Genomic DNA, 121,896 nt, shown 5'->3' on the forward strand with positions numbered 1-121,896 from the left:
CAGGTTAGGGAGGGGGTTGAAATAAGACGGTCCTAATACCACACTTTAGAGAAGTTGGTATGAAATTTGAAGAGTTTCAGCTGCACCACACCTAGTCTTTGTTGATGTTCAGTACATGTTTGCCTAGAGTTGCAAGTTTGACCCAGTAGCCGGTCTATTCCAAGAAAGAGGCCTTGATTTCTGTTTAATGCAATTCATTTGATGGATCTTTACTATACACAGGAGGAGGAGTTGAGGCAGCGGGAGCAGGAGGAGGCACAGCGCAGACAGAAGGAGGAAGAGGAACGGCAGGCACAGGAGGAGGCTCTCCGCAGACTAGAGGAAAGGAGGAGGGAGGAGGAAGAGCGGCAGCAAAGGGAAGAGTTCCTCCGTAAACAGGTACTGGGCTTCAGAATAAAGACAATATTAAGGCCCATAATCATGAAGTGTCTCAAAGTAGGAGTGCTGGAGTGCTGATCTAGGATTAGTTATCCTATAAAGGTGTCAGCATGCTTCAGTTCGGCTGGTCCCTAGCCGAACTCAGCTTACCGAACGAGTGTGCTCACATGCTCCCTTAAGACCGTAGCTTCTAAAAAGCGGAAGTAGTACTGTTTGTCCATTATGGGACGCCGTTGGCAGAATACACTTCATCAAAATAGTCAGAATGAGTCTAAGGTAACAAGATATGTAATTAACTTTGACATTTTTGCCAGAGATCTTAGTCTGGCCATTTTACATCTAACTAAGGTGTTTGGTGCAGTATTTAGCAGGAGTCGCGTCTCGTTGAATGACAAGGACTTTACTGAAGAATCCTTACTGTTGACCAATCACCGATGAAGGGGCGTTGACTTCGGCTCCGAACTTAAGCTTGCCCCCAGAAAAAAATGTTTTGTGCCTTTAACAACCGGGGGGGGAAAACACCGAAGTCCTAAGCGAACAAAACGTCACTCAATGTTGTCATAATGTACAATACCATTCAAAAGTTTGGGGTCACTTAGAAATGTCCTTGTTTTTGAAAGAAAAGCACATTTTTGTCCGTTTAAAATAACATCAAATTGAGCAGAAATAGAGTGTAGACATTGTCAACGACTATTGTAGCTGGAAACGGCTGATTTTTTAAAAATGAAATATCTACATGGGCGTACAGAGGTCGACCGATTTTAATTAGGGCCGATTTCAAATTTTCATAATTGCAAAACTGTTATTTTTGGACAACGATTTGGCCTTTTTTTTTTTTTTTTTTTTTTTTTTTTTTTACACCTTTATTTAACCAGGCAAGTCAGTTAAGAACACATTCTTATTTTCAATGACGGCCTAGGAACGGTGGGTTAACTGCCTTGTTCAGGGGCAGAACGACAGATTTTTACCTTGTCAGCTCGGGGATTCAATCTTGCAACCTTACGGTTAACTAGTCCAACGCTCTAATAACCACCTGCTTTACATTGCACGATAGTTTACAGATTCGACCATATTAATGACCAAAGGCTCGTATTCCTGTGTGTTATAATTAAGTCTATGATTTGATAGAGCAGTGTGACTGAGCGGTGGTAGGCAGCAGCAGGCTCGTAAGCATTCATTCAAACAGCACTTTTGTGTGTTTTGCCAGCAGCTCTTCGCAAGCACAGCGTGGTTTATGACTTCAAGCCTTACAGCCTAATGGCTGGTGTAACCGATGTAAAATGGCTAGCTAGTTAGCTGGGTGCCCGCTAATAGCATTTCAAACGTCACTCGCTCTGAGACTTGGAGTAGTTGTTCCCCTTGTTCTGCATGGGTAACGCTGCTTCGAGGGTGGCTGTTGTCGATGTGTTCCTGGTTCGAGCCCAGGTAAGGGTGAGGAGAGGGACGGAAGCTATACTGTTACACTGGCAATACTAAAGTGTCTATAAGAACATCCAATTGTCGAAAGTATGGTTCCGACCTAGAATATGTGGACATCAAGAAGTACCTAGGTGTCTGGCTAGACTGTAAACTCTCCAATCTAAAATCAAATCTAGAGTCGGCTTTCTATTCCGCAACAAAGCCTCCTTCACTCACGCCGCCAAACTTACTCTAGTAAAACTGACTATCCTACCGATCCTCGACTTCGGCGATGTCATCTACAAAATAGCTTCCAATACTAAACTCAGCAAACTGGATGCAGTTTATCACAGTGCCATCCGTTTTGTTACTAAAGCACCTTATACTACCCACCACTGCGACCTGTATGCTCTAGTCGGCTGGCCCTCTCTACATATTCGTCGCCAGACTCACTGTCTCCAGGTCATCTACAAGTCCATGCTAGGTAAAGCACCGCTTTATCTCAGTTCACTGGTCACGATGGCAACACCCACCCGTAGCACGCTCTCCAGCAGGTGTGCCTCACTGATCATCCCTAAAGCCAACACCTCATTTGGCCGCCTTTCGTTCCAGTTCTCTGCTGCCTGTGACTGGAACGAATTGCAAAAATCGCTGAAGTTGGAGACTTATCTCCCTCACCAACTTCAAACATCTGCTATCTGAGCAGCTAACCGATCACTGCAGCTGTACATAGTCTATCGGTAAATAGCCCACCCAAATTTTACCTACCTCATCCCCATACTGTTTATATTTATTTACTTTTCTGCTCTTTTGCACACCAATATCTCTACCTGTACATGACCATCTGATCATTTATCACTCCAGTGTTAATCTGCAAAATTGTAATTATTCGCCTACCTCCTCAAGCCTTTTGCACACTATATATATATATAGACTCTCTTTTTTTTTACTTGTGTTATTGTGTTATTGACTTGTTAATTGTTTACTCTATGTGTAACTCTGTGTTGTCTGTTCACGCTGCTATGCTTTATCTTGGCCAGGTCGCAGTTGCAAATAAGAACTTGTTCTCAACTAACCTACCTGGTTAAATAAAGGTGAAATAAAAAATAAAAGTACATGGAATACAAATGGTATAGAGAGAAATAGTTCTATAAATACTATATTAACTACAACCTAAAACCTCTTACCTTGGAATATTGAAGTCTCATGTTTAAAGGAACCACCAGCTTTCATATGTTCTCATGTTCTGAGCAAGGAACTTAACTTCTTGCGTCGCGCAATCCCGGATCCGGGATTCTATTTATAGCCTCAAGCTCATTAGCATAACGCAACGTTAACTATTCATGAAAATCGCAAATGAAATGAAATAAATATATTTGCTCTCAAGCTTAGACTTTTGTTAACAACACTGTCATCTCAGATTTTCAAAATATGCTTTTCAACCATAGCTAAACAAGCATTTGTGTAAGAGTATTGATAGCTAACATAGCTATAAGCCTAGAATTCAGTCAGCAACATTTTCACAAAAACAAGAAAATCATTCAAATAAAATCATTTACCTTTGAAGAACTTCAGATGTTTTCAATGAGGAGACTCTCAGTTAGATAGCAAATGTTCAGTTTTTCAAAAAAATATTATTTGTGTAGGACAAATCGCTCCGTTTTGTTCACGTTTGGCCATGAAAAAAACCTGTATCCAGTTATAGCCTCAAGCTCATTAGCATAACGTAACGTTAACTATTTATGAAAATCGCAAATTAAATGAAATGAATGTGCTAGCTCTCAAGCTTAGCCTTTTCTTAACAACACTGTCATCTCAGATTTTCAAAATATGCTTTTGAACCATAGCAAATCAAGCATTTGTGTAAGAGTATTGCAAGCTAGCTTAGCATTTTGCGTAGCATTTAGCACGCAACATTTTTACAAAAACCAGAAAACCAAATAAATACAATCATTTACCTTTGAAGAGCTTCGGATGTTTTCAATGAGGAGACTCTCAGTTACATAGCAAATGTTCAGTTTTTCCTGAAAGGATCTTTGTGTAGGAGAAATCGCTCAGTTTTGTACATCACATTTGGCTACCGAAACGAACCGAAAATTCAGTCACCAAAACGTCAAACTTTTTCCGATATTAACTCCATAGTATCGACCGAAACATGGCAAATGTTTAGAATCAATCCTCAAGGTGTTTTTTCACATATCTCTTCATTGATATGCAGTTCGTGGAAGCCTGCTTTCCCCTCAGAATCGCATGGAAAAATACCAGCAGCTGAAAATGACGCACCAATTTCGACGGAGGACACCGGGCGGACACCTGGAAAATGTAGTCTCTTATGGTCAATCTTCCAATGATATGCCTACAAATACGTCACAATGCTGCAGACACCTTGGGGAAACGATAGATAGGGCAGGCTCATTCCTCTCGCATTCACAGCCATATAAGGAGACAATGGAAAACAGAGCCTCAAAAATCCTGCTGATTTCCTGGTTGCCGTTTCATCTTGGTTTTGCCTGTAGCTCCCGTTCTAGGGCACCCACAGACAATATCTTTGCAGTTCTGGATAATTCAGAGTTTTCTTTCCAAAGCTATCAATTATATGCATAGTCGAGCATCTTTTTGTGACAAAATATCTTGTTTAAAACGGGAACGTTTTTCATCCAAAAATGAAATAGAGCCCCCAGAGTTTCAAGCGGTTAAACGTTAGCTTTTTTTACATGGCACATATTGCACTTTTACTTTCTTCTCCAACACTTTGTTTTTGCATTATTTAAACCAAATTGAACATGTTTGAGGCTAAATGGATTTTTATTGATGTATTATATTAAGTTAAAATAAGTGTTCATTCAGTATTGTCATTATTACAAATAAATAAATAAAAATCGGCCGATTTTTAATCGTTATCTGCTTTTTTTTGGTCCTCCAATAATCTGTATCGGCGTTGAAAAATCATAAGCGGTCGACCTGTAGTACAGAGGCCCATTATCAGCAACCATCACTCCTGTGTTCCAATGGCACGTTGTGTTAGCCTTTTAAAATAATAAACTTGGATTAGCTAATTTATCATTAGAAAACCCTTTTGCAATTGTTAGCACAGCTGAAAACTGTTATTATGATGAAAAGAAGCAATAAAACTGGCCTTCTTTAGAATAGTTGAGTATCAGCATTTGTGGTTTCGGTTACAGGCTCAAAATGGCCAGAAACAAAGAACTTTCTTCTGAAACTCGTCAGTCTATTCTTCTTCTGAGAAGTGAAAGCTATTCCATGTGAGAAATTGCCAAGAAACTGAAGATCTCGTACAACACAGTGTAATACTCCCTTCACAGAACAGCACAAACGGGCTCTAACCAGAATAGAAATAGGAGTGGGAGATCCCGTTGCACAAATGAGCAAGAGGACAAGTAAATTAGAGTGTCTAGTTCAAGAAACAAGACACCTCCCAAATCCTCAACTGGCAGCTTCATTAAATAGTACCCGCAAAACACCAATCTCAACATCAACAGTGAAGAGGCGACTCCGGGATCAATTTGATGTCATTTTAATGGAAAAAAATGTCTTTCTAAGTGACCCCAAACTTCTGAACGGTGGTGTATGTACAAACTCTATTGAACCATTTCAGCTGCCTTAAAACAGAATCATGTCTGTTCTACAAAATCCATTCCTAAATAAATGTATTCTCAAAGGTTGTATTTTCCCTCAACGCTGTGCACTTAACTGACGTGCATGATTGTTGCGGACACTCCGATGTTTAGAAGAAGTGAATTAAACTACGGCGCTCAACTTAAACAGCGGTGCTGCTCGCAAAATAATTTAAAGCCTGTACTTTAACACTCAGGATGTAACTTTATTTACAGTTCTACTGTTTTTGCCATGTAATGTTAAAACAGTCAGACAACCCCATTGTAAAATATTTACCTGTGTTCTGTGCCAGATAAATATTCCCCTGGAGACGCATCCTATGGCTCTTCACAACATGAGGGGGTAACATTTATTCTGACCATCTAAAATAATATTCATTTTGGAGTAGAATGTACATTTTTAAAGGTTACCGGAACTGAGTTTCTCAGTCCTTCTGCATCTGTACTCCCTAAGCAAGGGGACTGGAATTGGTTACATTGTAGTTTAATGCATGTACAAAATTATCCGTGTCCCTAAAAGCATGAAAGGGGAGATTGACTTAAGTTTCAGTCATGGGGATTTTTTTTCCCTTTTAAAATAATATGGTCAGGGGTGACCTGATCCTAGATGAGTACTCCTACTCTTAGTTGCTCTGTGAATACGGGCCCAGAGCTTCTGTGGCTAATGCTAAAAGGCATATTGCTACATAGTGTTAATACTGAAGTTGACCCTGTTCTAACAACCACATTTCTCCCCAGCAGGAGGAGGAGCACCGGAAGCAGGAGGAGGAGCGCCGGGAGGAGGAGCGCCGGAAGCAGGAGGAGGAGCGCCGGAAGCAGGAGGAGGAGCGTCGGAAGCAGGAGGAGCTGGAGGCCCTGAGGAGGTGCGAGGAGGAGAAGCGGCTGGAGGAGGAGGCGGTGGCGGCCGCGATGGCATTGGCAAGGCAACAGCAGGAGGAGGCAAAGAGGAGGGAGCAGGAGGCCGCAAGGCAGCAGGAGCTAGCCAGACAGAGGCAACAGCAGCAGGAGGCGCTCCGCCGACTACAGCAGCAACAGCAGCAGCAACAGCTAGCCCAGATGAAGGTGACTAATATTATAACACTAACACAACACAAAATACACTGCAGCAGCAGCAACAACTAGCACAGATAAGGGTAACATACTTAGTATGCACACACTATACACACCTACCACTACACTAGCCCAGGTGAAGGTATGACTACCTTATAAACTACACACCATATATAACTACCAAAGTAACTTTGAAGTCAGAACATCACTGAATACTGTATTTTAAGGTACCTGTAATTTAGCATGAAAAAATGTACTGGTTACCAGACTACCTTCGCTCCTTTTCCCTTTTCCCTGTCTCGTAGCTGCCGTCGTCCTCTAAGTGGGGCCAGCAGTCAGCAGTCACGGCAGCAGCCATCTCCCAGTCCCAGAACGCCTTGTCGCTCTCTGAGATCCAGAAAGTGGAGGAGGAGAGGGAACGACAAGCACGAGAAGAGGTGTGAGCATAGGGGCTGAGTTCATAGAGGGATACTGAGGCACTACAGTATAGTGCTACCAATCTGGACAATGCACAACAGCATTTTGGATACCATAATACAATTTCACTATATATCAACTATTGTTTGAAAAGGCTATACACTGTTAAAAATCCTTCTCAACCCAACTTTTAATCACCTGTCAATCACCAAACTTTTTTCCTGCTATGTTTATAAGGAGCGCAGTAGATCTCACTCTCCCCTCCCCTCCATGCAGCAGCGGCGCCAGCAAGCAGAGCTCCTAAAGCTCCAGCAGCAGCAGGCCCTGCAGGAGGCCCTGCAGCCTCAGGCCAAGCTCTCTGGTTGGGGCAGCGTGGCCAAGCAGCCGGCCGCCACCAAATCCCTGCTGGAGATCCAGAGGGAGGAGGCCCAGCAGGTGAAGCAGAGGAAAGAGCAGGGGGGTGGGAGCCAGCAGCCCAGTCACCCCACCGTCACCCAGTCGAACCGCGCCCAGAACAGAGCTGTGAGTCACTCGTTGGTTTGTTATTTCGTTCATTCATTTAATTTGTCTGCATTCATTCTGGGTAGGTCTTCCATGTCATTTATTTGACTGTGTGTTGATAGTGGTGTCTAAAACTAGAGGTCGACCGATTATGATTTTTCAACGCCGATACCGATTATTGGAGGACCAAAAAAAGCCGATACCGATTAATCTGACTATAATTTTTTTAAATTAATTTGTAATAATGACAATTACAACAATACTGAATGAACACTTATTTTAACTTCGTTTAATACATCAATAAAAATCCATTTAGCCTCAAATAAATAATGAAACATTTTCAATTTGGTTTAAATAATGCAAAAACAAAGTGTTGGAGAAGTAAAAGTGCAATATGTGCCATGTAAAAAAGCTAACGTTGGAGTTCCTTGCTCAGAACATGAGAACATATGAAAGTTTGTTGTTCCTTTTAACATGAGACTTCAATATTCCAAGGTAAGAAGTTTTAGGTTGTAGTTAATATATAGTACTTATAGGACTATTTCTCTCTATACCATTTGTATTCCATATACCTGTGACTGTTGGATGTTCTTATAGGCACTTTAGTATTGCCAGTGTAACAGTATAGCTTCCGTCCCTCTCCTCGCCCCGAACCAGGAACACATCGACAACAGCCACACTTGAAGCAGCGTTACCCATCGCTCCACAAAAGCTGCGTCCCTTGCAGTGCAAGGGGAATAACTACTCCCAAGTCTCAGAGCGAGTGACGTTTGAAACGCTATTAGCGGGCACCCAGCTAACTAGCTAGCCATTTCACATCGGTTACACCAGCCATTAGGCTGATAGGCTTGAAGTCATAAACAGTGCTGTGCTTGCAAAGAGCTGCTGGCAAAACGCACGAAAGTGCTGTTTGAATGAATGCTTACGAGCCTGCTGCTGCTTACCACCGCTCAGTCAGACTGCTCTATCAAATCATAGACTTAATTATAACATAATAACACACAGGAATACGAGCCTTTGGTCATTAATATGGTCGAATCCGGAAACTATCATTTCGAAAACAAAACATTTATTATTTCAGTGAAATACGGAACCGTTCGGTATTTTATCTAACGCGTGGACTCCCTAAGTCTAAATATTCTTGTTAAATTGCACAACCTTCAATGTTATGTCATAATTACGTAAAATTCTGGCAAATTAGTTCACAATGAGCCAGGCTGCCCAAACTGTTGCATATACCCTGACTGCGTGCAATGAACGCAAGGAAATGACACAATTTCACCTGGTTAATATTGCCTGCTAACCGGATTTCTTTTAGCTAAATATGCAGGTTTGAAAATGTATATTTCTGTGTATTGATTTTAACAAGGGCATTGGTGTTTATGGTTAGGTACAGTTGTCCAACGATTGTGCTTTTTTCGCAAATGCACTTTTGTTAAATCATCCCCCAGCGTTGCATCGATTACATGCAACGCAGGACACTAGATAAACTAGTAATATCATCAACCATGTGTAGTTAACTAGTGACTATGATTGATTGTTTTTTATAAGATACGTTTAATGCTAGCTAGCAACTTACCTTGGCTTCTACTGCATTCGCGTAACAGGCAGGCTCCTTGTGGAGTGCAATGAGAGGCAGGTGGTTAGAGCGTTGAATTAGTTGTACTGTAACTGACTTGCCTAGTTAAATAAAAAATTAATCTGCAAAATCGGCGCCGAAAAATACAGATTTCCGATTTTTATAACTTGAAATCGGCCCTAATTAATCGGTCGACTTCTATCTAAAGCGGTGTTTCTCAAACCTTTCTTTGTGGACCCCCAGATGTTTCAAAGATTAGCACACCTGATTCCACTAATCAAGGGCTTTGATGATTAGTTGACAAGCTGAATCAGGTGTTCTTAGTCTAGAATAAATCAAATACATTGAACGTCTGGGGGGCCCAGGAGAAGACGTCGGGCAAACACTGCTCTAAATCAGACTACTCTGTTGGAATACTTCCCTTCATTATTTGCCGTAATGACACTGGTTTACTTGAGTTTATTAGGATACCCATTAGCTACTGTACATACAGCAGCTACTCTTCCTGAGGACCACATAAAACGTACAAATACATGACAAACCCAGTAGTAGACAAGAACAACATAAGAGAGTACATTCAAAATAAATTATGAAAGTAAAATAAGTTATATATAGGAAAGGCATCCGAAATACTATTTACACACTTCATATTCTTATATACAGTACAGTTAAATTAGATCTTTCAATAGAGGATAGGCACTCTGATGCCAGATGTTGTTTTTTTTTTATCTGTTTTTCTAACCTCTAGTAGCAGAGCATTCCACGATGACATGGCTTTGTACATAGCTGGTCTGACCAGGTTGGATCTCTTTTCCCCCAGACCACTGCTCTGAGTTCCTCAGTGTGGGGCTCGGTGGCCACCAGCAGCATGGGCGGCGGAGCGCCTAACTGGGGCGGAGAAAGCAGCAGCATCTGGGGCGACAGCACCAACTCCAACATGGGCTTCTGGGACGAGACGGCCCAGCCCCCGCCACAGGCCCCACCCCCGCCAGGAAGCCCAACGCTCAGAAAAACAACAAGGCCAACGCCAACCTCAGGTACAACCTGAGGACAGTTTTACAGCTCACACCTGCGTGTCTATTTTGGCTGCTTGACTCGAAAGGTCGTGGTCAGGACAGTTCTCTACTACATTGCTATTTTTTACATTTGCGTTATTAAAACCTCTTGCAGCTCCCCCCCTACTTTGTGCAATTTCCGCCTGAAGACATACCCAAATCTAACAGCCTGTAGCTCAGGCATATATCCAAGGATATGCATATTCTTGGTACCATTTGAAAGAGAACACTGAAGTTTGTGTAAATGTGAATTGAATGTAGGAGAATAACACACAATAGATCTGGTTTAGATAAAACAATGGGAAAAAAAACATGTTTTTTTCTTTTTCTTTTTGTATCTTTAAAATGAACAAGATAAAACAAACATTCAGATAGGATGATGTGGACAATTTCAGTGAAAAATATAAGAGGGCAACAGTACTTGTGCAAAGTTTCAGAATGATAACTAACCAAAATGAGTGTGCTACATGACACTTATTATGAAGTCACCCAGGTGTCCCACACAAGTAGCCCAAATGTACACAAGTGGCCAAATTGGTGAAGGTATACATTTTGAAACAAAAAGCTATATACAAAATGCCAAAATGTTATTCTAAAACCCCCCACCCCCTCCCAAAAAAAGTTGAGAATAGAATTTTAAAAAATGTGCAAAAAAATAATTATTGATTAAAAGATATTTACAAAAATATATATATATACATTTACAAAATAACATGTAACTATTTACACATTTTCAATATTTGTATGACCCTCAGTCCTCTATCAAATCGAATCTATTTATATAGCCCCAGCCTAAAACCCCAAACAGCAAGCAATGCAGGTGTAGAAGCACGGTGGCTAGGAAAAACACCCGAGAGGCAAAAACCTAGGAAGAAACCTAGAGAGGAACCAGGCTATGAGGGGTGGTCAGTCCTCTTCTGGCTGTGCCGGGTGGAGATCAGTGGTTGTAGAGGGTGCAACAGGACAGCACCTTAAGAGTAAAAATGAACAGTTTAGGGTTCCAAAGCCACAGGCAGAACAGTTGAAACTGGAACAGCGGCAAGGCCAGGTGGACTGGGGACAGCAAGGATTTATCATGCCAGGTAGTCCTGATGCATGGTCCTAGGGCTCAGGTCCTCTGAGAGAGAGAGAATTAGAGAGAGCATACTTAAATTCACACAGGACACCGGATAAGATTCCCATTCGGAGTCCGTGTCACTGTGAAAGAAAATGTTCAGTTAGAATAGTTTCACATATGAGCCCTGTATCAACAGGTATAATAAACAGATATATGTGTGTGTGTGTGTGTGTGTGTGTGTGTGTGTATATATATATGAATGAGAGTTGAAGGTTGAATATATTATAATATTATTATTACCTGCTAGATCTGTCTCTTTTATATTATGACATTTCAGCTACTGTCTTTATTATATTACAACAGACCAGCTGTATCTACTGTCTCCATTTCACTTTGGCCATTGATGTGGTCCTGCACTCTCCTCAACAGCCTCAAATAGGCTATTTCATGTGGGTTGGGGTGGGGCGGCAGACACACACATCTCATATTTCATGACATTAAATGTTTATATATTGCTCCTAAAATAAAATCACAAATAATATTTTATATTATTAATTTCAAACAAGGGCATTAGCATGATAAGAACTTACCAGTCCAAAACGATGTCCTCTCTCATTCAAAAAATATTCCTCCACAATCACTAAATGAATATGCGTAGCTTCCGGTATGAAAATTCAATAGCGCATGACTCTCTTTACGCTGGAGCTTACTACATGGGTTGGCCTTGCAACACATAAACATGGCGTATTGCTGTTTAGCTCAGCTCATTGGCTATCTACCCAGCTAGATTTCATTACGATCAGTGGTCATTGGGTTAAAAGACAGTCAATCAATGAAACAGCGGGCAAATCATTGGTGCACAATGATGTCAGTACTTGTTGTCTTCAAATCGGTTTCTTTCAGTCAATACGAAATGGCCGATCAGGTTTGGTTGCGTTACTAACAAACCAGTTGATTGCAGTGAAACCAAACATGACTGGAAAAGTCACGTTCTGTGTGGGTTATTTACCTGGAATGTGTCGTCAAATGGAATGAGACGGAATTCACTACACAAGCGGTTCACAAAATGTTTCGTGTTAGGCTATAAAAACCGATTTTATCAAACAAAAGATCATCAAAGGTAAACAGTTTGTGATTATGCTCAGATAATCGCATCTCGTTCTTTCACAGTAAATCATTTTTTAAATCTGACAACGCAGTTGGATTAGCAAGATTCTAGGCTTCCGATACATGTAAGACACTTGTATTCTCATGAATGTTTAATATGACTATTTATGTAGCGAGCACCGTATGTTGTGGAATTTCAGCCCGCTAGCGGGTTCCGTGCACAGAAAGATTAAGGGGAGAAGGGTATTTTCCCATTAGTCACATCTAATCAAATTTTATTGGTCATACACATGGTTAGCAGATGCGATTGTAGCGAAATGCTTGTGCTTCTAGTTCCGACCATATCTAACAAGTAATCTAACAATTTCACAACAAGTACCTTATACACACAAGTGTAAAGGAATGAATAAGAGTATGTACATATAAATATATGGATGAGTGATGGCCGAACGGCATAGGTAAGATGCAGTAGATGGTATAGAATACAGTATATACATATGAGATGAGGAATGTAGGGTATGTAAATATTATATAAAGTGGCATTGTTTAAATTGACTAGTGATACATTTATTACATCAAATTTTTTATAATTAGAGTGGCTAGAGATTTGAGTCAGTATGTTGGCAGCAGTGACTCGGATGTTAGTAACAGTCTGATGGCCTTGAGATAGAAGCCGTTTTTCAGTCTCTCTATTGTGCATCTGTAAACGTTGGTGTGTTTTTGGTGACAAGCCAAATTTCTTCAACCTCCTGAGGCGCTGTTGTGCCTTCTTCACCAAGTTGTCTGTGTGGGTGGACCATTTCAGTTTTTCCGTGATGTGTACGCCGAGGAACTTAACTTTCCACCTTCTCCACTACTGTCCGGTCGATGTGGATAGGGGAGTGCTCCCTCTGCTGTTTCCTGAAGTCCACAATCATCTCCTTTGTTGACATTGAGTGGTTATTTTCCTGACACAGCACTCCAAGGGCCCTGACCTCCGCCCTGTAGGCCGTCTCGTCGTTGTTGGTAATCAAGCCTACCACTGTAGTGTCGTCTGCAAACTTGATGATTGAGTTGGAGGCGTGCATGGCCACGCAGTCATCATGAGTGAACAGGGAATACAGGAGAGGGCTGAGAAAACATTCTTGTGGGGCCCCAGTGTTGAGGATCAGCGGGGTGGAGATGTTTCATACCCTCACCACCTGGGGGTGGCCCGTCAGAAAGTCCAGGACCCAGTGGCACAGGGCTGGGTGAAGACCCAGGGTCTCAATCTCAATGACGAGTTTGGAGGGTACTATGGTGTTAAATGCTGAGCTGTAGTTGATGAACAGCATTCTTACATAGGTATTCCTCTTGTCCAGATGGGTTAGGGCAGTGTGGTTGCGTTGTCTGTGGACCTATTGGGGCGGTAAGCAAATTGAAGTGGGTGTCAGGTAGGGTGGAGGTGATATGATCCTTAACTTGTCTCTCAAAGCACTTCATGAGGATGGAAGTAAGTGCTACGGGGCGATAGTCATTTAGTTCAGTTACCTTTGCTTTCTTGGGTACAGGAACAATGGTGGACATCTTTAAGCATGTGGGGACAGCAGACTGGGCTAGGGAGAGATTGCATATGTCTGTAAACACACCAGCGAGCTGGTCTGGGCATGCTCTGAGGGCGCTGCAAGGGATGCCGCCTGGGCCAGCAGCTTTGCGAGGGTCAACACATTTAAATGTTTTACTCACGTTGGCTGCGGTGAAGGAGAGACCACAGGTTTTGGGCCGTGTCGGTGGTACTGTATTGTCCTCAAAGTGAGCGAAGAAGTTGTTTAGTTTGTCTGGGAGCAAGACATCGTGGTCACACAAGCTCACAGAAGGGGACTGCTGAGTGCTGAAGCGCATAAAAATAGTTATAGTATTAGAGATGTGAGACCGGATTTGTGCTTTACTTGTCTTTATACACCTCTATAGAACAACTTGTCAAATACAGGTGCATTGAATACTGATGTATTCCTGTCTGGGGAGACAGATTATGAAAGCATGTCATAATAAACTTTCAGTTCAGACCAAGGAGCCCTACTCCCCCCTACCACAGGATACTCTTTTGAAATATGTCTATTATGTAATTGTTATTCTCTGAAAATAAGCACATATTCTTGCACTTCATATGGAAGTTTCACATTTTTCAGGCCCTTACCAGTTTGCAATCCCTGAATATGATGATTCACTTACAAATAGGATGATGGTTTAACAGGAAGTCTTTAAAAGTTTTGAGGCCAATGTATCTAATCGTGTGTGTATGTGTGGTAACTGTGTGAGCAGCAGTCGGGCCAATAAGAAAGTGGAGGAGGAGGAGAAGCTGCTGAAGTTGTTCCAGGGGGTTAATAAGAGCCAGCAGGATGGCTTCATGCAGTGGTGTGAGCAGACTCTGCACACCCTCAACACCGCCAACAACCTGGACGGTGAGTATATAATATACGCGCATACGCCGCCAACAACCTAGGTGCGTCTGAAATGGCACCCCCTATTCCTTAGGGGTTCTGCCCCAAAATAGTGCACTATATAGGGAAAGGGTGTCAATTCAGACGCACCCTAAAGATACCTTGAACCTAAAGTAACCTTGGCTGTGTGTGACCCCATCTTTAAAACTCACCCGGCCCTCTTCCTCTAGTCCCGACATTTGCGTCTTTCCTGAAGGAGGTGGACAGTCCGTACGAGGTGCACGACTACGTGCGCGCCTACTTGGGGGACACGTCTGAGGCTAAGGAGTTTGCCAAGCAGTTCCTGGAACGCCGTGCCAAGCAAAAGGCCAACCAACAGAAAGAGCCCCAGGCCCCACAGAACCAGCAGCCGACTCTCAAACAGCGACAGCAACAGCAGGTGCGAGAAACATGGCACAGCAATTCATTGGGCAACTGGGGTGTAGCTATCTTTTTCGTAACCAAACGAGACACAAACTTGTAAAAATAAACTTGTATTTGTTGCAATCTGTTCTCCATTGCAAAACCTTTTGCTTTGGTGTGCACTAATGAATACTCCTCTGGTTTGGAGTTTAGTTGTAGTCTATAGTTGTATGATAATCGATTGGACTTATATTGCGCTTTTCAAAACACCCAAAGCGCTTTAAATAGTAGGGGGATGCTCACCTCATCCACCACCAATAGTTGAACTACCTAGTGTTGTGACATTGGTAACAAATTTATTATCGATACGATAGAAGGCCAAGTAACACGATACACCCGTGGAAACAGTTCAGATATACCTGACGTCCTGTTCACATCGTCCCCTGACACTTGTTCACATTTTCTTAAAGTTATGCTCATGTGCTATACGTATAACTCCTGTCACTGATATTCACACTTCTGCTCAATACAACACATATTACTTTACACTGTTCACTTTATAATAGACCACTGCCAAGAAGGGCTAATTTGCTCATATTTGCAAAGGCCTACCTGTGATTTGGCTGGAAGAATGGAGGAAGGAATATAAACTGAACACAAATATAAATGCCACATGCATTTTTGCGGAGTTACAGTTCATTTAAGGAAATCGGGACAATTGGGGCGCCAGGCCCAGCCAATCAGTGAGTTTTCTTCCCCTACAAAAGGGCTTTATTACAGACAGAAATACTCAGATGTGGATGTCCTGGGCTGGCGTGATTACACACAGTCTGCGTTTGAGGCCTGTTGGACATACTGTCAAATTCTCTAAAACGACATTGGAGAGGCGCCTTATGGTAGAAAGAACATTCAATTATCTGGCAACAACTCTGGTGGTGAAATGACATACAGTGTATCAACTTTGTTCGCGCTGCTCCAATGTATCACAGATGACTGCTCAGGGTCTCCATCCGCCCTCGCCATTACAGCTAAATTATATTTTATAATCTGATGGAGGATTAGATGTTCATGAAGAGCAGACAGAGGGAAGCAGGTGAGTGAGGGCTGGAAGGGGATGCGGCTGGCAGATTACAGCTGCCACACGTAATATGCGCATGGAAGTCAAGTGGACGTTATTGGACCAGTGTGTAAAATAGACTAGTATTGCCAAAGCAGCAGCTACTCAAAATTAAGGCAGTTTATACAATTTTAAAACATCACAATACGTTCACATATTTCACAACACTCTGTGTGCCCTCGGGCCACTACTCCACCACTACCTCATCTACAGTACTAACTCCATGTGTATGTATAGTGCGTATGTTATCATGTGTCGGTACCTATGTTTGTGTTGCTTCAAAGTCCCCACTGTTCCATAAGGTGTTTTTTTTTATCAGTTTTTTAAATCTAATTTTACTGCTTGTTTCATTTACCTGATGTGGAATAGAGTTCCATGTAGTCATGGCTCTATGTTGTACTGTGTGCCTCCCATAGTCTGTTCTGGACTTGGACTGTGAAGAGACCTCTTGTGGCATGTCTTGTGGGGTATGCATAGGTGTCCGAGCTGTGTGCCAGTAGTTTACACCGGCAGCTCTGTGCATTCAACTTGTCAATACCTCTCATAAATAAAAGTAGTGATTGAAGTCAATCTCTCCTCCACTTTCAGCCAGGAGAGAATGACATGCATATTATTAATATTAGCTTTCTGTGTACATCCAAGTGCCAGACGTGCTGCCATTTTCCTAAGTCCTTTTTTGTGGCACCTGACCACACGACTGAACAGTAGTCAAGGTGTGACAAAACTAGGGCCTGTAGGACCTGCCTTGTTGATAGTATTAAGAAGGCAGAGCATCGCTTTCTTATAGACAGACTTCTCCCCATCTTAGCTACTACTGCATCAATATGTTTTGACCATGACAGTTTACAATCTAGTGTTACTCCAAGCAGTTTAGTCATCTCAACTTGCTCAATTTCCACATTATTTATTACAAGATTTAGTTGAGGTTTAGTGAATGTTTTGTTCCAAATACAATGCTTTTAGTTTTAGAAATATTTAGGGCAAACTTATTCCTTGCCACCCACTCTGAAACTAACTGCAGCTCTTTGTTGATTGTTGCAGACATTTCAGTCTCTGTAGTAGCTGAAGTGTATAGTGTTGAGTCATCTGCATACATAGAAACTCTGGCTTTCAGCTGCACTGAAGTCTAACAAGACAGCCCCCACAATCATTTTATCACCAATTTCTCTCAGCCAATCAGTCATTTGTATAAGTGCTGTGCTTGAGTGTCATCTGATTCAATAAATTAAGGAGCTGGCTTTTTTTCCCAAAATGTCGTTTAAGGTGCCCCAAAGCTTTTTAATATCATTCTTTATATAATTTCTTTGTTTCATTTCTTTTTATTTAGTTTAGTCACATGATTTCTTAATTTGCAGTTCTTTTGCCAATCAGTTGGGCTGCCAGACTTAATTGCCATACCTTTTCCCTCATCCCTCTCAAACATAAAATGTTTAAATTCCTCATCAATCCAAGGAGATTTAACAGTTTTTAGTCATTCTCTTAATGGGTGCATGCTTATTAGTAACTGGAATAAGTAGTTTCATAAATGTGTCACCCGCAGCGTCTGGTTGCTCCTCATTACACACCACAGACCAGCAAATATTCTTTACCTCATCAACATATGAATCACTACAAAACTTCTTGTATGACCTCTTAAACACTATTAGGCCCAGCCTTTGGAACTTTGGTTTTCCTAGATATGGCTACTATTATATGTAACGGTAACAGTATTAAAAAATATTGGAATCATATGTATTATGATGTTTTGGTACCGGTATACCACTAGTTAGTAATTATCTCACCCCTCATTTCCCCTGTGACTCCATTTCCCAGGATTCAGTGTGGGGCGTGAGCGGGACGGGCTCTCCGTCTCGGTACCAGTCAAACCACACAAGCCTCCAGCAGCAGGCACGTTTCGAGACCGTCACCTCAGGGAAGAAGAAGAAAAAGCAGAAGATGGTCCGGGCAGACCCCAGCCTGCTAGGTGAGGACAAAAACAATTATGCATTTTTTTTAAGGAGTTAAGAGTATGACAGTCATTTGTTATTGTATCACCTTCATTCCTATATCACCACTTGTAATTGATACAGCCTTACCTGGCAACTCACAGCATCCGTTGATAAGAAGTGCTCTATTGTTTAACTGTTTGACATTGAATCTAACGTAACTTCTCCTGTTCTCTCCTCTCCCCAGGTTTTTCTGTGAACGCGGCGTCTGAGAGGTTGAATATGGGCGAGATAGAGACGGTGGATGACTTTTAAAGGGACTGCTCTGCCGCCACTGACTCGATCCGTTTTGAACAGCTGTCATTTTCCCCGCCCACACCTCCCGTCCCAATCCTTTTACTTTTAAATGCATCCTCTTTCTGTTCTCTTTAAGTTAATTTAATGTTTGTCATTGGAAGCTGGGGATGCTTTCCAGTGCCAAAGGACCCCCCACCCAAAAAACATCCCTAATGAGTATTTTGCCCTATGGGAGACCGGGAGAAGGCTAACGATGCAGCCAGACAATCAAACGGAACATTCACATTCACGCAATGAAACATTGAACGAACTGACCAAAAAAAAATCTATGAATTGAACTCTGACTTCTCTCGGAGAAGAGAGCAGAGCTAAGGGGATGAGGAGGATGTGGATGTCTCTCCCCGTCTATGGTTGGCTGTTCAGTTCCCTCCTAGTCTCTGGTGTCTGAAAGTACCCAAAAAGAGAGGCCATGTCCTGATGCAATCATCTCCCCATGGAATTATTTTACGCCGTGGACATAAGGGTGGGGATGCGGGGGGATTTTCGATGAAAAAAATTGTCATTTTTAAACCTTTTTATTTTTTAATTTATTGAAAGTTTTTCCTCCCCCTTCCATTTAGTTAAATCTTCTCTCCTCACTCCTGTTTTCTGCCAGTTGTTTGTGGATGATGGTTGCATTGTAGGAGCTAAGGATGTGTGCCCGCTGATGTCCTGTTTTAAGGACATGCTCGAAAGTTCCAAGTAGTTATCCATTTCTTGTAAAATACTAGGCTGTTTAAAGAATACACTTTCAATTCTGCATCTGTATTATAATATATGAAAATGATGAACTACTGGAGTCATACTTTTCTATTGCGGTATGAAATAAATAAAACAGTCTCTTGTGTGGGCTGTTCACACTTCTGTCTTTTGTATGAATGAACAACTTCAAAATACTGAAAGTGTATAATTTTTCCTTCTTGCCTGCACAATGTTTGTACTCCCACCTCCCTCTGATGCTGATGCACTGTAGACAGATTTTTGTTAAACATTGACACTTTTTTAGGGAACTTGTTATCCTGTGTAAGATTCAACGTTGTGTATTTATCTCATCCCAGTCACTGAGTTCCAATACTACACTAACCCGCCTCTGGTGAAGCAAAGGTCATATCTTCTCACAACCTATAGCTATCTCCAACTGGCAACCTGACCCCCCCCAACCTCTTACCAGTACCACAGATAATACTACCCCCAATACGAACTTTTGTGAAAAAATACCAGAGTCTGTATCGATGATCTACCAACTGGAAAGCATGGGATGATGGACTGAGAGGCCTGGGAAGGTGTTGGGATGGTGAGTCTTCTTCTCCAAGTAGAAGTTTCCCGGTGGTAGATCTAGGATCCGCTTACCCTGTTCCAGTCCTAACCCTAACTGTTCAGGTGGAAACTGTTTAACTAACCTTTAATCAGCATCTAGGGTGTATTTCCTTGTTTTTCTGAGGAGTATGAAGTGGGTGTACCCTCATCAGAGGTGTTGACAAAGTCTGCACTGTCCAGACACTTCTGTCTTCATACACAGTCCCTCCTCCCCTCTTTCACCTCTCTTCCCCTTTTCCCTTCGCTCCAGCCCTCACTAGCCCATGCCTCAGGAGCTCTGGAGACTCCCAGTCCAGTCATCCTCCTCACAGAGACAGGAAACATGGCCAACTGCAACAGCGTTTCCAGACTTGTCCTCATGGCCCTCCTCGGCCTCTGGGTAGCCACCCTCCACTCAGGTAAGCTCCCTGCCGGACAGTATCTCTCCTGGTTTTCCTTGTATTAGTCATGGGAAGGAGGGTAATATATGATACATACGTCTATTTGGTCTTTACGTTTCGAATATCCCAAGTCTGAATGCCTCAAAAAACAGTTCCCGCTACAGTAAATGTATTTATTACAATGTTATGAGTGTGTTTAGACATTGCCTTTAGACCTCACCGCAAGAGGACAAGGGTAGAACACTGGTTTGGTTGTTTAGTCATCTGTAGAGATGTGGATTAGAAATAAGTGGTTGTGCTTGTGAAAAACAGACTCAAGATTTGCCACCAGAAATGCAGGGGTTGTTGAAGGTAATTTGTTGGAAAGTTGAAAGGCAAAAATATACTCCCTGCTTTTTCTTTTGCTCCCACAAGCACATCAACAATATTATGTGCAATTTCAGGGACATTAAAATTTTATTCAAATCGACGTTCTACTTTATTTCAGTGGACAAAGAATCAGAATATTCTAGGGTTTTTTCTGAATGTTTCTCATTTGAGTGGGCATTGGGTAAGTATGGTCATATTTAGCTGTGCTCAAGGTGTGTGTGTGTGTACGTGTCATTTTCCCCCACTATTGACCTAGAGGCCCTGTTGCGAGAGGCCTTGCACTTTAAATGATGCAGTTGTTCGAGAAAAGGGACATTTAGAGACTGAAAGCTTGTCTTTGACAAACACGGTGACTCACTTGCTTTCATATAATAACTCATGTTTAGAACCCTTCTGAAACACAACATTGGCTCAATCTGGATGTGGTTTCGCTCTGCCAGGTGTCGTCAACCTTTTCTATGTGCTTCTTTAAAAGGTTTTGTCATTTTTTTCTAGAGCGAATTGTTAAATGTGAGAGGAGCTTATCAAAGTAAAGCTCACCGCTGACATTTTAATTACTTGCACGGATGAAATGGTTAAAAATGACAGCAAATACTTGGAATTTTTGATGTCCCTCTTAACAGTGTAAGAGTTGGATTTTTACGAGAACCCTCTCTGTGCGTGTGGTCTTCCAGCCAATCTGCTGATCCTGTATGTTGATCAGCAGGAAGTCTCACCCTCTCGTTTAGTTTCTCTCTTTCTATTTCCCCCTGTTTCTCTTTCAATCTTTCTCCCCCCTTTGCTTTCTCTCTTTCTCTCCCTCCATTTCTCGGTCTCTTTATCCCTCCCATTTCTTTCTAGTTCTCTCTCGGTTTACCTCTTCCTCTCTGTTAACTTCTCTCTCTTTCTCACTTCAATTTGCTCTCGTTCTCCTACTCTCACACCTACGTGATAAGCCTAAGGCGAGGCATGGGAATGAAGGGGATTCTACAAAGCCAGGGATTGTGAGGGCCTTAGTGCTGCTTTCCTAAGGCCCTTACGGGTCAGGGCAAGGGTTAAAGCCACCAGAAACATGCCACTTTTTCCTCCAAACAATGAACTGTCAGTAAGCAGTGAGTGGAACATTGTCAGCAATGTGCTGTCAATGTCTTGTCGGAGAGTATAACGCTAGAATGATAGTTACACTCCTAAAGGATTTTTGGGTTGAAGTGGTTGGTTTGATGGTCTTCCTCGAAACGGTGACCTGTACAACACTGTTGCTTGGCATGTCCTGGGACAATGTTTAAAAAATATATTTTTATTTATTTAACTAGGCAAGTCAGTTAAGAACAAATTCTTATTTTCAATGACGGCCTAGGAACAGTGCCTCGTTCAAGGGCAGAACGACAGATTTGTACCTTGTCAGCTCGGGGATTCGATCTTGCAGCCTTTCGGTTACTAGTCCCAACGCTCTAACCACTAGGCTACCCTGCCGCCATGTTTTTGTGACCAGGCTGAGCTTTTGACGTCAATGTCATGCCGGAGAATGTAGAGCTAGGATGGCGTTGTTTATCGCTAGAATGATTTGTTACACACTTGTATCAGCGTAGGATGAGCTGGATGGCTTGATAAAGAGAAGTTTTGTAATGTTGAGGTGTTACTGAGCTCACCGTTTCTTTCGTCTACGTTTACATGATCATTATGTTCAGTTTAGCATTTCAACTTGGAACCTTGTGCATTCTCTTTTTTAAACTCCACTTCCATTTGAAGATTTTTTTCTTTTGATAATTTTGTATTTCCTGTACCAATGATATGTCTATGGTCTCACAAGCATACGATTCAGTATCAGCACCACCACATTCTGTATTTGACAAGATCAGCAAATCTCAAAGTTAACCCATGAGTGATGTATGTGAATGATGTCGTTTTGCACCCACATGACTTCTGTCATAGCCGGAACACAAGCTGCTTACTAAACCGTTTCCACCTAAATCTTCCTTTTCTCATTTTATAACTGCTCTGACTCATGACCTATCCAGGTCGTTCTTCTCTTAGGGGTCACGAAGAAAAGAAGACGAGGAAAGAAAAACAGTTTAACAGTATTTGGACCCAAACAAAAGTTCTCCTGTTCTCCCCTTCGAGACCCAAGCCCTCATCTCTTAGTGATCACGGAAAGGATGTAGATAAGGACAGAAAGAATTATTTTGATGCAGCCATAGTACACTGCCTCTGTACTAACCTCCCAGAGACCTCATCCGTGTTTCAAGTTGTATTAGTCGTATGTACAGTTGAAGTCGGAACTTTACGTACTCTGAGGTTGGAGTCATTAAAACTAGTTTTTCAACTACTCCACAAATTTCTTGTTAAACAAAATATAGTTTTGGTAAGTCGGTTAGGACATCTACTTTGTAATTTTTCCAATAATTGTTTACAGACAGATTATTTCACTTATAATTCACTGTATCACAATTACAGTGGGTCAGAAGTTTACATACATCAAGTTGACTTTGCCTTGAAACAGCTTGCAAAATTCCATAAAATGATGTCATGGCTTTTCATGGCTTTAGAAGCTTCTTTTAGGCTAATTGACATTATTTGAGACAAATGGAGGTGTACCTGTGGATGTATTTCAAGGCCTACCTTCAAACTCAGTGCCTCTTTGCTTGCATGGGAAAATCAAAAGAAATCAGCCAAGACACTAGGAAAAACAATTGTAGACCTTCACAAGTCTGGTTCATCCTTGGGAGCAATTTCCAAATGCCTGAAGGTACCACATTCATCTGTACAAACAATAGTACACATGTATAAACACCATAGGTCCATGCAGCCGTCATACCACTCAGGAAGGAGACGTGTTCTGTCTCCTAGAGATGAACATACTTTGGTGCGAAAATTGCAAATCAATCCCAGAACAACAGCAAAGGAAGTTGTGAAGATGCTGGAGGAAACGGGTACATGGGTATCTATATCCACAGTAAAACAAGTCCTATAGCGACATAACCTGAAAGGCCGCTCAGCAAGGAAGAAGGCACTGCTCCAAAACCACCACTTTAAAAAAAAAAAGTCAGACTGCAGTTTGCAACTCCACATGGGGACAAAGATTGTACTTTTTGGAGAAATGTCCTCTGGTCTGATGAAACAAAAATAGAACTGTTTGGCCATAATGACCATCGTTATGTTTGGAGGAAACAGGGGGAGGCTTGCAAGCCGAAGAACACCATCCCAACCGTGAAGCACAGGGGTGGCAACATCATGTTGTGGGGGTGCTTTGCTGCAGGTGGGACTGGTGTGCTTCACAAAATAGATGGCATCTTGAGGAAGAAAATTGTGGATATATTGAAGCAACACCTCAAGACATCAGTCAGGAAGTTAAAGCTTGGTCACAAATGGGTTTTCCAAATGGACAATGGCCCCAAGCATACTTCCAAAGTTGTGGCAAAATGGCTTAAGGACAACAGTCAAGGTATTGGAGTGGCCATCACAAAGCTCTGACCTCAATCCTATAGAACATTTGTGGGCAGAACTGAAAAAGCGTATGCGAGCAAGGAAGCCTACAAACCTGACCCAGTTACACCATCTCTGTCAGGAGGAATGGACCAAAAATTCACCCAACTTATTGTGGGAACTTTGGAAGGCTACCCATATTGTTTCTCCCATGTTCAACAATTAAGGCCAATGCTACCAAATACTAATTGAGTGTATGTAAACTTCTGACCCACTGGGAATGTGATGAAAGAAAGAAAGAAAAGCTGAAATAAATCATTCTTTCTACTATTATTCTGACATTTCACATTCTTGAAATAAAGTGGTGAGCCTAACTGACAGGGAATTTTCACTAGGATTAAATGTCAGGAATTGTGAAACTGAGTTTAAATGTATGTCAACTTCCGACTTCAACTGTACAGGATACACATGGTATACATTGTCCAATTACATGCTTAGTTTCAGTTCCTTCTCAACAATAAGAACACAAGGTAAATGGCTCAGTAGAATATAATAAACATTTTGTAGCAGAAGTATAATACAGGAAGGCAGCATAATACAGGAAGGCACAATTTATACACCAATATTTAGACTATATTGTATTTATAGTCCAATAGTCCAGTGATCACTGAAGTAAAGTACACAAGAAAAGGAAGCTGTTTTACAGTAATGGGACCCGGCCATAGTACACCTTCCTGGCCAACTTGTGGCCTTTACCAGCCTACAGGTGGTGAGGAGAGGTCTGCTATAAATTTTGAACCTCACAAACAGGATATTTGTAGCTATCGCCCTGTGGTTTGTCAGAAGGTGTTTGGAGGAAGGTGGAGTAAACCCCACCTGGGAGCCAGTCAGAGGTGAGGTGAGGCGAAGACACGGGCACAGGCAATGCCCCTTTTGGAGGTGGGCACAGCCGCAGGACCAGGTGCCCGGGCAGTGTGGTGTTCACATACGCCCGTTTGCAAGCTCTGTCATCTCTCCGGGACGTGTGAAATCCTGACTGGACTTGGAGAGGTCAAAGCCACCAACGTCTGTCTTTGTTTTTAGTGTCTGAGATCAGCCTTTTCCTAATGTCTGTGGGTTCTGTCTGTGGTTCGTTGACATGTCTAGGTCACACTACAGTAGCTAACAGGGACAAGAGACACATAAGACTGAGATGGCACGTTCCATCATCATGGGTTTTCAGTGAGGCAGCTGTGTAGGTTAGTGGAGTTTGGACCTGTTCCTCTGGGCGAATGAGACATGGAGGGATGCCCTAGCTTAACTGCTTAAATGTTCACATATTGTCAGTGAGTGACAGAGAGCCTATGGGCTTACTCATACTAGATGTGATACCCATGTTAGTGTCTTGTCACAGATTGGTTGTGTGTAGACCCAATTAGCAGGGTTTGGTAGACTGGTATTACCTGAAACTGGTAGTGAGAACACCTTTGGAAACTGCGTCATGAGAATAGATATAGCTCAGTGTTGATCTGTGGGAGATGAAAGACAGAGGATTCAGCTGGTCAACGGTAGCGCTGCGGTCAAGTCTGGGAGCCATTACTGGAAATTACGGAGAAGCAAATTTCTCCTGCCCTCCTTGACGAGGCAAACAAACACCAATGGAAAAAAACATCAGAGCTTTTTTTCTCCCCGTCTTCATTAAACAAAGCTGTCCAAGGCGGCACAGCCTTTTAACACACACACACACACACACACACACACACAGACTATTTGATAAACATCCTTGTTTGACGTCCAGTGCTCGGCCATTCTAGGGGCTGGGGCTACTGTAGGTTTGGGGCTGGCTGGCCGTTACCGGTTGGAGCCTGTCTCGACTGCAGCCGCCCTCCCTGAACGCACAAGTTGCCTTTTGTGCCATGGGCTGAAGGCCTCATTGATGGCAGGGCTGGCCAGAGGCCCAGGGCTCTGTACCTGCAGTCAGCCCCTGCACAGGAAGCCACATGCTAACACGAGTCAACACACGCAGCAGAAATACTTACCCCACCCGCTTGCCTGGCCTATACCCCGCCTGGGTAAAGGCTGCCGTACACAGGCCATCACTGAACTCTGAACATCTCCTAACCAAGCATTCCATCTCACCATAGCTAATACCTACTTTTTTTCTGATCATCTTGAAAATACACAACCAAATGTATCAGTTCAAAAGATTGTCTGTGTACAGACCGGAGTATACAGGCCATCACCAACAGGGTTATCTATCACCAGTTTGTGTGTGGTGTTGGAATTCTAAGTCGTAAGGATGGGCCGCAATAGACATAGGTTGTTGGACATTATTCTGTATTTATCGTTGGAATTGTCTCCCGCATAAGAACATTCAATCTTTTGAAGTGATGTTTGTTTATGTGTATTTTCAAGATAAAACTTATTAGCTATGGTGAGTGGGAATGTTTGGTTGGGAGATTTGCAGTGTTACGTATGGTTATGAAGTTTAGAGTGGGTGTCTTCATAGCTGGAAGGTAAATATGTCTGTTGTAAATAGCCTAGGTGTCAATATGTTTATGGTTTTGTTGGTATGTGAAGCGTGAGCTTGGGTAGGTTGAGTCAGTGAGTGAATGGGTGGGCTTGTGTGTGCATCATACATGCTGTGTGTGTGGACGGTTTGTTTTTCTTAGGTGATTGGGATCGAATTTTCCCCGTTCCATAGATTCATAAAGGGAAGGTCGCTCAGCTGTGCACTTGAAGGGGAACGGTGGTTTACAGTTAGTTAGCTGGCGTTTTAAATCCTAGTGTTTCCATTCCCCTTTAACACACACCATCAAGGACACAGTGTTTCTCAGATCATTGGAGAGAAATATGTTGCATTTTAGTCAATTTAATTGGCCGTATCCAGAATCCACTCTCAGTACTCTTGAGCCTTGCCTTCTACTGGGGAACACCGAGAGGCGGCTTTTTTTTAAGAGATCTGGATTCCATGGGTACTATGAAGGTGTGAAAAGTCGCGTACCACCTCAATGCTAGGACCTGTGGAATGTAGGTGAGAGGAGTGAGAGACGCAGGAGAGAGGGGAGATGCAGGGTGGATAGAAGAGCGAGGTGTGCGGAGGAGTTGAGCGAGCACACAAGTGGAGGCTACCTGAACTGTGTACAGATAGTGCTGAGCCTCTACAAAGCCTTCCTTTCTAGGTCTTAGGCTGCTAGCAGAGCAGTACAGAAAAGCTATTAGTTCTTCCACAAATTCTGTGCCTTTTGAGAAGTGTAAGTTGGGTAAAACAACAACTTAATTTCACTTCATTTTAATATTTTGTCATGGAGCACATGTTCAGCTTCATAAGAAGTGTTTTCCCTTTTCAAGAGGTTAAATAATACAATTACTGTAGTAAGTGCCAAATAAAGTAACAGGGTTGACTATTTTAATTCCCCCTGTGACAGTGGGAATGGAAGCTTGTGTGCAACAGGGAGTGGCAAATGAATGCAAGCTTCACAAACCAAATGACATTAACATTTTTCCAGCCTGTCTATCTATGGGGAACAGGGTTGACTTGTTATTTTTGAACCGCTAGGTTTTCCACCACAAAACACCAGCAAATGGTAGAACCAGCTCATCTGAAGTCAATCTTCCGAAATGACTTTTGTCAAAGCAACAAAATAACTACAGCTTTACAATGATGGTGAAACGTGGAGACATTTTGGGATGAAGTGGGTCAAAATCTTCCTCGAAGTGACAGGGTTGAGGAGGGACTTGTCCAAATGAAAGATGTATTGAATGTCCCTGGTATATAAAGAAGGGCACGTCATTTAATATCATGAATTTATTGATGCACAATTTCTATTTAAAATATCAGACACAAAAAAAATAGGCACTATTTCGTGGAATGAACCACTAGCTTAGCCCTCTTTCCACTGCAGCGTCAAAGACTCTGGCTAACATGTAGCTCTGTCAGTAGTCGAGCTTACATTCACAGCTCTGTCCCTCACATTAGCAGCCGCCAAACCAGCAAAGCTACTACTCAGACAAACTATTACGTGTAATGTAACAGTTGTCATATTTTCAGTTCACACTTTTACCTCCGGTTGTGTTTTTTATATACCTAAATGTAGCTGAAACTGAAAGTGTGTATGACTGAGCTTGTTGAGTTTCCTTGTGTTTTTTGTTTAACCAGTTAGTCCCATTGAGGTCAGAATGTCTGTTTTCTAATGGACTCCTGTTTTCCACACATTTGCACTACAAATATGTACAAGATGCTACATTTAAACAGTTATAGACTCTTTAACTATTTGAACAAGCCCAAATTGGAAACACAAACAGACACACACACTGTTGCACTGCTGTTGTTCACAGAGACTGCGGCAGACCCCACACCCACTTTACAAGGGGACAACCAGGACACGCTGTCCGGAGAGGGGGCGTATGAAGTCACCACCAAAGACCCCTTCCAGGATATGACCGAGAGTGTGTTGACCTTCGAATACGAGGACACCACCCACTCACAGGCCGTGGACGAGGAGGAAAGTGAGACATTTCCCATCACCAGTAAAATAATATTGAAATGTTATTAATATAAAGAATTTGGGTTATACCCAGAGGATTTAGAAAATAGTATATTCTGTAAACATTTGTATGTGAAGAGCCATTGGCCAAAGCTCGCTGGAGGGGTTATTTGTGTCTGTAAATCCACACCACAACCCCTGAATTGGTAATAAACCACACCATTGTAAAGTGTATCGAGACTGTGATGATGCATTTTAAATCAAATTCGACCTTGACTTGACAATCGTGCTTTATACTCGAGTGTCAGGTTGGTGGCCTAACCTCTGACCTTTGCTCGTTGTGTGTTCTCTGTGTGCCCCTGTATCCAGGTGTTCTGGGCCCGGGTGCCATCACAGCCATCGTCATCGCAGTCGTCCTGGGGGCTTCAGTCCTCCTCGCCCTCATCGTCATTACACTCAGGAAGTTCACTGCTTCCTAGAGCCACTTCCTCTTTCTTTCAATCTCTCTCTTTCACTTCTTTGTCACTTCCAGTCATCCATCTTTATTGTTTTTCCCCATTCTCTAAATGTTCTCCCATTCACTCTGTTTCCCTTACACACACACATTGTGAAAGTGAAACCCTCTACAACCCTGTATGTTATAATGGTATGTGGCAGGTCCCTTTTGGCCTTGAAGAGCAACTGACAATGAAATACCTTCAGACTAGCTACTATAATCATGCTGTTCTTGTTGGCCCCCATGTCCACTATTACGTTGTCAATTGGAGGCTTAAGTTGGAGTTTGCCCCTAAGAGGACATTAGAGACTGGCAGGTTCTTCCAGTGTAACGTCGTAGCTTTAATAAAATCCCTTTTACTTTACTTGTAATGATCTGTGTGCCGAAATGTTTTGTCCAGCTTTGATTTGTTCTTGCTGATCTTTGTGGAAGTAATTTGTTTCTGACGGTTCTGTTGTGTGTTGCTGTATCCTGTCTGTCTTTGTGTATGAACGGGTGTGATGAGTGTGTCTTTGTGAAGATGAATCCGCCATGTTCATTAGGTTGCTGAGTGCCTACTCATTTGGTTAAAAGTGAAGTGCTATTGACAGTAGAATGAAAAATGAAATGATTTACCAAATGTACAACACAGAATTCACTTGTATGATCAAATGTTATTTTGAATGATCTTATCTCATGAGAGAATGTTTTCACAATGCACACAATGTGCTACCTTTTATTGGCATGTAGTCTTTTTTTAATATAAGAAACGTTTGCCATTTTCCATTGGAACAAACATATTGATGTTGACCCAGAATTATAATATTTTAATATGGAAATGCTGGCGTCGTCAATAAATAAAAATAAACAGGGTAAAAAAATATTATAATTTTTTTTAACCTGCAAAGCAAATATTAACCTTGACTATTAAACGGCAGAATGACTGTTGTGTTTGTGTTTTTGGGGGTATTGATGGGAAGCATTTGTATAATATTTAGATTTTCTCTGTATTACTTGCGTTTTACCAATCAACTAACTAATGCTTATGTAAAACAAATATTCTTTAAGGTAATATCACCTGTTTGAACTATGTTTTATATTGTATAAATCACTTCCTACAACCAAATATTAGTCTTGTCATTTATTTCAAATGTATATGGGTAATATATTGGTGCACCAAGTTTCTGTAAGGCAGAATAGAGGGCTTCATTCATCCAATCACAATACAAGCAGGTGTTGTCATAAGTGATTGTGTTGGACTGACACAAATACCCACTGACGAGTGGAAGTCACTCACTCACAGGTGCCGGATGTGCTAGTCAGCAGCACGTTTGACGCTTAGTGAAACTGGAACAAATGAGTCATGGGAGCACAATAAAATGTGTAAAACTTCCATCATGGTTCCAGATTAGAACTGGCTCTATGGGTTCTGGTTTGGAAAAGACCCAAGTCATCAGGAACATGGAAATATAATCAATTGTATATGATCAGGACACCGACAAGGGTCAAAGGTTAGAATGGCACACCAGTTACTCCTCAAAAGGGAAATAGTAATGGATTTTCATTCACAGTCAATCAGTGGTATAGTTGAGCAGTGGAACAGGAGAGATTGACTTTGTCACTTACTTGTATTTATGAGCATTATTGACATGTTGAATGTACCGAGCTGTCTGTTTGAAGTACTGCCACACAGTTCGGACACCCATGCATACCCCACAAGATATGCCACCAAAGGTCTCTTCACAGTCCCCAAGTCCAGAACTGACTATGGGAGGTGCACAGTACTACATAGAGCCATGACGACATGGAACTCTATTCCACATCAAGTATTTGATGCAAGCAGTAAAATTAAATTTAAATAACGGATAAAAAATAAACCTTATGGAACTGCGGGGACTGTGAAGCAACACAAACATAGGTACCGACACACACACACACGATAGTATACGCACTATACACACACGTACACATAGATTTAGTACTGCATATATGTGGTAGTGGCGGAGTAGGGGCCTGAGGGGCGCACAGTGTGTTGTGAAATCTGTGAATGTATTCTGTTTTTAAAATTGTATAAACTTAATTTTGTTGGATCCATAAATACAAAATTCCACTAGGGGGAGTAAAAACACATTTATTTCCCTGTAAAACATTGAAGTTATCTTGATCATAATCGGGTGCTTCCTCAAAGTTGTCATAAAAAAAGTTGATATGGTGCAGTATGTTCTATATAGCTCATATCACTGTAGCTTCTACATCTGCATTGCTTGCTGTTTGGGGTTCTAGTCTGGGTTTCTGTACAGCACTTTGTGACTAATGTAAAAAGGTCTTCATAAATACATTTGATTGATTGATAGTAGAATGCTGTCCAGACAAATTCAACATGATTGGAGAATAACGTTGAGGAAATGGTTCATTTTTGACCATCAATGATCTTTTCATGAATGAGTATGGTTTACAGTATTATCAGTAAAAATTAGAGTAATAGCTTTGTATAAGATATAAAATGATAATTATCTCTTCAATCCCTTTGATGAGAGAGATGACAACCTTGATTCGACATGGTTTCTATGCCTCCAGTCGAAACCAGGAAATCCTCAATTACTGTACATAAGAACAGATTGCTGTCACGCAATCATGAGCCCTTTCATGTCTGTTGTGTCATCAAAGTGTCTCAGACTTCATTTCAACATAACCTTCATAAGAAACCACTTAAAGTATGGTGTGACCAAGAGTTTTTCCACGACAATAAACTATACGTTTGAATTCAACATTAGAGACACTGTAAAAAGCACCTCAGTTTCTAAGTCATCTTCATTTTTCACGTTAAAAGTTTTCACCTTTTGTTCAAAAGGAATGTGGCTGTCTTACCTAATTTAATGTACCTTTATTTAACTAGGCAAGTCCGTTAAGAACAAATTCTTATTTACAATGACCCCCTACACCGGCCAAACCTGGACGGCGCTGGGCCAATTGTGCCGGTTGTGATACAGCCTGGATTAAAACCAGGATGTCTGTAGTGACGCCTCTAGCACTGAGATGCATTGCCTTAGACTGCTGTGCCACTCGGGAGCCTTGTGTGGCTACACTACCGCAGACAGACTGACTTAGTTTGAACATTTCTATAAGAAATAAGCACATTTTAAAAATCAGCATGAATATATTTTCATATATGTGATAGCAGGATGATACTATGTTCTCATGTGATTGTTTAAATTGTTTGTTGTGGGCTGCTATCTCTTTGTCTTAAGGATGTCACAGACTTCACCCAATGTTCTGCTGCATAGAACCCCTATCCAGCTACTGTAGACAACTGAGGCTATGTCACATATAGGAAGTGGTCATGGGAAGAAGAAAAAAACAGAACTGTGAAACTACTGTGTCTGGAACGGACAGACAGACAGACAGACAGACAGACAGACTGATAGACAGACGCACCAGCAGAATGGCATCTATAAGGTAAGGTTTCACTTGTACTCTATTCTATTTCATCATTACAACAGAATTGGCACAACATTTTTGATTTCATCACTTTATCTATAACAATGTAATAAACAAAACCAAAAGTCATCTTTTACTCCTTTAAAGCATTAACCCATTCAAATTGAACAGTCTGAATTGGGTTCACATTTTTTAAACCTTCCTTTTACCTGTTTACATTAATTGAGAGCTCTTTACAAGAGAGAGCCAGCCAAAATAGCATTTTTGTTTGGAATACTCTGGCTGTTTGGCGAGCAGGCGGGTAGTGAAGAGGTTAAGGATTCTCACATTAAATCAGGCAGGCACTGCTTCTGTACGTGAGAAGGGTACAGATACTGTGCTCGCACAAGTAAGAGAATGTGGTTTTTGCATAATAACGCGTGTGTGTATGTGTGTGAGCGTGTGGGTGTTTCACTTGCCTTTCAAATGGTATCTGGGTTATATAGGTACAAGCTTGCTAAATATCACAGTAGTGGAAAGAAATTGGGAGGAAAAAAGCTAAACAATTCTAAGATAGTACCTTTATGTAGAATTAATCCTCAATCAAAATACCATAATTCATTTTAGAAGTCTTTCCTTTAAGATTTTTTATTTTGTACATTTCTTTATGCTTTATTAACCCATCCACTACCCCACCGCTTCGGAGGAAACCTATCTTGTTTGTTTTTACAGCTTTTCCGCTACATTTTCCATATACATTTTCCATATACATTTTCCATACACATTTTACATACATGGTACTTTATTCAAAAGCAATCACATAACAATAATACATTGCAGTATGCCTTCATTAACTAAATAAAGCACCAACCAGTTTCTCCCTTTGACCCCTCAGCAACGCCATGGAAACCAACTGCTCCTTCGACGAGGTGGACCACCTGATGACATCACTGGAGCTCGTCATCTACGTGCCCATCTTCGTGTTTGGCCTTATCCTCAACGTCCTCGCCCTGGTTGTCTTCTGCATCTTCCTCCGCAAGTGGAGCGAGTCCACCATCTACATGACCAACCTAGCCCTCATGGACCTCCTTCTCCTCCTCCTGCTCCCCTTCAAGATGCACGCCACCAACCACCAATGGGCGGCCCACCACCGCTTCCTCTGCTCCCTCCTGGAGAGCCTTTACTTCGTGGGGATGTACGGCAGCATCTACACCATCGCCTGCATTGCTGTGGACCGCTGGGTGGCCATATGCCACCCATTCCGCGCCAAGCAGCTCCGTTCCCCCCGGGCTGCTCTGTGGACCTGCATCCTGGTTTGGGTGGTGGTGCTGGGGGGCATCTCCCCCATCTACGGGTTCCGCAAGGAGGAAACGGGGTCCTTCCACTGCTTCCACACATTCTCAAAGGAGGGCTGGCATCCAAAGGTGATCGGCTGCCTGTTGAGCTTCGGGTTCGTGGGGCCGGCCCTGGTGCTGGTGGTGTGTTCAGCCCAAAGCATCCGGACACTGAGGCAGTCGGGCCAGGAGAGCCCTAAAAGCAGAAGCTGCGTGAAGATCATCTACAGTAGTCTTTGCGCCTTCCTGGTCCCATTCACACCCAGCCACCTGGGCATCCTGCTGCAGTTCCTGGTGAGTTAATAATAAGGCTAGAAATGCCATAAATACTTTCTTACGGTTATCTTTTGTGCACATACAGTACCAGTCAAAAGTTTGGACCCCCCTACTCATTCCAGGGTTTTTCTTGATTTTTACTATTTTCCTCATTGTAGAATAATAGTGAAGACATCAAAACTATGAAATAACTCATATGGAATAATGTAGTATCCAAAAAAGTGTTAAAGAATCTCAACAACAACAAAAAATTGTTTAACACTTTTTTGGTAACTGCATGATTCCATATTTCACAGATTCCATATTTCCATAGTTATTTCACAGTTTTGATGTCTTCACTATTATTCTGCAATGTAGACAACACTAAAAATAAAGAAAACCCCTTGAATGAGTAGGTGTGTCCAAACTTTGACTGGAACTGTGATTATCTGGGGGCATATTCACCCTTTCGCTCTGGTCTGTTATTGCTAAGACCCAGAGTTTTTCCTGGCCGTGTGACCTGACCTGACAGGCATAACCTCTATCTAATCCTCTTTGTCCTCCCAGGTGCATCAACACCTGATCGAAGACTGCTTGGCCAAGACAAGTATCAGCTTGTACATTCAGGTGACCATGAGTCTGGCCAACATCACGTGCTGTCTAGACGCTCTGTGTTACTACTTCATCACCACGGAGGTGAGGAGCTCCAAGCAGACCTTCACCTTCAGGAGGTCTATGAGCCAGAAGAGAGCCACCACCAGCACCTCGGAGCTCTGACGAGATCCATGGAGGAAAAAACACTGAGCCAAACTGGTTGAAATGACATTTTATCCATTTTCGCCCACTGGGAAGTTACTGGCTCTAATCTGACTAGGTTTGTGAGACATTCTGCCACTGTTGGAAGACAAGGGGCGTCGACACGGAAAAAGGAGTGTTTATTGTTGAATACCTAGACAACAAGGTAGGTTGAAGGACAACAAGGTATTGAAGATTGAATAGGAGAAGTCATTTTGCTTACAATAGGCATTCATGAACTCTATAAGTCACACAGTATGTGGGCTAAGACATACAGTCAGGTCGAAAGTAATTGGATTCCTTGATATAGATGATCAAAAAAGACTGTGTAAAATAAATTATACAAATACTGAGCTGTATTGTATGCTCAATTTTAAAGAAAGAAAATCATATTATTTTATGCTAATACAATTGCTCAGAGAAAGAGATTTTGTTTAACAAGTCTTTTTTTTATCTCAAAAAGATATGGATCCCCATTTTTCAATAGTCCAGCACCCACCCCTTGCAAGAATAATGACACTGATCCCTTTTCTGAAATGTTTTATGAGATTGGAGAACACATGGGGAGGGATCTTTGACCATTCCTCCAAACAGAATCTTCTCAGGATATTTCCTTGGTCTGCATTTATCGACTGCCCTCTTCAATTTAAACCACAGGTTTCCAATGGGGTTCAAGTCCAGAAACTGAGTTTGGCCACAGGCAAAATGTTGATTTTGTGCTCAGTTAACCATTTCTTTGTGGACTTTGATGTGTGCTTGAGGTTATTATCTTGCTGGAAAGATCCACTTGCGTCCAAGTTTTAGCCTCCTGGCAGAGGCAACCAGGTCTTTGGCTCAAATGTCCTGATAATTGGTCAAGTTCATGACGCCAATGACCTTATTTAACAAAGGCCCCAGGACCAGTGGAATCAAAGTAGCCCCATAACATCAAAGATCCACCGCCATATTTTACAGTCGAGATGAGGTATTTTGTGGCCATGCACTTCTATTTTCATGTCACCTGATCATGGTTTGCTAAATGCCATTGGTACTTAGATTGAAACCAGTCATGACATGTTATATTTTATACAGTCTTTTTTGCTCAGCTTTATTAAGGGATCCAATCATTTTGAACTCCACTGCATGTGGGCTAAGACAGCCCTTCAACTGCCTTCATACGGATAAAATCCCATTTATCTGCGTATGCAGTATGCTGAATGTTACTGTGGAGGTATGACTAAACATATGTACATCAACTGTATATTATGTTCTGTATTGAATATGGTGTATTATAATTGTATTACATTATTACATGATCATAGTTTTGTTCATGTCTGTAATTAGGGTAAAAGTAGTCTATTTAAAATACTATGTAGTGTGTAGGATGGATTCGATTAGGATATGTGATTTAGGTGAATTGTAATGGAATTAACCCCAACCCTGCTACATTGCATGAAAATCCTGGTCATTATTGTTTTAGCTGCGTTCATTTACCCTCTTGTGTAAATGAATGAACGCTTTGTTAGACAACAGTCCAAACAGGAGTACACATTATTAAAGCTGTCTATTCATATAACAGCAACCTATGTTACTGACCGCTAAAAGAAGTTTTGTTCGGTCATTAGATGAAATCATTTTTAAAAAAAATTTAAAAAAGTAAACAGTGTTATTTGATCTGTTTTCTAGAAACTGGCTTTGAAGGACAGTCGGTTTAAACCTTCATGGTGAAAAAAGAGAAACCAAATGGAACACAGTGGCAAAGACTTCAGAATAAACCCCTGATCCATTTCCCTTTGAGGCCCGACGAGGCTGGCTCCATGAGCCTCTACAATGACTCACTTTCTTGTGACTTACTTTAAACAGAGTCAGAATCTCAGTAATATCCATATATATACCTTACTGTTCAAGTGTTTGGGGTCACTTGGAAATGTCCTTGTTTTTGAAAGAAAAGCTATATTTGTTTTTGTCCATTAAAATAACATCAAATTGATCAGAAATACAGTGTAGACATTGTTTATGTTGTAAATTTGTAAATGGGTACTGTAGCTGGAAACGGCAGATTTTTTATGGAATATTTACATAGGCGTACAGAGGCCCATTATCAGCAACCATCACTCCTGTGTTCCAATGGCACGTTGTGTTATCTAATCCAAGTTCATAATTGCATAGCGTATATATAGTGTATATATAGTGTGTATATATATATATATACTATATATATAGTGTATATATGTATACTGTATGGGTCTATATATATATATAGTGTGTATATATATACACATATATAGTGTATATATATCGTGTATATATATATATAGACCCATACAGTACGTGGGACTTCTACTAAAGCGCATTATAGATCTCATGTAAAACAGGAAGAAAAGGTCTCAGATCAGGTCACACTTTGCACCTGTTTTTTCAGTAAGGGATTTAACACCTAAAACAAGGCTAAAACGTCCTTAACCTTTCTGCAACTGTAGTATACTTTCTCTTAAGCCTTAACAGTCTATTGACGCACCCAAGCATCAATCTAAGTAACATCATGGGAGAAAAAAAACTTTAACATCAGTCAGTTTAAAGGTTTAGTTAACTTTTCTGAAATGTAAGAAAATGAACTGTAACTTCAAGCTTTATTTTATGTTTTTGTTCTGTCCTTAAAGCTGCAATATGTAAATTTTTGGGCGAATGACCAAATCCACGTAGAAATGTGAGTTATAGATCTGTCACTCATTGAAAGCAAGTCTAAGAGGTGCTATTTCTATGCCTCCCATTCTTAAGTTTGTTTTTTGCGTATTTTACTTTCGGTTTTGTACACCAGCTTGAAAATGATACAACACACTTGAAAATACGACATTTGTGGTTCTGGAAAATATATTTCACAGCAGTTTAGTTGGATCAATGATTCTCAACACAAGTTCTTATTGATTTTATTTAACCTTCATTTAACTAGGCAAGTCAGTTAAGAACAAATTCTTATTTACAATGACGGCCTACTTGCTCACATAAACTGAAATTAGGCGAACTATTAGAATTATAGCAACCAGGAAATGGCGGAGTAATTTCTGCATAGTGCACCTTTAATGTTTATTAATTCCATTATGAAAACACAGGTGCAAAGCAGTTGCAAATGCTTAGCCAAGCCAATCTGACCCATAGTCTTTAGGAATTCATGGAATTATACAGAGGGATACCTCTTTCTTCTAGCTGTTGAAAAGGGGTTGTTTGTGAGCAAACTGTACCTCAATGTCATTTAACTGCTTGGATGGTTGTTGTGTAAGCCTCTTCATGTTTTGCATACTGCATTTCTCGTTCCTCAATCTTGGTTTAACAATGGCACCCGGCGGCAGGGGTTGTAATTGCAGCAGAAGTAACCAAAGCCATGAGTTCAGAACATGAACATTACACACTACAGGCTTTTGAACAACTCGTTGCACGTTTATTTGAATTCGGGGATTTAACTAAATCATTAAGGAATCCTTTCTCTCTGTTTCCTATGGAGCCCAGGAGGTGACATTGACAGATCTTTTTTTAACAAGCTCACAATATTCCTAAAACGTGCATGAATTGATAATAAACATGCTCATGATTTTTAAATCGAGCTCACGAATGATGAAACATGCCCACAAATTACTAAAACCTGGGCATGAATTGATATAAAACGTGCTCATAGTTTATAAAATCAGCTCACGAATTGTGAAATGTCACCCAAGAGGCTAGGGAGACCATCTCAACCACCACCACCCATTCCTGAATTCTGACCAACAGGAACACATGCAGGACAACAGACACACAACATGCATGTGCTGCTTTCCAAGGTAAGAATGTGCGCTAGGCTATTACATTGAACTTCCATCTAATGTTATCCATTGAAAAACGTAAGTCCCGAAAACAGCTGCTTCATGTTCTTATTCATTTGCTCTACTAAGTTGAGTGTGACAGTGGTGGCACCTTTCCATCCCTTTCCTGCTCCTTCAGTAATCAAGGTGCACATCTCAGTCTTACGAACTCGCTACATGGTTTCGCTTTATGATTATGTCCATTGTGTGGCTCTTACTAACTCCTTTGTGTTGTATCTGTCACGCAGACTGACGCTGGAGAGACGAAGCAGGTACGGAGAGTTAACATTTAATAAACAACTGACATTGACGAGACAGGAACAGCGTCATAAACAAATAGAAAGACAAGCAATGCAGCAGCAGGGAACTGACAAATATAGGGGAGGAAATAACAGGTTATAAGTGAGTCCAGGTGAGTCCAATAACGCTGATTCGAGTGACGAGGGAAGGCTGGTGTGCGTGATGGATGGCATGAGCGTGTGATGTAGGGTAATCTGGCGCCCTCATGCGCCAGGGGAAGGGAAGAGCGGGAGCAGACGTGACAGTATCCACTCAATGGAGAGAGTGTGTGTGTGTGTGTGTGTGTGTGTGTGTGTGTGTGTGTGTGTGTGTGTGTGTGTGTGTGTGTGTGTGTGTGTGTGTGTGTGTGTGTGTGTGTGTGTGTGTGTGTGTGTGTGTGTGTGTGTGTGTGCGTCCTGTTCCCGCCAGCCGAGCATCCAGCTTAGGATGCTCCTCAATTGTCCATTCACTCACAAATACTCAACATATACAATGTCCTCCACCTGAACTCAACCATGTTGATGCTGTCCTCTAATGATTTGAGCATGTTCTTTATTGAAACTGGGTCGTGCTCATTAGAGCACAAACCATAACAAAACCTGTTGCAACAACAACAACAAACATTTGATATTGCAGTTGAGATACTCTTCTACCTCCCGGTGACACTGTGTTGTCTTTTGTGTTGTGCCTTGTGCACATTACCCTGTCCTTTATTGACTTATTCTCTGTCAAAGCAAACCAACAATCAAATCAATGAAAATTGTACACATGTTTAGCAGATGTTATTGTGGGTGTAGTGAAATGCTTGTGTTCCTAGCTCCAACAGTGCAGTAATATCTAACAATACACACATCTAAAAGTAATATAATGCAATTGAGAAATATATCAATATTTGGACGTGCAATGTCGGAGTCCGGAGTATAAATATATATACGGCGCATACAGTACCAGTCAAAAGTTTGGATACACCTACTCATTCCAGGGTTTTCTTTATTTTTACTATTTTCTACATTATTATTCCACAATGAAGACATCAACACTATGAAATAACACATGGAATCATGTAGTAACCAAAGAAGGATTAAACAAATCAAAATATATTTTATATTTGAGATTCTTCAAAGTTGCCACCCTTTGCCATCCAGGCTGGATCACATCCGGGCCGTGATTGGGAGTCCCATAGGGCGGCACACAACTGACCCAGCGTCGTCTGGGTTTGGCCGGAGTAGGGCGATAAGAATGTGTTCTTAACTGACTTGCCTAGTTACATAAAGGTTACTCTCTTGGCATTGTTACCTACCTTTACCAGCTGGTGGGCGGCCCGTCAGGAAGTCCAGGACCCATTTTCACAGGAACGGGGTTCAGACTCAGGGCCGCAAGCTTAATAATGAGCTTGGTGGGTGCTATGGTGTTGAAGGCTGAGCTGTAGTCACAAACAGCAATGTACAGCATTCTTACATAGGTATTCGGCTTGTCCAGATAGGATAGGGCAGTGTGGAGCGCGATGGCGATTGCATCATCCGTGGATCTATTGGGGCTGTATGCAAATTGCAGTGGGCCTACCATTTGAAAGGAAACACTTTGAAGTTGTGTGGAAATGTGAATTGAATGTAGGAGAATATAACACAATAGATCTGGTAGAAGAAAATACAAAGAAAAAAATCAACCAGTGTTTTTTTTACCACCATCTTTGAAATGCAAGAGAAAGGTCTCTGTTAAAGCCAACACTCTGGTTGTAATTTCAATAGTGTCCACAAGATGGCAGCAGTGTATGTGCAAAGTTCCAGAAGGATAACTTGGAGAATGATGGATCCTCAAGACTTTTACTGTGAATTCCCCATGTACATTTGGTCAAATCGTGAAGGACACAGTCACATTCATATTCAATTTTTCTGCAAGAATATCGTCAAATCTGTATACTTGGACTTTGATTTAGCTTTCCAAGTATTAGTAGCCATATTATAAGTTCAACAATAGCAAAATAACCAGTTTTCATAACTTCATAACTCTGAATATCCTTATAATTTTTGTTCAAAATGAAAAGGCATGCTGTCGTACAAGGTTAGAAGCTACATTTGACGACATATACATTGTTTCCTGGTACTCCCATAAAGCCCAGCTCATTGGCTATTGAGCTAGCTTTGTTTGACCCCAATTGGTTCTTATTTGACAAAGATACAGTCGTTCAAGAGATGGCCGCCCGGGTCATCGGCGTGCCATTAAGGCGTCGCTCTCTGACCAAATATGGTGTCCTATAGGATATACCACACCCCTAATGAAATTGTGAAGTCTTGTTACCTTATAGGATCTCTGAGGAATAGATATGTATGTACTGTACATAGCACGCTGGGGTATGTACATAGTCAATAGTAGGCTTCGAGGGGACTCCTATGGTAGGTCACTGACCTCAACCCAGAGTCTCTCAGAGCGTTCACAGTCAGCCCACTGACACCCCTATCAGACCACAGCAAAATCACAGTCTACTTGAACAGAGCAATACTCAATCATGAGGCATCAAAGCCAAAGGAACTGAGTAATATTAAGAAATGCTACAGATGGAAGGAATGTAGTTTGGAAACTTACCAAAAAACTATTAGGCAACAACAAATTCAATCCCTTTTAGACAACTACCTGGATAAAACATTCCACTATAATAGTGAAGGTTTAAACTTGGCAGTAGAAATTCTTAACAGTATATTTGACCTCTCAGCTTCCCTATCAAATCTAAAAATCTCAAATAGAAAACCGCAGAAAATGAACAACAATTACAAATGGTTTGATGAAGAACGCAAAAATCTAAGAACGAAATTGAGAAACCTGTCCAACCAAAAACATAGAGACCCAGAAAACCTGAGTCTACGCCTTCACTATGGTGAATCACTAAAACAATACAGAAATACACTACGAAAAATGAAGGAACAGCACGTCAGAAATCAGTTCAATGTAATCGAAGAATCCCAAGACTAAGCACTTCTGGGAAAATTGGAAAACACTTAACACAAATAATTATCTATCCAAAATTGAGACCACTTCACCAAATTTTTGGGCTCTATAACAAAGAACAAAGAACAAACACCAAAAACATATACATGACCGAATACAAATCTTAGAATCAACTATTAAAGACTACTAGAACACACTTGATTCTCCAATTACCTTTAATGAGCTACAGGACAAAATAAAAACTCTCCAACCCAAAAAGGCATGTGGTGTTGATGGTATCCTCAATGAAATGATCAAATATTCAGACAACAAATTCCAATTGGCTATACTAAAACTCTTTAACATCATCCTTAGCTCTGGCATCTTCCCCAATATTTGGAAACAAGGATTGATCACCCCAATCAACAAAGTGGAGACAAATTTGACCCCAATAACTACAGCGGGATATGCATCAACACCAACCTTGGGAAAATCCTCTGCATTATCATTAACAGCAGACTCATACATTTCCTCAGTGAAAACAATGTACTGAGCAAATGCCAAATTGTCTTTTTACCAAAATAATGTACTACAGACCACGTATCACCCTGCACACCCTAATTGAGAAACAAACCAAACAAAAGGCATCACTGGGACCAAGCTTCCTGCCATCCAGGACCTCTATACCAGGCAGTGTCAGAGGAAGGCTCTAAAAATTGACGAAGACTCCAGCCACCCTAGTCATAGATTGTTCTCTCTGCTACTGCATGGCAAGCGGTACCGGAGCGCCAAGTCTAGGTCCAAAAGGCTTCTTAACAGCTTCTACCCCCAGGCCATAAGACTTATGGCTTGATAAGTAAGAAATAGGGGGGGGGTACAAATAATAAAACCGCAGCAGTAAAATAACAGAAGCGAGGCTATATACAGGGGGTACCAGTACAGAGCCAATGTGCAGGATATATACAGGGGGTACCAGTACAGAGTCAGTATGGAGACTTTATACAGGGGGTACCAGTACAGAGTCAATGTGGAGGCTATATACAGGGTGAACCAGTACAGAGTCAATGTGGAGACTATATACAGGGGGTACCAGTACAGAGTCAATGTGGAGGCTATATACAGGGGGAACCAGTACAGAGTCAATGTGGAGACTATATACAGGCGGTACCAGTACAGAGTCAATGTTGAGGTTATATACAGGGGGTACCGATACATAGTCAATGTGGACTATATGTACAGGGGGTACCAGTACAGAGTCAATGTGGAGGCTATATACAGGGGGTACCAGTACAGAGTCAATGTGGAGGCTATATACAGGGGGTACCAGTACAGAGTCAATGTGGAGGCTATATACAGGGGGTACCAGTACAGAGTCAATGTGGAGGCTATATACATGGGGTACCGGTACAGAGTCAATGTTGAGGCTATATACAGGGGGTATCAGTACAGAGTCAATGTTGAGGCTATATACAGGGGGTACCGATACATAGTCAATGTGGAGGATATATACAAGGGGTACCAGTACAGAGTCAATGTGGAGGCTATATACAGGGGGTACCAGTACAGAGTCAATGTGGAGGCTATATACATGGGGTACCGGTACAGAGTCAATGTTGAGGCTATATACAGGGGGTATCAGTACAGAGTCAATGTTGAGGCTATATACAGGGGGTACCGATACAGAGTCAATGTGGAGGCTATTTACAAGGGGTACCAGTACAGAGTCAATGTGCGGGGGCACCAGTTAGTAGATGTAATTGAGGTAATATGTACATGTAGGTAGAGTTAAAGTGACTATGGATTGATAATAAACAGAGAGGAGCAGCAGTGTAAAAGAGGGGTCTGAGTAGACCCTGTATATAGCCCCGCTATTGTTATTTCACTGCTGCTGTTTTATGATTTGTAACTTTTTTTTAAACTTATCTACTTTTTACTTAACACTTCTTAAAGCAATGTTGGCTAAGGACTTGTAAGTCATTATTTCCTTGTCAGTGTTACACCTGTTGTATTCGGCGCGTGTGACAAATACGATTTGATTTGATTGGTAATATGTTGTGTGTCCCTGTGGTGTTTTCAGCTAAAGACTCTATTGTCCACCTGATAGAGAAGGACCCAAGGATATGCTACACAGGTGACCAGGCTCTTCAGCAGTCCTGGTACAGTGCACGCACACACACACACCGTCTTGCACCTATTCTTGTGCCTCCCCCCAACAGAGCCTGGCCTTCATGTCTCTCTCCCTCCCTCAGGATTGCTGGAGACACAGCCCTGGATAAGAACATCCGTGGGTCTGTCAGCGCCAAGATCAAGAAGAACTTGACCAAGAGCAAATGGAAGGTGGTGTAATGGGTGGGTACTGGCGGCAGAGAATTCAGGCGCAGGAGAGCAAAACTGATTTACAACGGCGCAGTTTAATAAATAAAACCACCGTAAACAGTACAAATAAATCAATGGGTAAAACCCATCACACACCAGCATAATGTCCACAAGCACTACAATAAACAATTCCGGACAAGGACATGGACATGGACATGGAGGGAACAGAGGGTTAAATACACAACATGCAAGGATGGAATTGAAACCAGGTGAGTGGGAAGACAAGACAAAACAAATGGAAAATGAAAAGTGGATCGGCGATGGCTAGAAGACCGGTGACGTCGACCGGCGAACGTCGCGCGAACAAGGAGAGGGACCGACTTCGGAGGAAGTCGTGACAGGTGGGTTACTTTTCCTGCATTCTTCTGCTATCAACTATTCTAACTTCATGTAACATTTTGTGACCTTTATGGTCCACAATGGTATTTTACAGTGAGAGTCCCTTTACAACTGGTTTCTAGAGGGTTTCTAAATAGTTTATTCATGGTTAATTAATCATTTATATATTTGTACGTCTCTGATGGGAATGTGTTTGGTCCTGCAGCAAGCATTTAATGCCACAGCTGTGGTCCGTTACGAGGCTTCTCCAGGTGGCTCCCAGCCAGACCACCCTGCCCAGCCCCTGTAGAAGCCACCTGCTGCTGGCTGAGACTAAAGAATACACAGGTCAATGGTGGGGAGGAGGGAGGAGGGAAGAGGGAATCGATGATGCCAACAGAGAAGGTCACTTAAACTAGATTGGGGAGAGTGAAGGATGGGTAGAGGAAAGGAAAGGAGAGGAAGGCTGAATGAGCGGTGTCATATGTACCCAGGGTGGCAGGTATCCTAGCGGTTAAGAGCATTGGGTCAGTCAGTGGTTGAGAGCATTGGTAATTGAAAGGTCGCTGGTTCGAATCCCTGAGCCATCAAGATGGAAAAATCTGCCATTCTACCTTTGAGAAAGGCAGTTAACCCCCAACAACTGCTCCCTGGGTGCCGATGACGTCGATTAGTGCAGCCATCAGAACGTCTCTGATTCAGGGGGAGTGAGTTAAATGCGGAAGACACATTTCCATTGAATGCATTCAGTGCAACTGACTAGGTAGCCCCTAATACTGGGTGATATTATTTTGGGACAGCGCTTGGACAGTGTTTTTTTAACTTGTACTTTTTTTAATGTACGTCTGCCATTTTCATCTCTGTATTTCTGTACATGTTTTTTATTGTCATTATCCTTCCCCCTTGACAACATAGAAAGGATTGATTCACATACGTAACCTGCATGATCAGAGGACAGGTAGACAGGTCCTCATGCGTATGTGGTACCACCGATTGTGGAATAATTTCTGTACAACAGATAGTGTAACTAATACCTCACGAGAGATGGACTTACATGCAGGGCCGTTCCTCGGTGTCACCCCCTGATCTGTTTCACCAGTCTTTGTGATTGTCTCCACCCCCCTCCAGGTGTCACCCATCTTCCCCACTATCCCCTGTGTATTTCTACCTGTGTTCTCTGTTTGTCTGTTGCCAGTTCGTCTTGTTTGTTCAAGCCAACCAGTGTTTTGTGTCTCAGCTCCTGCCTTTTCCAGTTTCTCGCCTTCTTGGTTTTGACCCTTGCCTGTCCTGATTCCGAGCCCACCTGCCTGAGCACTTTGCCTGCCCCTGACCCTGAGCCTGCCTGCCATCCGTTATTGTTTCCCCACCTCTGGCTGCCTTAACTTGTCTATTGCCTGCCCCTGTTGAGATATTAAACTATTGTTTATTTGACGTGGTTTGCATCTGGGTCTTACCTTCAGACCTGATGCAATGAACAAAGAATATGTCTCAGTTAACCCATAGTTTTACTCCATGATGTTTTAAACAACATTCTAACCTGAAGGGGCAATACGATCCTGTTGATAGACTTTTGGGGGAGAATTTCAGCCTGGCTTTGAACTGGTCAAAATTTCATCCATTTAAGTTTAAGACCATGGAGGATGAAATGAGCTCAACCTTCTTGCTTAAAAGCAGAGAGTAGATGTGTGTGAATACAAAACCACATTTATAAATGTGGATATGTTTTTCACCATGTAGATACAACCAACTAACATTCCCCTTTGGATCACCCTTCCGTGGATCTTTTCTTCATTATTTAAGCCATTGTATGTGTACAGAGAGAACTTGAATTAAAGAATGTAAATAATAATCACTCTCACCATAAGGTCAGGTTAAATTGTTGACACTTTTGGTAACTTGTTACACATATAAACAACACTGGCAAAGAAACTAATACTTAGACTTAACAATAAAACAATACAAGTGTTTTATTTTTTAAACACATGTCATTTATGAATTATGTCTTGATAATTAATTCCCAAATTAAAATAAAATCCGATTTTCTAGATTTATGATTGTTAGTTCGCTGCTTTTGGAGTGAGGGAAGGGGGTCTCCCTCTGCCAGGAGGTGAGGTTGGACAGGTTGAGGAAGGAGATGGTCTGGATGGTCTTTGCAAGGCCCTTGTCATCAGTCAGAACACAACTACTCCCCCTGGAGGATAAGAGATGGAGGAGAGGAGAGAACGAAGTGGGAAAGGGGTGAAGAGAGAGGAATATGGAAAATATCAAAATAATGATAGAAGAATACTGCCAGTTAAACATGATGTAAAATACATAAGACTGGACATACTTAAACAAGGAGTGGACAATCTTCGCCCCATTAACGACTAGTCCATAATGTAATTAATAGCTTTTTTGTAATTTCTCCTAGCATATAGTGAAAGATGAAAGAAAGAATTATAGAGATAAAAGGTGTAGAACCTCTCACACTATGGTCCACACCCATTTCCTGACCAGCATCACAGTGATAAAGATAGCCAGGTGACATGGAAGATCTGCAGAGATGAGACAATATAAACAGACTGGGGGTGGGTGGTTGTGACTGTGTGCTGGTGTGTGTGTCTGTAATACTACTAAACAAAGATGTTGAGGCCACTGGATGACGATATTGTTACCACCACACGGTCCGTAATCAAGGTGACAGACAGTGACAAATGCAATACCGCTTTACACACTCTTGCCTGCATCTAGCTGATCCAGGGTGTATTCATTAGTTTAATGGTTGCAAACTAGAGTTTCTACTGGACAAATTCAGGTATGTTTATCGCTGTTTCGTTTTGTTCCGTTTGCTTCTGCTTAAGAAATGTTTTTCAACAGAATCAGCGGAATGAATACACCCCTGATCACACGCAAACACAGTTCACTTTCATAGCAGCCACAAACAAACAGCATGATCACTTTGCTTGTTGTAATTCCTTCTCATATCTATGGCTTGTCCTCCTCTCTCACCTTTTTCCTTCACTTGTGGACTTCAGTGCACAACACATCAGCTGCCTGTGACTAGGTGAAATAACTTTTCCAAGCCAAACCTTCATATCATAACCGTTAACCGCTACACACAGCCTACATTGTTGTCACTATATTACAGTGCATTTGGAAAGTATTCAGATTCCTTGACTTTTTCCAACATTTATGTCATTACAGCCTTATTCGAAAAATGATTAAATAAAAAAATTGTCCTCATCAATCTACACACAATACCCCACAATGAAAAAGCGAAAACAGGGTTTAGACAATTTTGCAAAAAAAAAAAAAAAAAGCTGAAATACCTTATTTACATAAGTATTCAGACTCTTTGCTATGAGACTCGAAATTAAGCTCAGGTGCATCCTGTTTCGATTCATCATCCTTGAGATGTATCTACAACTTGATTGGAGTCCACCTGTGGTAAATTCAATTGATTTGACATGATTTGGAAAAGCACAAAGTTGTCTATATAAGGTCTGACAGTTGACAGTGCATGTCAGGGCAAATACCAAGCCATGAGGTCGAAATAATTGTTCGTAGAGCTTCGAGACAGGACTGCGTCGATGAACAGATCTTTATTTTTTATTTCTTTAACTTTTATTTAACTAGGCAAGTCAGTTAAGAACAAATTCTTAAAATACTAACCCGTGCGACGCTGGGCCAATTGTGCACCACCCTATGGGACTCCCAATTCCAGGCCGCTTGTGATGCAGCCTGGAATCGAACCAGGGTCTGTAGCGACACCTCTAGCACAGAGAAACAGTTCCTAAGACCGCTGTGCCACTCGGGACACTTTAAAGATCTGGGGAAGGGTACCAAAAAATATTCTGCAGCATTAAAGGTTCCCAAGAACACAGCGGCCTCCATCATTCTTGAATGGAGGAAGATTGGAACCACCAAGACTCTTCCTAGAGCTGGCCACCCGGCAAAACGGCGCAATCGGGGAAGAAGAGCCTTCGTCAGAGAGGTGACCAAGAACCCGATGGTCACTCTGACAGAGCTCCAGAGTTCCTCTGTGGAGATGGGAGAACTTTACAGAAGGACAACCATCTCTGCAGCACTCTATTAAGCAGGCCTTTATGGTATAGTGGCCAGATGGAAGCCACTCAGTAAAGGGCACATGACAGCCCGTTTGTAGTTTGCCAAAAGGCACCTAAAGGACTCTCAGACCATGAGAAACAAGATTCTCTGGTCTGATGAAATCAATTTGAACTCTTTGGCCTGAATGCCAAGCTTCACGTCTTGAGGAAACCTGGCAATATCCCTATGGTGAAGCATGGTGGTGACAGCATGCTGTGGGGATGTTTTTCATCGGCAGGGACTGGGAGACTAGTCAGGATCGAGGGAAAGATGAACGGCACAAAGTACAGAGAGTTCCTTGATGAAAACCTGCTCCAGAGCACTCAGGGCCTCCGACTGGGGCGAAGGTTCACCTTCCAACAGGACAACAACCCTAATCACACAGCCAAGACTATGCAGGAGTTGTTTCGGGACGAGCCCCTGAATGTCCTTGAGTGGCCTAGCCAGAGTCCAGACTTGAACCTGATCGAACATCTCTGAAGAGACCTGAATAAAGCTGTGCAGCAACGCTCCCCCTCCAACCAGACAGAGCTTGAGAGGATCTGCAGAAAAGAATGGTAGAAACTCCCCAATAGCAGGTCTGCAAAGCTTGTAGCGTCATACCCAAGAAGACTCGAAGCTGTAATCGCTGCCGAAGGTGCTTCAACAAAGTACTGAGGATCTGAATACTTATGGATCTGAATACTTAAGTAAAGGATCTGAATACTTATGTTTTGCAAATGTATTAAAAAATTGACAATCTAAAAACCTATTTCTGCTTTATCTTTATGGGGTATTGTGTGGAGACTGATGAGGGAAAAAACACTTGAATTGACTTTAGAATAAGGCTGTAACAACAGAATGTGGAAAAAGTTAAGGGGACTGAATAAATACAAATGCACTGTATGTAGCAGCACTTACTGCAGCAAAGAAGAACATTTTGAAACATGGTATGGCCAGGATGCTCTACTAATATCTTGACTCTGGAGAGGTTCACCGCTAGAATCCACAGAGCTAAAGCCAATACAATATCCACCTATATGAGAGCCATCTCTTTCATAACATCACAAATAAGGAGAGCAGTCAGCTCATGGCCAAATACGGAACTTTTTCCATTTCATTCCTAGTTTGAGAGATGATATGCGTAAACCTATATTTTTGTCTGTTATAATTGTTATGTATTTTATGTTTGTTTAGTTATTGTCCTGTGTTGTGGTTGTCTATTGGTATGTCTGCATGTATGAAGTCACTGTTGTATTATTAGGGAAACATTTTTATAAAGAAATATTGAGAAGGGGGACCTAGCCGCCAGTATGTTCAGTTTATCATGAATCTTTACAAGAATAGAGGTAATAAAGAAGAAAGTAATGCTACAGAAAAGTTTTCCACAGTCTACTTAACGTAACATTATGACTATAACCACTGTTCCCTGAAGGAGGGAAACGAGGTACAACATACTATGGGGGAGTCGCACTCTCACGACTTTGGTTGAAGTATCTACCATCACGCCTGATAAGGCCAATGAATTCCACGCCTCGCTGGAAGCCCACCTTCTTCTAGTGATAAGCGTGAGGCTTGGATTCATAACCTTACTTTGCTACCTGACAACTTTACAGTTTTTACTTTTTAATTACCGTTTATATTTTTAGTTTTCCCTCACTCAACTTTTTTCTTTTAACTTTTTCACTCTGGACGCTTTATCTGGACATGGTTCGTCAGGACCTCCACCAGCCGAAGCCAAGTAGTAACATTAACATGATGCCTTCTAATTGCAGTTGCTGTACTCATAATATACAGGAGAACGATCGCCTTACGGCGCGGATAGCTGTGCTGCAAGCCCAGCTTCAGACGCCATCGTTAGGCAAGGGTAATTTCAGTGTAGGAAAGGATGAAACAGCGTCTGTGCCACCAGTAAGTACAGATAGTAGTATAAATCCACTGGCACAGTCCCCGCAGCCGGACAACTTTCTCACGGTTTCTGGAAGGAAATGCTGTAGGAACGCTCAACCGGTGTCGCTCATTCAGCCGACAGAAACTTTCTCCCCATTAAGCAGCTAGTCGGAGTCTGAGGCCGAGCCTTCTCTGGTCTCTACTCCTCCTGTTACGGGGTCTGAAACGCCGAAGGCTCCCACCATTAGCTCTGACAAATTCAAAACCCTAGTCATTGGCAACTCCATTACCCGTAGTATTAGACTTAAAACGAATCATCCAGCGATCATACATTGTTTACCAGGGGGCAGGGATACCGATGCTAAGCCTACTCTGAAGATGGTGCTGGCTAAAGCTAAAATTGGCGAGTGTAGAGAGTATAGGGATATTGTTATCCACGTCGGCACCAACGATGTTAGGATGAAACAGTCAGGGGTCACCAAGCGCAACATAGCTTCAGCATGTAAATCAGCTAGAAAGATATGTTGGCATCGAGTAATTGTCTCTGGCCCCCTCCCAGTTAGGGGGAGTGATGAACTCTACAGCAGAGTCTCACAACTCAATCACTGGTTGAAAACTGTTTTCTGACCCTCCCAAAAGATAGAATTTGTAGATAATTGGCCCTCTTTCTGGGACTTACCCACAAACAGGACCAAGCCTGGCCTGTTGAGGAGTGACGGACTTCATCCTAGCTGGTGGGGTGCTCTCATCTTATCTACGAACATAGACAGGGCTCCCTTAGCTCCACAACGAAATAGGGTGCAGGCCAGGCAGCAGGCTGTTAGCCAGCCTGCCAGCTTAGTGGAGTCTGCCACTAGCACAGTCAGTGTAGTCAGCTCAGCTATCCCCATTGAGACCGTGCCTCGACCTAGGTTGGGCTAAACTAAACATGGCAGTGACTATAGCAATCTCACTAGAATAAAGACCATCTGTCCTCGTGCTCCTAGACCTTAGTGCTGCTTTTGATACCCTCGATCACCACATTCTTTTGGAGAGATTGGAAACCCAAATTGGTCTACACGGACAAGTTCTGGCCTGGTTTAGATCTTATCTGTCGGAAAGATATCAGTTTGTCTCTGTGAATGGTTTGTCCTCTGACAAATCAACTGTAAATTTCAGTGTTCCTCAAGGTTCCGTTTTAGGACCACTATTGTTTTCACTATATATTTTATCTCTTGGGGATGTCATTTGAAAACATTATGTTAACTTTCACTGCTATGAGGATTACACACAGTTGTACATTTCAATAAAACATGGTGAAGCCCCAAAATTACCCTTGCTGGAATCCTGTGTTTCAGACAAAAGGAAGTGGATGGCTGCAAACTTTCTACTTTCACAAGGTAGAAAACAGAGATGCTTGTTCTAGGTCCCAAGAAACAAAGAGATCTTCTGTTGAATCTGACAATTAATCTTGATGGTTGTACAGTCATCTCAAATAAAACTGTGAAGGACCTCGGCATTACTCTGGACCCTGATCTCTCTTTTGACGAACATATCAAGATTGTATCAAGGACAGCTTTTTCCATCTGCGTAACATTGCAAAGATCAGAAGTTTTCTGTCCAAAATTGATGAAGAAAAATGTATCCATTCTTTTGTTACTTCTAGGTTAGACTACTGCAATGCTCTATTTTCCGGCTACCCGGATAAAGTACTATATAAACTTCAGTTAGGGCTAAATACGGCTGCTAGAATCCTGACTAGAACCAAAAAAAAATGTATCATATTACTCCAGTGCTAGCCTCCCTACACTGGCTTCCTGTTAAGGCAAGTGCTGTTTCACAGTTTTACTGCTAACCAACAAAGCATTACATGGGCTTGCTCCTACCTATCTTTCCGATTTTGTCCTGCTGCAGGCTTCCTAATTGTCCCTAGAATTTCTAAGCAAACAGCTGGAGGCAGGGCTTTCTCCTATAGAGTTCCATTTTTGTGGAATGGTCTGCCTACCCATCTGAGAGACGCAGACTCATTGAAGACTCATCTCTTCAGTAGGTCCTATGATTGAGTGGAGTCTGGCCCAGGAGTGTGAAGGTGAACGAAAGGCACTGGAGCAACGAACCACCCTTGCTGTCTCTGCCTAGTCGGTTCGCCTATCTCCACTGGGATTCTCTGCCTCTAACCCTATTACAGGGGCAGAGGCACTGGCTTACTGGTGCTCTTCCATGCCGTCCCTGGGAGGGGTGCGTCACTTGAGTGGGTTGAGTCACTGATGTGACCTTCCTGTCTGGGTTTGCGCCCCCCCTTGGGTTGTACCGTGGCGGCGATCTTTGTGCGCTATAGTCGGCCTTGTCTCAGGTGGGTAAGTTGGTGGTTGAAGATATCCATCTAGTGGTGTGGGGGCTGTGCTTCGGCAAAGTGGGTGGGGTTATCTCCTGCCTGTTTGGCCCTGTCCGGGGGTATCATCGGATGGGGCCATAGTGTCTCCTGGCCCCTCCTATCTCAGCCTCCAGTATTTATGCTGCAGTAGTTTATGTGCCGGGGGGCCAGGGTCAGTCTGTTATATCTGGAGTATTTCTCCAGTGTCCTATGTGAATTTAAGTATGGACTCTCTAATTCTTTCTTTCTCTCTCTCGGGGGACCTGAGCCCTAGGACCATGCCTCAGGACTACCTGGCATGATGACTCCTTGCTGTCCCCAGTTCACCTGGCCGTGATGCTGCTCCAGTTTCAACTGTTCTACCTGCCGCTATGGAACCCTGACCTGTTCACCGAACGTGCTACCTGTCCCAGACCTGCTGTTTTCAACTCTCTAGAGACAGCAGGAGCGTTAGAGATACTCTCAATGATTGGCTATGAAAAGCCAACTGACATTTACTCCTGAGTTGCTGACCTGTTGCATCCTCGACAACTACTGTGATTATTATTATTTGACCCTGCTGGTCATTTATGAACATTTGAACATCTTGGCCATGTTCTGTTATAATATCCACTCAGCACAGCCAGAAGAGGACTGGCCACCCCTCATAGCCTGGTTCCTCTCCAGGTTTCTTCCTAGGTTTTGGCCTTTCGAGGGAGTTTTTCCTAGCCACCGTGCTTCTAAACCTGCATTGCTTGCTGTTTGGGGTTTTAGGCTGGGATTCTGTACAGCACTTTGAGATATCAGCTGATGTAAGAAGGGCTATATAAATAAATTTGATTTATTTTGATTTAATACCGCTCTTCACCGAGCCCAGGAACGCGTGGTGCAGTGCCAAACAGGTGTAGTGCCATGTTTCCCTCCTTCAGGGAACAGTAGTTACAGTCATAACGATACTTTCCCTTTCAGTCAGTCAACTTTTGGTACAACAAGTCGACCCCAACAGACACTAAATGAAACAGCACATGGCAGACCACCCTGAGCTGACCTGGGGCGAACTGAGTACAACAAGGGTGTACGGATAACACGTGGAGGTCCCCAACATGTTTAGCCGAGGCCAAAGCCATGAGCAGGGAGGTTTTGTAGGAGAAAATCTTCAGATCCACTGACTCCAAGGGCTCAAAGGGGACCACATACAGTGCCTCCAAAACCACTGCGAAGTCCTATGTGGGCACAATAGGTTTAGAGACCGATCTGAGATGATGTAGACCTTTCAGGAACTGCACCACCAGGGAGTGAGACCCCGTTGAGGTTCCGTCGATTCCCTCATGACACGCTGAGAGAGCTGCCATGTACACTTTTAAAGTGTGATAATGCTTGAAAAGCTCCTGTAGGAACATGAGGATGTCCCTCACAGAGCACTGAAAAAGAACAAGTCCTTTAGCACCAGAGATCAACCGCTTGCTACTTATACGCATACAACCCTCTCATGGAGGATGCCTTTGCAGACTGAATGGTAGCAATAACATTCAAAGGTAAACCTCTAGCCATCAGATTGGTCCTCTTAGTGGCCAGACCATTAGGAACCAAATCTCCAGCCTCGCTAGTCAAACCTGCCCATGTGTCTGGGACAACCGGTCCCTGCGCAACGGAAGTTTCCATGGATCCCCACCTGAAAAGGAAATTATCTCTGCGAACCAAGGCTGCCTGGGCCAATGTGGAGCCACAAGAATCAATGGTAAGCCCTCCCGGCAAACCCACTCCAATGTGGGCTGAATCAGAACAACTGGCAGAAACATTTAAAGGAGGGTCCGAGCCCACTGGTGTACCAGAGTCCGTTCCCAACGGGACACTCGGATCCATGCGTAAGATCTACATCAGCCCTGACAAAAATGTCCCATACATGGGAGAGCCTCCACTCCTGAGAGATAGGGTCTCACCTGGATACAAGTTCTGCACCCAAGTTGAGGCAATCAGGGACATGCATTGCCCAAAGGGAAAGCATACACACACTGCTCCCCAGCAATAGGGAGCGAGGTTAGGAGGGAGAGAGACAGAGCATCTCCCCATCTATTCATGCACGCCGGAACTGACATATTGTCGGTTCTGACCACCACAAGCCGGTCCGACAAAAACAGTGGGAATCGCCTTATTGCCAAACAACCCCAGCTAATTGGCATGCAGTGCACTCCGCACCAGTGTCCATACCCCCCCCACACTCCCCCACACGCACAATCGAGTTGCCTTCTTACAGTGCACCCCACCCTCGGGGGGAGTGCGTCTGTCATGATCATCTTGCGGGAAACAACACCTGAAGCGACCAGCTTATTTTCCCTGAGGGGCCCCTATATTATTATGGGGTATTGTGTGTAGGTTGATGAGGGCAAAAAAAAAAAGATCAATTTTAGAGTAAGGCTGTAACGTAACAAAATGTGGAAAAATTCAAGGTGTCTGAATACTTTCCGAAGGCACTGTAGATAGCTGAAGTATCGCCAAATTGGAGTAGGCCAGGACATTTGTGATTCTTATTTCCAAGAGCTTAGAAAGTCGGGGTAGCCTATAATTATGACATTCAATAGTGCCCATCCCTGCAACTTAAAAGGCTGTACAATTTAAATTTTGCATAATGGCACAGCATTTCATAAACTTTACTGTGGGAAAGTTTGATAAGTTAATATGCTTCAGTTTGCTGCCATATGACTGTTTTCACATTTGTCTCCAGCGATTATAAGGTAAATATATATTCCCATATCCAAATGGATTATTCATTAACCTAGCTCTTATCAATAGCTCTTATAAAGTTGTAAATGACATGGAGAATGGTGTTATTTCTATCTAAAAAAATGAAGTAGATGCTTTTTCCACTTGGAACCGGCAAGTGGAAAAGACGCGCCACTGCCACACCTTATTCAACCTCCACCGCAAACAAATAGTGGGTAAAAAGCTTGCTATTCTCATGCTTAAAAGGTGCTGCATGGTCAATCCATTGTTTGAATTTGCCATGCAGCCTTTATTGTGATACAGCCTCTGCAGAAGTCAGGGCATTCATACCTGTTGCGGCAACGGAGAGCTGTTGTGCAAATCAGTTGTGAAGAAAGTTGTCAAGGAAGTGACTTTGTGTTAATATGGGACCTCCCGCCCCTACCTACCGTCAACCAATCATGTCTACGTGGAGCTACACGGCGCCCTCTGCATTTTTACCAAATTTGAGAGGCGCACAGTGATGTGGTACGGAGCTCAATTTGGCCTCTTCGTGCCTCCGGAGGCTCAGGCTCTGCAATTGCATCAGACCCTACATACAGAGTCTCCGACCACATTTTTGTATGAAGCATAAATTGGCTTTAAGTTCAAGGTCAGAATAAGCATAGAGAGTAAAGTGCAAAAAAAGGGAATTTACGTTCCATTTACGGCTCACTTAAGTTTGGTCGGAATTGGGCCCGATGTCTACAGGGAATACGTCTGGACATAAACTACTGAGAAGTGCATAGGAAAGGTGTACATTTCCTAAGTCGGAATCAGACCCTAAGAAAATACTGTCTGTACCTACAAATAACATAAAAACATAGAAGACAATAAAGCAGTAAGCACCCTTTGAGACTTGCCCAATAAAAAAATAGACATCGATGATACGGTAATGAAATTAGCAGCATTAGCTCCAGCTATTCGTAGGCGAGGAAAAATAACGTCACCATGTCATAATGATCATATGCTTAACAAAATGGTGATTATAATTATAATTTTAGAATGAGAGGATTGTAGGTTGCTGCTGCTAGGGTACACATGAGATAGCAGCTCTGGCACAATCTTCCACGTTCATACTGAATGCTCAAAACCAAGGTCTACGACTTCCTCTTAGAAGCTGCTGGTTTGTCACGCTCACAGGTTCCCCATAGGCTTTACTCACTAGCTTTGGTAAGAGACATCATGTCAACAGAAGAGAGAAGCTCCCTCTCCACCCTCCTGTATGCACTGGCAATTGAACTGCTTGCAGAAAGATTTAGACAGGACCCAAATATAACAGGTATCAATATTGGTAAACATGAATATAAACTACAATTATTTGTTGATGATATCCTGATATACCCGACCAAAATGGAAAATTCAATGCTCCCTTTGCTAAGAACATTTTCAGAATTCTCAAAGATCTCAGGTTGGGAAAACATGAAATAATTTCACCCTGGGGGAATCTCTGCTTGTTTTCATCATATAAAATGTACAGTACCAGTCAAAAGTTTGGACACACCTACTCATTCAAGGGTTTTATTTATTTTGACTATTTTCTGCATTGTAGAATAATAGTGAAGACATCAAAACTATGAAATAACACATATGAAATCATGTAGTAACCAAAAAGTGTTAAACATATCAAAATATATGTTATATTTGAGATTCTTCATAGTAGCCTTGATGACAGCTTTGCACACACTTGGAATTCTGTGATTGTTTGAGCCAATCAGTTGTGTTGTGACAAGGTAGTGGTGTTATACTGCTGAAAATGGCACCGACAGAGATGGCTGCCTTGCTTCTAGCTCTTAGGAAACTTTGCAGTACTTTGTATTCTTTCTTACATTATTAAACCAGAAAACAGTCATTACTTTAAGTCATGAAGGTCAGTCAATATGGAAAATGTCAAAAAACTTTGAAAGTTTCTTTAAGTGTAGTCGCAAAAACCATCAAGCGCTATGATGAAACTGGCTCTCCCGAGGACCGCCACAGGAAAGGAAGACCCAGAGTTACCTCTGCTGCAGAGGATAAGTTCATTAGAGTTACCAGCCTCAGAAATTGCAGCCCAAATAAATGCTTCACAGAGCTCAAGTAACAGACACATCTCAACATCAACTGTTCAGAGGAGACTGTGAATCATGCCTTCATGGTCGAATTGCTGTAAAGAACTACTACTAAAGGACACCAATAAGAGGAAGAGACTTGCTTGGTCCAAGAAACACGAGCAATGGGCATTAGACCGGTGGAAATTTGTTCTTTGGTCTGGAGTCCAAATTTGAGATTTTTGGTTCCAACCGCCGTGTCTTTGTGAGATGCGGTGTGGGTGAACAGATGATCTCCGCATGTGAATTTCCCACCATAAAACATGGAGGAGGAGCTGTTATGGTGTGGGGATGCTTTGCTGGTGACACTGTCTGGCACACTTAACCAGCATGGCTACCACAGTATTCTGCAGTGATACGCCATCCCATCTGGTTTGGCCTTAGTGAGAATATCATTTGTTTTTCAACAGGACAATGACCTCCAGGCTGGACCTCCAGGCTGTGTAAGGGCTATTTTACCAGGAAGGAGAGTGATGGGGTGCTGCATCAGATGACCTGGCCTCCACAATCCCCCAACCTCAACCAAATTGAGATGAGGGATGAGTCGGACCGCAGAGTGAAGGAAAAGCAGCCAACAAGTGCTCAGCATATGTGGAAACTCCTTCAAGACTGTTGGAAAATCATTCCAGGTGAAGCTGGTTGAGAGAATGCCAAGAATGTGCAAAGCTGTCATCAAGGCAAAGGGTGGCTATTTGAAAAATCTCAGATATAAAATATATTTAGATTTGTTTAACACTTTTTAGGTGACTACATGATTCCATGTGTGTTATTTCGAAGTTTTGATGTCTTCACTATTATTGTACAATGTAGAAAATAGTAAAAATAAAGAAAATCCCTTGAATGAGTAGGTGTTCTAAAACTTTTGGCAGGTGGTGTATATAAAAATAAATATGGAGCCTGTATTGTGACACTAATACGTGTCACATATGAGTTTGCAAACAATGTAAAAATAAATCAAAAATCATTGAGTTAATAAAACTCTGTCTCTTTTTGCTTTCTTGAGTAAAGCACCTCCAACATGTATGTGGTTCAGCCGAGCTCAGTGCTAATGGGGCAGCCATTAGAAAATACTGAGCGTATGAGTTGTTAATGTTCTCTCGTTGCTCCATGATTGGCTCAGTATTCTGTCACTTATGGTGTCACGCCTGCTCCCGCCCCCCCATCTCTGGTGCTCGGGGGCGCCAGGCTGTCCTTCATTACACACACCTGTCACCATCATTACGCGCATCTGCACTCATTGGACTCCTTCAGGTTTGTTGATTGCCCCTCTACATATATCTGTCTGGATCTTGTTGGCTCCCCGTGTCAGTATTATTGTCATCATGTAATTTTGTTCCCCCTGTCCAGATGCTGTCTGTGTTTTGTTTGATGTTTGTTTTCCATTAAATGTTTACTCCCTATACTTGCTTCTCATTTCCAATGTCGGCCCTTAGATATGGGGACACTACGTCACCGCATACTCTATGGGTAGAGCTCAAAAATTCAATCCCCTAGGGTGCTGCCATAGAGTTACATTAGAAGTGCCAATCCAAGAAGGCTCAAGGTAATTGGCCACAATAAAATAACATCAAATCATGTTATACAGTGGGGAGAACAAGTAGTTGATACACTTCCGTTTTGCAGGTTTTCCTACTTACAAACCATGTAGAGGTCTAATGTTTTATCATAGGTACACTTCAACTGTGAGAGACGAAATCTAAAACAAAAATCCAGAAAATCAAAAGTAATCATAAGTCATTCATTTGCATTTTATTGCCTGACATAAGTATTTGATCACCTACAAACCAGTAAGAATTCCAGCTCTCACAGACCTGTTAGTTTTTCTTTAAGAAGCCCTCCTGTTCTCCACTCATTACTTGTATTAACTGCACCTGTTTGAACTCGTTACCTGTATAAAAGACACCTGTCCACACACTCAATCAAACAGACTCTTACATCACCACAATGGCCAAGACCAGAGAGCTGTGTAAGGACATCAGGGGTAAAATTGTAGACCTGCACAAGGCTGGGATGGGCTACAGGACAATAGGCAAGCAGCTTGGTGAGAAGGCGACAACTGTTGGCGCAATTATTAGAAAATGGAATAAGTTCAAGATGACGGTCAATCACTCTCGGTCTGGGGCTCCATGCAAGATCTCACCTCGTGGGGCATCAATTATCATGAGGAAGGTGAGGGATCATCCCAGAACTACACGGCAGACCTGGTCAATGACCTGAAGAGAGCTGGGACCACAGTCTCAAAGAAAACCATTAGTAACACACTATGCCGTCATGGATTAAAATCCTGCAGCGCACGCAAGGTCCCCCTGCTCAAGCCAGCGAATGACCAGGCCCGTCTGAAGTTTGCCAATGACCGTCTGAATGATCCAGAGGAGGAATGGGAGAAGGTCATGTGGTCTGATGAGACAAAAATAGAGATTTTTGGTCTAAACTCCACTCGCTGTGTTTTGAGGAAGAAGGATGAGGACAACCCCAAGAACACAATCCCAACCGTGACGCATGGAGGTGGAAACATCATTCTTTGGGGATTCTTTTCTGCAAAGGGGACAGGACGACTGCACCGTATTGAGGGGAGGATGGACGGGACCACGTATCGCGAGATCTTGTGCCAACAACCTCCTTCCCTCAATAAGAGCATTGAAGATGGGTTGTGGCTGGGTTTTCCAGCATGACAACAACCTGAAACACACAGCCAGGACAACTAAGGAGTGGCTCTGTAAGAAGCACCTCAAGGTCCTGGAGTGGCCTAGCCAGTCTCCAGACCTGAACCCAATAGAACATCTTTGGAGGGAGCTGAAAGTCCGTATTGCCCAGCGACAGCCCCAAAACCTGAAGGATCTGGAGAAGGTCTGTATGGAGGACTGGGCCAACATACCTGCTGCAGTGTGTGCAAACCTGGTCAAGAACTACGGGAAACATATGATCTATGTAATTGCAAACAAAGGTTTCTGTACCAAATATTAAGTTTTGCTTTTCTGATGTATCAAACTTATGTCATGCAATAAAATGCAAACTAATTACTTAAAAATCATAGAGTGATTTTTCTGGATTTTTATTTTAGATTCCGTCTCTCACAGTTGAAGTGTACCTATGATTAAAAAATGACAGACCTCTACATGCTTTGTAAGTAAGAAACCTGCAAAATCTGCAGTGTTATCACATACTTGTTCTCCCCACTGTATCTACAGTAGCTTTGATTGGACTGATCATGTCAACATCATACTTTCAAAATCTTAGCTAGCAAGTGTTGGTTCAACTTTTCTGAGCTCCGTTATTTTCTTAACAAATAAGGAATACTCAAAGTGCATATATAAAATTAAGATATTTTCATTAGAATACAGAAGTCAGACATACAACTGATGTCTCTCCTGAGTTCTGCCTCGAACGAAAGAATGACAGGATCTTATATATCCACCTTACGGTGTGATCTATGTCAAACCCTGCATGTGCAGCTCAAAGACCAAGTTATTCTTAACACAAGGTTTCTGTGAACCTGTCTCAGTGGCATTCAAATCTACCCTTGTTTCAGAGAAAAACTGACGCTGTCTCTCTGTCTCGCTATCACCTTCAGTCCCTTTTCTCGACTTCTCTCGCAGACGAGAGGCTGCGGGTTTTGGCAGAGAGCTAAACACAGACCGAGGCCTCAATAGTTAGCTATACAGTGAGCATAAGTACAATGGCATGTAAGCAAATGAATAACAACAATCAATGGTGGGGGTCTTTAGAGACTCCCCCATTCCCCCCTTTGAGACTCACAAAAGTATATCCCTCACCCTCAGAGTCATCTTCCAGATAGGTTCATTCCAATTATTTACAACAGACTCAAATCAACATTGAGTTTACAGTACCATGATCCTCAAATGTTCAACAGTCTTTTTAGCCAAGCACTTTATTATACAGAAAGCGACAGCAAAACACAATAATCCCACCAAGGAGCGGAACAATCATGGCAGACAGGAACATCATTACCTTACCCATCACGTTTCCAATGCACCATTCAACCAGTTTCCAATTTGGTTAAAGATGGTGTCAGCTCTACCCAGAGTACCTCCTAATTTAGCCAGGTTACTAATGATGTTGGTCATATTATCAGAGGAGTCAGGGAGCAGCATGACACAGTAATCATCATTGTCTATTCCAAGGGCCCTGCAGGCATCACCCTCTTCTGCCAATATGTAATCAAGAGCCATTTCATGTCTGGTAACTAACTACTGCCTTCAAATTCTGCACATCTCGTGACAACTGAGTAAAACCTCGTACGGTCAAATTAGTAAGGGCCTGCATGGAGTATGTCAAATTGTTAATCCACTTACCCATTACAACAACTCCTGCACCTGGAAGGATTACCATGGCTGCCATCTCTACCTGAGACAGCACATGTCCATAAGCCTCATTATTTTGAGCCACTGCTCTTTTAGCTCTATTATTCGATCTGATACTAATTTGCAGTGAACTGTTCAGCAGCTCAGAGGCAGGTAATGTTGCTGCTGTCAGTTCAGTTTCCCCAGATAACATCCTTTCCATCCCAAGAGAAATGTAGCCCTTACCCCCACAGATCCAGAGATGATCTGGAGTTGTCCCCATGCCCTTGCCAATGTTTGAAATATTTACCCTAGTTATCAATTGTTGCCCATCCAGTACATCAAAACTACTGATTTCCATTTTTAGGCCTGGTAAGGGCTACACAGGCAATTAGTGATGTTTTCTACATCCATATTCTCTGAGTTGCAGATACAAGCAGGGGGAGTTATTGTGGGTTTTAATCCTGCCAACACAACATCTACTACCCGTCAGATACTCCTTAGCTGTATCTGAACTATTACCTATTGTCTTATCGGAGAATCCACCTTCCCATGCTGCTTCCTTCCCCCTAGTGACCAACATCAGAATAGTATCATTGCTGTTTCTTTGTCAAACCCTTGTATTGTTCCTTTGCATAAAAGGAAGTAATCCACATCCAAAATCATTCTTACCAATTGGTGCTGCTTCGGTTCCCCACAGAGGCTGTGGAGGTGGGTTTCTGGAAAATCATTACCCGTGTGCCAGATGTGTTCCTCTTCTCCTGTAATCCTAGGTAATTTCACTGCTTTCACCCATTTATTATTCTCCACATCCCCGTCCACAAAAGGAACGAGTAGGATTTGGAGAGCAATAAATACCCTGCATGTGTGTTTCCATGGTTGCGATTTTCTTGTTTCACAACCATAGTGTGTGTGTATGATGGTGTCCTCGACATCTGATGACTCTTCAGGTTCTGTGGCTGTACCCTCTGTTGGTTCTTCTGGCCTTTGGTCTCGGCCCTCTGGCTGTGGTCTTCCCAGTTTCTCCTCTGGTCACTCTCATCGGTTGATCTCGTCGTCTTTTGTTACCATGGTCACCTGGAAGGGTCCCATCCATCTTGGCTGGTTCCATTTTCTCTTATGGTCTCGTATTTTCACCCAGTCTCCTACGCAGATGATCAGAGCATTTGGATCCTCACCTGGTAATTGGTTCTGCTGCTTTCCTAGTGTTAGAGTGGAGAAAACTTACAACAGAAGTTAGTTCCTTCATCTACTCAAGATGGTCACACTGTCAGTTATGTCTATCTGTCGGTCAGTCATAGGTCTCACCCCTGGGTTGTTCATTGGTCGTCTTGTTATTAACATCTCATAAGGTGTACACCCAATACCTTTGTTAAGGCTGCTGAGTATTTTCACAAGGACAAGGGGCAAGCATTCCACCCAACTCATTTTTGTGGAATGGCAGGCTTTTGCAAGCCCCCACCCCCTTTGATAATTTAATTAACCCTCTCTGTAAACCTGTTACTCCACGGGTCCATAGATGGATACAAACTTCTGGTCAACACCCATCATTTTGGCCACTTGGGAAACCACATCTTTTATGAGATGGGTCCCATTGTCTGCAGACAAAACCTCAGGCACTCCGAACCTGAGTATAATTTCCCTGACTAGCAATTTTGCAACTGTTTGCGCATCGCAGTTGGTGGTGGGAAGTGCTTCCACCCACCTGGTGAGCCTGTCAATTATCACCAGGCAGCATCTCTTTCTTTTCGCTCTACCATGTTTATGAAATCCATAGCAAAGTGGACAAGGTCCTTTTGGAGTGGGGAACTTCCCTGGTTGGAGTGGAGTTCCCTTGTCTGTGTTATATAACAAACATGTCGCGCAACAATAAAGTTCTCATTTGCTGATTCAAATTTTGGCAAAACCATTGGGCCGTAATCTTCTCCTCCTAAATCTTCTGGTCCTCCTAAATCTTCTCCTAAATTCCCCCTTTGACGAATGGCTCACTCCATGAGCCAATCGGCACATATTAAAGATCATGGTTGATGGTAAAAAGGGCATGCCAGACAAAAGATGTAGCCATAAGCCAGACCTATTAGTAAACCCTCTTGCTCTCCAAACCCCACTAGCATATGCTGAGTCTGAGTAGACAGTAAGTGCTTTTCTTGCCCCTAATTCACAATCTGTTTTCAGAACTAATAATTACATTTACATTACATTTAAGTCATTTAGCAGACGCTCTTATCCAGAGCGACTTACAAATTGGTGAATTCACCTTCTGACATCCAGTGGAACAGCCACTTTACAATAGTGCATCTAAATCATTTAAGGGGGGGGGGAGAAGGATTACTTTATCCTATCCTAGGTATTCCTTGAAGAGGTGGGGTTTCAGGTGTCTCCGGAAGGTGGTGATTGACTCCGCTGCCGTGAGGGAGTTTGTTCCACCATTGGGGGGCCAGAGCAGCGAACAGTTTTGACTGGGCTGAGCGGGAACTGTACTTCCTCAGTGGTAGGGAGGCGAGCAGGCCAGAGGTGGATGAACGCAGTGCCCTTGTTTGGGTGTAGGGCCTGATCAGAGCCTGGAGGTACTGCGGTGCCGTTCCCCTCACAGCTCCGTAGGCAAGCACCATGGTCTTGTAGCGGATGCGAGCTTCAACTGGAAGCCAGTGGAGAGTGCGGAGGAGCAGGGTGACGTGAGAGAACTTGGGAAGGTTGAACACCAGACGGGCTGCGGCATTCTGGATGAGTTGTAGGGGTTTAATGGCACAGGCAGGGAGCCCAGCCAACAGCGAGTTGCAGTAATCCAGACGGGAGATGACAAGTGCCTGGATTAGGACTTGCGCCGCTTCCTGTGTGAGGCAGGGTCGTACTCTGCGGATGTTGTAGAGCATGAACCTACAGGAACGGGCCACCGCCTTGATGTTGGTTGAGAACGACAGGGTGTTGTCCAGGATCACGCCAAGGTTCTTAGCGCTCTGGGAGGAGGACACAATGGAGTTGCAAACCGTGATGGCGAGATCATGGAACGGGCAGTCCTTCCCCGGGAGGAAGAGCAGCTCCGTCTTGCCGAGGTTCAGCTTGAGGTGGTGATCCGTCATCCACACTGATATGTCTGCCAGACATGCAGAGATGCGATTCGCCACCTGGTCATCAGAAGGGGGAAAGGAGAAGATTAATTGTGTGTCGTCTGCATAGCAATGATAGGAGAGACCATGTGAGGTTATGACAGAGCCAAGTGACTTGGTGTATAGCGAGAATAGGAGAGGGCCTAGAACAGAGCCCTGGGGGACACCAGTGGTGAGAGCGCGTGGCGAGGAGACAGATTCTCGCCACGCCACCTGGTAGGAGCGACCTGTCAGGTAGGACGCAATCCAAGCGTGGGCCGCGCCGGAGATACCCAACTCGGAGAGGGTGGAGAGGAGGATCTGATGGTTCACAGTATCGAAGGCAGCCGATAGGTCTAGAAGGATGAGAGCAGAGGAGAGAGAGTTAGCTTTAGCAGTGCGGAGCGCCTCCGTGATACAGAGAAGAGCAGTCTCAGTTGAATGACTAGTCTTGAAACCTGACTGATTTGGATCAAGAAGGTCATTCTGAGAGAGATAGCGGGAGAGCTGGCCAAGGACGGCACGTTCAAGAGTTTTGGAGAGAAAAGAAAGAAGGGATACTGGTCTGTAGTTGTTGACATCGGAGGGATCGAGTGTAGGTTTTTTCAGAAGGGGTGCAACTCTCGCTCTCTTGAAGACGGAAGGGACGTAGCCAGCGGTCAGGGATGAGTTGATGAGCGAGGTGAGGTAAGGGAGAAGGTCTCCGGAAATGGTCTGGAGAAGAGAGGAGGGGATAGGGTCAAGCGGGCAGGTTGTTGGGCGGCCGGCCGTCACAAGAAGCGAGATTTCATCTGGAGAGAGAGGGGAGAAAGAGGTCAGAGCACAGGGTAGGGCAGTGTGAGCAGAACCAGCGGTGTCGTTTGACTTAGCAAACGAGGATCGGATGTCGTCGACCTTCTTTTCAAAATGGTTGACGAAGTCATCTGCAGAGAGGGAGGAGGGGGGAGGGGGAGGAGGATTCAGGAGGGAGGAGAAGGTGGCAAAGAGCTTCCTAGGGTTAGAGGCAGATGCTTGGAATTTAGAGTGGTAGAAAGTGGCTTTAGCAGCAGAGACAGAGGAGGAAAATGTAGAGAGGAGGGAGTGAAAGGATGCCAGGTCTGCAGGGAGGCGAGTTTTCCTCCATTTCCGCTCGGCTGCCCGGAGCACTGTTCTGTGAGCTCGCAATGAGTCGTCGAGCCACGGAGCGGGAGGGGAGGACCGAGCCGGCCTGGAGGATAGGGGACATAGAGAGTCAAAGGATGCAGAAAGGGAAGAGAGGAGGGTTGAGGAGGCAGAATCAGGAGATAGGTTGGAGAAGGTATGAGCAGAGGGAAGAGATGATAGGATGGAAGAGGAGAGAGTAGCGGGGGAGAGAGAGCGAAGGTTGGGACGGCGCGATACCATCCGAGTAGGGGCAGTGTGGGAAGTGTTGGATGAGAGCGAGAGGGAAAAGGATACAAGGTAGTGGTTGGAGACTTGGAGGGGAGTTGCAATGAGGTTAGTGGAAGAACAGCATCTAGTAAAGATGAGGTCGAGCGTATTGCCTGCCTTGTGAGTAGGGGGGGAAGGTGAGAGGGTGAGGTCAAAGAGGAGAGGAGTGGAAAGAAGGAGGCAGAGAGGAATGAGTCAAAGGTAGACGTGGGGAGGTTAAAGTCGCCCAGGACTGGGAGAGGTGAGCCGTCCTCAGGAAAGGAGCTTATCAAGGCATCAAGCTCATTGATGAACTCTCCGAGGGAACCTGGAGGGCGATAAATGATAAGGATGTTAAGCTTGAAAGGGCTGGTAACTGTGACAGCATGGAATTCAAAGGAGGCGATAGACAGATGGGTAAGGAGAGAAAGAGAGAATGACCACTTGGGAGAGATGAGGATCCCGGTGCCACCACCCCGCTGACCAGAAGCTCTCAGGGTGTGCGAGAACACGTGGGCGGACGAAGAGAGAGCAGTAGGAGTAGCAGTGTTATCTGTGGTGATCCATGTTTCCGTCAGTGCCAAGAAGTCGAGGGACTGGAGGGAGGCATAGGCTGAGATGAACTCTGCCTTTTTGGCTGCAGATCGGCAGTTCCAGAGGCTACCGGAGACCTGGAACTCCACGTGGGTCGTGCGCGCTGGGACCACCAGATTAGGGTGGCCGCGGCCACGCGGTGTGGAGCGTTTGTATGGTCTGTGCAGAGAGGAGAGAACAGGGATAGATAAACACATAGTTGACAGGCTACAGAAGAGGCTACGCTAATGCAAAGGAGATTGGAATGACAAGTGGACTACACGTCTCGAATGTTCAGAAAGTTAAGCTTACGTAGCAAGAATCTTATTGACTAAAATGATTGAAATGATACAGTACTGCTGGCGTAGGCTAGCTGGCAGTGGCTGCGTTGTTGACACTACACTAATCAAGTCGTTCCGTCGAGTGTAATAGTTTCTACAGTGCTGCTATTCGGGGGCTAGCTGGCTAGCTAGCAGTGTTGATTACGTTACGTTACGTTAAAAGAACGACAATAGCTGGCTAGCTAACCTAGAAAATCGCTCTAGACTACACAATTGTCTTAGATACAAAGACGGCTATGTAGCTAGCTAGCTACGATCAAACAAATCAAACCGTTGTACTGTAATGAAGTGAAATGAAAATGTGATACTACCTGTGGAGCGAAGCGGAATGTTGACCGGGTTGTTGAAGTTTAATTTGGTAGATGTTGGCTAGCTGTTGGCTAGCTAGCTAGCAGTATCTCCTACGTTAAGGACGACAAATAGCTGGCTAGCTAACCTTGGTAAATTAAGATAATCACTCTAAGTCTACACACTCTAAACTACACAATTATCTTGGATACGAAGACAGCAAAGACAACTATGTAGCTAGCTAACACTACACTAATCGAGTCGTTCAGTTGAGTGTAATAGTTTCTACAGTGCTAGTAGACGGTAGACGTTAGCTAGCTGCTGGGCAGATAGCAGTGTAGACTACGTTAGGACGACGAAATACGATAATTACGCAATTATCTTTGATACAAAGACGGCTATGTAGCTAGCTAAGAAGAAATTGCTAAGATTAGACAAATCAAACCGTTGTACTATAATGAAATGTAATGGAAATGTAATGAAAAGTTATACTACCTGCGGACCGAAGTGTGGATGCGACCGCTCGCTCCAACCCGGAACCAAATAATTTTGCCTGTTGCGCTGATAAATGTTCTGGTAGGGGCTGTATAACCTCAATATCACCTTCCACATCTCCTACAGGAAATCCTACACGTTTCTTCCCTGTACTTTGATCTATATAAGCAGAACCGTCAACGAACAGCAGAGGTTCATCAAACAAGTCTTCGTCCAGTACACATTCCTGGGCTGTTCCCGATGTCCCTGTTATTGTTCCTTCATTGTTGATTCTGGGGGAAATGAGAACTGTTGGTTTTCTGATTTCCCATTGGCAATGGCTGTCCTCTGTCATTAACTTGTCCTCCTTGTCCATAGGGCATAGGTGGCCTCGGGTGAGCATTTCCAGGGCTGTGGCTGAGTTTCCTCTTCCTCTGCCAGTGTCACGCGGGACTAGGTGTGTGTGCAGGAATCAGACGCAGAGAGAGAGTAACGGAGTAAAGTGCTTTACTATTGCACACCAAACTGATAAGCCCAATACAATACAGGGCGCAGGACACTATACCAGACAACCCAAAACCACAGGGTGTCCAGTATAGAAAACAAAAAACACCACGACCTAATATGTACACACATAACAAAAGACAATCCCACACAAAACAAGGGAGGGTCAAACTACTACATATAGGGAAGCTAATTAAACCAAAATACACAGGTGAAACTAATAAGACAAAACCAACAGACAAACGAAAAAGGGATCGGTAGTGGCTAGTAGGACGGTGACGACGACCGCCGAGCACCACCCGAACAGGCAGGGGAGTCAACTTCGACGGAAGTCGTAACAGCCAGACCCAAAGTTTCCTCTGCCGCTCTTTCACACTGCGAACTCGCCCCAACTGCCCACAGGTCCAGCATTGAGTGTTGTTCCAGTCATGCAGGTCTCTGGCTGGGCCCACCTCTTCCTCCAGTCCATGTTTTTGGATCCCCGTAAGGTTGAGTGGTGAAAATCACATACCCTGCAAGCACCAAGTTCATGGGTGTGACTGATGTAGCTGTGGGGAAGCTGCAGGCTGTGGTTCTTTCGAGGGTCTTTCAGTCTGTTCCTTTCTTATGGACTGAGTTTGGGTGGACCATACTTGGAATATTCCTCCCTCTAGGAACTGTGCTTCCTTTTCCCATCCAGTTCTATTGTTCTCTCATTACATTTAACATTTACATTTAAGTCATTTAGCAGACGCTCTTATCCAGAGCGACTTACAAATTGGTGAATTCACCTTCTGACATCACTCTCATGTCGCTTGTTGCTGTTGTTGTGTCGTCCACCTCCTTCATCAGAGTCCCCTTGAGGATAATTGTGGTCGCTTCTCCATTTTCTTCTGCCAGCGGTATGAGGGTAGACCTGTATATAGTCACCCAGGGGGTCCTCTGGATTGATTTTCATACAGCCGCAGGGCAGTGGGGAGTACTCCTGCTCTGCCTCTGTCCTGACTAATTCCTTTCCTCCCGTATTATATTGCTCTCTCCAGCTTTAGTTTGGTCATGGAAGCCTTGTTCATGAAGATCTGCCCTTCCAGCATCATCATTCCTATCACAGTTTCTGATACAAGGGGATTCTTCTTTATGCCCTTCTTTTTGTCCATTTTTCTTGTCTGAATTATCTCCTTGACTATATCCAACATGGTCTTGTACAGGCTACATTGCTCCTATCTCCTCATTCTGGTTTGACTGTGCCATGGTGCTCCGGCTTTTTATTTAGATGGTCTGCATGTAATGTGTTTTCCCATTTCATTAGGGTTATCCTAAAGTGGGTGTAATATGTATGAATATGTGCATATAAATTATTCTCTATCCCCTTTCAGAGTGTGTTAAACAACAGTAGGTGATACTGTAATCCTAATTCTACTCTCACTTATTCCAGGCTATAGTAAATGGTTCTACTAAATTCAAATATATTTCACATACGGGCCTCACAGAGACAACCCCATGATAGACTTCAATTCCTAATATTATATCTTAAGGGTGAAGAGTAACAGTAAAATGTTATTCACTAGTGTCCCCTGGTGATAGCATCACAAAGTCATTTTCTATGAAAATCTCTACAGAACACAACTTCCTTGTAATACTTTTACTGGTATATTAAAGGTTGTACATCTCCTATAAGTGTCACTAACAAATATGTTCAACCAAATAACTTCTGTCCTACTCCTAACATTTTATTCCACCATTGGGCCATTACCTAATAAAAAAAAACTTTAATCCACAAACAAAACAAACAAATAACACTTACAACGCACTATTCATAAACAACTCAACACTGGGTAATTCTCACAGAATTTCCTCTAGAAAAAGTAAAAATGAACCAGTTTTCAGGTCATTTTCGTTGAATTACCTCAACAAAATAAAAATAAACTAATATTTGGGTATTGTATGTTTTATAAGTATTATATTTATCAAACCCGCCTTTTCTGATACAATGACAGAACTCCATCCTGCCGTCTTCACTTCCAAAAATCCATTTCTTATACTATTCCAATCATTCTAATAATTCCTTTATCTATATACTGTTCCTCATCCTCCTCTTTATCAAAAATCCACTTATAACGGCTCTCAGTCCTCAGACCAAATAACCAATTCTCGATTGCGCATTTCACTCACACCAAACACATAAGGACAGACAACATATTATTTCTATCTTCCAGGTGTCATTCTGTTATCACCTGTTCCAGAACTGTTCACGCTGGATACAGCTTCTGCTCCCTAACTAAACAATCTATCTTCCAGGAGTCATTCTGTTATCGCCTGTTCTTAATACATATAACAGATAACACACATTGACATACAGCAATTACCATACATTCATTGACTTATACATGCACATTTTAAGTTCCTTTGTTTTTATAATTACAAAGAGGGAAGTGGTGCTTTTACATACCAGCGAAACACTGAACACCCACTTCTTCTAAATTACAGACTTCGATATAACAGGTGTCTGCTTACCTTGTATTTTGGTGATCAGAGAAAGGGATTCAGGTTGTCGTCTTCCTCTTCTGAGAAGGAGTAGGAAATATCGGACCAATATGCAGCGTGGTAAGTGTTCGTCATATTTATTGCACTGAACACACGAAACAAACGAACAAGCAAATAAAGAAAAACCGAAATAGTCCCGAAAAACACTGAAACGGAAAATAACCACCCACAAACAAGAGTGGGAAACCAGGCTGCCTAAGTATGGTTCTCAATTTATTTATATTTATTTATTTAAACAGGCAAGTCAGTTAAGAACAAATTCTTATTTACAATGACGGCCTAGGAACAGTGGGTTAACTGCCTTGTTCAGGGGCAAAACGACAGATTTGTACCTTGTCAGCTCAGGGGATTGAACTTGCAACCTTCCAGTTACTAGTCCAACGCTCTAACCACTAGGCCACCCTGCATCTGATTTGGGAACCATACAAGGCCAAACACATATAAATATAAACATAGAACAAAACATAGAATGCCCACCCCAGCTCACGCCCTGACCAACCTAAAATAGAGACATAAAAAAAGGAACTAAGGTCAGGATGTGACAGTAGTATAACACTTACACTTACGCCCTTCTGGCAAGCTTGTTTCAGAGAAAAACAGACACTGTCTCTCTGTGTCTTGCTATAACCATTCAACATTTGGCCATGTTGTCAATCCAGCATGACTTCTGCCACACACTGGTCCCTTTTCCCCTTGTAATTTAGCCTACTGTTCTGATTTGGTGGTGCACATGTAGCCTATAACTTGTTTTAGAGAAATGTAATAATGTAATATTGTAAGAGCTTTCATTGTCTACTTATATGCCCCCTTTATTTATCCTCTGGTTCTGACTTAGTGTGCAGGGAGAATACTATCAGAACGACCCATGTTCTGAATCCTGTCGCCATATATTTCAAAAGTGCTGAACAAATAGTTATATTGACTACGTCCATCCTAGCTCGCTCATTGATGTCTTAATCGAAATTACAGATTGCCTCTTATCAGCTCGTTGTCCCCTAATGCTATAGTTTGTACATCTCAATTGTCAATAGAAACCACATTTGTTTAAGCAAGTCAGCCATATCCACTATATTATCTAAAAATGGAAAGAGGATTGATGACGGGGAGAAAAAAATCCTGCAGTTTGAGGTCATGTGGCAGAAAGTGATAAGTACAATGGAGATATGAGTTGGGGCTCGTGGGTCTGGGCAAGTGTGATGTAGTGATGCTTGTATAATGTCGTTGTTTGTATGTGTATGTTTTGTATTTTATATAAAATATCAAACCCAATCTTTTAAAAAAGTAGAGAGAAACCTAAGGCTGAAAACCTAGCGTGGGTGGATTTCCCAGAGTTTCCTGTTCAGCAACTTGCAGCTGAAGAAACCACAGACGTAAACTGCAAAAAAAAAAAAGAACCGCCTTTATCTTTCAACATCCAGCTCTGACAGCTGTAACAGTGTAGTGTCTGTTCATGCTAGTCCTCCAGAGATGACTAACGCCACCTGCAACATCACCCACTACAGGTACCCTCTCTTCACGGCCACCTACAGTGTCGTTCTGGCCCTGGGTCTTCCCCTCAACACCCTCTCTCTCTGGCTCCTGTTATGCCGCTTGAGGGTCCGCTCGGTGCCCTTGATCTACATGGCCAACCTGGCCCTCTCAGACCTCCTCTTCACCCTCTCCATGCCCTTCCGGATCCTGTACTATGCCAGTCGCCACTGGCCCTATGGACACCTGGCCTGCATGGTCTCTGGGACTCTGTTTAACGTCAACCTCTACTCCAGCTCGTTCTTCATCATGTTTATTAGCGTGGACCGGTTCCTGGCTGTGGTCTATCCTCTGCGCTCACGCCCGCTGAGGAGGATTGGTGTGGCTTGCAAGGCATGTGCGGCCGTATGGGTGTTGATTGGTGCCATGGCGGTGCCAGTGGCACTGACACACCATGCCAGACAGAACCAGTGCTTAGGGTGGAGTTGCTTCGAGGGCTACACTCAGGACGAGTGGCACTTTGGGTTCAATATCATCTGCGTGGCTGCTATCGTGGGAAATGTCATTCCGTTTGCTGTCATCGTGGGCTGTACGGTGGTCATGGTGCTTAAGCTGAGAGTGCAGAAGGTCTCCTCTTCCTCATCCTCTTCCTCTATGGATAAGAGCCAGATGGTGTGGCTGCTTGTGATCAACCTTTTGATCTACACAGTGTGTTTCATCCCCTTTCATGTTGGAGTAGTCCTATATGGGCTCCACAAGCTACGATTCCTTCAATCACAGTTCCCCTTCTTTGACTTCCTTATTGGAACTATCTGCTTGGCTTGTGCAAACAGCTTCCTGGATCCTCTCATCTACTACTTCAGTTCCAAGATGCTGAAGATACGGAGAGAGAATACAGGAACTGGAGTTTAACTCCATGGTTCTGCCTCGTAGTGGAGGACTGGCATTAGTAGTGGCGAGAATGCTAGAGATGGTCTTGAACAAGTTAATGGTGGACTGTGTTGTTCTTACACCTTCTATACTGTATTTATGTGTGTGTGTGAGAAGTCAAATGGCAAATGGAAGGCAATTAGATTGGTTAGGGTGTTGACTTAAGAAGCAACCTCATTTGTCCGGTATCGCTTAAAGTCTCACTTCTTTCTTCTGTCTATTATGAGTGTGATGGGGAACAAAATGTCAGTTGTCGTGTGTGCTTGTGTGTGTTCATGTGGCAGGAAAGAGAGATGTCACTAATAGCCCCTGAAGTATCGTAGATACATAATTAATGTACCAAATGTTGTATATGACTGTTAAATTGTAGCTTCGTCCTTCATTGTTACATTTTATAAAGCCGTTTTATAAACCTGTTGATTGTCTTCCTCTGAAGGGAGGATGTAGTTGAAACGTAGCAATGTTATTTTCTCTGATTATTGGTCATTGGTCTGACTTCTCTGCTTGGATTTGCCGCAATTGAATGATGGATTGTGGGAATGTTTCTTTTTATATAAGAAATATATTCAATGTTTATTTAGCCTTTGTATTCTCATGTGTCATTCTGTTTCTCTAAAAACACGCACACAGGACAATGAAAATGAAAAAGATAAAAGCAGTGTAGTTATGGATATATATAGATATAAGCAGTGTAGTTATGGATATATGTAGATATAAGCAGTGTAGTTTAATTGTTTATTCATTAGGTACTGTGGTAGGATAAGCTATTACAAGTCAAATGACAGTACAGCATGGCGAGTCAGAAGAGAAGGGGACAGATCATGAAAATATACGTCATACGGTAGGTCCCTTTAAAACAGCAACAGAATTCCTTCATATCATCCAGTATAGTAAAAAAAAATGTTAAAAGAGCAAGACAGGCAAGCAATGAAGAGATAGTAGATCAGGATAGCAGGTATGGAACCTGGCTACAAGGATTCAACTGCAGACAAGAGGCTGAACCCACTAGACAGAAGGAAGAGGACAACCACGTCTCAATGCTCCACCCTTCTCCTGATGTGTTCACTTGCACACAGAATCAGGAAGTAGCCAAAGACGCGCAGAAAGAAAGAGTTGAATTCTAAAACCTGTCCCACCGTAGGTAAATTTATAAAGCTAGATCCATCCCCAAATATGCCTAAGTAACACTCTCACAACTCCACATAGCGTTACTGACTATATATTTGGTTCCGTTGGCCCATTGAAAGCACTGCTACTTCAGTCTATAAGCCATGTGAGAGCCAGACAGAGTCAATGAGTGGAAGATACCACGAAGAGGGACAAACCATAGAGAAATGATCAGTCAATCACAAAACAAGTTTAGATAAAAAAATCTATGCATATACAGTATATATTGCTTATAGGATAATACATATACACAATTCATGATTTACATAACAGGTGAAAAAACTTTAAAATATACGAGGTATGTTTCGGGCATTTCTGGACAACAAGAAATCATCATGGGTTCACTTTGGTTGAACCAATAACTTTTGGTTGAACCAATAGAGACCAATAAAAACATGTCTGTCTGCACAGTGCATGAAGCAGCATTATGCCCAATTCTCTTCACTGTTACGCACACTGCACAGGGTTACAAAGAGAAGAAAAGTCAAATACAGAAAGGAGAAACATGCCAACTCAATCTGAATAGATTGAAGTAAAATCCCGAGACAACTCATCTGATTATGCTGGCGTCGACCTCAAATTAAGACATATCAAATCCCAAAGAAACATCTGTGCAAAATGACATTAAAACCCAAGGAACAAAAAAGCTAAGGATTCACTGCATTATCAAACTATACAGACCATTGGAATACAAAAACAAATAAAACCAACACCAGAGCAGTAAACAACCCTTCAACTTGGGACAAAATAAGGAATAAAAGAATACATTAAAACCAATAACTATTTGGACAAACAAAATATTTTTAAAGTGCAATATAACGCCTAAGGGAGGTGCGAGGTATGGTTTAAGAGTTGGCTTGGTGGTGTAGGGAGGCCATCTTGCCATCTACTCCCTCGGAAAGGTTAGACCCTGTCACAGATCACCGTCTCGACAACAAAGGTGTTCTCAAAGTGACGGATGCTGTGGCAGTTCCTCGCCTCGCGCTTGTCGATGCCTGGAGAGAGGATGGAGAAGAAGAGAAGATAGGTAAAGTTTACATCCAGCGTTATGTGCCATGTTCAATTATGTTCTACCTATAACAAACTTTTGATATGATATGGTTTGGGATATCTATTGTGCTATTGCTGTGCTGGGTTACAGAGGTACTGGCCACTCCCCATTTTGTGTTCATATATCCACATATTAGGCGCCTAATAACCATTATGATACAGTTTATGAACAGGCATCCTCATAACACTAGATAGCTATAGCCCACTGCCTACCTCACTCACTGTTACCATGACTACCGGTACCAGCCTCATATTGGATCAATGGAGTCGCCTATCAGTCCATATGTGTTCAGTGTCAAGGAAGCATGTTACATCAATGCTCTGGTTCTATAACTGGCCAATCACAGAGCCACACGGAGTGAATTCCTACTGCGCAGCACTTCCTTCCCCACGCACACTGCCTGATGGTGTGTTGGAGACTCACAAACACACACACTATGTCTCTGACATGATAATCATACAGGGATGTGTGTGTGGAAGTTTGCCAAACAACTCATATTGTGTGAGGCTAACGCCTGGCGGAGCCCACACACACTCCCTGTGTGAGCCCACACAGGAATCTCCGATATCGACATGGCCATCTCCATTTCCTCTACGATGATGGGTTTCACATCGAGGCTTCTTGAACGTCAGTGTTCCTCCCACCACCCACGGATTCTCTGTTGACTCAGTGACTACTGTGAAAACACACACTCTTCTGTTCTCCTCTCCTCTGTACAGGAGAGGAAGTGTCTAACTGATAGCATAGCACTTACATGCATCTCACGTTGACAAGGACATCAGTGTGGGTGTGAGTGCGAAATTGTACGCGAGTGTGTGAGATAGAGGGAAAAAGAATACGTGTGTGTGTGTAGTACTTACGTCGGCGTGCGTCGCGTCGGCGTTTGAGGCGGTAGGTGTCTTTGCCGTAGCAGAGCCGGTGGATGAAGGGCCCCAGCTGTCTCATGTTCCTCACCCTCCCAGTCACCACCATCTCCTCCTGGATGATGTAGGTCTGGGGCAGATACGTCCCCCTCTGTTGGAGAGGGAGACAAACACACTTTATATCACAGGGTGTACACAGATTAAGTCAGATATGACTGCAGTGTTCTACTGCAGGATACACACGCAAACAAACACCCAAGCAAAATGTCTCTCTGAAGGATACACACACACCTCTGACAGACATAACACAACAGCATACCTTGACATTGACCAGCAGCTCCCACAGGTTCCGTGGTGGCATGACCAGGGTGGTGTTGAGCTCAATCACGTAACACTTGTCCAGGGCAATGTCATGGTACGCAGTCAGACCCTGGAATTAGAAATGACAGCAACATTTGTATCATCAATTCCGAGGTATTGAATAACTTTTTACCTTTGAGTAGCAGAAAGGTATTTGCTAACCACGTCTTGCAGCAGAGTTGGAGGAAGGAAGTGTCAGCACTCCAGTCCAGTCTGACACTTCCTAACAGAAAAGGTCTCATAAAACTTTCATTGCCTTGTAGACACATTCTTCAGAATCATATGCTCATATGTATACCAATTGGCAATGGGTGAGTCTTCTGGTACAAAATGGCTACCTTGTATCATACTCCAAATTGGCTGTGTGTATTGACATAGGGATGACTGAGGTTCCCTTGGCTCTTACCCTGTGGAAGTCGTGGATGATGTCTGCTGGGTCGCTCCCTCCAAAATGGGGTACGGGCACGCTGATCTGCTCGTAGTTGTCATCCAGGTAGATGCCCACGTTCTCCTCCAGCTCCTGTCTGCCGTGCATGGGGGCGTGCACAGAGTCCTCATACAGAACCCTGCAGTGGAACAGGCTGTCCTCGGGAATCTAGAACACACAGGGAGAACAGATCAGAATAGGGTTAGGATAGTTAGGGGGATATCTATCTGTGGTATATCTATATCATTGGTTCAATCAGAACCAATCTGTCTGTGTGATTGAATATGTGCGGTATGATGTAGCAGGTAGTAGTAGCTACTACTGGTAGTTGTACAGTAGTATAGGTTAGCAAGATGTGTGAGGTAGTATGTAAAAGTAATAATATTTGACCTGTAGTATGAAAAATAAGTGACTAGTGGTAGTTGTGTAGTATAGTTGTATTATAGTACCTGTGGTATGAAGTAATAGCGATAGACATATATGGAGGCCAGCACCAGTCCTGACATGAACACCACCAGGCCAAAGGTGGGACAAAGCAGTCTGTTCAGATGAGACTTCTTGGGCCTCAGAGGAAGAACCAGCTCCTGGTGGAAGAAACAATGCACAGGTCAGTCCTACAGGCCAATGTTAGATAAGAGTGATAAGAATTATCGGCAGGATGCTTCCTCTATGAAACTGCCGTTTCCGTTTCAATCAAGTAGCTAAGCAGTGATCTTCACCAAAGAAGAAAAGCAGGACTGTGAAATCATCAAGTTCATCTGAGCAGAAATAATCAGTCATATAATATCTTAAGAGTGAACTCCTTACACAGCGACACTTTCCTGTGCTACATCCTACCAAGCCATATCTTGCTTGCTTAGTCTGTGATGAGATGACTCTGTCCTTGCCAAGTGGTTAGTCAGAGAGGAATTCTCCAAGACGTACTGTAGGCTGAAGATGGCTCCTCATCCCAACAGCCCACCCACAGTCTATCAGCCCTACCGTCAGTCTGTTCGCTATTAGCGATACGCTAGTCGCTAGCTAGAGACGGTACCCACACACGGTTGCTAGGGACTACGGAGGATCAAACGGGATGAGACGGATTGTGTTGTGTGTGCCGAGTGACGGCGAAGGAAGCTGGCACGGTTGTCTGGGAGCTCTATTCATAGACCTCTACTTCCAAGTGCCTTATTTATAGCTGTGACAGCTGTTACATCACCACCTCCGGTAGGAGGGAGATCAGAGCGATTGCGTGGAAGAGGAATCTCAAGCCGGAGATGGTATTCATAGGCTTTATACAGATTTGGTATATACACGAATCCTATGACGCCTTTGCAAGAATCCCCTGTGTACCCAATGTAGGCTATTTCTAAATCTGATGGAGGGTAGAGTTATCTAGCTCATAGGCCTACAGTTGCTCAGAGTTTGACAGTCCAACTGCAAAACTCACAATGCATTTATTCTGCCACCTGTAGAAATAAAATTCAATGTTTGCCACAAATGGCAGGAAAACATTATACTATCCAGGTGTTCTCTAACGACACAGACCTACAACTGTGGTGTCAACGCTAACAGAAACAACAGTGTGTGAACACTAAGAGTCAACACTTGGCAAAGGCTTTTTTTATGCAAATCCAGTATGGCCACCCTTTTAGCAGCTCTCTGACAGTTATGTAACCAAATGCATATGTCTTATGACCCTCTACAGTGTGACTTCGTTTCTTTCCTCATCTCCTTTCCTTCATCTGGCTTGAATGAACAGAACATATGAAAGCCACCCGAAGTAAACCTATATTGTACCTACCATATTGCACCTGTGAAGTATTATCAGACTGCATAGATTAGGGTGATCATGACACAAGGAAAACAAATCACATTACACTATGTAAATAAATGCATTGCGGCCTAATTTACATTTAAAAATAAGTAAATTATACAACAACACCACTGCGCAGGTGGCCCTCACGCGCTACCTTCTGGATTGGCCCGGGAAACCACTTCGGTGACGTAACCATAGCGCAGCAATAACGTCTCCATTTGTATGCACAATTTGCATCGTAATTATAGATGTGATATAACTTCACAATATCAACCTATAAACGTTTTGTCTTGAAAGCTTTCGATAAACATAACTATTATTCGACTTAAATTGTATAGGAGAGCTTACGATTCGTGGCCACATCTGTGGTGTATTCATTACGGCAACTGTTTAACGGAAGCAAACAGCAAAACGAGAGTTTCTATTGGACTAATTAAGTTAAGTCCCTGTCCATTTCGTTCAGTTTAAGAAACGTTTTGCAACAAAATCAGCGGAATGAATACACCCCTGCAGTGTGTCGTGGTCGTACACCCCCCCCCCCCGCTAGCCTAAGAAGGTGACGTAATGTCAACATCCTCCGGCTGTACTGTCTAGCTTGTATCGGTTTTAAAATGTTACTTTGGATCCGTGTTTCCAACGCTTTCACTGCAACAGTGTATCATTGCTGGTAACAATAGTACAAATAATACTAACAATAAATGATGTCGTGGTACTATATGCAAATTTACCTACTGCTGCTTTTATGTTCTGTTTTGGAAAAATAGCCTTGATATAATCTAATTATTGCATCTTGGTCAGAAAAAAAAATCCCTCTTTCTCCACAACGGTATGTCAAAACACGGAACATAGAAAAGAGATGCTGAACTCACGTGTTCATAGGGCATGAGAATCTCGGCTTTGTCTCCATCGAGCTCCTTATCTGCTTTCTGCGCCGAGACCGACTGGAAAGTAATCTTCACCATCTTCACTTTGTCTATATTTTTCAATACACTGACTTCCTCTTTCGATGCTGGTTGATTATATAGTTGCACTGTTCTCTCGCCCCCGTCCTATCAAGATCCTTTCTGACCTCAGATAAGCGTAGCTGTGACGAACAACAGCATGTGGGACTCGAAAAAAATCATACCCTTATCACTTTTCAAAATAATTGTCGACATCCATATGAGGTTGATTCAAATGTTGCTTTTATTAGCCTGTTGTTTATGTTATTGTGTTTTATAATAATTGAGTTTGTATATATATTGCTGTATTTATAACAGTTTGCACCTAAATTGACGTTTTTCACTGCATGAATTAGATTCAGAATATGGTGTTTATTGGCAAGATTCGTTAGGGGACCTTTATTTTGAAGGTTTGCACCAGATATGGGTATACCTTCCTCATCTTATTTTTAGCGCTTTTTCTCTTCTGATTTGCCCGAATAAACTCTGATCATCCGGAAGTCTATAATGATACGCCTATACAGGAGTGATACTGAAATTATCTCTTCAATGACGTGAAATTTGATATGTGAGAGAACGCTATGTGAATGTTAACCACACATGTATAATCACTACGGAGTCTGAGTTTACACAGTGGGACATTTACTTTGTGTTTAATTTAGCTGTGTAATTATTCTAAAGGCCATACTATAATGCCTACGCATTAATAAACTATTAATATGAGATAACAACCCCTATATAGCAATGTATTAGCTGTCTGTCTGTCAGCTCGTAGCAATAGAGCGCAAATGGAGAAACATCTTCAATTCATTTTACAACTCTCAATAAAGATAAGCATTGGAGCCCATGTGCCAAAGGTTGAGTTGGCCTACAATAATATATCTAAACATTTTGATTTTGTCATTTTAGCAGATGTTCTGTCTGGACGTACAGTACAATCGAACCCACAACACCGGCATTCCAAGTGCCACGCTCCACCAACTAAGCCACATGGTGTTGAGAATACTTTCTTCAGACTATTCAAGACGATGGACGATATGTGACACATTTTCCGATTCAAATTTGGCCTAATGTCCCATTCTGTTAATTGTCTTGAAATTGGGTTGGAATTGGCCTCAACTTTGGACATGACATGTATTAAGTGCAATGGCCCACAACTAAACTTGAAATACACGTAAAGGTGACTAATTGCGCAATGTGAGAATTGTCTGTTAATGTTGAACGATTCGATAGGCTAATGGTGTTTGCTAATGGTTTTGCAATTTGGTTAAGTGTTTGTTTGAGTCAGAAGGTACAATGATGAGTACAAAATCAAACATTTACAGGGCACATTCAAAATGATCCTTTAGGAATATTGTTTACTTATTGTTTTATATTTCATAATTCCATATATATCGGTTTTATGTGTTAAGTTATGATTAATTGTATCTTTGCGATTTCTTGTTATAATTTAATTTCCATCTATCTTTCAAAGCATATTGGTCTCTGGAGCAGACTAGAATTGTGGGTTATAAAATAAAAACTGATTTCGGTGCTGGGTCAGAAGCCAAAGAATATCCCTCTTGTGGTCTAGCCAAATCCTCTCCCTCTGCAGACAATTTCTATGGTGCACAGAGGACAAAAGGCTTGATCAGCGATTGGCTGATTCGCAAGTGCGCTGAACAATCTCTTGCTCGCAAAGTCAGCCCCTCTATTCACATTTAAATGAGGCGTTATAAATACCTACTACTACTGGCACTATCGTTGCGCTTGAGGCTGCATAACAAAACTAGTACCCGTCTGCGCAAAAGTACAGCTCGGCTTTGTTTGCAGCAGGGACCGGCGGCCATCTGTCCCATTTACGGAGTGTAACGGTCGTGTGGATTTACCAAACCTCGGGCAGTGTCTGGGTTAAACATCAACAACATGGCCCCCACTCACAATATCAAAAAAGAACTGAGTAAAGACGAAGATGAATACTATGGCATTAAAGTGGACAGAAAGGTAGGCCAAAGTGACGATAATTGTCTTGTATTGAGTGGTCTTTGATTTGACTAAATGTAGCCTAATTTATTAATGTGGCGGTGATTTTTATTTTTCTAGATCAGAAAGCCGTTGGTTGAGAAAAAGAGACGGGCTCGCATCAATGAAAGTTTGCAGGAACTCAGAGTTCTTCTCGCAGACACAGATGTATGTTTTTGCACATCTTATGTCACTTTATATCACATGCCCCCTCTCCTTTGTGTAGCCTATTGTCGTTGCATTGTAAACCAGTTATTGACATTGTAGCCTATCAATATGCCATTCACAGTTACAATCAAAGATGGAGAATGCCGAAGTGCTGGAAATGACTGTAAAACGAGTGGAGAGTATCCTTCAAAACCAAGGACAAGGTAAACTATAGGATTATGCACTTATGCACATTGGACATTTTCACCCAACTGGTAGAATGTTGTTTGTGTAAGGCCTATGTTCAGTGTGTCTCATTTGTGTATCTCTCTAGCTCTGTTTATACCTGCCTCTAACATGCGTCCTTGATCCTGATCTGATCTTGTCTGTTTACACTTATAAGATTTGATCACAATCAGATCACAATGCGTCTTTTAATCGTCAACACCTGTCTAAAAATGTGGGAAACATCAGAATGTGGACAGGATTAGGACCAATAATGAATGTTAGAGCCAGGTATAAACGGGGCTTCTGTTTGTGCTTTGTCAGAGGTAGACCCAGTGAACCAGGAGGCGAGTGAAAGGTTCGCTGCTGGCTACATCCAATGCATGCATGAGGTGCACACCTTCGTGTCCAGCTGCCCGGGAATCGACGCGACTCTCGCGGCGGAGCTCTTGAACCACCTCCTGGAATGTATGCCTCTGAACGATGAGGACAGACTCCAGGTGATGCTCCAGGATATTATGGCGGACTGCTCCACTAATGGCAGCAGCACTTGGCCCAGTTCTGAGGGCATTTACGCAGCACTGGTCTCCCCTGGAGGAAGGAGCATCCCCAGCGAAAGCTCCTCAACCCTCTCCCCAGCGCCCTCCACCACCTCCAGCGATGACCTGTGCTCGGATCTGGACGAGACCGACTCTGAGCAGAGCCACATCTCTGTGGACGCTGAAAACCAGGATGTTCTGAACATGCCCAGAGTGGCCTATTCCAAGTCCATGTGGAGACCTTGGTAGAGCCAAATTACTGTAGACCTACACCTGTCAGTTACTAGAGGAATAGCCTAAAAAAGTTATTGTATATTGTGTTTTATTCTGTATATTTGAAGATACAATTCCTTGTAATCTTGTTAGACTTTTGGATGAGAGACGTAGGAATAGCATGAGAAGTGGGACATTATCACTACAATGACTATACTTGGTAATGCAAAGTCTGGTTGCAAGTAGGCTAGAGGTGGCATCATTTTAAAAAGCAACTTTTGTGTCATTTAGCCAGAATTCTAGGTTGTACAGATGTAAATATGTATTTGTTGATAGAATGGCTGTATAGAAAGTACCATGTCCTAGTACACCACACTCAGTAATGCCGTGTTGTGTGTAAATTATTTTATTTGTGTAGGTTTAATCAAATAAATATTTTATGTTATCTGTAACATTGTAATAACAAATGTTTTCAGACAAATTGTCATACACATTAACGTAGTTAATTTCATTAAATTGATTTTCTCTTCATATTGGACTCAGTTTATCCTATTTACTCAGCTGTGAACATTTTCACATGAAGTAATGGACAATCTGTTGTTTCAGAGAAGTATATATTAGGGGGCTCCTGGGTGGTGCAGTGGTCCAAGGCACTGCATCTCAGTGCTAGAGGTGTCACCCTGTTTCAATTCCAGCCTGTATCACAACCGGCCGTGATTGGGAGTCCTGTAGGGCGTTGCACAATTGGCCCAGCGTTGTTAGGGTTTGGCCGGGGTAAGCCATCATTATAAATAAGAATTTGTTCTTAACTGACTTGCCTAGTTATATTAAATAAATATTGCTGTAGCACACTTCAAAAAACAGGAACCAGAAATGGTTAAATGCTTTCCTGCTAAACTAGCATCAAACAGTCATTCCACAGTAATCACATTTCAGCAATACACTGTGCCGTTTGTGTGTGAAGGTAGGCTTTGAAGTTTAATATAGGACTACTTTAGCACAGCTGGACCAGTGGGCCTTTATCAGGTGATAATGTCTGGGTTTGACCTTCTTGTCTTGCCTGGCTAACCAAACTCCTTGCTCTGGTCAAATGCTAAGCCATTCCCACGGACGCTAGTTTCTTTCTTCTCCTCAATGAGTCTAGATCTGAGTTCCTCCCCAATGATTTCAACACCCTTAGCGGAGTTGCCAACAACCAGATGTATCCGGTTTTCAGGGATACAGCTAATTCAACCTAGTTTCCTTTTCTACTAAAAAAACGGATGTCGGAACTCCGCTAAGGCGTTATAGAAATCGGCTAGGCATTTTCATTTTCGCCTGCCATGTTAGGTTAGAGTTCTAGAACCCACCCACACATTCAAACCATTCTGATTGGTCCCAGAAACCGATGGGTTGGGCCAAGCCAGAACAGTGGGTAAAGCAGAGTTTTTAAATTCTCTAATTGGTTCGAAATTATTAAATCGCTGATGACTTTGTTTTGTACAACACACCTAAATTTTGACATCACAAACGACTTCTGGTGGCAGTCTAGACTGAAGTATGTAGGGAACATAGAGCAGTGGAGGAATTCATTTTGAGTCGTCAGGCAACTTCTTCTCAACAATGCAGTGTGAGATCTGGCACCTGGTTCATTTGATGGCCTTCATTGGTATTCTGACAGCGTTAAATTCCTCCTTGAAATTTGACAAGCAGTAATACTACTAGCTACTTAGCAATTTCATGAATTTGGCTTTAGATACCCCGGATAGGTTCCCAATCACCCAACCTCATAACTAGCTACCAAGAAGGCATTTCAGGCTATCAATCAAGTTAGTGGAGCCAGCTTGACTAACTATCTTAGCTGGCATGCCTGTGGGCAAGGTTGCTAGACTTTAGAAAAACAAGCTATAACTAAATGTACTGAATCTTCTTTTAACCAGATGTTAGCAGAGATGCAGAGATTATTTTGTTTATTTAACAAAGAACCACAAGTCAGGGGATACAGACAGCTCAAGAGGTATGCTTACGTTCGTATTTACAATGATGGCGTACCTTGGCAAACCCTCCCCTAACCTGGACCAATTGTGCTCCGCCCTATGGGACTTCCGATCACAGCCGGTTGTGATACAGAACAGGATCGAACCATGGTCTATATTGACGTCTCTAGCACTGCATTGCAGTGCCGTAGACCGCTGCGCCACTCGGGAGCCATTGAACTTGTGCTTAATGCCGAACAGGTAGATGGACACCAAAATAATATTTCTCTCTGCTCACAGCTTTTCTTCTATCCCTTTCAGACAAAACTGGCACTCTTAAGAAGTAAACCGTTTTAACATGAAAGATGTCGCAGCAGCACACCACATCAAAGGCACCTAAAATCAATATCAAAGCCCCTCTCCTCCGTTCAGTGGCCGGCCTGTAAAGTGACATCTTGGATGTTGCTCTGATGTCCTCAAGTGCCACTTCTGACACATCGATATTTACTTATCGCTGCCCCATACACAACGCAGCGTGCGTGTTGGTTTGTGACAACTCAACAAATAGGCCTACTCTGTAACATAGTCAAGCCAAGGTGGCTCAATAACGATTGGATAAATTGTAGTTTAATTCTGTACCTGAAATCCACATTATTAGGAGACATTCACAGACTGTTTTCAGTTTGTGATGGAGCCGACTCCGGATTAGCGGAACCCCAGAGGTGGCGTCACAGCAGGAGGGGAGTTGTCCAGTTTCACACCTGATCCTCAAATTGGGAGAGGTGCGAACTGCGAGGGATGTGAATTACGGTGGTCGCTTTGATCCAAGCTGCTAATAGCCGTGGGAGAATCTTCTCCACCGTCTGTCCGCCTGTCTGCCTTCCTGTCCAGTTTCCACTGATAATCTAGCCATGCTTTGGGTTTTTATTTGCAAGCATGAGGCTTTTATGTGACCCTCTCCTCTTGCATTTTTAGGCAAATATTAAGTGTTCTTTCTATACTGCAGGGGGAAATGGAAATACTAAAATAGCCTACAGTGGTTGATAGGCCTATTTTGAAATGGCACACATTCGAACGTGTAGGCCTAGGCTACTGAAGTGAACATATTGCCAATTCAATCAGTAGCCCATCTGTGTCAGAGACCTCTATAAACCCAGAACGCTCCGACTTAAACTCCAATTCAGCAGCTCTGCAAGTTAGAATGTCAAAATACGTTCCTTGAACAACAAATATTGAGGTTCGCTGAGAAACTATTTCCATCCACTCCCATTACAGACGGTATGTACATCCAAAAAAGGTCCAAAGATAAATGTACATACAACCGAAAAAATGCCTCTTCGGAGCGGTTGTAGACTTCCGACCTGTGCGTTTCCACATACCGAGCTTGGAGGTGCCGAATAGGCATTGTTTTAGGTTGCTTGTCAATTTTTATTTAGACCTTTTTGGAAGTACATACCGGTCGTAACGAGAGTAAATGAAGATAGTTGCTCAGTGAAAATCTATAAGGAACGTATTTTGACATTATAAAGCTTGCAGAGCTCCTGAATGGGAGTTTGAATCGGAGCTTTCTGGGTGTCAGAGGTCTCTAACGCACAGATACTGGTTCAAATGGCCAATCATCTCACCAAAGGTCAATTTCTGTAACTGCTCAAGTCGTTCACACAAAGTAGGCCTACTTATTACCGAGGCCCTCTCAATTCTCAAATTAAGAGCGTGCCATTAATCATCTATATAAATTAACCTAATTAATAAAGAACTAAAACCACGATGAAAGAGTTGCAGTGAAATGATAGGAAAACCATAAAATGGGCCTTTTTGGTTAAAGTTATAACAGGTTGTGAATGTCAAAATAAGCACTTGGGAGAGGATCTCCTTCTTTATAGACAATAGGCTATTTCCACTGAAAGGTAATAACCACTAGGCCTAATATCCACAATGGCCTGCTTCCTGAATACACACAAACACGAAAAATGTACCCTAACATTTGGCATGAAATAAATACATGTAAATTAACCCCTACTTGATTTTATTACATTCGTCAAATTGTGTTTTCATAAAGTAGCATAGAAAAGTGTGAATATATTGAAATCTTTCATTTAGAAACATTATCAACACAGCATAGCATTTTTTTCCCCATAAAGAGTAGCCTAGAAAAGTGTAAATATATTGAAATCTTTCATTTTTATTTTGAAACATTGTCAACAAAGAATAGCAAATTAAAAAAAAAAATGTCCACATTTTAGAGTGACTATCCAACAACACAATAAATACAGAAATATAGAGGAATACAAGACAATCTGTACAGAAATAATTTAGGAAAAGTGCAGGTCGACAATTTGTGTGTTTAGAGTGTTCGCACATTTTTTAAATGTTATGCTTTATATTTGAAGAATAGACAGGAGTCTTGACAAATGCCTTCGACATCTGTTCCAATTGCTTTATGCCCGTGCAATAAACTAAGCAGCTGTAAATGAGAACTTATTCTCAACTGGCCTACCTGGTTGAATAAAGGTGAAATAAAAATAAATAAAAGTGCTTTGATTGCTATACAGTTCCAAGGCCAGCAAGCCTGATAACACTACAGTCCCAGTCGGTAGTCAGGTAATAATAAGAAATTCCCCTTGACCACCGTAACAAACTGACGAAAATCAACATACTTTCATATTGACCCTCATTGTAAAAGAGACAACTTTGTCGATTTTTTGTTAAATAACAAAAATGCTGAAAAGATACTGTGTTGTTCAGTGTACATGTAACCAGGTACAAAATCCTGACCCAGGGTTTGCAATGCTCCCAGGTAAGGAACTAAAGCCTATGAGAAGAGCCCTGTGGCTTCAGGCTATTCGGTGTGGGAGACGGGGAAATGTGGGGACCCGGGGTCCATGTAGGCAGGGGCACAACTTTGGTTTTAGAAATAGGTGTGTGTGTATGTGGGGGGGAAGCTCATCTAAAGCTAATTTCCTGCATTTCTACACAATCTAATGTGACCCTTCAGGGGTCACTTTTATTGTAAATAAGAATAGAATATGTTTCTAAGCACTTCCACATGAATGTGGATTCTACAATGATTACGGATCATCCTGAATGATGAGTGAATAATGACAAGTAAGAAAATTATAGACTGGGGCATTCAAACATATCTGTATCAATTCATCATCATCATCAATAGTGTCTCTCAGGTCTTCCTCACATTTTTGTTTTACATGTTTAGTGTCATTGGGAAAACCTCTATCAATTTTAGAGGTTTGTCAGACTCCCTTAAAATAGTTTCAAGCGTCTGGATTGTCCAATGTTTGCTGCACAGAGAGAATAAGAGCCAATATATTATGCTTGGTCCGAAAATCTGTTCGGAGGCTCCGTATGGATGGTGTGACACAATTGCGAAGCCTCCGAAGGCACGCAGAGGCCAAATTGTGCTCTGCACTGCATCACGTTCACCTCTCAAATGTTGTAACAATGCGGATTGCTCCGTATAGCTCTGCATTGACATGATTGTTGATGGTAGGTGAGGGCGGGAGGTCCTGTATAAACACAAACTCACTTCCTTGACAACTTCCTTCACAACAGCTCTGCGCTGCTCTGCGAAGCGCAAGAAGTATGAACGCCTGGACTTCTGCAGAGGCCGTGACACCGTAAATGCTGCATGGCCAATGCAGACATCAGCATGACTGTGCTGCACCTTTAAAGTGTAGCATCTGCAAAAGTTCACATTAGCGCCGTCACAGACTGGCCTTCTCTGGTTGCCTGACCCTGCTGAGACCCCTGTCACCACCTGATCCTGCTCAGATGAGGCATGACAAAGAATTACCTTGGTATACCTTTATATATTATATTGTCCAATAATAGAATTAATGGTTCAGTCATTGAAATTACCATTATTCCCAGGTCCCAGACTGTAGCCTACCCATCAACTCAAGATGGAATGTTGTATCCATTCACTGGTTGTTATAATATACTGCAAAAAAAAATATCACCTGAGCTCCGTAGACTGGTCTTCCCTGGCTGTCTGACCCCGCAGGGACACCTGTCACCATCTGATCCTGCTAAGACATGATGAGCATAGTGTTGTGTACTGACTGTGCACCATGACAGTGAAGCCTGTAACATTAGAGCTGTTTATACCAGACCAGATAGAAAAGTAGGGAATTAGCTAAGGAAACTGACATAAATAATGTTGCTCTACATTGCTCTACTGACTAACAAAAGCTCACATTGCACTTTCAAAAAACATCAGAATATCGGTCTTCAATTGTTTGGCTGCTGGTTTCATCGTTTGATTCAGGTCTAGTGTGATTGAGGCAAAAATAATAGCTAAAGTTAGTGAGCTCGTGAGCTAGCGAACGTTAGCCACCTTTTGGCTAGCTCAGGTGGTACATCAACTGCCCGAAAACTACCCAAGTCAATTTATTTCTGTTGAAACAGGACAAAATAATGGGTTCAAATTATTTCCAAACACACAACAGCTGTTAGATAGAGGCTAGAGCTGAACTAGCTGTGGTAGCTATTAGCTAGCTAGGTAGTTCAATCCCTTCAGACACAATTTCAGTCGAGAGGGGATGAAACATGTAACGTTAATGCATTAGCTAAGGCTGCATGTCAGTTACACTACTAACTAAAAAATAAATAATGTAACAGCAGTTGCCTTTCCAGCTACATCAGTCAAATAAAGAGTATCCACAACACACACAGACAACAGCTGTTTCTACACGCCCTATGGTGTCGTGTGGTCCTAAATGAAACTGCCAAACAGCCTGCCCGACCGCTCTGAGGTGTGCGCATGGTCTTAAAGCACACCCATGCTGCTTTTTGTATCACAGTGCAATGATAAAACTGGGGAGGGGACAAAAATGCAATTTCAGAAAGTGGGGTCATGCCCCCTATCCCCAGTGAAAGTTGCACCCCTGCAAGTAGGTACACATTTCATCACAGGTAAGCCATTTAACCTGTGTAGTGTAGTCTGCTTAACTCCACTCACTACTTGTAGCTGTATAGTCTGTTTGTTTGGGTTGTTGGTCTTGGCGAGCTAGCTGTAGCACTCACTCATGTGACTGCTAGCATCGTCATGAAAAGAGGCTTGAGGGAAGCCCTTACAATTGTATGTCTTTTGAAGTAGTGAGACTGCTCGGCAGCAGGCAATGTTGAAAAGTAATAGACATGTTGTACTTTCCTTAAATGTAGTTTTGTAATTGACTAAAACAAGTAGACGAGAAAATTGATTTTGAAAAATGTCAAGTTTTCCCTCTGAGCCAATAGGGTAACCTATATCCTAGGTAACCACCTATCTAATACCGACTGGGAAAATGATTAGTGTTGTGTTTGGGAAAGCTGATCCTAGGACACTCTTTCCCCAAATGTCCTGTTTAATATTATGTTTGCGTCCTCATCGCAAATCAACTGCATTAAATGGAGAAAAAAAAACACACAAAAACCACCACCAGTAAAATGGCTTTTTGCTTAGCTTTTGCTACAGCCTATGTCAATGAGCGTTAGCATTCTAGCGAACAACTGCTGCATCCAAAATGTTTATTTTGCAAAGATCATAACCAAATATAAATCTTAGTGACTGTTCATTTAGAATTAAAACATAAATCGTAAGTGTGAGAACCCAATAAAGTTATAAGTACTAAAAAGGTCAACCATGGCTATGTTGAATGGGCACAGATGGTGATGGCTTTCTTACTGCAGTCAAGAGTCACGCACATCTGTGCGTGATGTCAGTGTGTCGTGTACTGGAAAGGGCTCTTTGAGAACATTCAACCACAGGCTAGAAAGAAACTGGTGAAAAAGAAAGCAACTTCTCTACAAGGCTCTTCTGCCACACCTTTAATCAGCCAACATAATAGTAATAGACTAGAAATCCTGTGTTTTCAACAACAGATAAACATCATCATGTTATATATTGGATATGCAACAAAATATTTTGCTGTGTGACCCGGAGTTTTATTTTGGGAGCACTGTGGGCCTAGGAAAAAAGAAAGAAAAGAAATTGATGTAATAATGCTTCGCTCTAACATTTTCCCAGAGTGCCCTTAGAGTCATGGTTGCACCATTACCACAGCGAAAGCTTCCATTTCAATCAGTGCCTCGGGTTTCCCCAAAAGCATCTTAACGTTAAATTCATCATTAGAACCATTAAGCGCAATGGTGCTAACAATTAATTTAAGTCTTAAGATTATTTTGGAAAACCGGTCCTACGTCAAAAGATCTGAACCATAATACCGGCGCAGCATTTTTATTTTCCTATAGCGGGTCGCTGGGACCGCATTTTACATTCATAAACCATGTCGTTATCCATTTCGTTACACTTCAGTCATGTTACCTCATTGGTTAGCTAGCTAACAACCTGGGAACCTTACCAGTATATCCAAACATTTTGGGGCATAGAAAGAAAGGAAAAGGGTTAGCTGCTTCAGGAGATCAGTGACAGTAGAAAAGAATGAATGTCAGATCTTCTGCCGTTTTTGAAGAGACAGTATACAATTTTCAATGTAATGCATCTCAATAGTGCTGTAGTACATTACACAATAGTACAATTACACATTACATTACACAATGTAGAAACCTAATATTCCACACATTACTTTAATTTTGATGACAGTTATTCCTTTCAATATTTTGCCAGGTTGCAGTTGGTAAATGAGAACTTGTTCTCAACTGGCCTACCTGGTTAAATAAAGGTGAAATATTTTTTAGCTTTTACAATAAATTAATATCTTATATACATATTACATTATTTTATAGGGAAAAATCATGTCCCTCAAAAGTACCTGGAATTCGTTTAGGCCCAATATAGGCTGTATTACAATAAAACATGATATTCTGGTGCTCCTACATTTCATGTGGTGCTCCTAACTTCTTTAAATTGGGAGCATCAGTGTTAAAATGTTGATGCTAGACCCAGGGCTCTAAATTAACAAGACTACTACGGTCAAACGTTTTCAATGAAAACATTAATTTCAATAAGTGAAAAAACAATTGATAGAACATGAACTGTGTTGTGGACACACTGTAACTCACTCTTCCTTTTCCTCTCGCACACACACACACAGAAAATGAATTGACCAGGTGGGATGTAACAGTCTGTATGTTCCCTGGTCTCTCAGGCTGTAGCTGAATTTCAATACAGTTTAGTTTGTTGTAGAAAAGGTTTGTACCCGCAGGGTGCAAGCCGTACTAGGCAGTCTAATATGGGGCGGCAGGCAGCCTAGTGGTTAGAGCGTTGGGCAAGTAACCGAAAGGTTGCTGGATCGAATCCTCAAGTTGACAAGGTTCTACCCCTGAACAAGGCAGTTAACCCACCATTCACCCGGTAGGTCTGTCATTGTAAATAATAACTTGTTCTTAACTGACTTGCCTGGTGAAATGTAAAAAAAAATGGTCTTGTCAGGGACAGCTGAGGGTGGGACTTGGTGAATAATTGATGTTGCTTGAGAATGAGTCTTTTGCAGAGGTGATGCTAGTACAATTAACAGGGGCAGATTCAGGGGGTCGATGTGGCTGTTATGATCCAAGGCCAGAAGAGGGACAAGTGTCCATGTTAAAGGGCTCCTCGCCGGGCTTCCTTGTAGGGGCTGACCTCCTCAGTCTCTGTGTCTCCCATATCCAGGCCAGGCTGCTCCTCAGACAACAACACCTCTGGAGTGTCCTCCTCACAGCCCACACTTAACAAAAAACAACACATTTCTGTTAGTTACTTTCAGACTTGCTTTTGATGGCTGCCTGTAGTGTAAAAGAGAGAGAGTGATTGTGAGAACGAGAGAGGGAGGAAAGAGATCGAGAAAGAGAGCTCACCTTGGCGTCCATGACCTTGGGCAGCCCTCTACTCCTCATCCAGGGGTGGACCTCCCCCAGTTCTATTTGCTGCTCCCCGGTGAAGCACGGCTGGCTCTTCTGCATCACACGTAGCTTCTCTCGGTCTTCCCTAAGCACACACTCGATGCCCCTGAGTAGACCAAGGAACATACACACTCGGTATACTGAACCATGTGACTTATAGGTGAAAGACACAGTGCCAGTCAAAAGTTGACACCTACTCATTCAAGGGTTTTTCTTGATTTTTAAACTATTTTCTACATTGTAGAATAATAGTGAAGACATCAACACTATGAAATAATTTTCCCAACAGTTATGATTAAATGACTGAACAAATCATTTTAAATGGAACTGTAATTAAGTAAAACTTATACTCTGTTTTATTATATCTGATTAACAATATGAGATCATAAGAAGGGATTGTGAGACACGGACAAGGAGTAATTAAAGTTAATGAACACCATTCCAACTAGGAAGAAACAAATGGGTTGTGGACTGTGTAAACACATAAGGTCGTTAACCTATGGTTGAACCTACAGAACTGAGCTCTTGGGTTTTTAGATAACCTAAGAATGCACTCACTGTCTTTTCTGTTAATTAGAACTGTCAGCTCAGTGTTGATCGATAATGTTGAGGGGTCAAAAGTTACCTGTGAGTGTGTTAGTAAGTTAGAATGCACTTTTCACCTCACTTTGTCCCGGGCGAGGGAGGGGATTCTGTTAAAGCAATGAAATGACGTCGTGATTTGTATATAAACTGTTGCTCCGAGAATAAATTGTTTGACCTATTATTGAAAAGACTGGTCTCTGTCTATTTTATGCAAACAAGAATCTTACAAATTCTCATAAAATAGATTAAGGGTTTTCAATTAATGAAAGCACATTGGCATAATTAAATTACAGTAACAATAACTCATCTGAAATCATGGAGTAACCAAAAAAAAAGTGTTAAACAAATCAAAATATATTTGAGATTCTTCAAAGTAGCCACCCTTTGCCTTGATGACAGCTTTTCACACTCTTGGCATTCTCTCAACCAGCTTCATGAGGTCATATGGAATGCATTTCAATTAACAGGTGTGCCTTGTTAAGTTAATTTGTGGAATTTCTTTCCTTCTTAATGTATATGAGCCAATCAGTTGTGTTGTGACAAGGTAGGGGGGTGGAATACAGAAGATAGCCCTATTTGGTAAAATACCAAGTCTATATTATGGCAAAAACAGCTCAAATAAGCAAAGAGAAATGACAGTCCATCATTACTTTTAAGACATGAAGGTCCCTCAATACGGAACATTTCAAGAACTTTGAAAGTGCAGTCGCAAAAAACATCAAGTTCTATGATGAAACTGGCTCTCATGAGGACCGCCACAGGAAAGGAAGACCCAGAGTTAACTCTGCTGCAGAGGATAAGTTCATAAGAGTTACCAGCCTCACTCCTCTTTCTTTTCTAGTTAGAGACAGTTTGCACTGTTCTGTGAAGGGAGAAGTAAACAGCGTTGTACGAGATCTTCAGTTTCTTGGCAACTTCTCGCATGGAATAGCCTTCATTTCTCAGAACAAGAATAAACTGATGAGTTTCAGAAGAAAGTGCTTTGTTTCTGCCATTTTGAGCCTGTAATCAAGCCCACAAATGCTGATGCTCCAGATACTCAACTAGTCTAATGAAGGCCAGTTCTATTGCTTTTTTAAATCAACACAACAGTTTTAAGCTGTGCTAACAATTGCAAAAGGGTTTTCTAATGATCAATTAGCCTTTTTAAAATGATAAACTTGGATTAGCTAACACAACGTGCTATTGGAACACAGGAGTGATGGTTGCTGACAATGGGCCTCTGTAGATATTCCATTAAAAGAAATCGTCTGTTTCCAGCTACAATAGTAATTTAACACACTAACAATGTCTACACTGTATTTCTGTTCAAAATGTGATGTTATTGTAATGGACAAAAAATATATATATATATTTCAAAAACAAGGACATTTCTAAGTGACCCCAAACTTTTGAACGGTAGTGTAGCTGATGTTGAACTGATCTTCAGGGTCCACTAGATATGATATCTGGAATAATTCAAAACTAGCCTTGAAGAAATCACACACTCTCATTTTCTCTCAACTCACTTTGCCTGACAACTTGTGCAAGTGCCCCATCTTATAGGCATACATTAGAACTGCAAGCCAGCAACAAAAGACCTCATACGCTTTCATTATCATAAGATGCATCACACAAACATACATAGATTTTTGGGATCCATTGTGGACATAAATCCAGCAGGTAAATACAGGGACGGAGTAGGTGGGAGTGGAAGGGAGTGGGTAGTATCTATGCTGTGCAATGTGTGCTGTGCAATGTATTTCCCAAAGATGCTGTGTTCCCATCTGAAAAAATGTGTAAATAAATAAACCAAATAAAAACCAACATATTTCTAACCCCAGCATTCATGGGCACTCATCATTTTGGGAAACATTGCACTAGGACTCATGCTCTGGGTAGAAGTTGTCTGTGGTCACAGATCTAGGATCAGTTTACCCTCCCCTTATCCTTCCCCTAAGCCCGCCCCTTCAAAAATCCCAAACTGACCCAGATATGCATTCACAGACAACTTTCTCATATTCCAAGGCACATTGCGTGCCGCCTCTCTCCTGTCTCCTCCCACTCACCGGGAGGGCATCTGATAGGTCAGCATGACCTTGTCGTCAGCGTTGGCGGTGACTAACCACGGCGGATCCTGCAGTACATACTTGTCATATTGGCTTTCCTCTACCTCCATTGGCCGCCCCTCGCTAGCGCTACCACCACTCCCGCCACTGGAGTGCACTTTGACCTGCTGGCAGCTGTTCTGGGAGGAGTCCACGGTGCCAAAGTAGTTGCTGCTGTTGTTGCATGTGTGGCTGCTGCTTACTGTGGGGGTGAATGAACGCACAAAACAGAGTTAGGATCTCTTACTTCAGAAGCACCAGCGTTCTGGTCTCAAGTGCTTCATACATGAAGAAATAAACTGCTGGATGTAATGTCATGCTGCCATGTTAATGTCCTATCTTGTGTTCGTTCTTGTTCTGCCAGCCTTGTTGATCAAATATGTAAACCCCCAAGGCAGTTACAGGAGTGAGGTTTGGTACAGTGGAAGTGACTGGTATATAATATATTCCTATATAATAGGAAAATAATTCTAACAAATGTACAATAAGGCTAGGGTAGGTGTAAGTACAGACCTGTGCCACTGCCAGATACTCCGCTAGCTGACGTTCCACATCCCAACGTTCTGTTGTTATTAGACATTCCTCTGTTAGACGTTCTAGCTGAGGTTCCGCAGCCATTAGAGCTGAACCCCATGGACCCTGAAGTGCCTGAGCTGGTGCCTGAACGAGAGTCTGAATGGAGCAGGATGTCCAGCAGGTCACTCGATGATGAATTGATGTCGCTATGGTTACCGTTGCCCGGCGAGCCCACCTGCAAGACAGAAGTCAAAGGATAAGGTCAACAAACAGAAGCTCCACTTTCAAGTCGTATTGCTCCCTTTCTTTGGTCATCAGTCCCATCCTTTGTTTTTTTGCGACTCTCCTCTTTCACTTCTCCCTCAAGGTCTAAGAAGCGACTCAGTCATATTTATTTAACCTTTATTTAACCAGGAAAAGCCCATTGAGACCCAGAGTCTCCTCCTAGACCTGGCCAAGAAGTCAGCAACAATCAATACATTACATAATTAAAACATACAACAATGTGATCCAGCCTAAAAAAAAGCATTTACAATCCTCTGTAACAGTCTCCCATCAATATTTTAAATTAATTCAGTGGCACTAACATATCTAGATGAAGCATGAATTGTAGACTATTCCATGCGTCTGGGGCACAAGAAGAGAAGGCAGTCTTGCCTCATACTGTGAATGTCCTGGGGACTTTAAGTAGCAACCTCTCACGACTTCCGCCGAAGTCGGTCCCTCTACTTGTTCGGGCGGCGTTCGGTGGTCCACGTCACCGGTCTTTTAGCCATCGCCGATCCACTTTTCATTTTCCATTTGTTTTGTCTTCTACACACCTGGTTTCTATTCCCCAATTACATGTTCATTATTTAACCTTCTGTTTCACACATGTTAGTGTGCGTGTTTATTGATTGCTCATGTCGGTTCTTGATTGCCGGGTTATGTATTTACGCCCGTTATTTTCGAGTGACCAGTATTTCTCCGCACCTTAAATATTGTCTGTGTACTGGTGCTGTCATGGGATGAAATACCTTGTACACTCACCTCTGCTTTCCTGCGCCTGATCTCACTGCACCAGTTACCCACCGTATGACACAACCACAGAGCAGACCGGGTATGGCAACTGCTGTTGGTGAAGGAGACCAGACTGCAGAGATAAAGAGGGAGTTTACCAAAAAGGGCTTTGTAGATGAACACATACAAATGTATCTTTATGCTCATATAAAGTGAGGTCCAACCTACCATTTGGTACAATGGTGAGTGAGTGACTTGGCATTTGTAATAAAGCGCAAGGTTGCATGGTAAACAGAGTGCAGTCTCTGTAAGACGGAGGAGGTTGCATGGTAAACAGAGTGCAGTCTCTGTAAGACGGAGGAGGTTGCATGGTAAACAGAGTGCAGTCTCTGTAAGACGGAGGAGGTTGCATGGTAAACAGAGTGCAGTCTCTGTAAGACGGAGGAGGATGCATGGTAGACAGAGTGCAGTCTCTGTAAGACGGAGGAGGATGCATGGTAGACAGAGTGCAGTCTCTGTAAGACGGAGGAGGATGCATGGTAAACAGAGTGCAGTCTCTGTAAGACGGAGCAGGATGCATGGTAAACAGAGTCCATGTTGTATGGTAAACAGAGTGCAGTCTCTGTAAGACGGAGGAGGTTGCATGGTAAACAGAGTCCAGTCTCTGTAAGACGGAGGAGGTTGCATGGTAAACAGAGTGCAGTCTCTGTAAGACGGAGCAGGTTGCATGGTAAACAGAGTGCAGTCTCTGTAAGACGGAGCAGGTTGCATGGTAAACAGAGTGCAGTCTCTGTAAGACGGAGGAGGTTGCATGGTAAACAGAGTGCAGTCTCTGTAAGACGGAGCAGGTTGCATGGTAAACAGAGTGCAGTCTCTGTAAGACGGAGGAGGTTGCATGGTAAACAGAGTGCAGTCTCTGTAAGACGGAGGAGGTTGCATGGTAAACAGAGTCCAGTCTCTGTAAGACGGAGGAGGTTGCATGGTAAACAGAGTCCAGTCTCTGTAAGACGGAGGAGGTTGCATGGTAAACAGTCCAGTCTCTGTAAGACGGAGGAGGTTGCATGGTAAACAGAGTGCAGTCTCTGTAAGACGGAGGAGGTTGCATGGTAAACAGAGTGCAGTCTCTGTAAGACGGAGGAGGTTGCATGGTAAACAGAGTCCAGTCTCTGTAAGACGGAGGAGGTTGCATGGTAAACAGAGTCCAGTCTCTGTAAGACGGAGGAGGTTGCATGGTAAACAGAGTCCAGTCTCTGTAAGACGGAGGAGGTTGCATGCAACAAGCTTCTTTCTAGCCATAAATGGGAAGCAAGCCTTATTACGAAAATAAAAACCCAATTTCAATTCAAGCTTTGTCACAAGATTATCCACATTAACTTTAAAGGACAACTGGTCATCCAACCAAATACCTAGGTAAGGTCATGAATTTAGTGTTTTGTATATTCAAGACCAGCTTGAGACCATATAGGGAGGCCTGCAGTGACTGAAAAGCAGTCTGGAGCTCTTCAACAGCCTGAACCAGAGAAGATATTGTCCCACTATGAGAGATGGATAGACAGAGGTCTGTATTACAGTAACTACAGTAAGTTATATTTTGTGGAGAGTTGCGATGTTATCCTACCTCGTCACTGCAACACCTCAGCCCAGAGCACACTATATTCCATGATAGTAGTTGGAGACACAATGTTTTAGACGGAACATTTTAGTCAGGAGACTTTTGGATTATTGCACTTTGACATGGCAGCACAGTTACTTCACACAGGATGTCGGAATTGTAAACCTTTTTAATGATTCGATACAATTTGCATAAACTAGATGAATTGGTGAAACTATAACATTGTCTCCCAGTAAAAGCTTTCTTAAAATATTCATAACAATTTACAAATCTACAGCCTGTGCCAGTTGCCTGCCAGCTGAAGACAATATAGGACTGATTTGTGAATGACTTTGGGGTTAAGTCGCTTTTTACACATCCTAACCCTAGCCTAACACCTCCAGTCTGAAAACAACACTTTTCTAGTTCTGCTGCCATTTTCGTGAAACTCAATACTGATGCCACAACCTTACACTAACGCTGTTTCTGAGAGAGTTGGAGGACCCCTGTACTAAATCTCTCTGGGGTAAAGGGAGGGAGGGAGAACAAGAGGATGCAGAGGAAGAAAGAGTGAACAAGGTCAAACTCATGAGGTCTGATATCAAAAGGCTCAGACCATTTCTATCTACAAGCTATCATACTGCTCAACAATTGAACTGGACTGACCCCCTTTACTGACTCCCCGCACTTTAGCACACACGCACTCAGACAAATATACACCCACCCAAACAGATATACACTCACACACAAGTATACAGTACCAGTCAAAAGTTTAGACACACCTACTCAATCAAGTTTCTTTATTTTTACTATTTTCTACATTGTACAATAATGGTGAAGACATAAAAACTATGAAATAACACACATGGAATCATGTAGTAACTAAAAAAAAGTGTTAAACAAATCAAAATATATTTTATATTTGAGATTCTTCAAAGTAGCCACCCTTTGCGTTGATGACAGGCCAGGTCATCTGATGCCTCGTTCCATCACTCTCCTTTTTTGTCAAATAGCCCTTAAACAGCCTGGAGATGTGTTGAGTCATTGTCCTGTTGAAAAACAAATGATATCCCATCTGGTTTGCGCTTAGTGGGACTGGCGTATCGCTGCAGAATGCTGTGGTAGCCATGCTGGTTAAGAGTGCCTTGAATTCTAAATAAATCACTGACAGTGTCACCAGCAAAGCACCCCCACACCTCCTCCTTCATGGTTCACGGTGAGAACCACACATGTGGAGATCATCCGTTCACCTACTCTGCATCTCACAAAGACACGGAGGTTGGAGCCAGAAATCTCAAATCTGGACAGATTTATACCAGTCTAATGTCCTTTGCTCGTGTTTCTTGGCCCAAGCAAGTCTCTTCCTCTTATTGGTGTCCTTTAGTAGTGGTTTCTTTGCAGCAATTCGACCATGAAGGCCTGATTCACAGTCTCCTCTGAACAGGTGATGTTGAGATGTGTCTGTAACTTGAACTCTGAAGCATTTATTTTGGTTGCAATCTGAGGCTGGGAAATCTATTGAACTTATCCTCTTCAGCAGAGGTAACTCTGGGTCTTTCTTTCCTGTGGCAGTCCTCATGAGAGCCAGTTTCATCATAGCGCTTGAAGGTTTTTGCGACTACACTTGAAGAAATGTTTTATTTTCCGAATTGACTGACCTTCATGTCTTAAAGTAATAATGGACTGTCGTTTCTCTTTGCTTATTTGAGCTGTTCTTGCCATAATATGGAATTAGCCCTATTTGGTAAAATACCATCTTCTGTATACCATCCCTATCTTGTCACAACACAACTGACTGGCTGGCTCAAGCACATAAAGAAGAAAATAAATTAAACAAATTAACTTTTAACAATGCAGACCTGTTAATTGAAATGCATTCCAGGTGACTACCTCATTAAGCTGGTTGAGAGAATGCCAAGAGTGTGCAAAGCTGTCATCAAGGCAAAGGGTACCTACTTTGAAGAATCTCAAATATATTTTGACATGTTTACCACACTTTTGTGGTTACTACATGATTCCATGTGGCATTTCATAGTTTGATGTCTTCATTAAGTAATATAGAAAAATGCAGAATAGTCCAAATGAAGAACCCCCCCCCCAAAAAAAAAGTACAAATAAAGACCCCCCCCCCCACCAAATAAAGAAGAATACAAACTTTTGACTGGTACTATACACTCACACCCGAACAGATATACACCCACACAGATAAACACTCACACACACACCTACTGCTGCCACTAATTATTTTTACTAAATACTGAACAATTTAAACATTTGCCCCCCAATCCACACATCCCCAATACACATGTAAATATTGGACTATAAATTGTGCCTTCCTGTATTATACTTATGCTAAAAAAATGATTATTCTACTGAACTATTTACTTTATGTTCGTATTCTTATCTTTTACTCTTTCTTGCGTTGTGGAGAAAGAACCTGCAAGTAAGAATTTTGTTGGATTGCACATATGTGTATCCCGTACGACTTGAAAATGAGTATCATACCTGCTGAAACTCCTTGACCTTCTCCATGGCTTGGCAGACCATGCTCCCTCCCTTCATGTTGACGGTGTTATTCCCTTGTGTGCCAACGGAGGGCACCACCACCATGCGGTCCTGTCTCTCCAGGGAGCACCACATCTCCTCCAGCTGCAGGGGCGAGCTGCACCATGATTGGACCAGTGGAGGGGAGGACGCTTGGTCCCTGCCGGCCATGGTCCCATGCGGGGAGCAGCGAGACTGGGTGGTTTCCCCAGGTGGCTTGGGAGCCTCCATGGGCATGGAGAATGAGAAAGGCTGGGCTGGGATCGGGAAGGCCGTCAGTAGGGGAAAGGCCTGTGGCTGAGCTGGGAAAGGAACATGAGCAGGTAAGGTGAGGGATGTCTGTGGGTGGAAGGGCTGTGACTGAGAGGGGTAGCCGGCTTTCTCGGCCTGGTAGAAAGGCTGCTGTCCTGGAGCCCCGCTTCCCATTTGAGGGAACATGCAGCTGGGGAGAACCAGAGCCACCACGGGGGTCACCATGGGAGTAGAGAAGGGCGAGGGCTGGATGTTTGGTGGCGGGCACTGGGGATCCTGGTTGCCCTGGCAGTCACCAAAGCCTGCCAATGAATTCTCTGGGCGGGTAGGCATGGTGCCAGCCATGGTGCCCGCCCCAGGGTAGACCTGGAGGGGGTAGACTGGCACCACGGTGGGGTAAGCCAGGGGCAGCAAAGTGGACTGGGAAGTGTTGGAAGGGGACCAGGAGGTCTGGTTGAGGAGGTGAGGTCGGGACTGCGGCTGTCTTCTCCTATGAGACACGGAACTGTCGGACGACTCGTTCTGTTTCACCCGCTTAGACTTGGTCTTGTTGCGCCCACTTCGACGGGCAGCGGGCTCGGCCTGCGTGCATGGGCGCACAGCGGGCGGAACTAGAGAAGGGGACAGTGAGGGGAAAGGGAGAAAAAGAGGGTGTGATTACATTATGTATTTGACTGTGAGAGGTTGAGTGTATGAGAACATTATTAAGGTACTGTGTGTGTCTGTGTTGAATTGTACTAGCCCAAGTCTAACGACCTATACTGAGGTGGTATTGTAATGTGTGTAGAACATGTTTGCTACTGTACCATCAGCGGTGCCCTGTCCCTTCTGGCGCTCCAGGTATTGGGAACAGTTGGCCTGGAAGGCCTGGACTCCCCTCTGTTCCCTGAAGCGACACAGGAAGGTCTGCTCCTCCTTCACGGTGTGGGCTACTAGGACCTGTTTGGTCAGACCGAGCTTCTTATAGGGCTCCCTCTCCAGGCTGGGAGGTGAAACAGCATTGGGGTGAGGCCCAGGAGTCTGGCTGCCCCCCTCCACCTCAACCCGAGCCACAGATACATCTACGATGATCTCTGTACAGGGAAAAACAGACAGAGAAACAATAATACAACATATACATAAAACACCCAACCGCTCAAGACATACAGAGATGAGACGCTGTAATACCCTTAGCAACATTGATAAACATATATACATTGATATTCATTACAGGGAAGCAGAGATGCAGAGAGAATGGTATAATGCACAGCGCATTTAGACACATAGCTTTGGTATAACATACATCATGGTATAGTCTTGAGGAACCAGACGACTGTGAATCTCTGAATATTGTAAAATAAATCTGATACATTACACAACATCAAGCTACATCCATACAACGCACGCACACCCATGTACCTACGCACGCACGGACCCACACAGTCCCCACTCCCAAACACAACCCACCACCACAAACTGAAGACCAAAAAGAGTAGAACAGAATAGTAGAATGAGACATGTCAATGTCCCCGTAGTGTATACCTGACTCGGGCGGCAGTTTCTTATCTCCTACATGCACGACGGTGCTGCTGTAGCTACACTGGCTTGCTACTGACACCACGCTCTCGGGTTTGCCGCACGGTGGCCCAGCGAGGGCCGCCAGGGAGGAGCCCACTGCCCCGGCGTCTGTCGTTATGTCTGCGATGACGTCATGCACAGGGGTTAGACCAGGCTGATGCTTAAACAGTGCAGGGTCTGCCAGGGTGACAGGGAGAGACTGAGGGAGGGTGACTTGGAGAGTCACATGTAAAGTCCCATAAATGCAGATTATAGAGAGATAGACAAAAGAGAGAGTTTGGCTGTGTCTGATTCAGTTGGTGACCTGTCCAACAGAGCCTTGGTGACACTGATAGTCTTTCAACTGAATGAGTCTTTAAACTACATGAGTATTTAAACTCAATGAGTCTTTAAAAATAAATGAGTCTTTAAACTACAGTGGACAAAATATAAAACGAAACATGCAAAAACTTAAAAGATTATACTAAGTTACAGTTCATATAAGGAAATCAGACAGTTGAAATTAATTAATTAGGCTCTAATCTATGGATTTCACATGACTGGGAGTACAGATATGCATCTGTTTGGTTACAGATACCTTTTAAAAAAAGTAGGGGCGTGGATAAGAAAACCAGTCAGTATGTGGATTGACCTCCATTTGCCTCATGCAAAGAGCTGATGGTGCTGTTTATTGTGGCCTGTGAAAAGTTGTCCCACTCCTCTTCAATGGCTGTGCGGAGTTGCTGGATATTAGCGGGAACTGGAACACACTGTCGTACACGTCGATCCAGAGCATCTCAAAACATTCACCAGACATGTCACCCGTTGGGCGTGTGCAGGCCATGGAATAAATGGGACATTTTCAGCTTCCAGGAATAGTGTACAGATCCTTGTGACATGGGGCTGTGCATTATCATGCTGAAACATGAGGTAATGGCAGAGGATGAATGACACAGTGGGCCTCAGAATCTTGTCACGGTATCTCTGTGCATTCAAATTGCCATCGATAAAATACATTTGTGTTCGTTATCTGTAGCTTATGCTACGGGGCACTCTGTTCACAACGTTGACATCAGCAAACCACTCGCCCACACGACACCATACACGTGGTCTGCAGTTGTGAGGCTAGTTGGACTTGTTGTCAAATTCTCTAAAACAATGTTGAGAGAGATAAGCTTTTTGTGCATATGGAACATTTCTGTGATCGTTTATTTCATGAAACATGGGGCCAACACTTTACATGTTGCGTTTATATTCAACACAAGTAGGTATAACAATATTGTTTTCAAATATGTATTTTTGGCACTGGCAGTATTGTTGTTTAAAGTAACAATCCATTATCAACACGTCACAAATCCAGACGTAACAATGCACAAACAAGTTTATTTTCTGGCAATTTCTCGGATCATTTTACTAGCAATACTTCGTGTAGACGTGAGAAAAATAGATTTGCTTTCTAATTTAACGTGCGGTCCATCTGTGTTCTCTCACTCACTACCTTGCATTCTAATTCCGACTGGTAAAAAAATAGTGGTGTAGAAGAGTTCACTTGCAATATAGGATACATTAAACATCATACTGTAGCAATAATACCGAAGTCAATTGTTGAACATCTTTTATTAATGGAGTGATAAAGTAAAAATAGATTACGACCAGTGGTAGAACGTACCTTCAGATAATTGCATGGGATTATCCCCTCCTTTCTGCTTGTCCTCATCTGAGGACATAGTGTTGTCAGAAGAGTGGCACCTCCTCTTCATAGTGATGGGAACATTACAGCCCTCTAGATATCTGCCCAGAGAGGGAGAGAGATGCACACAGAAGGATGAAAGACTGATTAACTTTATATCTTCATCAAAAACAATAGCCCATGATGTAACTACTACCATGTAATTGGGTAGCAGTAAGTGTTACTTATTCCGTATGTAGTCTCCTTTCCATCTATCTACCCAGAAACAAAGCCCATAACAGGACAACTAGATGAATAGACAAAAGACCCAAGACTATAAATAGGCTAGATGGCCAGAGAGATGTACAGATACGTGATTAGCAAGATGAATAGGTGACTAGTTAGTAGTTGTTCTGACCTGATGACACTGTCCAGACAGCTGATCTGTTGGTAGGAGTAGACCGTCTGTTCGTTGAAGGCCAGCTGCTCCTCCTGTACTGCAGTCCTGCTGCTGCTGTCCTCGAGGCTCAGCCCACTGACCCCAGCACTGACCCCACTGTCCCTCCAATTCACAGGGGCTGCAGATTCCTTGGAACGCACCCCTGCTGGACTCTTCTGGAGGAACTCTGCTGGGGAAAAGGGAGTGTGTCAAGACTGGGATGGGCATGGATTTGTACGTTCTGTATACGCCAAACTACACCCATGGATATGTGTGTTTTCTTCATCTCTTCCAACACACAGAAGTGCATTCATATCTGTACATCCACACACATGTACACTCCCCAGTTCACATGCGAACATATCTCTATGCTTCCTGCAGACTGTAAATATTTCTGTGCTTGTTTGACTTACTGCCAGGGCTCTTCTTGGTCTCAGGCATGGCTGAGGAGGAGGCTTGGTAGATCTGCTGTTCCTGACTCTTCTGGAGGTGGATACCTTTACAGATCTCCTGGAATGACCTCTGCTGGGGAGGAGAGAAGAGACATGTTCACTATCACGGAAAGAGAGAGAGGTAAAAGAGAGAGTGAAAGCGAGTGATAAGACAGGGAAAAGAGTGTGACAGAGAGGGTACTTACAGGTTTGGCCCAGCTGCTCTCCCCCTCCTCCTCGATGTGTGTCCTGCCTTCGCTGGTCATCACCTGAGATGCTGCAAGGTGGTCGTTGCTTTCCACACTACCGTAACCACTGGAGCTAGTGTTGTGCACCGGCTGTAGTAGCAATCTGTGGATCTGCTCAGTGATCTCCTGGACTTCAGAGTCCATAGTCTCCATGAGGGCAGGGAGCGGGGACACAAACACATCCTCATTCACCGGGCCTCTAGAAGTGGGAACAACTACATTATCCTTATTCAGTCATACAGGCCTCTTATATTAGAGATTTTTTTTCTGTCTATTTCCAAAACAATTGTGCCAAGATAACACAAAATAGTGCTGGGCAGAGAGTAGTGTCAAGATAGAAAACATTGTGCTGGGCAGACACTCACATGCGGACTTTGTGCCTCCCGATAACGAAGGAGACCTTGCGGCTCCAGGGGTTGACGAAGCTGGACCAGCTGGTGTCGACGATGACGTACTCTCCGTTCCGCGTGCAGAACCTGATGGGGGAGTGGTCGAACGGCTGGCCAGCGTACTGAAGGACTATGGGTAGGAGAGAGGACATAGATGTCAGCAAAAGACGGAGTAAAGCTAAAATGGAATATATTCTATTATTAAAGGGTCATACAGTGTGTTGTATGCAGTCCAGAGATAGAATAGCACTACGTTAATTAAGTAGTATGTTAGAAAGTGTGTTCTAGTTTCTCTTACTCTTCTTGTGAATGGCCAACATGACAGGCCTGTCATCGGGATGCATGAGAAGAAGGACAGGGGTGCCAATCAGATCCTGGGGGAAGTACCCAAGAAGTGGAACAGCTCTGAAAGGCAAAAAACAACTTTGAGTCAGCCTATAGGTTTCATAAAAGCACTGTACTCTTCTGTCGGATAAAAACAAAAGTGTATGGGAAAAAAAGTGCAAATGTGTCTCACCTCTCATCCACATCCTGGAACACACAGCTAGGAGTGTGTGTGGTGGTGAAGATGCGCTTGTCACTAGGGATTCTGGGAGCTGTAGGCAAAATGAAAACACTACTGTTCCCACACACTATATTTCACATATACCTATTTCACGAATATACACTACTGAGGATGCAGTTTCAAAGGTATTCAAACAGTCACGACTCCGGCATTGTGAAGGCATTATCATTGGTCCTTACCCTCGTATCCGGAGTGCACCTTCTCAGCCAGTAGGAGGCAGCAGAACTGGTCCTCAGAATGGACCTTATCCTGCACCTTCATCAGGTAGGGGGTCATACAGAATGGGTAGTACTGCAGGTCCCCCTCACACTCCTTACCACCACTACAGAACACAGGAGAGAGAGGACAAAGTCAGCAAGTCACTAAAGCAGCAACAAAACCATGAAAATATAGTGTCCTTATGATTGTCAGCTGTGTCAGTGACTCACTTCATTAGCATCTATTTCACAGATTGAGTTGCTGCTTGGGTGTTTTTCTGCCTCTTGGGGGCAGAGTTGAGCTGTAAATCTACTTTAATGGCAACTGTGAATAGTGTGTGTGTGTGTGCATGTAAATGTGTACGTGTGTGTCAGAGAAAAGAGCGAGAGCTTCCGGTTTATGAAACCAGCCGAGAATCAAACTAATTTAAACTGGAAAGAGGGAATGAATAGAAACATGGAGAGCAGCTGACTCACGGACGCAGCCACACACACACACACCTGATCCGACAGAAGAACGATTTTTCCTGCATGCAGTCCGACCGGGATGACTCTGAAAGGGGATGAGGGGGAGGATGAAAATGGTTTTAATTCAAAATCTGTCCACTTTATTGGCTCAATGTCGACCCTCTTCATTCAACTGAGATACTATTTCACGAGTCACATCAGCTTTCAACAACACAGCTATTCAGAGAAATTTACAAGATGAATACAGAACAAAGATACACTCAATTTAGAGTAGGAGAGAAGATCGGTGTCTTATCTGGTGCCCTTGCTTCAATGCATACACTATGTATGTTTTCCAAGCTCTGGTTAACCCCCTGTATTGACTGGTTTCATAGGAATCTGTAATTGATTTGATTAGGGTGGGGACGACTAGACTCTTAGACAGGTACATTCATGTTTTACTAGCAACGGCTTTGCTTGTGCTGTTTGAAATGGATGACTTTCCTGATCATTATAACTACATGGGATTTGACTGAAGAGTGTCTCGAGAAGCGCTATATATTTAAAATGGGACAGGCGGAACACTCTTATAGCCAGGTTTAATGGGTAAACAAGCATGTTCTCTTTTTCCATCCTACCATATGCCTTTAGTGCATGTGTGATGTAGCTCTGTTGTTCTCCTGTCTAAAACAGTCTATAAGAGGTTCTAAGTTAAGGAGGGGTTTTCGCTACCTGCTCCAGGAGGGCAGGTGGTATGGCATGTTTAGAAGTGTTTAGATTGTCTATAAGTGGATATACGCGCTCGTAGAGGGGTCATTACCTGCTCCGGTGCACATGCTCCAGGAGGGCAGGCGGTAGCGTGTGGTGAAGCTGTAGAAAACACTAACGTCCTGGGGAGTCAAGAACTCCACAAACTTGGCATCCTTGAAGATGCCCCGTTTACAGTTGAGGATGGAGGCGGCCTGGTCTGAGATGTAGACGATATTTCCCGTGATCAGAGATACAGCTACAGCAAAGGTGTCCTGGAGGGACAGAGAGGCACATGTGAGAAACTGGCATATACAGTACACGGACAGCTGCAAGTTTGGATTACTCATACGTTATTACATCACTGGGATATCTGATCTGTTGTTGGTCAGACTCCATGTCAAATCGGGACGGATGGCATGGATGTGGTAGGCATAAACTCGTGGCTGTTATAGTGTTAACTAAGCATTACTGTTGGGTTCCATTTGTTTTTGAGGATGTATTCAAAGAAAAAAAATGGTGTGTATTCAGAAGTAATACTGTACTACTAAGGAATTTACATTGTTTTTGAGGGTGTACTCTGAGGTGATGCTGTCTATCTCCTCGATGGTGTAAGAGGACACTTCCAGGCCTGATGGCTGACTCTCATTGGTCATCAGCAGCTGGTAGTACTCCTCATTGGCTGAAACACAACACAAACACACATTGGTTTCCTTGTTGGACTTTTAAGACACATTCCTAATACAATCAACTATAATGTAATGATGCTAAATTCCTAATCTTCTCATATGTTCAGGACTACCACCCAGAATGATGTGCGGTTTGGTTGTCTCTTACCTTCCACCTGTTTGACGCAGCGCAGTGCGTATTTCAGGGTGTTTAGGGAGCTGGACTTGTTGCCTTTGTTCCTCTTGTCAGCAGGCAGGAGATGTCTGAGCTGCTTGGCGGTCCTGAGTAGCTCCTTCTGGGTCTTGGTCTTAGCGGACTCCTCACTACTGCAGCCGCTGGTGGAGGGGTTGTGCTGCTCAGAACTCAGCAGGCTGAAGGCATTGGAACTACTGGGAGGAGAGGGGCTGTGGGAGTTAGAGCGACAAGCAAGAGAGATTATTAATAACACATTTCTATTAGAGAATTGTTTCACACCACGAGAATTACATTGTTGCAAGCCGAAGCTACACTGTAACAAGTCTTCTACCGAGCTGTATACTTTTGAGAAACAATAAAGGGACTGAAAGTAGGCTTGTTATTGTTGATGTTTCAGCTACAATGTCTTTTTCTTGAAAGGTAGCCTTGACTGAGGTTAACAAGAAAAGGTCTACTTTCAATCATATCGTTTTTGTTTTCAAATGACACTGAGGCCATTCATTCAAATGCTATTCCTCTTGGACAACAACATGGGAATTGCGTTCATTGCAGGCTAAACGTTTCTCTTTCACAATATCCGATTGAAATACATTCATTGAACACTGAAATTACATTTCAAAACAAAGTCTTGAGTTTTGCATGAAATTAATGAGTTAATTTATTTGCACAGCTGCTACAATGGCTTGGAGTTCTCTACTCTTTGGGTTCAAGAGAGTGCAATGCTACAATGGTACATGGACACCAGAGCACTTTCGTAGGAGTGTCTCGAGAAACGAGAAACGCATTTAAAATGGGATAGGCGGACCACTCTTATAGCCAAGTTTAATGGGTAAACAAGCATGTTCTCTTTTTCCATCCTACGCTATGCCTTTTGTGCATGTGTGATGTAGCTCTGTTTGTTCTCCTGTCTAAAACGGTTCATAGACGGTCTATAAGAGGTTATACGTTAAGGAGGGCTTTTCACTTCCTGCTCCAGGAGGGCAGGTGGAATGGCATGTTTAGAAGTGTTTAGATTGGTGCCATATTGTGTCTTTGGGACACAGAGTGGCCCATGCCACGTGCGTTTATTGTGTTTGTGAGAATTTGCAGTAAGTAGGAGCCATTGTGTGTTTTTGGGCCACGAGCATTAGCTTACAGGCTTAGCGAGAGCGCTACTACATCCAAAGGCTATAAACTGCCCCCTAAGGCAGCCAACTCTTCGTATATAACTCAGGTGTGTTTAAATAACTAGCTTAAGTAGCTGAGAATATAAAGCGGCTTCAGAAATAGCCTCTCTAAGCGCCAATACAGATCTAATTATATCGAATAGTTCAATTACATAAGAGCTGTTGATAGTATCAACGGCATCTGCTATTGTGATCAACAGATTGGTTTGGCATTAGAGTGGCAAGTTAATGGTGAATTATAGAGGTTATTAATGATAGTATAGGCCTCCTAATGATAAGAATAGGCCTCCTCACTGTTAAAGTGGAGCCCATAGGAACATACTGTGTTGTCACAGAGGTGGGAGGTGGACGGGAAGGAGGAAGCGGGGGACAACTTCACCATATATGGCAGATAAGAACTGAGACATCTCAGCAAAGAATGACCCTGATAACGGTTTGCTTTCATCCCCAATTTTACACAATCAAGATGTGCTCCAGTGTCTTCCTCTGAAAAGAGTGTTCAAGGTGATTTCAGCCCAGTTGCTGAGGAACAAGGAGAGAAAGGGGGTGACAGAGTGTCATCAGGATGAAGTGCTGCCATTCAGGGTTCTAATTGGAGCCACTCCATTGGCAGCTTCTTTAGTTTCTCACTGGGGTCCATCATTACTTTCTATGGGCTTTTCACTGCTCTCTGTGAGGGCCTCACTTCACTATGGAGCAGGCTGCATGGGCACCACGGGAAAAGACACCACAGGAAAAGAGGTGAGTGGTGGGTGAGAGACAGGGCGCCGCTGTGCATCCCATACATCTATTATCTAGGGCATGTCAACTCTCTGAGGCCGGGACAAGTGGAGGTTCAGAGTAGTGATGTGGGCCAGCATGTGTCAACAGAGGGGAAGAAAGAGGGATGGGTCTCTAGAGCTTCAGAATGTGCTGCTAGTGACAGTCATATTGATGCCAACTTACCATACGTCCTAAGGAGAGAACGGGGACACACAGAGGTCACATGGTTTTGTACACGCATATGTGGGATATGTGATAACGTACGTTGTCGGATCAACTAACACGGTCGACTGTATATTCTACTGGGCTGCCATCGATTTAGGAAATAGGACCTATGACTGGACTGGTAAAACTTAGTAATGGTAAAACGTAGGAATGGTAAAAAGGTACCCATAAAGAAATGTGATCTACTATAACCCAACCCCACCCCACCCACAAACCACTTAAACCCCACCCCCCACTGACCTCTTGCTACTCCCAGACGACTCCAGGAGGGCGGAGTCCTTGCTGTTGCCGTTGGAGCTACCTGTCGACTCGTTACCATGACTCTCGTTGCCATGGCTCTCGTTTCCATGGCTTCCATGGCTCTCGTTGCCGTGTGACTCGGTCTCACTCCCACTGGATCCACTGCTCTTCATCTCCACGTCGTCGTGGCGGGAACGTGAGCGGACGTTCTTACGTCGGATGCTGTCACTGCCCTCTGAGGCAAGACCCAGGTCTGGACCACCCTGGCCGTAGCTGCTCATACGATGGAGCTGGGCCGTGGAGCTGCACGAGGGGGCCCCCCTGGGCATGATGCTGCACGAGGAGGCCCCCCTGGGCATGGAGCTGCACGAGGAGGCCCCCCTGGGCATGGAGCTGCACCCTGGGTCTGAATCCTCTGACATTAGGGAGGTGTGGTGTGTTGAGGGTTTGAAACCAGAGATGTGCTGGGTAGAGAATGGAAGAAGCCAAACCCAATCACACCATCATCTGCAAGACGCTGAAGAGAATGGGTGGATTAGAGGCCGAGAGTTTTCTGTAAATGAAGAGAGGAAAAAGAGGGTCAGTTATGACTTCAAACAATAATAAAACCCTTTAGGAAAACCTTGTAAAATGAAATAAATCCCTGGAACAAAAATATTATTAGATACAGTAGATTTCCCTTTGAAGCTGTCAGACAAAAAACACAGACAAGACCCCTCCAAAAAGGTGACACTTGCCCCTGTCTGCGGCCCTTCCCACAAAAGTGCTAGCTTTTTTTAGACATCAAAGCTGTGGTACATGACCTTTGAAATCCACCCAGGTGAGGACCAGGCCAGCATCAAAGTGGATCCACCCAACAGTGCTCCCTACTGGGATCGCCGCCTGCCCTTTCTCCCATCTCTGGGGGGCTAAGTCCCCTTCAAAGGTTGAAGCTTTATCTTGTCTAGACAGTGCTAGAGTCAGCCCAGCTCAGTGTACAGAGCATTCGGAAAGTATTCAGACACCTTGACTTTTTCCATATTTTGTTACGTTACAGCCTTATTCTAAAATGGATCAAATATTTTTTCCTCCTCAATCTACACACAATACCCCATAACGACAAAGCGAAAACAGGTTTTTGAATTGTTGGCAAATGTATTTAAAATAAAAAACAGTTACCTTATTTACATAAGTTTTCAGACTCTTTGCTAGAATACACTAAAATGAGCTCAGGGTCATCCTGTTTCCATTGATCATTCTTTGAGATATTTCTACAACTTGATTGGAGTCTACCTGTGGTAAATTAAATTGATTGGACATGATTTGGAAAGGCACACACTTGTCTATGTAAGGTCTCACAGTTGACAGTGCATGTCAGAGCAAAAACTAAGCCATGAGGTCGAAGGAATTGTCCATAGAGCTCCGAGACAGGATTGTGCCGAAATGTCTGCAGCGTTGAAGAATCCCTAGAATACAGAAGCCTCCATCATTCTTAAAAGGAAGAAGTTTGGAACCACCAAGACTCTTTCTAGAAATGGCCGCCCGGAGCAATCGGGGGAGAAGGGGGCAAGGAGGTGACAAAGAACCCAATGGTCACTCTGTCAGTGCTTCAGAGTTCCTCTGTGGAGATGGGAGAACCTTCCAGAAGGACAACCAGCTCTTTAGCACTCCACTAATCAGGCCTTTATTGTAGAGTGGCCAGATGGAAGCCATTCCTCAGTAAAAGGCACAAGACTTTCAGCCATGAGAAACAAGATTCTCTGGTTTGATGAAACCAAGATTGAACTCTTTGGCCTGAATGCCAAGCATTACTTCTGGAGAAAACCTGGCACCATCCCTACGGTGAAGCATTATGGTGGCAGCATCATGCTGTCGGGATGTTTTTCACTGGCAGGGACTGGGACACTAGTCAGGATCGAGGCAAAGATGAACGGAGCAAAGTACAGAGAGATCCTTGATGAAAACCTACTCCAGAGCACTCAGGACCTCAGACTAGGTCGAAGGTTCACCTGCCAACAGAACAACGACCCTAAGCACAGCCAAGACAATGCAGGAGTGGCTTCTAGATAAGTCTGAATGTCCTTGAGTCCTTGTAGCATCATACCCAAGAAGCCTTGAGGCTGTAATTGCTGCCAAAGGTGCTTCAACAAAGTGCTGAGTAAAGGGTCTGAATACTTATGTAAATGCCATATTGCATTTTTTTTTATACATCTAAATCTAAGTCAGCAAACTATTAGGAAGAACAGTCATGGACTGGATGTTGAGTGTGACTGTCCTGTATAACCTGAGCAACTACAAAAATCAGGGCCCGACCATTTAGTATGTTCCTTGTGTATTCAGTTTATCTTGAAAACTTCTTATTTTGTATCGATTGCATTTATTTCCCCGTTAAGGAACCTGTTACGGAGACATCAAGGGCACCATGCAGTAAACCTAAAAGAGCTAACTGGCCTATCATCTCATCTTGTTACACCACCTGACCTGGTCCTTAGCTGTTGGCATGGCCCGTGATTGAAAAGTACCTATTCGCTGCACTAAAGTCCACATACCTTCCCGCACCACACTTCCCTAGCTGTAATTGACCTGGCAGAGAGCCAGAATAACCTAGTGACCCAGAGAGAGACTGGCATGAATTCACTATGGACCGTCTGTCTGTTATTGCAGAGACCAGCTCAAACAGGTAGTAGTCGAAGCGGCTGCTCCTCCTCTGTGGAGGAATGGGCACGTTGCCAGCCAGGAGTCTATGAGATGTCAAGTAATTTAACGACTGACTTTAACCGGCTATTAGTTATGTAACAGAAAGCATTACACAGCAGCTATTCAGGACTCATTATCTGACTTCTAATTTGAATACTCAAATACACCTCAGCATAACTTAATGGTATTGGATTAAAAGTCAATTAAACATACTGGATTCAATTCCTCGGTGCTGGGAACAGGACAAGTGCTGTTGTCATCATAGGACAATTGTTATAGAACAAGGTTGTATATTTACTGAAATACCCAACACTCAGACCTATTTTCTTCACAATATCTTTTACTCCAGCCACTTTAATAATGGAAAAATGTACAAAATGTAGCACTATCCACTTTAAACAATGCCACTTAATATAATGTTTATATACCCTGCATTACTCATCACATATGTGTAACGGCCGTCGTCGGTGGAAGAAGGTGAGGACCAAGGTGCAGCGTGGTAAGTGTTCATGATTTCTAATATAATCAAAACTGAACACTAAACACAATAACAACTAGGAAGAATGAACAAACGAAACAGTCCTGTCTAGTGATGACACAAAACAGAAAACAATCACCCACGAAACACAATAGAAAACAGGCTACCTAAATATGGTTCTCAATCAGGGACAATGATTGACAGCTGCTTCTGATTGAGAACCATACCAGGCCAAACACAGAAATAGCAAATCATAGAAAAACTAACATAGACAACCCACCCAACTCACGCCCTGACCATACTAAAACAAAGACATAATAAATTAACTAAGGTCAGAACGTGACAATATGTATATGTACTCATATGTACTCTATACCATCTACTGCATATTGCCATCTTTATGTAATACATGTATCACTAGCCAGTTTAAACAATGCCACTTAATATGTTTACATACCCTACATTACTCATCTCATGTATATACTGTACTCGATACAATCTACTGCATCTTGCCTATGCCATTCTGTACCATCACTCATTCATATATCTTTATGTACATATTCTTCATCCCTTATACACACAAGTGGAAAGGTAGTTGTTGTGAAATTGTTAGGTTAGATTACTCGTTGGTTATCACTGCAATGTCGGAACTAGAAGCACAAGCATTTCGCTACACTCGCATTAACATCTGCTAACCATGTGTAAGTGACAAATAAAATTGGATTTGATTACTGTGTCATCTCACAGCCTTTAGCATCTTTCTTAGCTACTTCCCTTCGCTAAAAAAAACTAAACTCTGTCCTGCGCCTTGGGTGTGGGACATTGTGTCGAGTGACAACATTATCAAGTGGAACTTGAACAGGAAGGAAAGAGAGACGTTATGGGTTTCCGGTGTTCTCCTCAAGGACAATGGTCCTTCCCTCAGGCCCTCTTTGCAAGGCTAACAGTGACATGGGATTCTGCTATCTACACTGAACAAAAGTATAAAACAATGTGGTTCGCAAGTGGCCATCGAAGGTGAGCATTTGCCCACTGAAGTCGGTTATGTCGCCAAAATGCAGTCAGGTCAAGATCCCGGTGAAGACAACGAGCACATAGATGAGCTTCCATGAGACGGTTTCTATCAGTTTGTGCATTAATTCTTCGGTTGTGCAAACCCACAGTTTCATCAGCTGTTGCGCACGATGTGGAGGTCCTGGGCTGGCGTGGTTACACTTGGTCTGTGGTTGGACATACTGCCAAATTCTCTAAAACAACTTGAGGTGGCTTATGGTAGAGAAATGAACATTAAATTTTCTGGCAACAGCTCTGGTGGACATTCCTGCAGTTATGCCAATTGCACACTTCTTCAAAACTTGAGACATCTGTGGCATGGTGTTGTATGACAAAACTGCACATTTTAAAGTGGCCTTTTACTGTCCCCAGCACAAGGTGCACCTGTGTAATGATCATGATGTTTAATCAGGGTCTTGATATGACACACCTGTCAGGTGGATGGATTATCGTGGCAAATGGTAAATGCTCACTTACAGGAAAGTAAACAATTGTGTGCACAAAATATGAGAGAAATAAGCTTTTTGTGCGTGTGGAAAATTTATGGGATCTTTTATTTAATCTCATGAAACATGGGAACAATATTTTACATGTGTTACTATTTTTGTTTAGTATATTTAAGCAGCAGTTTTACGATGCTACACTAGTAGTACCTGCTAAATTTACATGAGTTATGCAATATCCCTGTTATAAGGTATTAAATAACAAATGTACTTACTCAATCATTTCCACTGGTGCACTCCATAATTTGAATATTCATGGAAACAGAATGAAACACTGGTAAGTATTATAACCATTTAGTAACAAATAAATTATACTTATGCGATGTTAAGTGTTGCCACTGAATATTCAAGTTAGAATGTTCTTCTTGGAGAACCATCATGTAGAATACTGAGTATTGTGAAGCAGAAGTAGGGAAAACTAGCAGGAAGGACGCACTGTTCACATGTGATCTATAATAGTGGCCTAATATGGGTTTACTGCATGCCTTTCACATACATTTTATTTAACCAGGCAAGTCAGTTAAGAACAATTTCTTATTTTCACTGACGGCCTAGGAACAGTGGGTTACCTGCTTTATTCAGGGGCAGAACAACAGATTTGTACCTTGTCAACTCGGGGATTCGATCTTGCAACCTTTTGGTTAGTAGTCCAATGCTCTAACCACTAGGCTACCTAGATGAGATTATGTATACATCATATCTAATATCTAATACAAAATAAACAGGTGAGCTGAGGGCTGAAGTGACATTTCCAAATGTAGACACAGCAGCATTTAGCTCTACATGACTAAATTAAATGAAGGTATTTAGTACAGTCCATATTAGTACTAGGCCAGATATACAGCAGTAGGCTAATAGCTAAGACCAGGAGTTTGATTTTCTGACCATGCAAGAACTACTCAGGGCCCTCGATCTTCACAGGGCCCCAGAGTTTCCCCCCTGGTCGTGTCCCATTGGAAAACTCCTGGCCGAAGCATGTGTTTTAAAAGATGCCGCCACAAAACTGCACAGCACAAAGTGAAAGAAGCTCTACCCAGCTCATCTCTCGCTCTGAGAACTAGCAATGGGTATCAGGTTACATGTAATGTGTTCTAACGCAACCTTATGGTGAAGGAAGAGTTAACGGGAGCATGTGACCTGTCATTGTATATAAATGGTAATGGTTGATGCCTCTCTTTACAGATGCATTCTTTGTCAGATTGAAGATAGGAGTGTCATGTCGGATGCAGCTTGATTATGAAATGATCTAGTTTGAGTATTTGACAGACAGTATAATGAATGACAAAAACGAAAAGTTTATTTTCACAACAGTTAATTCAAATCGTTGTGTCATGCCTGCAGCTGAATAATTACATTAATTGTTATTACTCTAACAATAACAGTGTGTTAACAATCTGGCAAAAGGTCAAGTGATGCTCCCATTTTAACAAGTCATTGCAATACATTGGAAACACAACAATGGATCTTTGAGGACTACCATAGCCCACTGCTACATTGACATCCGCATGGTCATGTGCAGCAGGCTAAGTCTTCATGGCAATAGTAAATAAAGCAAGGCAAATCAACTTCACCTCAGCATCACTAGAGAAAGGCATAACGGCCCTGTTATAAGATGACTATTGGAGGAAACAACACCAGTTCCACGTGCTGGGCTTTTTTTTATGTAACGAATGTGTTATAAAACAGCACCGCAAGGCACCCAGCAACTGCCTGACTTGATACAATGAAAACAGCCGCTTGCTCAGTTCATCCTCTTTTTCTAAAAACGTTTCAATGACAGTAACCACCGCAATAGACTCCCCTTTCAATACACTAAGCAGTTTGACAGATCTGACTCATGCAATGACTGCATCATTGTTTCTATGTCTATGGCACAGGCAGAAAAATGATAAGAATATAGCTTTTGTCAAAATTGACTTTTCGTAGCAGGTTATGACAACTTACGCAGCAGGTAAGGATAAGTAACGTAGCATGTTAGGAAAAGGGTTTGCAAAAATTCAACTTTTGACGTCAATTGGACAAGCTGTAATCAATCTAGACATGACCGCATAGGATCGTTAAAACAAACACTGCTTGTCATGTGGGCCGGGCTGACCGAAGACTACTGACCTATTATGAACCGCACACTGACACAGTTATGCAATGCAACGTTCAGACAGGCTCCTTTTAAACCATTTCAAAGCTCGGTAAAAACCCACCAAACCGTGTTATAATAAAGATGTATATATGCTCCCACCACAGAGTTTCGAAGATTTAGGCTTTTGCTATACAGTAGAAAAATCAAGATCTAGTCACATTATAGTGAATATGATCCAATGCGTTATACAGCATCGTTCCATAACGCACACGCAAACACCAAACTATGTAGGAGTCAACAAAGCCATGGCAAATTCACCAACCTGTCAGTTAAAGTAGTTCCTCGTCTCTTTTCTTTGATTCCAAAGACTTATGTTGGTTTTCAAAAGGAATAGTTGTATCTTGCTGGAGCAGTGCAAAATGCCAACAGGCTTTTGTTTAACACAATGCATTTGTCTCCGTCTAATTCGTTTTCTTATAGACCTCTTTGCAGTAACGTTATTTTGAGCTCCGCCCTTAGCACCAGTTAGCCCCACCCTATACCATGAGGTCCTTGGCTTAGATAATTGTTTTTTCCAGGGCAAGAATATGGAAACAGCCCGAGACCCGCGACCATTGGTGAAAAACGACGGCAGTCTCTTTATATAAGTACGTCATCGCCATAACCTGCGGAACACGGAGTGGTCGAATCACTACAAAAGACTGGAAAATGAATGGAGCGGCGTCAGTGGTTGGTTCACAGGGGCTCAAACGGCTGGCTGTTATCTAAACGGTTATACAAGTGTGTGTACTGTCAATGTGGGTGAATTACTTAACCGTATCCTTGCATGGTGATACGCATAGGTGTTTTCCAGCATTTGACGTGTGTTTGGCAGTATGAACTATCCCGTTTGTTAGAAAATGATACATGTTCATAAACATTATTAGACAATGCTTTGTTTTAGACAAGTTGCAATTATGCACGACTGTTAATGCGTAATAATACGCTATTTTATCGTATTTCAGCATCGGGTAAAAAAAAAGAAGATACAAACATTATACGAAAGCATGTTGGAATTTCAAATAAATCTCCATGTATTTTTAAGGCTGTTGATGTAAGGTTCTGTATTTATTTTCTTAGTCAACCTTGTGTTCTGTTTCGCTGTGTTCTTAAATGTAGCCCTGTCTTTAATTTTTGCTCATTGATTTCACCAGTGTTAATTACTCACCTGGTCTCATCAGCTCCTTATTTAGTTCAGTTCATTCTGTTTGTGCCTTTGTGAGGTATTGTTATTTTTGACTCTACTAAGCCTTTTCCTAGCTGGTTTGTGAGAACCAGTTATAGCCTTCAGTCCTAGTTTTGATTCACTGCCTGTTTTCCAACCTGTGTATTGCCTGCCTGTGACCACGAATCCCGCCTTCTGCGAATGCAAAATAACCACCTCCCGCGCTCTGCGCGTGAATGTACACCTTTCTCTCCCTGAGTAAGCATTACACTTGAAACAGTGAACATTTATCCAGACGCAGAGCAAGCAAAGCGTTCCTAGAAAGTTGTTGGTCCATTTATCATGCGATGATGAAAATTGTCTCTGGAATATGGGCCTACTACTGTTGCACAAACGGGAGACAATCCTGCTCTTTGTCAGTAAGAAGTACCGTGTTCACCATTACAAATTTAATATTTTCCTGTGGGCATATGTCAGCACAAGCTTATGGTAAAACATAGTAGACTTGGCATTGATTAAGGAGCATGTGTTGTGTACATAATGCAGTGTGTTTCAATCTCATCCTTATGTAAAAGCCTGCCATCCAGGGTGGCCAGTTGCTGTTTCTGCAGTGCAACAATGAGCCAGCAGATGCCAGGATAAGAAGAGGGAGGCATGGATCACAATAAGCTGTTTCCACACTGTGGTTCTACAAGTCTAGCCATCAGGATAGCATGACCATTTCCATTGCATAATTTGTTTAGCAATGTGAAGATAAGAAGCTCAGGGAATATGGAATTTGGAGTATTCTATGGAATATAGATGACGAAAGATGTCACATTTCCTGCATTCATTCCTCCCTCTACTACATGCAAGAAAGAAAGGGGAGAGAGTGAGTCTGCACTTGGCAGCTCCTGTCATGCACCTGGTTACTCAGTCATCAGTTTGACCCAGAGGAAAGTCAAGATAAACTGAAGGATTGCAATGAAAATGTTCCACAATGCTCACGTGAATTGGAAAAAGACTTGCTATTAGAACATGTATCAAGTGCATTTCCCTCTCTCATCTCCCCTCAACACTTATTATCCTCTATCTACCCTTCCTCCCACTCATCGGGGCTCAAATTAAAACGGTCCTCAGAGTCTAGTCTCTCTCCATACTTCTCAACAATATTCGAGCAGGTCACTCGGCTGCTATTGAGACTACAGATTGACCAGTGTTAAAAACATGAAGAGCCACAATCACAGGTTGTCTCTCCATCTGCTTTCGACGAGACATGGGAATCAGAAACCATCAAGCTCTTTAAAGGTCCAATGCAGCTGTTTTTATCTCAATATCAAATCATTTCTGGGTAACAATTAAGTATCTTACTGTGATTGTTTTCAAGAAACAATAGTCCAAGAAAAAAAATGCTTCTTAGCAAAGAGCAATTTCTCAAACAAGAATTTTGCTAGGACTGTCTGGGAGTGGTCTGAGTGGGGAGGGGGAAACTGAAAACCAGCTGTTATTGGCAGAGAGTTTTGGAACTCTTTCTTAATGATCTATTAACTCATGTGCCGCCTGGTGATGTCATCAGGCAGGCCAAAACTCCCTCCCACCAACACAGGCTGAATTTTTAGGCCATTTTTTCAAACAGCTCTTACACTTAAAAGGACATTATCTTGATTTTAACAATTTCACAGTATTATTCCAACCTCATAGTGTGGAAATATATACAAAACACAGAAATGTTTTGTTTTTGACTGCACTGTGTGAGAGCAGTGCAACATGCATAAAAGTCTCAAGTCAAGTTTGTCATATGCACAATACAAATCAAATCAAAACGTTATTGGTCACATACACATGGTTAGCAGATGTTAATGCGAGTGTAGCGAAATGCTTGTGCTTCTAGTTCCGACAGTGCAGTAATATCTAACAAGTAATCTTAACAATTTCCAAACAACTACCTTATAAACACAAATCTAAAGGGGTGAATGACATATACATAAATGTATGGATGAGCGATGGCCGAGCGGCATAGGCAAGGTATAGATGGTATAAAATACAGTATATACATATGATATGAGTAGTGTAAGATATGTAAACATTATTAAAGTGGCATTATTTAAAGTGACTGGTGATCCATTATTAAAGTGTCCAGGGATTGGGTCTCAATGTAGGCAACAGGCTATCTGAGTTAGTGATTGCTGTTTAGCAGTCTGATGGCCTTGAGATAGAAGCTGTTTTTTAGTCTCTCGGTCCCAGCTTTGATGCACTTCTCTGTACTGCCCTCTCCTTCTGGATGGTAACGGTGTGAATAGGTAGTGGCTCGGTGGTTGTTGTCCTTGATGATCTGTTTGGCCTTCCTGTGACATCAGGTGCTGCATGTGTCATGGAGGGCAGGTAGTTTGCCCGCGGTGATGCGTTGTGCAGACCGCACCACCCTCTGGAGAGCCTTGCGGTTGAGGGCGGTGCAGTTGCTGTACCAGGCTGTGATACAGCCAGACAGGATGCTCTCGATTGTGCATCTGTAAAAGTTTGTCAGGGTTTCGGGCGACAAGCCAAATTTCTTCAGCCTCCTAAGGTTGAAGAGGCGCTGTTACGCCTTCTTCACCACACTATATGTGTGGGTGGACCATTTCAGTTTGTCTACACTGAGG

At 42.8% G+C, this 121,896-nt stretch overlaps 7 protein-coding genes across 10 annotated transcripts in view; 5 read left to right on the top strand and 2 right to left on the bottom strand.

The window, feature by feature from the left end:
* The window catches only part of LOC135514946 (GRB10-interacting GYF protein 2-like), a 38,346-nt gene extending 19,126 nt beyond the window's left edge, over positions 1-19,220 (top strand). Inside the window, 11 exon segments of the mRNA XM_064938704.1 lie at positions 1-3; positions 223-378; positions 6,150-6,473; positions 6,767-6,898; positions 7,155-7,400; positions 9,779-9,944; positions 9,947-9,995; positions 14,458-14,597; positions 14,807-15,015; positions 17,908-18,058; positions 18,268-19,220. The exon segment at positions 1-3 is cut by the window's left edge and continues 159 nt beyond it. Coding sequence (XP_064794776.1) covers positions 1-3; positions 223-378; positions 6,150-6,473; positions 6,767-6,898; positions 7,155-7,400; positions 9,779-9,944; positions 9,947-9,995; positions 14,458-14,597; positions 14,807-15,015; positions 17,908-18,058; positions 18,268-18,335 — 1,644 coding nt within the window. The 3' untranslated portion in view covers positions 18,336-19,220.
* Positions 19,221-19,310: 90 nt separating this feature from the next.
* Positions 19,311-29,863, top strand: LOC135514956 (protein SNORC-like). The gene is made up of 3 exons (XM_064938715.1): positions 19,311-20,071; positions 28,142-28,312; positions 28,660-29,863. Exons 1-3 carry the CDS (start codon positions 19,996-19,998, stop codon positions 28,767-28,769), a joined length of 357 nt encoding a protein of 118 aa, XP_064794787.1. The 5' UTR covers positions 19,311-19,995; the 3' UTR covers positions 28,770-29,863.
* A 2,291-nt stretch (positions 29,864-32,154) lies between these two features.
* LOC135514963 (G-protein coupled receptor 55-like) lies at positions 32,155-36,583 on the top strand. Of its 2 annotated transcripts, XR_010451753.1 has the most exons (4): positions 32,155-32,221; positions 33,078-33,810; positions 34,339-34,732; positions 36,232-36,583. XR_010451753.1 is itself a non-coding variant. In XM_064938728.1 (3 exons), the coding sequence occupies exons 1-3, from the start codon at positions 32,208-32,210 to the stop codon at positions 34,546-34,548; spliced, it is 957 nt and encodes a 318-aa protein (XP_064794800.1). In that variant the 5' UTR covers positions 32,155-32,207; the 3' UTR covers positions 34,549-36,581. The 2 variants fall into 2 exon arrangements, 1 of the variants encoding a protein (XP_064794800.1); XM_064938728.1 differs by having other exon boundaries at positions 34,339-36,581.
* Positions 36,584-72,292: 35,709 nt separating this feature from the next.
* Positions 72,293-73,846, top strand: lpar5a (lysophosphatidic acid receptor 5a). Its single transcript, XM_064938743.1, has one exon. The coding sequence runs from the start codon at positions 72,336-72,338 to the stop codon at positions 73,245-73,247; it is 912 nt and encodes a 303-aa protein (XP_064794815.1). The 5' UTR covers positions 72,293-72,335; the 3' UTR covers positions 73,248-73,846.
* A 140-nt stretch (positions 73,847-73,986) lies between these two features.
* Positions 73,987-80,016, bottom strand: itm2cb (integral membrane protein 2Cb). The gene is made up of 6 exons (XM_064938755.1): positions 79,801-80,016; positions 77,583-77,717; positions 77,113-77,301; positions 76,666-76,776; positions 76,344-76,497; positions 73,987-75,427 (listed from the first exon to the last, which is right to left on the bottom strand). The coding sequence occupies exons 1-6, from the start codon at positions 79,891-79,893 to the stop codon at positions 75,336-75,338; spliced, it is 774 nt and encodes a 257-aa protein (XP_064794827.1). The 5' UTR covers positions 79,894-80,016; the 3' UTR covers positions 73,987-75,335.
* A 1,416-nt stretch (positions 80,017-81,432) lies between these two features.
* On the top strand, positions 81,433-83,528 carry LOC135514988 (transcription cofactor HES-6-like). Its single transcript, XM_064938763.1, has 4 exons — positions 81,433-81,855; positions 81,955-82,041; positions 82,163-82,244; positions 82,570-83,528. Exons 1-4 carry the CDS (start codon positions 81,778-81,780, stop codon positions 83,031-83,033), a joined length of 711 nt encoding a protein of 236 aa, XP_064794835.1. The 5' UTR covers positions 81,433-81,777; the 3' UTR covers positions 83,034-83,528.
* Positions 83,529-90,747: 7,219 nt separating this feature from the next.
* On the bottom strand, positions 90,748-118,853 carry per2 (period circadian clock 2). 3 transcript variants are annotated; one of them, XM_064938786.1, is made up of 20 exons: positions 118,397-118,853; positions 111,288-111,840; positions 108,868-109,103; positions 108,591-108,712; positions 108,104-108,305; positions 107,338-107,389; positions 106,819-106,961; positions 106,592-106,670; positions 106,373-106,479; positions 106,051-106,204; positions 105,644-105,884; positions 105,420-105,528; positions 104,986-105,193; positions 104,568-104,689; positions 102,169-102,435; positions 101,072-101,973; positions 95,974-96,211; positions 95,422-95,662; positions 92,744-92,894; positions 90,748-92,613 (listed from the first exon to the last, which is right to left on the bottom strand). In XM_064938786.1, exons 2-20 carry the CDS (start codon positions 111,707-111,709, stop codon positions 92,602-92,604), a joined length of 4,008 nt encoding a protein of 1,335 aa, XP_064794858.1. In that variant the 5' UTR covers positions 111,710-111,840; positions 118,397-118,853; the 3' UTR covers positions 90,748-92,601. The 3 variants fall into 3 exon arrangements, with proteins under 3 accessions (XP_064794858.1, XP_064794867.1, XP_064794850.1); XM_064938795.1 differs by having other exon boundaries at positions 95,503-95,662; positions 105,420-105,531; XM_064938778.1 differs by having other exon boundaries at positions 105,420-105,531.
* Between the last annotated feature and the right edge of the window lie 3,043 nt (positions 118,854-121,896).

The sequence above is a fragment of the Oncorhynchus masou genome, chromosome 3, assembly GCF_036934945.1.
Source record: "Oncorhynchus masou masou isolate Uvic2021 chromosome 3, UVic_Omas_1.1, whole genome shotgun sequence".
In the NCBI taxonomy this organism is placed as follows: Eukaryota; Metazoa; Chordata; class Actinopteri; order Salmoniformes; family Salmonidae; genus Oncorhynchus; species Oncorhynchus masou.

Bases quoted from the DNA above. Each gene is read 5' to 3' on its own strand.
- LOC135514956 (XM_064938715.1), top strand. From the start codon at position 19,996: ATGGCCAACTGCAACAGCGTTTCCAGACTTGTCCTCATGGCCCTCCTC. The intron at 20,072-28,141 runs GTAAGCTCCCTG...TGTTGTTCACAG, and splicing joins GGTAGCCACCCTCCACTCAG to AGACTGCGGCAGACCCCACA. The intron at 28,313-28,659 runs GTGAGACATTTC...CCCTGTATCCAG, and splicing joins GGCCGTGGACGAGGAGGAAA to GTGTTCTGGGCCCGGGTGCC.
- lpar5a (XM_064938743.1), top strand. From the start codon at position 72,336: ATGACTAACGCCACCTGCAACATCACCCACTACAGGTACCCTCTCTTC.
- LOC135514963 (XM_064938728.1), top strand. The intron at 33,811-34,338 runs GTGAGTTAATAA...TTGTCCTCCCAG, and splicing joins GCATCCTGCTGCAGTTCCTG to GTGCATCAACACCTGATCGA.
- LOC135514988 (XM_064938763.1), top strand. From the start codon at position 81,778: ATGGCCCCCACTCACAATATCAAAAAAGAACTGAGTAAAGACGAAGAT. The intron at 82,042-82,162 runs GTATGTTTTTGC...TGCCATTCACAG, and splicing joins TTCTTCTCGCAGACACAGAT to TTACAATCAAAGATGGAGAA. The intron at 82,245-82,569 runs GTAAACTATAGG...GTGCTTTGTCAG, and splicing joins CCTTCAAAACCAAGGACAAG to AGGTAGACCCAGTGAACCAG.
- itm2cb (XM_064938755.1), bottom strand. From the start codon at position 79,893: ATGGTGAAGATTACTTTCCAGTCGGTCTCGGCGCAGAAAGCAGATAAG. The intron at 77,718-79,800 runs GTGAGTTCAGCA...TTCTTCCACCAG, and splicing joins TTCTCATGCCCTATGAACAC to GAGCTGGTTCTTCCTCTGAG. The intron at 77,302-77,582 runs GTACTATAATAC...TGTGTGTTCTAG, and splicing joins GCTATTACTTCATACCACAG to ATTCCCGAGGACAGCCTGTT.
- per2 (XM_064938778.1), bottom strand. From the start codon at position 111,709: ATGTCAGAGGATTCAGACCCAGGGTGCAGCTCCATGCCCAGGGGGGCC. The intron at 96,212-101,071 runs GTATGATACTCA...TCTGTCTTGCAG, and splicing joins AGGTCAAGGAGTTTCAGCAG to GTGGGCTCGCCGGGCAACGG. The intron at 95,663-95,973 runs GTCTGTACTTAC...TCACCCCCACAG, and splicing joins AGTATCTGGCAGTGGCACAG to TAAGCAGCAGCCACACATGC.